Below are 104,628 nucleotides of genomic sequence, written 5' to 3'. Positions count from 1 at the left end.
AGTTCCCGGATACCAGTCATTTTGACTGAAACATGATATGTGCCAAACTAAAGTAAGCAGCATGTTTAATCAGTGCCAGGAGGAATATACATGGTACAAAGAGTCAGTGGGGATGTTTTGTCAACAGATGACTGTACATCGACGACAGCGACCATGGTGTTACAGAAGTCTACCCAACACCAGGCTCCAGATAGCAGAGCGAACGAAACAAACGAAATGAGAACAGACGGACAACCAACAACCAATCAGATTGTAGCAGCTAAAACACTGATATCATAGAATGTACTTTCTGTTTTTCTGTTGTTTGACGTCACACTCAGCAATATTCCAGCTATTTGACAACAGACTGCAAAAAATTGAGTCGGGCAAGGTTAGAAGTTGATGTCAAGAGCAACAATTCATGTTGTCTGGGGCATCAACACAGAAACTAAGCCAGTCCATTGCCGCTTGTGACAAGACCAATTCTGACAGGAGGCGAGGTGAAATTGGGTTTTACGTCGTGCTTGAGAATATTTCGCTCATATGACGACGTGCATGCGTGTGTATGTGTATATGCGGCTGCTTGTACTAGCCCAGACTTTAGCTGGTTTTATAGTGCTAGCCAACTGAGATACCATGCCGCAGTGAAGCATGAATACCCCAATCAAACACATTATACTGACTCCGAGCCGACCAGTCCTTGTTGTACCCATTAATGCCGAGCGCCAGGCAGGGACCAACAAGTATCATATTTTAATATCTTTTGGTATGACGCGGTCGGGGATCAAACCCGCGACCTTCCGCTCTCAGGGCGGACGCTCTAACCACTACACCGCGGAGGCGGTAAATTCTGACAGGAAATCACCATGGTGATATACAGATGGTTGATATAAGTTACACTACAGGACATCTTCGTCTCGCCTGGAATAAAGAACTTCAGGATGAGGCGCTGCAAACAGGCAACACCCATGTCTCCGAATGATTACAAATGGGCTCTGTGTGGCTGTAACAAGGAATCTGATTGGTTGTTGACTAAACCAAAGTGAACCAAACTGGCTAGGGTAAAGTTCTAACTGACAGTGATACAATGGGGCACCTTCCCCTGGATGTTGGTGAAAGTGAACCAGCTACATGGGGCAACCCTCATGCACTGAATCAATAAATAATAATAATAAGTCATCTTCTATAGCGCTGACTCCAACCACAAAGTGATTGCTCGTGGCGCCTAATCAGAATCTGATTGATACAGGAACACTGCAGTCACACTTGACTACACTTCACCTTCCTTCTTGTGCATCCTTACAGAGAAATGTTCAAACTGGCCTTATGATAGTTACACATTTATGAACAATTCTTTATAGAAAGTGAAGTGAAAATGTCAAAAATATTGTTTGTGGATTCATTTGTGAAATTGTTTGAAAACATTTATCCTGTACACATTGACATACCGTAAATCTACTACTCATGATCTATCGACAATTCAACTGTATGTATGGTTCCAATGAAATAACTGTACTGGATTGATTAGCTACAGTCTGAGTCAAATATAGCTGAACCTGTGATGACTTGAGAATTCAAGACATCGTGAAGGGGTGTGGTCTTGCGATGCAAGAATGAGAAACCACGCCAGCCGCCATCTTCCCCCCTGACTGCCGTGGTTTCTCCTTTTATAGTTGTGTGCAATATCAACATTCGTAGCTCAGTTCAGATCAATCTGACCCAGTCTGCAGCTGGTTGGCCTCAACTTATGTACAGGGCAATATTGTCGTGATATTTACATCCAGTTTATGATTTCAATTACTATAAATGTTCATATCTTTTTATGTATTTATAACAGCCAATATCACTACAAGTTGTGTGTCATTTTTATAACTTAACAATACAAAACTTGAACATTTCTTTTCAATATTTAATTTCAATGTCCCATGGTAAAATGGTGTAGTGAGTTTAGTTTTACGCCACTTTTAGCAATATTCCAGCAATATCACCTCAGGAGACACCAGAAATGGGCTTCACACATTGTACCCATGTGGGGAATAGAACCTGGGTCTTCGGCATGACGAGCGAACGCTTTAACCACTAGGCTACTCCACGGCCCCGGCAAAATGGTGTAAACACATGCAGAAGTAAACATGTAATACAGAATGCATAATTGTTAAATGGTTATAATTCACTGCTTTGACTTTTATACACCTGAAAGAAGCCTGTTATCATGTTAACTTTTGACATCAATTGTTGTACACAGGTGTACCTGTACTCAATACAAGGGAGATAACTCTACCATTTCTGACTACACGAGACACTTGCTGTCCATTATGCCAAAGGGTGATTTACTTACATGAGAAAGCACCTTGATGTTATGATTAGTTTGTAACATAGGAATATAAACAAACAACATAAATGAAATGAAAAAAGAGAGAAGAAAACAGAACAAAGTGTGGATTGAGGAACTCAATGGTATAGCAGTGATATATAATGTACATGATATGTTGACTACAATGGGATGAACTAAACAACTAAAACTCCAGTATAACTAAATATATACACATATAAACAAAATATACATCTCTCGTCATGTTTGGCTTACATTTCACTGTAACCATGCTATAAACTGGACGAATATACAGTCTGCAAAATGAACTTGAAGAGTTAGAAAATGGTGAAGTCTGCAGGTTAACAGTCCACAGATCTAAAACATATTTTACGTAACTAGGTTCCTGCTAAAGAATTCCAAAACTTTGGAATTTGTCGACTATTTTCCTTTCTTGCTAAGTTGTCGTGACAACGGCGTCCTTGACATTTGTCCTGGTGTTCGTGATGAAGTAGGTGTTCCTGGCTTGCCATTGGCAACTGGCGTGTTGGTCTTCCCGAGGGCAGACGTGAGTTTCCCAGGGGTGGATTTTCCCGGTGTGTGAGTGAGTGGGGAAGATGGAGTGCTCCGTGGACTGGACTGAGGTGAGGAAAGTCCATTCTGTAATGGGGAGGACAGGTAGTGGTCAAATGGCCAACAGATTAGTTGGAACAAGTGAGATAATGTAAAACAAATGTGGGGTTAATGTTAGAATTCTTACTCATTTGAATCTTTGATGTGTTCGTCTTCGCTTCTGCAACAAGACAGATTACGTTTCAACTGAAGTGAGTGATCGATAATGCTGAGTAAACCCACAGCCATTCATGTTGGGTTAAACTAATGGAAAAACATAGCCTAAGCTAAACAGTGTCACCAAACTGATGTATTCTGAACCTGAACCTTTAAGTCAATCCCCTCCTGAGTAAGTTGAACCTTGATATTTCTGTCAATAGAATCTTTCCAGCCTCAATCCCTGGTGGTCTCGGAGTCTCCCCCCAAAATGAAGTTTAGTGATTTTCAGGAGCATTGAGACCTTCTGGTGGCACATAAGATGCATGCTAAAATATCAATAAGTTGAACCTTTTAGATTACGTTCATTCAGAATGTTCAACAAAAGCGAGCGAAAATCACAATTAATTTTGTCTACCAGGATTATTATTAGAGGCGGAAACATTTGTCAATAAAGCATGAGACTCACAAATCTGACAGGTCAGACATTTCATTTTGTCTGGATTAATGAAACATTGTGGCCACAAACTGTCCTATGTTTGTAAACAGGGAGAAATCTGGAAGTAGACTGAACTTGTAACATCTCTGGAGTTTGGGACAAAGCATGTAATCTTTAATTTGTCACTCATCTCTACTGGAACTATTAAAATCTTAACTGTGGCAGTAGAGACCATTGTAAGTATGTTCGTTGTGATTATCATGGGCAGAAATTGATTGAAGCATTAATAAAATGTAGCATTGATTTTGTGGAATTAAGAGTTACTGCCCCTGGCCACTCAGAAACATGCTCTCTTGTTATATGGGTGTACCCAGATGCCTAAAACTGCCCAATATCCAAACTCAAATGATCAAATCTGTCATGTTTGTCAAGAACCAGGTACAGTAGCCATAAATGTTTACTCATTGTCACAAGGAGCGCTCAACTGTTGTGCAACCCTGACAATCACTACATATCACTGGCACCTGATACAAACAACACATTTGATCATCCTACAATTTGACCACTCATGCTGGAGGTGGCTTGTACTAGCCCAGACTTAAAGCTGGTTTTATAGTGCTAGCCAACTGAGATACCATGCTGCAGTGAAGCGTGAATACCCCACTCAGACACATTATATTGATTCCGAGCCGACCAGTCCTTGTTGTACCCATTAATGCCGAACGCCAGGCAGGGACCAACAAGTACCATATTTTAACGTCTTTTGGTATGACGCAGTCGGGGATCGAACCCGCGACCTTCCGTTCTCCGGGCGGACGCTCTAACCACTACACCACGGAGACGGTCCACTCATGCTGGAAGTGCTATTCAGTTCAATAAGTTCAAAGAAGTTCAACAAATGTGAGAAAATAAGGAACTCGTACAGAAGTTCCTGCTGTTGTCCATACCACGTACTACAGAGCTAAGCGGGGTCTCTTCACCTCATTATAGTCTGTGTTTGACTCGATCCTCTTGGAGGCAGCTCCGAGCTCCACAGACCGTACCCGCTGAGCGAAGTTCAGACTGCAAGTGGACTCGCTGACATTGCAGTTGACCGGCGCCACCTGGACAATCATCAGGGTCTTGCTGTCACCACCTGTAACCAACAGAGTCACTGTTAGAAGGAGCTCATACACAATTTCTGTGTAGGCAAAAAATTATTCGGCATTATTGAACATTGACCGAGAATGCAGTTTCTGCTTGAGACATCTACCCGGCCAATGCTTGTTTAGTTTAAAACTTCAAATATGAGGTATGTGGTAAACCATGGATGTTTCGAAAGCACATGAAAACCTCATAAAAGATGACAGTATGTTTGGTAAACCATGAAACACCAAAAATGAATCATTTAGTTTTAAGAAAATTCCAAATATCACAGAAATGGTTCTGAATTTTTTTGCCCATTGGCAGAAACAGACTTGGAACTAAGCACCGCTTTAAATGAACAAATGTACAAATGAGTTTCAGGTCTTTCATAAGTAAACAAACAAATGTTTCACAGGACACTCACTTTAAGAGGTTCCATAGAAGATATTTAGGAAATACTTTAGCGGAACAAAACTAACTACCAGTACTGTGTGGAGCACAGTGGTGTAGTGGTTAGCATGCTGGCCTCTCACGCCCAAGGCCCGGGTTCGAACCCCGTGGAGACACCAGAATTTGTCACCTGGGTCTCATACTGTGTTGTGTCCCTGGGCAAGGTACTTTGTCCACATTGCACTCAGTCCACCCAGCTGTTTAAAATAGGTACCTGGGAAGCGATGTATGGACCTATCTGATTAGCATGCGGCTTAATAGCAGGTTTTGAAAGTACAATTCCATCAGGGTAATAATAATAATAATAATAATATATAGAATTTATATAGCGCCAATATCCAGATGAGTCCTGCTCAAAGGCGCTTTCGTATGAGTCTGACAAGGATAGAGTCATTCGGAACTGTAACATGATTTGAAAGAATGTTTCAACATTCTCTTAAATGTACAGATTTTCTCTGCACTTTAATGCCCAATGGGATGTTGTTCCCAAGCATAGGACCTGCTTTTGAGAAACATCTGTCTCGCACCAATTACAGTGTGTACTGGTGTGAGTGGTGATGGTTGATAGCCATCCATTCACAGAAACACATTTACAGTGTATTACCTCTGTAGTCGTGTCATCTGCATCATGCAAATGTTAGGACATGCATACTCACTTTCTAATGTTGTTTTGTTCATGCTTCATCTGCAGATTTCATAACCATTTGACCATTTAGTGTATGAGAAAAAAGGGTTGTTTTGGTTTTTTTGACAATATTTTTTTCCCTATCACATATAATAGACAATTTCATGTTGAGAGCAAGTGAGTGAGTTTCATTTTACATTGCATTTAGCATATTCCAGCAATATCACGGCAAGGAACACCAGAAATGGGCTTCCCATATTGTGCCCATGTGGGGTCAAGTTATGAAGGAACAAACAATTTAAATAGAATTTGTTTTATTTTTCAGGTCATATGAAATGCCTTGTAAATATGGATATTTTTGAGTGCAAAACCTCAAGTAAAAGGGTTTTTTTTGCTGTATTTCTTGTAAAAGTCATTTGTAAACAATAACTTTGGTTTGCTCCAAGATTAAATGGTCAACACTTTACTGGAGATTTTGATCTCATTAACATTTTGAAAGCAGAAAACACAAACACATGAACAGAAAAAACAAAAGTCAATGTTTGTCCAAAATCTTAACAAAACATTTTGAATGAGTCAAACAAACCATGAACAAAACAACCTTCAGTTAGTCTCTGCTGGTCTAAGTGAGCATGCATGTCTTACCTAGCACGCAGCCCCCGATCTTACCCAGCGAGTCCTGGAGGAGGTACGTCAGCCGCGAGTTGCGATACGGAACATGGTTCTGCTTGCTGCGCAGAGCATGGATGACATCTCCCAGACAGGAGAGTGACTTGTTGATGTTCTGGGCCTCCTTGAGACGTGCTCCGTCTGCTCCAGATTTGCTGACCCGCTCAGACCCTGCCAGGTCAACCAAGTTTAGTTTACCTGGGGAAGAAAACAGAGAAGTGAACTGGAAAGCATAATAACCAAGTGGTCACGACTCTTGCACTTACAGTCAAACACTTGTGTCAAACTTTATCAACCACTTTGTTGTCTTGAAGTAAAAGTTTAGTGCCTGCATATTCCACATCTAGTCATCAACTTCTGCGTGTGTCGTATCTCGGATAACTCGAAGTAATTATGCATGTCTGTTCAACTTTGACACTTCAGTGTTTGACTGTATATCTAGTTGTGTAAGAAGCTGCTTCGCTATTCCAGCGATATGGCGGCGGTCTGTAAATAATCGAGTCGGGACCAGACAATCCAGTGAGGAACAGCATGAGCATTGATCTGCGCAATTTGGAACCGATGACATGTGTCAACCAAGTCAGCGAGCCTGACAACCCGATCCCGTTAGTCGCCTCTTACGACACGCATAGTCGGCTTTTGTGGCAAGCATGGGTTGCTGAAGACCTATTCTACCCCGGATCTTCATGGGTCAACTTTCAAAGGAAACAGAGAGCCACAGTATTCTGATCACCATGCAGGGTAACAAGAAGCACCATCTGTTAATGTCAGAGCCAGAGGTCAAACCTCCAACCTTCTACTCCATCAACTTTCAGAGGAAACAGAAGAAACAGAGAAACACAGTTTACAGTGGCCTATCTCTAATTACAAAGCCTACACGTTCCACAGGGAGAAGTACAGTTTACTGGGTCCACTTTTTTTTAGCATCATGTGGAGGACTGAACATTGCCAGCTTGTACCTGTGTAACCACTGTTTGTCTTAAAGCGGCATTCACACGGCAAACTAAAGTTTGACAACACATGTTGAAATTTTAAAAGTTGTCAAACTCTCCAACTTTCGTGTCATTTGAGCATCATGTCTCTATCGGTGCGGTCAGTGACAATTTCGCTGACTACAATTGGTTGTTTGACAAAATCTGTGAAGGCCGCTTAAGAGACGAATAACTGGACTGGGTGGTCAGACTCAGTCTCGTGTTTGATTGCAGGGCATCGTATCACAATTGCATGGATCAATATTCATCATCATGGGATTGTGACTATTTATCATTAACATAGTTAGAATATTACAGTGATGTTAAACAACGGTCTCTCAATTGTAAATACACTTGGAAGATAACACTCAATTCTTATTATTTCTGTACATATATGTTTAGGATTTTGTATCAAAACATGACCTCTAAAATCATGTGGCAAGAAAACTTGGTTTGCTTAATTAATCCAGGCAATCTGCATACAGTCATCCCTCGCCATAACGCGGGTCTTGGGGTCCTTGGATGATCCCCTGCGCTATTAGACACCCGCATTATAGTAACTATTACATAACGTGGAACAAAGGCCAAGTAAAATCGTATTTTCCATGGACATAACAAAACTGCTACTTCGTGTATTGTGCCCTGTCGAAACTATATCGTATTGTTGGACGTAAAAAAAACAAACTTTGTAAATGAAAATAGATGTATGTACAGGAACCTTGCAATCAAACATCACTAGACATGATAATTCAATTGTTGTTCCTGTTATGCTACCTGTTATTCAACTAAGCCAGAAATAGCATTCAGTTGTGCACAGATGTTTTGGTCCAATGTACCGGTGATTCAGTTAAAACGATCCAATAACATAACATCAAGGAAATTCTATTCCATTATCAGAATAATTTATATCTTAAGCAGTTATTTTTACAGAGATATCGTATAAGTATAATGCATACTGTATAAAGACTTCTGTAGGGGAGAAAACTGACTTAACTCTTTATCTCCCATTATCCAAGCAAGTTGTAGATGATGTTCAACATGTCAAATTAATGTAGGCAAAGTGCTCATTAAGTTTTCACGCTTTGTAATAATAAGTCATCTTCTATAGCACACAGTCTCCAAACACCAAGTGATTGCTTGCCGCGCTTTATCAGAATCTGATTATTAATACCCCGGATAACCCAAGCTGCCTGTTAGGCACTAGAAGGTTATAGTCATGTGACCTTTTCCAACCAGGTACCCATTTTCTGCTGCGTGAACAGAGGCAATTTTGAACCAACTCACCTACCTAAGGTGAGACCTCATGTATCACATGTGCTTCATTGTGGGACTGAAGTCCTAGAAACTCTCATGAGTCAAGCTGCCAAACACAGTCACCCATCCAATTACTATCTGAGCTCGACGTTGCTTAACTTCAACTGATTCGTGACCTGAGCTGTACGCACAGGACCACACACCGCCATATAAAGGGGAGATAACTGAGTTTCCTCTGTGTCTCACCATTCCAGCAAGTTATTTTGATGTTTTACATACCGACAGTCTTGGTGTTGGTCGTCTTGTTGACGCCGGTGATGGTGACACACAACAGGGCATGAGATCGAGAGGAATGCTCATTCATGTTGGTGGTTGCTGTGGCACGGTTCCTCTGGCCCACGGCAAACACCTGCATGAGAATAGATACTCTATTTATCCAAGATAACTTTTAAGCAAAGTCAGGTTCCAAGTTTCTGAACAGTATTTCAGTCAGAGACTGTCAGGTGAATGTAAAAGAATCAAATACTGCCTCTGTCTGTAGACACAAGCCCAGGAGGATAATGCAAAGGATTCTGGGCTTGAAACCCATCACAAGCAGATCCTGGTAGCTAAGGTACATAACTCTGTACAGATTAACATAAGGCCCCTAAGATGACTGGTCCTTCAATAGTACAATACATTTACCGGTTACTATGGTCACATGAAAATGGTGATAAATCTTATAACATAAGTTACATTTGACCACTTTCTAAAATAGCATTGTGTAATCATACCTTAATCAGGCTACTAAGTGAGTGAATGCTGCTTTTAGCAACATTCAAGCAACATGCTGCTTTTAGCAACATTCAAGCAACATCACCATGGGGTGATCAAGCCTGCTTTAACCACTAGGTAACACCACTGCCCCTGTGGAATATGACTGACTGACTGAGTTTGGTTTTACGCCGCTTTTAGCAATATTCCAGCAACATCACGGCGGGGAACACCAGAAATGGGCTTCACACATTGTACCCATGTGGGGACTCGAACCGGGCTCTTCGGTGACTAGGTAACATCACTGCCCACTGGCTACCCCAACTTTAGAATGAAATAAATTGTAACAATGACTCCTATTTACTAAAATACCAACAGACAATACTGACTGACAGACTGAGTATGGTTTTACGCCGTTTTTAGGAATATTCCAGCAATATCACGGAGGGGGAGCACCAGAAATGGGCTTCACAAATTGTACCCATTTGGGGACTCGAACCCAGGCCTTCGTGAGGAGGAGAACGCTTTAACCACTAGGCTACCCCACCGCCCCACCAACAGGAAATAAAACACACTACACCAACAGTTGTAGAGAAAGTATACACTACAGTCTGATCAAATCATGGGCCCCTGAAAGTGCTACCTAGTTGTCTCCCTTTACCGACTCACCTTGTTGACATCCTTGACTGTGGCCACTTGGTACTGTGTGAGACCCGGAACATGGAAGCCTCCGTCTGGGTTCATCTTCACCTCCAGCTTGCTGCCATTGTCATTGTTCAGTAGATCCCTGAAGAGTGAGTGAGTGAGTGAGTGAATGAGTGAGTGAGTTGGGTTTTATGCCACTTTCAGCAATATTCCAGCAATATCACAACAGGGGACACCAGACATTGTACCCATCGAACCCAGGCGGCCTTCACACATTGTACCCATCGAACCCAGGCTTTTGGTGTAACAAGCCAACACTTTCACTATGACGTTACCCAACCACCCCACACCTTGTTTCATCCCTTTAATGCAAAGTGACAGGTAGGATAGAACCCAGACCTGTTTGCTTCTGGGCACTTGCTTTGTCCACTAAACTATGGTGATGGTCCTTATTCCATCTGTAGGCCAGGCGGTGTGGGTAATGTTATGTTTTTGTGTGCGGTTTCGACGGTCGTATTCGTTGAAAGGCAGGGACAACCAACACAGACGATACTTCTAGTTTAATACGCCATGATGAAGTGACACATATTCATACGCCACATGGCATGCTTCACGATGAAACAAAGTTCCTACTCGATGTACATATATCGATATAACTAAAGTATATTATCACAGGTAATGGTTTGACTCAACTACTGGTCCATTCATGAGTGTTTTGTGCCACTTAGCACAGTATTTCAGTTCTATCATGGTCTGTGGCAACTCTGCATCCAGGAGGTCTGTCTGCAAGGACATCATTGAGGTGACATACTGTGACCACCTTATTTTCAGTTTAGTTGACATGTATCGCAAGGAGAAAGTACTGGGGATCGTTTCAGATCAGGAAACACATGTGGTATGTTAAATAAGGTCATTCACATCGACACCAACTGTCACATCTTCAAACCTGGAGTGCTTGTCGTAAGAGGCCACTAACGGGATTGGGTGGTCAGGCTCGCTGACTTGGTTGACACATGTCATCGGTTCCCAATTGCGCAGATCAATGCTCCTATTGTTAATCACTGGATTGTCTGGTCCAGACTCAAATATTTACAGGCCGCCACCATATAGCTGGAATATTGCTGAGTGCGGCGTAAAACTAAACTCACTCACTCACTCAAACCTGAAGTGAGTTTCATTTAATAACAATCTATACAGCATTTACATCATGTTGTGTCAGTCAGCTCAAAGTGATGCACTTCATGGACATTTATCCATCAACATGGTATGGTGTAGACAAACTTGGAAACATAATCAGATAAAATTTCGGATTCTAACCCAATATCACTGATTTCCTGCATACCCAAGGGGCGCAACTCTAAATATTAAATTGCGACACCTGAGACATCAGGGCCGCCTCTTCTCAATGGAGGCCTACCTGAGGTTTTCATTGTAGATCTCGACCACACTGACAGTGATGGTGAACTGCCAGTCTCGCCCCTTCTCACTGGTCTCCCGGAACAGTTCCTGCAGCGCCCTCTGGTTGATGCCTGGATCTGATGAGGGACCCTGAACATCAACCAATAATTGCATCTTAACTCTTTGATCGCATGAACATGTCAAAAGATAGTAAAGTCTTTCTTACCAAATCCTAGGATTGACCATGTTTTATTCATACTTAAACATATCACTGAACATATCTACTGCTTGATTTTGTACCATAAAATGAAAATGGACCAGGACAAATATTTTTACTATTTATTATACAAAACTCACAGCCACATTTTCCTTATATTCCTCCTCTAGGACATGTGGTCTGAAAAAGTTGAGTCTGGACCAGACTGACTGACTGAGTTTGGTTTTACGTCGCTTTTAGCAATATTTCAGCAACATCACGGCCGGGGACACCAGAAATGCGCTTCACACATTGTGCCCATGTGGGGATTCGAACCCGGGTCTTCGGCGTGACGAGCCAACACTTTAACCATTAGGCTACCCCACCGCCCCACAAGTCACTGACACTGACCACCAGATTTTCATGTTGCCTCTCACAACAAACTTAGGTTACTAGGGACGAACTCCAGCCAAGATTCACAACAACCAATGTGCGAAATAGTTTCCAAATTTTGCTAGCCATTAGGGGCTAGCTATGCCTGAAAGTTACTAGCCCACATAATAATTCACTAGCCCGAAATTTGAATGTAGACACAGGTTTCATCATTAAGCTGCTAATATGATGAACATATTTATCAGGCCATAATCTTGCATGATTTAAAAGTGTATTATATTTAGAAAATGATCCCATGAAAATTCACTAGCCAGTCGGGCCAGAGACTGTGGAGATTTACTGGCCCGACTGGATTTTTACTAGCCACGGGCTAGCGGGCCAGTGGCTATTTTGCACACTGACCACAACATATACAAAAGAAACTGTACCTCCATAGTGTAAGTCTTTCCAGAGCCTGTTTGACCATAGGCGAAGATGCAGACATTGAAGCCATCGATACAGCTGGTGACAAGGGCCTTCACCTCCTCAAACACCTACAACATCAACATCAACATCACACTTGATGGGATCATACTCTAAAATCTAAACTCATGTCCCACAGAAACACAGAACTGCTTGATCAATTTTCTTGTGTTCACAACATGACCATACCTGATATGGAACTTTGCGAGAAACATCTAGTGTTGATGTGCGGTGGAACTGATATTAAAATTCAAATAATTCAAGTATGATAATGAGTGAAGTTTCTTACCTCTATCTGTGTGCTGGTGTCGGTGAACACTCGATCCATCTCAAATGTCTGACACCTCCCTTTGTTGTCGACGTAGATGAGTCCATCATCGTCACGGTCGTATGTGACAACAACATTACTCTGCTGCCCATCCTCCTTGATGCAGGGTCGAACTCGGCAGAACACACGTATGTTGCCTGTGGTGAACGTGAAGTTGTTATCGTAATGATGAGGTAAAAAAACAATTGTCTGACTCGAACAATTTCCATTGATACTAAAATATATCTCTAGATATCAACAACTGGTTATATATTTCAGAAATAATAATGTTTTTACTTCAAGTTAGAGTTCTACCACCTCAGCTAATACTAGCTAAAATACTAGGCCTACCTTTGAGCTCTACCAGCTCGTTGTGGTATTTCTTCCGCAGCGACATCTCACGATGGTACTTCTTGACCAGCTCCTTGTTGTGCTCACTCACTGCCTCGACTGCCTTCACCATCTGCAACATACCGACATCGTAGAAACATGGGTTGACTTCAACATACACACTACAGCAACATTGATGTGGAAACAGACTTTGTCACCTGCATGCCAACAACATCAGTATGGTCCTCCCGGGGTGACGATATATTTTTCATTCTGAGAAGCCATTGCCAAAGTGGACATTACCCATTCCAATTCCACAACCGTTCCTGCCACAAAACTCACGAGCCAATCAGAAATGATCCCATCTCTCACCTCTGTCTTCAGCAGGGCAACTGTCTGCGCCAGCATCGTCGGGAACTGCTTCGTCAGCTTCTGGAGCTGGATGTACCCAATCATCACATCGTCAAATGACGACTGCACGGAGACCAGCTTCTCACACATGCCGAGACATTTGGCACGGAGACCGGCCATCTCTGCCTCCGTCTCTTGTCTGGTGGTCCGGACAGCTAGCTGCTTCTCTGCCTCCATCTCAGCAAGCCTCTCTTCCATACACACCTGCAGCTCATGGTTCTTACTTTGGTGACTTGCAAGCTGGAAGTGGGAATTGTTGGACAGGGTAACAAGGATGTACATATTACAAATAATGCTGTAAGATTAATTTCTTTTAGCCTGAATGTTTTTGTCTTGAGTGAGATATTTCTTAATCTTTTAACAAAATATAGATCATAGCAATATTGCTGCAGAATCTGAGAAGAGGACTACAATTATGGGCTTCAAACATTGTAGGGATTTGAACCTAGACCTACTGTGGCACAAGTGAACACTGCATCCATTGGGCCTCACCACCCTGATTAAGGTAAGATTTGTATTCATCACATGAAGTTTAATCCATGACTATGGGGAACTATAATATTGAGACATCATAGATAAAAATCTGTGATGTGTTTTACATCTTCAGATGGTCTGGACTTGGCTAGATAAGGTCTGCTTACTAAATATAAAATATGATGCCTCATTCCCCATATGGTTCACCATGTTAAATCACATTCTCTATAGATTTCTTTGTTTGGTGTTTAACAAAGCACTCAGCCATATGAGTGAGTGAGTTAAGTTTTACGCTGCACTCAGCAATATTCAAGCCATATGGCGGTGGTCTGTAAATAATTGAGTCTGGACCAGACAATCCAGTGATCAACAGTATGAGCATTGATATGCGCAACTGGGAACCGATGAAACGTGTCAACCAAGTCAGCGAGTCTGACCACCCGATCCGTTAGTCGCCTCTTACGACAAGCATGAGTTACTGAAGGTTTACTCTGACCCGGCTCTTCACCGGTCCTCAGCCATATGACAGGAGACCAGACAATCCAGTGATTGATATCATGAGCATCAATAAGCACAACTGGAACATGATGACATGCCATCAACCAAGTCCACATGACCACCGATACCATTAGTCGCCTCTCACAACATGCATAGGTTGCTGAAGGCCAATTCTAACATGGATCTTCTTGGCAGCATCCTCTAAAATATAGGAGTCAGTGAGTTGGGTTTTTACACCACTTTTATATTCAATATTCCAGCAATATCACGGCAGGGAACACCAGAAATGGGCTTCACACATTGTACCCAATGAGTGAGTGAGTTCAGTTTTACGCTGCACTCAGCAATATTCAAGCCATATGGCGGTGGTCTGTAAATAATTGAGTCTGGACCAGACAATCCAGTGATCAACAGTATGAGCATTGATATGCGCAACAAGCGAACGCTTTAACCACTAGGCTACCCCACCGCCCCTAAAATACAGGACATTAATACCAGATTTCACTGTGTGTAAAAGGCAAAATAATAGCCAAAATTATACGAATGGATCAATGGAAATCAGTAATGACACCAGGTGTCATTCGGACATCCACAAGAGGCTGACCTGATGTAGAAGTTGTTCCTTCTCCTGGCGTAGCTCTACCGCTGCCTGTCCCTGCTGCACTGTCTGCTGTTGCAGAAGCTGCACCTTGTTCTGCAGCTGGGAGTTGTGGTCCTCCGTGTCTCGCAGCGTCTGCTTCAACGTATCAGACTCCACCTCCACATGCACACGCTCAATTTGATGCATCACCTGCAGCGGGGCAGTCAAAGCTTCATGAAGGTCACATATGCGATATGCGATACAAGATACATGATACATAATAGAAGATAAAAAGATACATGATACAATATACAAGACATATAACAGTGTATAAAATAGTTTTAAAATGTGGCCTGTCAAGGACTGACTGTCCAAAAGTGACCAGTCGTGAACAAATACAGCCAGTCCAAAAAACTAAAACTCTTCACTGAAACCAAGTTGAGTTTATTTCTTTTCACATATTTCCCCCGACCAAAGGATGGCCTTACTTATTTAATAGAATGTCCTTCACAAAAACAGACGTCAAGGACGGTGGGATGGGCTATATTTTATACACTGCATATAACTGAAGTTACAAGATACACAATACAAGAAACTTACATAACACAAGGTATGATTTACATAATACAAGATAAGGGAGCATTTATTTATCATAAGTTAAGGGGTTAAAAATTACAGCACAAGCTCTCAAGGCAATTCTTCCAACATAAAACATATAACATGGACAGACTATGTACAGGAAGTAAAGGTGATTGAGACAAGTAAGAGGTGCTCAATTACATAGCAATACAGAGCTAGCAGGGGAGATAACTCCAGACTGAGAAACTGCACATGGGCCACTCCAGTTCTTCAGAAATCTTTGCAGAAATAGGGGTAAACGTAACATTCACGAATACTGCAGTTACGTGACAATATCTATGCAGGTGTTGGAGATACTGTGCCTCAGTTTGCTATGGATACCTCACTAAGACACCACAGACACAGTTGAGTCATGTAGCAATGATTCCCATCTTTTAACATCTTTTGGTGAGACATGACCAGGAATTGAACCGCCAACCTGCTCTCCAGGCTGAAACTCTACCCATTACACCAAGGAGCTGGTCACTTAATGAAAATGGGACCACTGTGTTTGTTACAGCTGTGTATAATCCTGAGACAATATATTCTGCATGGCAGCTGGGATGCTCATTTAGGCCAGCCAAACCTGTGGTTGATGGTATAAGCAATCATTAACAGGGCAGGACTGACTGACTGACTGAGTTTGGTTTTACGCCGCTTTTAGGAATATTCCATCAACATCACGTCTTACAACAGAAATGCATCACAGTTTACCCATGGGGACCTACTCGGCGTGCCAGGGCAGGAACATTCATGATCACATTATCCTAATTCCATCTAGGTCTTACAACAAGCATACAGTTTTGGGGACCTACTCTGCCAACTTCACCCACCTCTGGTTCCCGGGCTTGTAGCGCCACCATTTCTGCCTTTATTTCTCTCAACTGTCGTGACAATGCCTGGTTATCTGTTGACAGTTTCATGACTGCTGAGCGATGTTTGATCTCAGTGTCCCGTTGTTGAGTTTCTTTCTGGTCCAGCGTGTCTTGCAACAGTGACACTTCGGTCCGGAGTGTTTCATTCTCTTCCTGAAGCAGCTTTAAAACCGAGAACAGAGGGTACATCATTTGATACTGCTTCTAGCAATGTGAGCCTAAAATTAGAATGAACATTTGGTGAGGAGAAATGGGTCTTATCTTTGCATGTATATAGCATGCTTGTTTTCCAAACATCATCCAAACCACAAATCATGCCATTTTTAAAACAAATGTATGCATATTCAAAATGTCATTATTCTACTTCCTAATACATTTTAAAATGAGGCGAGGTGAGGTGAAATTGGGTTTTACGTCGTGCTTGAGAATATTTCGCTCATATGACGATGTGCATGCGTGTGTATGTGTATGTGCGGCTGCTTGTACTAGCCCAGATTTAAGCTGGTTTTATAGTGCTAGCCCACTGAGATACCATGCTGCAGTGAAGCATGAATACCCCACTCAGACACATTATACTGACTCCGAGCCGACCAGTCCTTGTTGCACCCATTAATGCCGAGCGCCAGGCAGGGACCAACAAGTACCATATTTTAACGTCTTTTGGTATGACGCGGTCGGGGATCGAACCCGCAACCTTTTGCTCTCCGGGCGGACGCTCTAACCACTACACCATGGAGTCGGTCACATTTTAAAATGAAGAAACCATGAACATGAATACTTTGAACAAGATCATGGTTCATCTATTAACCTGGTGTAAATATTTTACCAAAGGTATCTCCCTTGGCTTACAGCTCACACTTGTATGAACTAGTAACTGAAGATATCCTTTTTCATATTTTTTAACTTTTTGTGCAACATGTATGAGATCACACATGTCAAAAGGCATCAAATACCATCCTTGACATTATAACATATAAGTAAAAAGGCAAAACTCATTTTCGAGAAGAGGGGATGCGGAAGTTGTACAAACACACAGATTGGTAAACCATCAGACCAACAATATACTAAAAATATATTTTGACAGCCAGTTCTGATTCACAAAGTGGCTGCTGTTTTAGAACCTACACTAAATCTTGTATATCTTAGTCATATGAATATCACAGCATTACAAAACACTTTGTGGATTGGGGCTTGGTAATGAGTAATGACAAGTGATGAAGAGTATCAACAAAACTGTAATCTTCTGTACCAGTATGAAGTCTCTACTTACTTGAATCTGTGTGTTGTCGGAGTTGAACGCGATGGATGATGGTCGGGCGGAGAGTTTGCGGAGTCCACTGATCTGCTTTGTGAGCTGGTTGTTCTCTGCCTGTACCTTCTCGAGCTGCTTCTCAGTGTCTGTCGCACACAGCCCAAGGTGATGGAAGACTGACAGGAGGTGTATAATGTGGAAGACTGCAAGGTGTATAATGTTATTGTAAAATGACCAGGAGTGTGAGCCCGTGTCTGCAAGGTGTATAATGTAGTAGTTATTGTAAAATGACCAGGAGTGTCTGTCGTACACAGCCCCGTGATGGAAGACTGCAAGGTGTATAATGTAGTAGTTATTGTAAAATGACCAGGAGTGTCTGTCGTACACAGCCCCGTGATGGAAGACTGCAAGGTGTATAATGTAGTAGTTATTGTAAAATGACCAGGAGTGTCTGTCGTACACAGCCCGTATGGAAGACTGCAAGCCCGTGATGGAAGACTGCAAGGTGGATAATGTAGTGTAAAACTATCAGGGAGTATGCCGCAAACTGACTCGAGGGAAACTGCAAGGTGTATAATGTAGTGAGTGAGTGAGTGAGTGAGTGAGTGAGTGAGTGAGCGAGTGAGTGAAATGGTTTTACTGCTGTTGTGGCTGTGATATAAATCTAAGGCATTTAACTCTGTTATATAATTAACGAGCACAGACAAAAAGTGCTGAAACACCAAGAATCATATATAGGGTAAATGTGAGATTCAAAATTTAAATCATAATATGCTGGCACGACAAAGGGAGGCAACCCTGCAAAGCAACTGCATTGCCTGATACCACTGAATCACCTGTGCCCTTTCACAGAAACACGGGCATGAAGTGTATCCAAAAGGTCATGTGATCCTGGGACAAGCACAGCATGCTTGTGTTGGTATTTATAATTTCATCCTTCCAGCTGAACATTTAAGAATATGATCTTGTAAATAAATGTATACCTTGGTGTTCCATTCTTAATACAAATGTAGCAAGTCTATGCATTGTTGGAGCAAAATGAGATGATTGTTTGGCCACAAATTGTTCAAAATGTAATTGTTGAGAGTGCAGGGAAATACTTTTTACTTATAGTCTGATGAAATATGAATGTACAGTTAAAATCAATAGGCCTAAATATAGATATTTATAGGCACCAGTAAACACAAAAGGGATATTTGTGTTGTGATCCAAGTATATACATAGGTGCAAGGTCCAAAGTTTAGAAGTGCTGACACTAACACCTGTAACCAGATAATGCACTGCATGTATGACTGCCATGTTCAAAAAGGTCTTTGCACATCAACAACACAACTATTATTAACATTGATGTAATTTACATTTAGACATGCCAATTTAACCATTCAAAATATATCCTTAGCCCTGAACCTGAATTTTAAAATGAACACTCCACTACCACCAGTAACTTACAAAATGATGGAGACTAAACGGCTAAAGTGAATCCTCTACACATCTTCCCTTCATGCCCTAATACTGCAACCCAATCACAGAATCATGAGCATGATTGATTATCACATGACTACAGATTGTTACATTCATACTAACCAGTAACTGGGCTTTTGGTGACAAAATGTTTGTCCAGTACCAGCAAATACACTGAATGGACACAAAGATTAGGCTGTTGAGGAAACTGTGATATTCATTTCCAATTTATCGAAAATAACTAAAAGTCCAGTAATAAACGTAATTATGCAATGTCATATCACAATTTCATTACTTCACATAATTCTTCCTGTTTTGGACAGTTGAAACTAATTATTTCCCACAGGCCGCCAGTTTTGTATGTCAAGGTAAAAAGCCTGCAGCATTGTCACTATAATAGCAGGACACACACAATCAATCAATGATCATCAATTGAAAAGCATCATCAAAGGGAAGTATTAACTCCACCCAACCGAGATGGTCTGATTGCCTGTCTGCACAACCACAATCTGTCACCCATGACCTCATTTACTGGAATATAGAACACCTGAATATAAATGATACAATCACTGATGTCGATAATGTTCCAGCTATGTTCATTGATATCAACATGGCTCTAGCTGTGACCATTGATGTCAACATGGTTCTAGCTGTGACCATTGATGTCGACATGGTTCTAGCTGCGACCATTGGTGTTGACATGGTTCTAGCTGTGACCATTGATGTCAATGGTTCTAGCATTGGTTCTAGCTGTGACCATTGATGTCGACATGGTTCTAGCTGTGACCATTGATGTCAAACATGGTTCTAGCTGTGACCATTGATGCTGACCATGGTTCTAGCTGTGACCATTGATGTTGACATGGTTCAACCATTGTTGCTGATGGTTCTGTGACCATTGATGTCAACATGGTTCTAGCTGTGACCATTGATGTCAACATGGTTCTAGCTGTGACCATTGATGTCAACATGGTTCTAGCTGTGACCATTGATGTTGACATGGTTCTAGCTGTGACCATTGATGTTGACATGGTTCTAGCTGTGACCATTGATGTTGACATGGTTCTAGCTGTGACCATTGATGCCAACATGGTTCTAGCTGTGACCATTGATGCCAACATGGTTCTAGCTGTGACCATTGATATCAACATGGTTCTAGCTGTGACCATTGATGTCAACATGGTTCTAGCTGTGACCATTGATGTTGACATGGTTCTAGCTGTGACCATTGATGTTGACATGGTTCTAGCTGTGACCATTGATGCCAACATGGTTCTAGCTGTGACCATTGATGCCAACATGGTTCTAGCTGTGACCATTGATGTTGACATGGTTCTAGCTGTGACCATTGATGTTGACATGGTTCTAGCTGTGACCATTGATGTTGACATGGTTCTAGCTGTGACCATTGATGCCAACATGGTTCTAGCTGTGACCATTGATATCAACATGGCTCTTGCTGTGACCATTGATGTCAACATGGTTCTAGCTGTGACCATTGGTGTTGACATGGTTCTAGCTGTGACGATTGATGTTGACATGGTTCTAGCTGTGACCATTGATGTTGACATGGTTCTAGCTGTGACCATTGATGCCAACATGGTTCTAGCTGTGACCATTGGTGTTGACATGGTTCTAGCTGTGACCATTGATGTTGACATGGTTCTGGCTGTGACCATTGATGCCAACATGGTTTTAGCTGTGACCATTGATGTCAACGTGGTTCTAGCTGTGACCATTGGTGTTGACATGGTTCTAGCTGTGACCATTGGTGTTGACATGGTTCTAGCTGTGACCATTGATGTTGACATGGTTCTAGCTGTGACCATTGATGTTGACATGGTTCTAGCTGTGATCATTGATGTTGACATGGTTCTAGCTGGCTCTACTGACCATTGATGTTGACATGGTTCTAGCTGTGCCCACTGATGCCAACATGGTTCTAGTTGTGACGATTGATATCAACATGGCTCTTGCTGTGACCATTGATGCCAACATGGTTTTAGCTGTGACCATTGATGTCAACGTGGTTCTAGCTGAGACCATTAATGTTGACATGGTTCTAGCTGTGACCATTGATGTTGACATGGTTCTGGCTGTGACCATTGATGCCAACTTGGTTCCAGTTGTGACGATTGATATCAACATGGCTCTTGCTGTGACCATTGATGTCAACATGGTTCTAGCTGTGACCATTGGTGTTGACATGGTTCTAGCTATGACCATTGATGTTGACATGGTTCTAGCTGTGACCATTGATGTTGACATGGTTCTAGCTGTGACCATTGATGCCAACATGGTTCTATCTGTGACCATTGGTGTTGACATGGTTCTAGCTGTGACCATTGATGTTGACATGGTTCTAGCTGTGACCATTGATGTTGACATGGTTCTGGCTGTGACCATTGATGCCAACATGGTTCTAGCTGTGACCATTGATGTCAACATGGTTCTAGCTGTGACAATTGATGTTGACATGGTTCTAGCTGTGACCATTGATGTTGACATTGTTCTAGCTGTGACCATTGATGCCAACATGGTTCTAGCTGTGACCATTGGTGTTGACATGGTTCTAGCTGAGACCATTAATGTTGACATGGTTCTAGCTGTGACCATTGATGTTGACATGGTTCTGGCTGTGACCATTGATGCCAACATGGTTCTAGTTGTGACGATTGATATCAACATGGCTCTTGCTGTGACCATTGATGTCAACATGGTTCTAGCTGTGACCATTGGTGTTGACATGGTTCTAGCTGTGACCATTGATGTTGACATGGTTCTAGCTGTGACCATTGATGTTGACATGGTTCTAGCTGTGACCATTGATGCCAACATGGTTCTATCTGTGACCATTGGTGTTGACATGGTTCTAGCTGTGACCATTGATGTTGACATGGTTCTAGCTGTGACCATTGATGTTGACATGGTTCTGGCTGTGACCATTGATGCCAACATGGTTCTAGCTGTGACCATTGATGTCAACATGGTTCTAGCTGTGACAATTGATGTTGACATGGTTCTAGCTGTGACCATTGATGTCAACATGGTTCTAGCTGTGACCATTGATGCCAACATGGTTCTAGCTGTGACCATTGGTGTTGACATGGTTCTAGCTGAGACCATGAATGTTGACATGGTTCTAGCTGTGACCATTGATGTTGACATGGTTCTGGCTGAGACCATTGATGCCAACATGGTTCTAGTTGTGACGATTGATATCAACATGGCTCTTGCTGTGACCATTGATGTCAACATGGTTCTAGCTGTGACCATTGGTGTTGACATGGTTCTAGCTGTGACCATTGATGTTGACATGGTTCTAGCTGTGACCATTGATGTTGACATGGTTCTAGCTGTGACCATTGATGCCAACATGGTTCTAGCTGTGACCACTGGTGTTGACATGGTTCTAGCTGTGACCATTGATGTTGACATGGTTCTAGCTGTGACCATTGATGTTGACATGGTTCTGGCTGTGACCATTGATGTCAACATGGTTCTAGCTGTGACCATTGATGTCAACATGGTTCTAGCTGTGACAATTGATGTTGACATGGTTCTAGCTGTGACCATTGATGCCAACATGGTTTTAGCTGTGACCTTTGATGTCAACAACTAGCTGTGACCATTGGTTGGTTCTAGCTGTGACCATTGATGCTGACATGGTTCTAGCTGTGACCATTGATGTTGACATGGTTCTAGCTGTGACCATTGATGTTGACATGGTTCTAGCTGTGACCATTGATGCCAACATGGTTCTAGCTGTGACCATTGATGCCAACATGGCTCTAGCTGTGACCATTGATGCCAACATGGTTCTAGCTGTGACCATTGATGCCAACACGGCTCTAGCTGTGACCATTGATGCCAACATGGTTCTAGCTATGTTCATTGATGTCAACATGGTTCTAGCTATGTTCATTGATGCCAACATGGCTCTAGCTGTGACCATTGATGCCAACATGGCTCTAGCTGTGACCATTGAAGCCAACATGGCTCTAGCTGTGACCATTGATGCCAACATGGTTCTAGCTGGGACCATTGATGTTGACATGGTTCTAGCTATGTTCATTGATGCCAACATGGTTCTAGCTGTGACCATTGATGTCGACAAGTTTCTAGCTATGAACATTGATGTTGACATGGCACTAGGTGTGACCATTGATGTTGACATGGCTCTAACTGTGACCATTGATGCCAACATGGTTCTAGCTGTGATCATTGATGGTTCTAGCTGTGACCATTCATGAGGTCATTATTCTACCTATGATTATTGATGCAGACATGGTTTAGCATAGATGACATGGGTCCAACCATCGCTGAACCCACATACTTCCAGATAAGGAGAGGTTGGGTAGCCAAGTGGTTAAAGTGTTCAATCATCATGCCGAAGTCTCAGGCTCGATTTCCCACATGGGTACACTGTGTGAAGCCCTTTTCTGGTGTCTCCTGCTGTGATATTGCCATAATATTTCAAATAGCAGCATATAACCCAACTCACTCACTCACTCTAGCCATGATTATTGATGCTGACACAGTTCTAGCCATGATTATTGATTGCCATGGTTCTACCTATGCAATGCTGTGGATATGTCAGAAGTGTCTGCTTCTAGCAACAGGTAATGAACCTTGGTATTGATCAGACAGGTCTGGGTAATGTCTGTCAGGAGATGAGCGACGGGGTGTAGGCGGACACAAAGAGAGGTGTTATGGGTCAGGCCAACCTTTCTGCCTCCAACGCTCAACAATGAGCATGGCAGCCTATAACAGAGTGACATACTTACTCACTGTGCATCATCAATATAGCAGCAAGGGATATCAAGACTCAGTCTCACACAATGTTTCTGGGAGTGAAATCTCGCCAAGGTTAGCCCACTGGGTCGGTCAACAACACTCATTTTTACAAAAATGATGGGGTTCAAATTTTGATTAGAATTAGAAATATCTTTAGTTACAAACCTGATTACAGCAACATTTGTCACAGCCTAATCAAAAACTGTTATACTGGTTTAATAACAAACATTTAACTGCTCTTCATATATATCTTAACCTTCATCTTCCACAATTATCTGACTCATCAAAACAATTGATCAATATCTCATCTCAAAAACAGAAATCAATAAAATATTGATTTACCCACACAACACCTCCACCTAGGTCTCGTCCACATCACTACTCACCCACCTCATGGGGTTCCGCTCTGGTTAAGTATTAAAGTTCCCTTTCATATCAATATCCCAATAAGTGAAAGTCCTGACAGGATGAATGTAAGACTTAGCACATAAATATTCCCCACACTTAAGTGGGTGTCTCCATGCAGTGTAGACTAATGCTGCCATTTTTAAGGATTCATCATGTACCATACTTGAACTATATGACCTCAAATTAGAATTCTTGGGTGGTCGTAAAATGCAAATAGCAAATAAAAATGAAACATGAATATTTCAGTCCACATTGCAAAATGTAAAATCATTAGTCACCAGGCAATGAATTGTAAACATCATTTAAAGCAGTGGAGAGGAATGCATACATCCATTTCTTGCCCTAAAGCAAAACTACAACTGTCACACAAAGAGATCTTACTGATGTAGAGATGACCAAGAATATATACATTACAAAGTCTTTGACTGGCATTTAGAAGTGACACACATAGAGGTGGCTGAAATATATGGATGTCAACTTCTGTTATTTGAGGAACACAAAAACATATCATGTTCCTCATCTTACAGAAGCTGACATCCATAAATGTTGCCTCTTTGTATGTGGATAACTTATGGAAGAAATTAGGTATGTTCGGATGTGGAAAATTGAATGTTCAGAGCTAATCATGTACGGCAAGTTTTTTTACCATAAATGTAAGGTTAAGTTCAAATACAAGGGTCCTGGATTCAAAGACTATTGGAGCCAATCTATTGAGTCACTAGACCCCCCTTAACATCAAACAATACATTAGCATGAGTATTGTTTTAAGCTGTTTTTTCAATATCCTACCAATATTACAGTTTGGGACACAAAGAAAGGGTTACCGATTACACCCACAATGGGAATCAAACCCATGTATTCAGTATAGCACCATTTTACCCATGAGGCTACCTCCAACCCGGCTTGAAGAACCAAGACTACAGTTAGTCAAAAATGGTCAGCGTCATATCCCTGCTATTAAACACTGCTGACAAAACCTGAGTAGGTGTTACTGTATGTTGCCATGTTGACATTACCAGGCGCTATGACATGTTATAACACACATCATAGTTATAACATAACTTCCTAAGCAGCCAAACACAGCTCCGTTCTGTCATCTCTTGTGGATTTCGAGATGTGAAACGAAACTCCATGAATTATAAATGTCTTGTGGGTTGTAGGTGGAGATTCAAGGTTAACAGTTTATATTGATCCTGGCGTTTCCCTGAATACAAATAATACCTGGTAAGGAGAGAGTCATGGAGTAATGAAAATCACATATTGAACGTTTAATCAATAAATTCTTAGTAAAAGTGGCAGTGTGAGATTGATGTGAGACATAGCAGGAGACATATAACACCTTCACAGCACAGCTTTGTTCTGCTGGTTGTGTAACCAGTAACTTATATTTAATGGCCTGGCTTGAGTAACGTTCATTTTGTTGCTACAATGTTGACCTGGAGAGTCAGGAAATCTCTGTTATACCCCAATCTATTAGCAATATTTCACCAGCCCAGCCATTTCTGACTGACTGAGTTTGGTTTTTACACTGCTTTTAGCAATATTCCAGCAATATCACGGCGGGGGACACCAGAAATGGGCTTCACTCATTGTACCCAGGTGGGGATTCGAACCCTGGGCCTTCGTCGTGACGAGTCAACGCTTTAACCACTAGACTACCCCACCACCCCCAGCCATTTCTAGTCTATGTTTGTTACTTGGAGACTTGTGCAAACATCTCAGGATTTACACAGTTTTAAATACAACACATCTATAGGTTGATATGGCTGGTAAATAACTATAACAGAGATGCCAACCCTGAATCTAAGGGAAACCGAGTCATGACTGGCTGAAAGCCAGGCCTGAGCACCAAAAATGCGAGTTGGGGGTGAGCGTGTGTTCGGCTCTGCCATTTTATTTCACTTTCATACGGACTATGACATGCATTCGGAAAAAACTTTGTGAAACTTCATCATCAATAACATGCAATTTACACAATCTACACCCAAAGGATCACACGCTAAGCTTCTGAATGCTTTTACCAGTGTTCACTCAAATAAATCACCCGTAACTTACGAAATTGTATACTGTAAAAATAAATTCATATTTAAATTTATTTTTTTTAAAATCAGAGTTTTTTAAAGAGAAATCGGAAAGCAGATTTTGTATTTGAAAATTGGAGTAACTTTGCCATAATCAGAGTGGTTGGCATCTCTGCTATAATGATGTGAGGTAAAATGGGGGTAAATATTTATATATAGCGACAATTGTGTGGGGAATGTTATCTCTTTGGTGTCAAGCGTTAGGCAGGTTAAAAATTATAATGATATTATCATCCATGGATTTTGTGAAGTGAGTGAGTAAGTTCCTATGCTACTTTTAGCAATATTCCAGCAGAGACGGAAGAAGTATTCTTTAAATATAATAGAATTCATCATTGTTCTAGTCCTTACACACAAGTAACATGAGAAATCCCATTCATCTACAATTAATTTTGGCCTTTTTGGTGAGTATGAAGAGTGGGGTGGATTCAGAAGTGGTCCTAAGCAAACTTTGAGCAGTATATTTCACTTATCTGGGACTAGTGGCTATGTTGAACCACATGAGTGGAGGCTTCAAAAGAGTAAGTGACTGAGTTTAGTTTTACGCCGCACTCAGCAATATTCCAGCTATATGGCGGCGGTCTGTAAATAATCGAGTCTGGACCAGACAATCCAGTGATCAACAGCATGAGCATCGATCTGCGCAATTGGGAACCGATGACATGTGTCAACCAAGCCAGCGAGCCTGACCAGCCGAACCCGTTAGTCGCCTCTTACGACAAGCATGGGATACTGAAGGTACATTCTAACCCGGACCTTCACGGGTGGCTTCAGAAGAAGGGGTGGGAGGATATCCTAATGATTAATTACGTTCCCTAAGGCACATCTAGACGAAACATGAATACTATGGACCTACATCGAAGTCACTTCCATGGTGATGTTTGGTAGTCTGGTCATGCAGCTGGGCGTTCTCCTTCTCCAACTTGGCGTTGAGCTGCTGGAGGTTCTGGATGGTTTCATTCTGCTGCAGCTCGTGCAGCTCAGTCTCAGAGCGCAGGGTCACCAGCTCCTTGGTCAGCTCAAGCTTGTCATCCTGGAGGCTGGCCACCTTCTCCACCAGTTTGGAAGCTGGAGTAGAGGCTGATGTTGAGGCTGATGTTGTGGCTGATGTGGAGGCTGTATCTGTGCCGGAGTTGTGGGTGGAGGTCGTCTGTGCTGTGATGTTACCTGCAAGATGGGTAGTACAGCAGTTGAAGAGCAGAGCAAGTCATCAAGTCATGGGATAAACAGACACTCTGCAACACACTGAACCCGTGTCTTTAGAGTGACTAGTAAACACTTTCACCACTGGGCTACCCCACTGCCCCTGACACATGAAGACATAAGACTTTTTATAGAAAACATAAATCTACTGAATCTAGGATACCACCCCAAGATCAAAGGTTTCTGGCATGCCTGCATGAACTGTCATTTTCATGAGAGTTTGTATGGTCATTTAAAAACTTTCAAGACAAAAAAAAAAAAGGGGAGGGGGGGAGAGGGCGCACCCCAATGAGGTCAACTGGGCACGCACAGTTAATTGAAAGCTTGACATTGCAACATTGTTTAATGTATGACACCAATATAGTAACGAATAAATACTGATTAATGTTGCCTCAATATTGAAACATATGAAGATATGTGTTATAATTGTCGTAAGAGGCGACTAACGGATCGGGTGGTCAGGCTTCGTGGCTTGGTTGACACATGTCATCATATCCCAAATTGAGTAGATCGAAGCTCTTCATGGCAATCACAAGATTGTCTGGTCTTGACTCAATTATTCACAGACTGCCATCATATTGCTGGAGTATTGCTGAGTGCAGCATTAAGCAACAAACAAACCTACAAGCACGGTGGTCAGTCTTAATATCACAAGATACATACTGGATCAGTATATTTACATTATCAACATAGCATGGCTTAGTATACTGTAGACTGCCTCCGTGGTGTAGTGCTTAGAGCGTCCGCCCGGAGAGCGGAAGGTCGCAGGTTCGATCCCCGACCGCGTCATACCAAAAGACGTTAAAATATGGTACTTGTTGGTCCCTACCTGGCGCTCGGCATTAATGGGTACAACAAGGACTGGTCGGCTCGGAGTCAGTATAATGTGTCTGAATGGGGTATTCATGCTTCACTGCGGCATGGTATCTCAGTGGGCTAGCACTATACAACCAGCTTCAGTCTGGGCTAGTACAAGCAGTCGCAAATACACATACACGCGCATGCACGTTGTCATATGAGTGAAATATTCTCAAGTACGACGTTAAACCCAATTTCACCTCACCTCACCTAGTATACTGTATAGTCCTCCATCACCCATTTATTCATGAGGCCAGTGTCAGGTGTAGTAGACACATGTCTATTTCAAATCAAGCAATGAAACGAGGCCATGTATAATAATGAAATAATTGCACTGGACCCGGACAGTTTTATAGCGGGCCAAATCCAAACAAATCCAAGCAGTTAGATTTACAATTGGCCACTGAAAATACATAATTTGGATAGACACAAATAGCTCCTTTTAAATTGAGAAGGAGGCCAAGTGAGGTTGGAGATTCAGAACCTGAGAAAATCTTGCTTCATTTTGAGCTTACAGTAAGAACTGGGTGGAATAGACCCAAATATGGTTCAGGGACTGTGAGACAATCTACTGAAGCAGTGATCTAGTTTATGGCACTTGCTGACTGACATTTGAACAGTGTAATCTGAACAGTCATTGGTCAGAGCACACAATGTCTTCCCTCTTGCTGAACTGAATAGTTGTTGGTTGAAAATAATGACTACAATCAGGTGTAAGTATTCTTAAGTGAAAGGTGAGGTGAAATTGGGTTTAACTTCGTGCTTGAGAATATTTCGCTCATATGACGACGTGCATGCGTGTGTATGTGTATGTGCGGCTGCTTGTACTAGCCCAGACTGAAGCTGGTTTTATAGTGCTAGCCCACTGAGATACCATGCCGCAGTGAAGCATGAATACCCCACTCAGACACATTATACTGACTCCGAGCTGACCAGTCCTTGTTGTACCCATTAATGCCACACGCCAGGCAGGGACCAACAAGTACCATATTTATCGTCTTTTGGTATGACGTGGTTGGGGGATCGAACCCTTAAGTGACAGAGGAACAGTCTACTGTCTATCTGTCTGTTTCTCACCTGGAATCATGATATTAGTCACATAACACATAGAAACACGTGTAGTACTGACGAGGCACGTGTGTAAAGTTCACCCTGACTCTTACGACCATCATAGGTTCCTGACCTGTGAAAGTCTGGGTTAGAATTGGTCTTCAGTAACCCATGCTTATCGTAAGAGGCTACTAACGGGATTGGGTGGTCAGGCTTGCTGACTTGGTTGACAGATCGATGTCATCATCACTGGATTCCCAACTCGATTATTTAGATCGATGCTCTGAGTGCTGTTGATCACTGGATTGTCTGGTCCAGACTTCGATTATTTAGAGACTTCAGCTGCCATATAGCTGGAATATTGCTGAGTGCGAATTAACGGGATCGGTGGTCAGTTTAAGCTTGACTAAACGGTTCCCAAACTCACTCACTGGATTGTCTGGTCCTAACCGGCCGCCATATAGCTGTTGCAGCCTGGAATCACCAAAGGTATAGAAACACAATGTATAGAAACCTGTGTAATATGGACGACGCACTCACCCTGCACATCTTTCCCTAACTGTTCTATCCTACTCTCGTGTTCCTCCAATAGTTCTTTGAGGGTTTGAATTAGGTCGTCTTTTTCATCCAGCTGGGTCTGGTGAGTTTTTCGTAGAATTCCCAGTTGTTGTTTCTTGCTGTTTTCTTCTTTAGTTAATGTTGACCGGTACTGTTTGTTCTTGTCTGTTAAAGTCTGCAATAGAGCAACATTGCATTCAAAATAAACAAATGAAAACGCTATGGACTCATCAGCACCCTAATAGCAAATGTATAGACACACATTTGGTATGTGTATTATTTTCTATGGATATGAATTATATACATTTCCCCTCACACTTTGCAAAAAAAAAGAGAGTTCAAAGATCCTTAATTTGTTTGAATGAGAATACATTTGGAGAAAGTAAATATTAGGTATTTCAGAGTTTTTCTTGAAAATTATATTCAAACCCTGGATTAACAGATTCAGTTTTTACAGATTCAGGAATTACTGATATCTCACTTGTTTTCCCATACATTTTCACTGGGAAATATTATACAAATTAATGCATTCAAAACCTTTTGGCATCTCTGATCAAAACTAATTTCTTAAATATGACTGACTGACTGACTGAGTTTTGGTTTTACGCCGCTTTTAGCAATATTCCAGCAACATCACGGCGGGGGACACCAGAAATGGGCTTCACACATTGTACCCATGTGGGGATTCGAACCCGGGTCCTCGGCTGACGAGCCAACGCTTTAACCACTAGGCTACCCCACCGCCCTCTTAAATATGAAGACCATACAGGTAACAACAGATTGTACTTCGAGGAGCGAATATGGTTTACACTGCTTTTTGCAGTATTCCAGTGAGGGGCACCAGAATTAAACTTCATACATTTTACCCATGAGGGGAATCAAATTCAGGACTTTGACTTGAGGCGTACTTGAAGAAGCTGAACTACACTTGACATGAGGTTCTGAGTTGATACTAGACAATTCTAAAAGTCATCTGAATATTATCCTGACAGTTTCTCCCGACTGACATCTGTGTGGCAGTTCAGGCTTACTGCTGTCAGTGAAATCTCTGTGATATAAACCAAGGAGCTTATGTTCTTAGAAATTCTTTGAAACAGGATCAAAGCATCTTGACAAGACTGGCTTTCAAATAATGAATCTAACTGACATTTCCTCAACTGTATCATGAACAATGTTGTTTTAAAAAACTTGCATTAATTTGCTAACTTTGCAAGCTTAAGGCCATGTCCTCTCGTAAATTTTGCAGATATTCTATACAAAAAGTATAAAGAAAATAGAAATTTCCCAATACAACCCACTTTTGATCATGATGATAACACTTAGGATTAAAAGTAAAGCATAATCATATATACATGATTCCTTTGGTGAGTGAGTGAGTGAGTTTGATTTTACGCCACTTTTAGCAATATTCCAGCAATATCACGGCGGGGGACACCAGAAATGGGCTTCAGACATTTTGCCCATGTGGGGAATCGAACCCGGGTCTTCGACGTGACGAGCAAACGCTTTAACCACTAGGCTACCCCACCGCCCCTTGATTCCTTTGGGGCTGGTCATATATTATAGGGGAGGGCTGGGGTAAAATAAGATACAGTCTTAAAATGTAAGAGCTCCCCTCGGACCCTAAAACCCAGCTTCCCCTAATACAGGTCTTGTTGTTTATCTGACATTCTCTTGACCAGTAAAATAACAATATGACAATGTTTTATCACTTTAAAATTCTAAAACAATATTGGTTAATGTGAAGTTCATAGACGTGTCTCCTTACTCTTGTCAAACACAGACGGTCACAAAGATAACAGATCAGCAGCTACAAGTTAGAATAGGAGATATATATGTATATCATCCTAGGTCTGTCAAATATTGATACTTTTTGCCACAAAGTTGTCAACATATAAGCAGCTACCCGGTTTTACTAGAGATATATGTCTATATCATCCTAGATCCATCAAATATTAGAACTGTTTGCCCCAAAGTTGTCAACATATATACAGCTACAATGGTATAGAAGGGATATATGTGTATATCATCCTCAGTCTCAGACATAGATACAGTTTGCTACAAATATGAGCAGCTTCAAGTATAGTCTGTCTCACAGTCCCTGAACCACATTATTTTCCCTACAGCCTAGCCTTCCCTGTAGTGCTAAAGCCCTAAACGAAGCAAGTCTAGATTTCCCCAGGTTCTGAATCTCTGGTCTCCCTAGGGCTCCTTTTCAATTTAAATGGGCTTGTTTGTTACTATCAAGATTATATATATTCAGAGACTAAGCCTTAGTCTACTTCAAGTACTGTAGAGGACAGGGGCACTGAAGTGAATGGGGGGTTGTAGAGAGGGACAAAGAAACCAAAGACACAGCAAGCTTCAAAGAGCATCAATCTATCAGTAAATACCATCCTGGTCGTCTGTCAATACAATACATTGTGTGGGGAAGAATACAGGGTTAAGTGGAGTGTGCCATGTTTTTGTGTCATGCTCAAAGTAAACATATGTGATCATGCATGACAGTTTCATGACAGATGTCTAGAATACAAAAAGAGGGTACAAAGAAGACCATAGAACATGTTCTTCTTCAAAATACAGTATCTTTTAGGGCTGCAACGATTCGGTTCGATTTATTGAAAATTGAATCTGAAACTTTAGTTATTCGATAACCATTATCACTATTTCAATTTGATATTTGAATACCTATTTAAATTATTTCCACACAGCAGGATCGTAGCTGTTTTGAGGGCTGATATGAGGCGAAACGTGATTGGTTGACGCCGGGCTAATTATCCAATGAGAATTGTCGCTTGTAGACATAGTCAAGTTGACAATGGATTTCACGCTAAAAAAGCCGACTCTGAGAGTTAAATGAAATCTGATGGTTTACTTGTATGAAGAATCAAATAAAAAATTATCGTATCGAGGATCCAATATCGAAAATTGAATCGGATCGAATCGAGGACTTGGTGAATCGTTGCAGCCCTAGTATCTTTCCAAGTCTATATCTAATCATAGTCGGGACAGTGGGGTAGCCTAGTGGCTAAAGCGTTCACTCGTCACGCCGAAGACCCGGGTTCGAATCCCCACATGGGTACATTGTGTGAAGCTCATTTCTGGTGTCCCCCGCCGTGATATTGCTGGAATCTTGCTAAAAGCGGCGTAAAACCAAACTCACTCACTCACTCATCTCTAATCATAGTCTACTGGTAGTTGTATCTACAGTACAGTTTTGATGGCCATTGAATGTTTTGCGTTATTCACCAAGATAGACTGACATCAATTCTCCTAAAATAAACATTTCAAATAATCTTTTATCGGTGTAGATATGTTTATGTATCGTTTACATTTTGCAATTGTATCATGTTTTATGATGTTATCAGTGTTATAAATGATTATTTTTCATGCACAAAGATGGGAAATTAGAACTTTTAAACCTCTGAGAATAAAAAATGTTGATCTTTTCATGGACAGTTAAAGATATGAAATATTAATGTTCAAAATGTAACTAAATTTATGCAATAATTCTGTTGAAAATAGGTATGTTTGCCGTAGCCTAGCCTCTGTATAAAGTGTTGTATAGAATCGTGATATGGGTATCGTGATACGTATCGATTCATGAAACTTATGTATTGTGACATCCCTAGTTGTCCATATTATATGTTCCATGTTTGCTGCATTTAAAAAACCTAACTATTAAAAATCCCACAACGATGACTCATTTCAAGTAGCGGTGATTACCAGGCTGATAGATGGTACAGATTCTAAAGATTTAATCTTCAGAAGTAAACAACCCGCCCCCTGCAGATTAAACAACAGAGGAAAAAAAGCTTATCATTGATTTCAAGTTGTATGTAGGCGTCACTTCAGAGACATTTACATGTCGAAGGAAAATGCAGTTTATAAAAATGGGTATGAGGATATGTGTGGGTGTGTTAGTGAGCGCATGTACACAGCATGTTGGAAAGTGTTCAAGGCTGGGTTTGGAAGCGGATGTTGGGCGTGGGTGTACACTTAAAATGGAAACAATTAGTAAAACAATTTTTTTCCAAACTTAAGTCAGTCATGTCTTTCAGTGGCATTTAGAAGTTGTACATTGATGTCCAAGATATTTTTATGGATTAAACTTCTTTTTAATTTCTCTCACGACGTTTCGAGACCATTCCGTTCACCTGATGAAGGGACCTGGAATGGTCTCGAAGCGTCGTGAGAGAAATTAAAAAGAAGTTTAATCCATAAAAATATCTTGGACATTAAGTCAGTCACTTGTTATTCATATTCCAAATAAGTCATTTTATGACTTGGTTATGTTTTTTACATGTCAGCATGATTAGTAAGCTTCAAAGAGGGAGGTTGCAGCCCACTCTGGATCAGTGTAGGTGTTGCAAGACTTTCCCTCTCAACCCTACATGAAAATATGGTCCAGGACAAATCACAGTCAAGTTTCAATGTATTGCCATTAGAAAGGCAATATTACAACAGATGTAATGACATGGGTTTAACTTCACATTCAAGATTATAACATTTACATAGCGACATGCATGTATGTATAACTGCATGTACTAGTGCTAATTCATGATCGTGCTAAAGATATCCTGCGCCCCGTTCCTTCAAAGCGACCGTGGCCTTCGGTGGGTCGACAGTCGATCAGGTCTATTCGTTAAAGTAAGGGGTATGTTAGAGTTACAATCATCGTAGCACTACGATTGTTTTGTGGAACAGGGCCCTGGTTTTTAACATATGCCTGTTTCATAGTGCTAGAGATACCATCCTGTTTTCTAACAATGGACACACCTTTCCAGGGCTGGAAATAACTATAAAATTGCTAGTGTACTCCGGTACAGTGGCACAAGGAAAATCACTTGCCCTGATAATTTTTCCACTATACCGGCCGATTTTCTTGTTGATTTTAAAAATAAACAACATAATTAACATTGGAAAGACAACTGGACACCGGTACAGTGTGATATACAAATTTGCTTGCCCGACAGAAAAAAACACTGGACTCGGGCGTCGGGCAATGGGTTATTTCCACCCCTGCTTTCACACACACTGACTCCAAGCTGACTAGTGTTTGTCTGATCCTCTAAGTGCCAAACACCCCCAACAAGTACAACTGTTAACTTCTCTGGGTATTAAATCGTCCTCAAAATGCATCAAATGAGACTGACAAGTCCATTTCCATAATGATAAGAAATCTCTGCTAAAAGCCGTGTCTATTGTATGACTCCGACTATTTCAGAAGCATGTGATTATGACACCAGGTGTTCATGGTGAGCCCATTCTGCCCAACAGATGGCACCGGTGAAACACTTGAACTACAAGTGTCCTTCAGAACAACCAGGGGCGGTGGGGTAGCATAGTCGTTAATGCGTTCGCTCGTCACGCCAAAGACCCGGCTTCAATCCCCACATGGGTACAATGTGTGAGGCCCATTTCTGGTGTCCCCCGTCGTGATATTGCTGGAATATTGCTAAAAGCGGCGTAAAACTAACTTCACTCACTCAGAACAACCATGGGAACATGGTGGGTCATGCCAATATAGCGTGTCCTATATTACACCTGTGTCCCAACATGCTGACTCGGGCATAGTTGAAGTACCCAGTTGACTGTTAAGTTCCAGGTTACTGTCACCAGGCACTGTGACCACTCGATCCACATTCTAACATCATGTTGATGTAACCTACCTTGACCTGTAGCAGAAGGTCATCCCGTTGCTTGTTTCGTTCATCAAGTTCCTTCTGCAGACTGTGGTATTCGGCCAGTGAACACGGACTTGACACGGAGGCTGGGGAGACAAAACAGCGTGTGGGTGACTTAAATTTCGGTTGTAAAGTCCATAAGGATGGGCATGATGATTTGAGACTTAAAATATAACAGTCAAAGCTTGAATCCATGACTAACACATCCTGTCATGGATAAGGGAGGCAACTCTGCACAGTTAATTAAACCATTAAGAGCTCTGACCATCACAGACACATATGTGAATATTTACTAAATTAAAGTGAGTGAGTGAGTATTGTTTTACGTGACACTCAGCAATATTCCAGCTATATGGCGGCGGTCTGTAAATAATATCAATATTCTAACCTGGACCTTCACGGGTTACTAAATTAAAGAAGCAGGCTGCTATTCTCGACATGGAACAAACTTCTTAAGCCCATTCTTAACACATTGGCTACGATCAAAGTTAGTTTTCGAATGACCTTCATGGAAAATGTTGATGACCTTCAGGTGTTTTCGACACACATCACCTTAATCAACACAGTAAACTCAACATCATCTACACAATCATTGTCACTGAGGGTTGTAATTTGTCAGCTGCATCTCTGATGCCCAAGTAAGTATGACATACCATTATCAGGAATCAATGGTTCAACACAGTGGAAGAACAGGCAAAAAGCAATGCGATCATGTGATAAAATATTCACACCTACTGGTTTCAACATTACATGGTAATGGGTTTCAAATCATGCTTTGATCAGTTAAGCTCAAGCTTACCTCAGAGATGAGATGAGTGAGAGAGTGAGTTTGTTTCTTGGTTATAACACTGTCAGATTGACACGGGAGGAGAGTAACTATGGTAAAACCAATAAGCATATTTCTAAGATGCTTCAGTGAAAGGCACCGACAATACTTTATCAGACGATGATGCACACTTTTTGCATTACATCACAATGTATTGGCGGCACTGCGGCATTCTAGTCTGCCCCCTCGTAATCGAACACTTTTGCATTACGTCACAATGTAACCGACGTCACGATGCATGTCAGTTGTCATCGCCTCGTACAGCCTACTACAGTAAACTACTCCGTTGCAATCCCGTTTCTTGGTTTGCAGTTGTTTCACTCGGCTAACATCACTGGTGGATTCATTATGTTTGTTTTCCGATGGTTAAAATGTCTCAATTCGACAAGTTTTCAGCGACACGGTAACGTTCGCAGTGCCATCTGGATGTACTGATCTAAACTTACATTGGTCGTAGAAATGCGACGTTCATATTGCCCCATATGGTTTACATTAATCACAGATGCAATTAAAATAATTTAGAAAAGATATTTAATCTGAACGTAAACCGTCATCAAACTGTTTATCATTTGTTTTTTTTCTGGTAACGTTCGTCTTAACGTAGGGGGGCAGACACATCAATAGAACAGCGAGCCAGTTAGCCCTGTGCAAGGATTCTTAATTAAGGTCACCGACACCGTTGTTTGTTTTCTGCCTTAGATTAATCGTAATTATCCTTAGAAAGTATTAAATATGGCATCTTAGGCTTTACCACCATGTATAGTGTAATAAAGCACACTTTCGCCCTGAACTATTATAACGTTAAAGCACTCAGATTCAAGTGTCCTCGTGCTTTAACTATGGTGGTAGAGCACACTGTATTTCTTAACACATGATATTATTCTGGCACATCTAAGGGACACAACTCTGTACAGAAAATTCTGCTGCCCCAGAAGACTGGGACCTTAAGGACTTGTACATGAGAAGAGATGACTCAGTTTATGGTGAAGGCACAATAAAAATCAGATCCATTGATTATTTGTCAAAGTCTTCAGTTACTCCAAGCAGCATTAATTGATTATTGATATGGAAATAGTTTAATTTCTAATTTGATAAATTAAAAATTTGTTAGACTAACAAAATTGCTCACTTAATATCAGAGGATACAAGTGAAGGATTCTTCAAGCTAACAATATGAATTGCAGAATCATTTAACGACTGAAAAACATAAACATTTAAAGAGAACAATTTCACATTTATAACCGATACTTGAAGCAATAAACTATAAAATAGGTCATACTGTAACTTTAGGTCACATATTTCTTCATGTATTTACACATCAACCTTCTTATCTCATGTCAAGCTATAAACCCTGTTATATTGACTTGGGTTCTAACATGGTATGTGTAGATTTGAAAAAAAGAAGAGCATCTTTTACGCTTACTTGCGTAGTCATATTTAACCTTACTTGCACAGGGGGGTGTGTGTTAACAGACCTAACTCAAGAGAGAGAATAAAGTTTCAAGACAGGGCAATGGCTGATACTGTGCCGACAAACAAAGTGTCATAATCTGGGAATCAAACATTGACCAGCAGCCAGTTTTAATTTTACACCACTGTGCCACCCAGATCCTTGAAAAATTCACCTTGGTTTTCTCAAACGGTTGAATATTAACTTTATCACCCATATTGCATTTCTACTTCTCACCTAATTTGTCTAATTTTATGTCCACTTGCAGGGTTTGAAATTAACATTTTTCAGTATAATCACAATATTGGTTATGCAAAGTACTTGATCTCCATTTTATTATGATAAATGGATTGCACAAATTTACGACAACCAAGAACTGATTGATTGGTAACAAAATCCAAAACAAATTCCAGACTCACTGCTCAAGAACTTCAAACTGATTGAAATATGTATACTGCTCAAAGGAAATTAAGGACCATTCAGTGCTTTCACGTTGCTATAGTTACACTGTCATGGCCTGACTGAGTAGCCATAGTAATATGAAAAAATCTAGGTCCTTAATTTCTTTCTGCATGACGGATTCACAATACAAATAAGACTGAACCGAGTGATCCTGAACATCTTTTGAGCAGTATAATAACCAAGGTCACCACTAAGTATGAAAACAACTTGATTCCCTGCTTCAGAAATGTGGGCCCAGGGGTCCATCTCAATCAGAAAGGAAGGGTCAGGTGTGTTTGTGTGTGGGTTCAGCGACCCCGACTTCGGCCAGTTGTGTTTGTGAGGGTTCAGTGACCCTTCAGACCGGCCCTTTGAAACACTGTGGAATTGCTGTAGCCCAGTCTACATGAGTACACCATGTGTGTTATATCAAGGGTCAGATTTTGGGGTAATAGCCATTCTACTGAGAACTGGCTCCATTACTATAAATGATTTCGCCCCATTAAATTTGCATTTAAATCAGTTTACTTAAACAAACTGTCCCTGTTCAAAGTCCCAACACAATAATTACAATAGGGATAAGGGTAGTCTGTCTCAAAATCCCTAAACCATATTATATTCCCTTCTGACCAACACCAACATCTGTCAGGCAAAATGCCTGAATGAAGAGAGTCTAAATTTTCCTCAAGCTCAGGTTGGAATTTCACACCTTAATGGAGATCCTTCCCCATTTCAAAACAGTTATGCTTCTTTAGAATTTATATATTTTCAGAGATGAAGCGACAATCTTGGCTACTTCTTCTACTTCTTAAATAAGGAACAACCTCTTGTATGGGTCTGTGCCCTTATTCTTGAAACGTTCGTAGCCCTAAGAATTCCTAACTTTGATTGCAGCCAGTGTATTAAAAATGGGCTTAAGAAGTTCGTAGGGCTACGAATGGTTCGAGAATAGCTAGCCTGGTTCTTAAGTAAATGTTGCTGTTTATAATATTCAAATAACATAATGATGGGAACACCAGAAATGAGCACACTGTTTTCATAAATTGTACATCTGTGGGGAATAAAAACAAGCTTCACGACAAATGGTTCAACCACCAGCCAGCCCAGCATCCCACGTCCCGAGTATGGTAGACAGAATTCAGAGCAGGTGCTTGTTATAACCAAATGCAACAGGTGGGATGGAATATGTCAGTATTCATGTCACACCACAACAACATTAAAACATTACACATTGCACAATGAAACAACTCAGCCGAAGCATCTGAATAGAGTCTGCCTCGTTCGGTATCAGCAGTCGGACAATGATAACACAGACATGGACACAGACATAGCATAATCATCAAGCACCACATTTTCAATGATTTCACTCTCTTGGTTAATATAAACCCACTTCCCAGATCGCAAAAAACAACTTCATTATTAAAAGAGAAAGAAACCACTCTTCCCACTTTTTGACTGACTGACTGAGTTTGGTTTTACGCCGCTTTTAGCAATTTTCCACCAATATCACGGGGGTCCCACTTTTTGATAGACCCAAGGGCTACACTATAAACATGACCAAGAGTATGGAACATTTCTTTAATAAATTTTACTTTAAGAAAGGTTATGTTTTTTTCCATGTTTATACTGTCAGCAGTAAACAATATTATTGTGAGAATATGAATTAGATATCACAACAAAACATCAAAATGTTCATATTTGGGGCATTTTCTGAGGTGGCAGGCTTACTTCCTTTGTAATAAATGTCGATAGATAATGGGGACACAAATATTTTAACCAGCATGAATGCTTTTGGACATTTTGTGTATGCAGCATAGGTATGTTTGTTGTTTAAAGCAACAATCAGCAACATGTGTTACATTTGGGATCACATTTTTGTAGTAAAATACAGATTCTAGACTTTTGGGGATTGAGTCCCTTTGGGGATTAAAACCCACTCTCAGTGTAAGTCACTTAAATGCCTTCTTAAATAACTGAACCTGGACCAGGCAATCCAGTGATTGGTACTGTGAGCAGGTATGATGACACACCTGACAATGCCTGTAAGTCACACCTTAAAACCTGCATACCTGTATGTTGTGAGAGGTAAAGATACCTGTAGGCAAAGGGTGATTATGTAGTGAACACACTCAGTATTGACATCTAATTCTGTGACTTATTCTGTTGATAGGAAGCAGATCTATTCCTGAGTCCTCATCAATGAAGAAAGAATCAACATCACCTTTACACTGGAAGGATCTTCATTTAACATTTATCTTCCTTTTTCACAAGCAGATCACGTGCAAGAGTTTGGGTGTGTCAGAATTGAATTGCCTTTAGAACATTCCATGCATTACCTGCACTGCTGGGACAAAAACTCCTATCAAAGTTTGAGTACAGCTTGGTGTCACCCCATGAGTCAGTGATGGGTTTTCGAGAGAGATATATCGCCACTGTTTGTTGAACGGACGGCTGTTGCACATCACAGTGTGTTGACATCACTATGTACAATGAATCACAGCAGTTTTTTCCATGTCTGATTACTGGATGGGTTACAGTGTGGTGACAAATGTGTCTATGTATAATTACTTCACAAAGTATTCAAAGAATGAGTTACATTCATTCAGTAAACAGGCTGAGGTGCTTGAGGAGCAAGTGAAAATATGTCAGGAATTATTTGAAAATTGGTGCCAACTAGTAGTCCATTTAGAGCAAAAGGTGAAAATTCACTGTTGGAATTAACAATGTTTATAATGAACATGAGGGGTGGTGGGGTAGCCTAGTGGTTAAAGCGTTGGCTCGTCACGCTGAAGACCCGGGTTCGAATCCCCACATGGGTACAATGTGTGAAGCCCATTTCTGGTGTCCCCACCGTGATGTTGCTGGAATATTGCTAAAAGCGGCGTAAAACCAAACTCAGTCAGTCAGTCAGCATAATGAACATGATTATAACAAAGTGACATGTATTATGAAAAGACAGTTGTCTTTTTTGTACTCACTCACTTGTATATTCAAGTTGAAATGTGTGTATGGAACTATGGTTAAAACAAACAATAGTAGTCCCTTTGAGTAATAATCATAGGTTTCAATTTTTGAAGAAAAAGTTGGGAAACTTCCAACATGGTTCTCAGGAATTATATAAACACTCTTGTGAGCTAGAAGTCTATTTTTAAACAAAAGGTGAAAATGATTTGTCGGAAATGTCAATTATTAACACAAGAGTGTTTTCGAGTGTTTCATACCTGTTACATATGCTGCTCATATATCTAGTTGTGCACGTCAGTAATGCTTTGAAATACTACAATAGTTGGACCATTTCATGTCCATATAACAACCACCTTCTCTCACAATCCATCTTGGTAATTAGGATGCCACTAAGTACATCAATTACTTTCCTCTGTCACCAACATTCCATAACAGCCTCATCTACATCCAGCTATGATAATTGTTCAATTTGGTTTGGATAATTCCAGATCATCTCTGACATGTCTTGAAAGTCAGTGAAGCAAACGTTCAATTGCGTCTGCTCTGATTACAGATCTAACAGTTGGGGTGGGTGGTTACAGTCAGATAGGGGTGGAGGGAGGTGTCACCACGGTCAGGGTTGGCTCGACAATAGATCACTGACCGAACTGTGATAAACAGGGTGGGTGGATACAGTCAGTCAGGTGTAGGGTGGGGGTAGGGGGAGGTGTCACCCGGTCAGGGCTGGCTTGACAATAGATCACTGTCCGAACTGTGATACAGGGTGTGGATACAGTCAGTCAGGTGTAGGGTGGGGGTAGGGGGAGGTGTCACCCGGTCAGGGCTGGCTTGACAATAGATCACTGTCCGAACTGTGATAAACAGAGTGGACACAGTTGGGTAGAGAAGCATCATTATTGTCCCTCAAGGATAGTGTGTAGCCTTGGTTTTGTGGTTAACATGTTTGCTCATCATGAGTGAGCTAGTTGGTTTCTATGTCACTTTTAGCAATATTCCAGCAATAGCATGGTGGGGGACACCATGAATAGACTTCATGGCCCTTTAACCACCAAGCTACCCTAATCCCTCAATTATCATGAAGGGGATCGGTTTCATGCCCCACATGGATACACATGCAAAGCACTTTTCTGGTGTCCCTCTAGGAGACATTGCTGGATTATTGCTAAAATGTACCCAAAACAAAAAACACCTTCTAATCCTTTTTGCATAGAATTACATTTTACATTGCGATACACTGAACAACTTTGCTCATGGGTCTGTTGCCTATTGCCATTAGCGTAATTAATTAGGGAATTAATTACAGAATTAATTTGGGTAAGTATGAAGAGCTGGACTGACACACTTGCAGTGCAACCCGTAAAGATCCGGATTAGAACTGGTCTTCAGCAACCCATGCCTGTTGTAAGAGGCGACTACTTGCATTGGGAGGTCAGGCTCGCTGATTTGATTGACACGTCATTGTATCCCAGTTGTATAGATCGATGCTCATGGTGTCAATCACTGGATTGTCAGGTCCAGACTCAATTATCTATATGACTACTGTCATATTGATGCAAAAATCTTGAATATGGTGTTAAAAATCAAACAGAGATCCAGTGTGCCTTTAAGACCTACTAGAAGCTAGTGGTGGTCCAATTAATTGAAATAATCAAAGATTGGTCGCAATGACTAAACGACCAAGCAATCGATCACGTTTTGTCATAATCGAACACAAGCAAGTTTGTAACATTTGTTTACATTAACAATATTTATCACAAGGTTGGTTTTGAATGTTATGTTTCATGACCACTACCAGCTCGTTCCAAGTCGTGATTAAATGTATCTTGAAGACTCTAGGAAATTTATGTTCCTAACATACTAGTCATCCTTTAAAGATGTAAAATTTGCAAAGAACTGCATGGATTTTTTCATTATTTTTTGTGCATTAACAAACATAACCAGGAAAATTTGATACATGACGCTAACCAATTATTTTCGATGATTGGTCGGTTGTAGTGGACCAATCATCAATTATGAGATTTTAACCAATTCCCAACACTAATAGAAGCTGTAAGCCACTATTAGTCTTCATAAGGGGGACTGGTATACAAGTCTTAGCATGGCTGTTTTTACACAAACACTAACTTTATTACCTTGTTAGTCACTAACTCATCGATCAAAGTAGGTTAATGTGTCAAGAATGACACTTACCATGATGTCTGACAGATACACAATTCTCTCACACAACCATGTCTTCCCAATACTGCTGATGAGCGAAATATTCTCAAGCACGACGATAAACCCAATCTCACATCACCTCACCCAACACTTCTGAAAGTCACTCTCTTTCTTGGTTCAAACAGAAATGTACCCTGTGCTTAAAGTATTCTGTTTCCAACAAAAACAGGTCTTCTGTGTGATGCAGAGCAGAAACAAAGCTAACATAATACATTCAGCTTTATGGCAGGTAATAACTCCTGGCACAACATGACTGTTACGTCCAGGGTGAGAATACCCATGGTTATGGAGTAGTATTGCCTTGTGAACATGTCATTTTGCAGTACAGTCTCATAGTTTGTGGATTGTAAAACGACATTCCTGTGTAGATAGCATGAAGATCCACCTTGGTGTATCCTGTTACAATGACAAGATGAACAAGTTTACTATGAAATTATATTTTGGGAACAATGTCAACGAACAACCCATCCCATAATGCCACTCCTGAATAAAAGATTTGATCAATTGCACTAAGTGATGAAATGTGTCAATTTGAAAATAAATGAGAACATTTCATACCAATTGATTATACTGATAAATCTTTCCCTTGGAACTCATCGCAGGTCATATGAAGGTAGCTTCCTTACGTTAATGAAATTGCTCCCCGCGTGCAAACATTTCTTCATATCCGTGCAAACTGAGTCCCGAAAACAAAAATCGATGTAATTCTAAATAATTTTGAATGTGATTGATTAACTTGAGTACCATGTGGAGAAAATATGGGGCATTTCATCCATATATTATTTATCCTGCGGAGATAGCCAAAGGTGACATTAAACTGTATTTATCCAACACAGTTTACTAAATATGACATAAACTGTATTTTCTTGTAAAGTTAACTAAACATGATAGTAAACTACATTTATCCAATACAGTTAAACAAATATGTATTAACTGTATTTATCCTATACCGTCAGCCAAATATATCAGGGGTTGAAATAACCCATTGCCCGACGCCCGAGTCCAGCGTTTTTTTCTGTCGGGCAAGCAAATTTGTATATCACACTGTACCGGTGTCCAGTTGACTTTCCAATGTTAATTATGTTCTTTATGTAAAAAATCAACAAGAAAACAGCTGGTATAGTGGAAAAATTATCAGGGCAAGTGATTTTACATGTGCCACTGTACCAGAGTACACTAGCAATTTTAAAGTTATTTCCACCCCTGTATATTTAAGTGTATTTGTCCTACTCAGTAAACCAAATAAGATATCAAACAACATTTATCATCAACAGTTAACTAAATATGATATTAAACTGTTTAACCAACAAGCAGTACTGTACACTGTATACCCACAAAGTGTATTATAATACCCATATTGTATGTGTATGAACCATATATGATCCAGTGTAAATGTAACCACTAACACACTTGACTATCCCGTAGTGCAAGCAAGGCAAGCCTGGCCGGAGGGTAGATATAGATCATATTGGACAGGTGATATATACATAGGTATTATCAGTGATTGGTTGTGTTGCTGCTTTACAGCTTTTGTTGATTGCATCTATCACTATTACACCAGAACTAATCTGTCCACTCAGATGTTGAGGGCTGACTCACAGCGTCCACTCTGGAGTGTAACATCTGCCATCTCTCCTGCCAGTAGCTGAACTGGAGCTGGATGTATCAGCTGGGATGGTACTTCTGGTTGTATCACACCAGGTGAGGATTCAGCCTCACATAATGTGTCACATGAATGTTTGGTTCTACCCTGGCATCCTCAGTTCATGCTATGAACCTTGGCATGGTTATGCTGTCAAGCACAACATGGTTCCTGGATCATGATATCAAGCACAGCATTGTTCCTGGGTAATTCAACATGGTTCCTGGGTAATTCAACATGGCTCCTTGGTCATGATATCAAGCATAGCATTGTTCCTGGGTAATTCAACATGGTTTCTGGGTCATGATATCAAGCACAGCATTGTTCCTGGGTAATTCAACATGGTTCCTGGGTCATGATATCAAGCATAGCATTGTTCCTGGGTAATTCAACATGGTTCCTGGGTCATGATATCAAGCCCAGCATTGTTCCTGGGTAATTCAACATGGTTCCTGGGTCATGATATCAAGCATAGTATTGTTCCTGGGTAATTCAACATGGTTCCTGGGTCATGATATCAAGCATAGCATTGTTCCTGGGTAATTCAACATGGTTCCAAGGGCATGATATCAAGCACAGCATTGTTCCTATGTAATTCAACATGGTTCCTGGGTTATGATATCAAGCACAACATTGTTCCTGGGTAATTCAACATGGTTCCTGGGTCATGATATCAAGCACAGCATTGTTCCTGGGTAATTCAACATGGTTCCTGGGTCATGATATCAAGCACAGCATTGTTCCTGGGTAATTCAACATGGTTCCTGGGTCATGATATCAAGCATAGCATTGTTCCTGGGTAATTCAACATGGTTCCTGGGTCATGATATCAAGCATAGTATTGTTCCTGGGTAATTCAACATGGTTCCTGGGTCATGATATCAAGCACAGCATTGTTCCTGGGTAATTTAACATGGTTCCTGGGTCATAATATCAAGCACAGCATTGTTCCTGGGTAATTCAACATGGTTCCTGGGTTATGATATCAAGCATAGCATTGTTCCTGGGTAATTTAACATGGTTCCACCGACATTATATCAAATATACCATGGTGAAAAGATCATGCTTTCAACATCCCGGATCTGGGTTGATGCTGTCAAGCACAGTATTATTCCTGGGTCATGCTATCAAATAGAGCCTGGTTCCAGGATCTTGCTATTAACAACACCCTGTATCCTAGCTCATGCTATCAATGGCAGCATGGATACAACATTTCGGAAAAGGTCCTCAGGTGCATTTTGAAATTAACTGTTCAATGAATACTTATAATCTGTGAATCAGTTCAACTCTCCCACTAGTTCAATAGTACAGCAAATTATTGACAAGAAAACTGAAATGAGTGAGTGAGTTGGGTTTTACACCGCTTTAGCAATATTCCAGCAATATCATGGCAGGGGACACCAGAAATGGGCTTCATGTAATGTACCCATGTGGGGAATCGAACCCGGGTCTTTGGAGAGTTGACCGACCGCTTCAACCACTAGACTACCCCTGTGACCGCCCCTAAAAAACTGAATTGAAAAATTTGGAAACATATGCTGAGGAAACAGGATGATGCAGCAGTTCTGAACATTGATGGATGTGATTTTACAAATTTCATATTCTAAGTCTAAGTATACTTCTAATAATTAACTTCTCAGTGTTCAGATTCTCCTGTGTGACTACAATACTTGATTGCTAGTTGTAGAGACTAAACAGATCAAGTAAGTACCTGTAGTCAGGCTTGGTGAGTTGTTAGATCATGGGTCATTGTACCTTCAATGTGTGGGATTTAGCCCACTGAGCCGCCACGGTTTGCATGCTCCAAATTCAATAATGTAGTATTAAACAACACATAAAACTTTATGAGAGTGACTTGTGTTCCTGAATTGATGCATTGAATCACTATCATGAGAAATTCAGTTTTGCTGTGAGACAGCTGTAGTAAACATTTGATGTTGGAAATAAACCCCAGGGCTTGTTGAGGTGATAGATGAACACCTAGATACTTGACCACCTCATTCAAGGCTTACAATGGATGCAGCCACACAGTCAGTGGAGCATGTTATCTAAGGACACGTGTGGTCAGGTTGTACACTGTTGAGGCTGATTGTCACCTGGTCAGTATAGCTCACCTGGTAATTACCACGATGGTCACCAGGTCAGTCCGTCCGGTAGCACTTACCCTACAACTATCTCAGGGTAATGCTGGTCACTACAGTGGAGTTGCAGCATACCTTCCATTCTTCCACACTGACATATGGTTACACAGTAATCACTGTGACTGGATCCCATGGAACAAATATAGGCTAAATGGGGTTTAACAGCATGTTCAAGAATACTGCTAAGTTCAAGGTCAGTTTTTGTGGGGGTATGACACAGCTGGCAACCAAACCACTGATTTTCCGCCACCCAGGCAGATGCCCATCCAATAGACCACAAAGTAAACTAAATAATGTGTTTGTTACTATAATTATGATCTTAGTACTTTGAGTGAGTGAGTGAGTGAGTTGTGTTTGATGCCACTTTCCACATCATTCAAACTGTATCATGGTGTATCAGTTTAATGTGTGATTAAAGTACAAAGTGATGCTGGTATCCAGTTTGACTAGACCATCAACACAGGCATAGTGCAGCTAAGAACAATGTGGAATGGTAAGTAGCCCTGGCTAGTAATATTGAATAAGCTGAGTATAGCACATCTTTGAGAAGTATTTCAGAACCATCACATTGAGTTTCATGTTGGAACAAAACCAAGTGACACTCAACATCTTGGCATGGATATGCTGACAACTCCAGGATCATATTCAGGACTTCGAACTAGAAAGGGATGCGACTCTCCATCAGGAATAGCGACTTAGAAAACGAAGTCAGCTTACCCTGGACAAACCTGACAATTACTGGTGTGGTGTGGTGGTGGTGTGGTGTGGTGTGGTGTGGTGTGGTGTGGTGTGGAATGTGGTGTGGTGTGGTGTGGTGTGGTGTGGTGTGGTGTGGTGTGGTGTGGTGTGGTGTGGTGTGGTGTGGTGTGGTGTGGTGTGGTGTTCGTTTTTTTAATACCTCGTGGTTAAAGTGTTCACTCCTCACGCCGAAGACCCGGGTTAGATTCATCACATGGGTACAATGTGTGAAGCCCTTTTCTGGTGGATTCCCTCCTCACTCACTAATCACTGACAATTACTACTGTCAATAAGTTTTCTATAATTGATGAATCACACCTCAGACCACCAGGTCAGCTGTACCGTGAAGTAACCCGAGAACTGTTATGGCTATTATGTTTGCTTCAATCAAAAATATCACAATTAACTCATTAAGGCTTACATTTATTTGAATTTATGTAAGACACTTTGTTACTTGGCCAAAAAGATAAACGTGTTTGCTATTCACCCATAATCATAAGCTGAAAACATGAAACAAGATTACTGGTTACAGATTATCAGATCAAAGACATAAGACACATAAACAAGGGGTCTTAACTACTTAATGGACTTAGTGGTAAGTGTTTCTTATTACCAGAGATTATTATATCAATTGGTCTCAGCATGACCCAGTCTGCATATGTACATGGAAAATGAATTACTGACTGACTGAGTTTGGTTTTACGCCGCTTTTAGCAATATTCCAGCAACATCGGGGCGGGTGACACCAGAAATGGGCTTCACACATAGTACCCATGTAGGGAAATAACCCTGGGTCTTCGGCGTGACGAGCCAACGCTTTAACCACAAGGCTACCCCACTGCCCTGGAAAATGAATTAAGGACATACACAATTTTTTCCTTGTTATTAAGATTTCTTAGGACAGAAACAAAGATGGAAAATTTATGCTATCATTTATATGAGATTAATTTTCTATAAGACATAAATAGGCTCAGGGCTATAGTTTTTTCACCACATAACATGGGGATGGAGGGGAAAGGAACTGGTCATCTAATATTCTGTGCAGAGTTGCATTCCCTGTGACTACTTTCGTAAAAACCAAAGACCTGGGGCGGTGGGGTAGCCAAGCGTTTGCTTGTCATGCCGAAGACCTGGGTTCAATTTGCCATATGGGTATAATCAGTGAAGCCCATTTCTGGTGTCCCCCACCATGATGTTGCTGAAATATAGCTAAAAGTGACGTAAAAACATACTCACTCACTCACAAAAGATCCAAGGTATGAACCCCAGTTCACTCTAATTATGTTTTTTTATTTCAGCACCATATCCAAGTTTGTGGGTTTCACCATTTACCATTTTGCAGATTGTTCTTAGCGCTGCTTATATCTTACTGCACCATACCTGTGTCGAGGGTTTCACCAGTGTCACAAACAGATGAGCCCTACATCACTTTGGGCTTACCTCCCTCAGTCAGCTGATGCACTGTAACATACCTAGGATGCACTGTAACGTACCTAGGAGACTGTTTAAAGTGGCAGTAAATCAATCACAGACATTCACGCTTTCAGAAAATGGTTGAAATATTGCCCTTGTGACGATAAATATTAACGCACTCACTCACTTTCAGAAAATGTGCCTGCTTAGGTTCTGTTAAGTTCTGCATTAATATCAAACTCTTATAACATGGTCCACCTTCAAAACAAGTGTGTATTCAAGTTGTTCCGTCAATAGGAAACCTCAGCTCCCTGTCAGACATTATGTTAACAATTCCTTCCTTTCATCCTTCCAGGAAGTGAACAGGACACTATAGATGACTGTCAGCTTATGGGCCCTGGGGATTTAGGGTTTGAATTGGTTGTCAGCAACCTAAGCTTGATACTTATATATCATAAATATATCAGATGCTAAGGCACCAGGTGAATTGTTGCTCTTTATGTCCATCACTGGATTATCAAAACCAGATTTGAAATTTAAGATACTGTCATTATAGAAGCGTTTTATTGCTGAGGGAAGTAATGCTGAAGGGGTCGTCGGCACAGGTACTACAGATACGTACCCCAGGTACGTTTCTGTTTACAGATATGTACCCTAAACAAAGTCAAAATACAGAAACGTACCCGGTACCCTAAAAGGCGAATGAGTCCATATTCCGCAATCCAAAACCGAAACCGCATGTAGTTGTTCCCGTTCAACTGACTGCAATTGGTATTCATATGCATCGCGAAATATCCGTTACTGTGTATTCTCATTACTTACATAACGCAATCAAATGTATCTAATACAACAGCATGACAGTTCCGATCAAGGATACGACACAATGGGAATCAAATCGTCCTAGGGTACGTTTCTTTATTCTAATTATGGCCAGGGTACGTTTCTGTATACAGAAACGTACCTGTAGTACATATCTGTAGTACCTGTGCCGACAACGACCCCTTCAGCAGAAGTAACAGTTGAAAAAACCGAAACACCCTGGTTGTGAATACACAGGTGGGCTGGACTAGAGAGAGATATTACATATAAGGAGATAGGTACTTCTGTAACTCATTCACCCATTACATCAGATGAGTGGATATTGTTTTATGCCTTTAAGCAATGTTCCAGTATCAGTACAGTGGATGACACCAAAAATGGGCTTGACATATACTATTCACACTTTGCTAAGCATCAAATCATGATTCAACAGAAAACTATGATGTGGGGTCTAATTTGGTTTAAATATCTAAGCTTATTTTAAGCATGGATCCTAGGTTTCAGTATCTCATTGCATCTTGTGGACCCCATACCTGCTATTGACAGGTGTTGTAGAGAGATATTACATATAAGGAGATAGGTACTTCTGTAACTCATTCACCCATTACATCAGATGAGTGGATATTGTTTTATGCCTTTAAGCAATGTTCCAGTATCAGTACAGTGGATGACACCAAAAATGGGCTTGACATATACTATTCACACTTTGCTAAGCATCAAATCATGATTCAACAGAAAACTATGATGTGGGGTCTAATTTGGTTTAAATATCTAAGCTTATTTTAAGCATGGATCCTAGGTTTCAGTATCTCATTGCATCTTGTGGACCCCATACCTGCTATTGACAGGTGTTGTGTACTTGTCACTGACTCGTTCTATGATTTGCAAAATGGTTGATTGGTGCCATGAAAACCGTTTTTATGGTTACTCATGTGTCAAGTGCATAAGGTTAGATTAAAGTGGCTTTTTGCCAAAAGAGGTGTTTCCATATTATTATTTATTTAGTCTTAAATGGACAAAATTTCAAATGATAAATCTATGTTTTAGTAAAGTTGGGAATTTTTGTGATCCTTAGCAAAGTGTGAGTAGTATATTATACCCATTTTGGCAATCAAACCAAGCTCTTTGGCATGAGGAGCAAGTGCTTTAACCACAAGATGATGCTACCAATCCCACTACCAAATGAAGTTTGACCTACAGCCAGTCACCTTCAAATTTGTTGTTCAATTGCCATTTAACCAAGACATCCAGTTGTTTCATTTTCTACCGGACTCTGACAGAGATGTATGGATTGGTGTTATAGCAAGCATCTGGACCAGGGATACCTTGGCAATCAATGCATTGTGTCCATTATTCTCGTGTGTTCACATTTAATTACAAAGCCACTGAGTTTATGGCCCTGTTAAAGGAACACAGGGACTTAACAAGCTCGCATGCATGGGCTGATGGGGAAATATAGCCAGGACAGAGCAAGCAGAATACAATTGATTCATAAGGCTCTGATTTACTGCCACTTTCCTATGATCAAGTCTACCAGTTCCACCTGGCGGTTCCTTACACAGTAACCAACGGCAACCAAAACAATCAGCGATGCGAATCAATACCTACCGAGGAACAATTCGCCATATTTTTCAAACATGCTGCTGCTGCCTCTGTACTACAGAATTATTGCTTTGGTCACGTAACGGTATCATTTTTAGTACATTAGGGAAAATGTTTACACAAGTTATCGAATAATGCCTCTTTTTAAAAGTTAAAATGAAAACAATAACCATTATTCATTGGCTGCAATTTTGTTTGTTTATATTTTTATGATATTAACACAATTAATCAGATGTAGTAACATAGGTACCATCAACACTAATGAAGTTTGTACACTAAATGCCCACACAGCAGAGCCATGGGACATTTGTGAGTGTAATGCATTGACCCATACCAGCCACACCTTAATTTGATTTCATAATTAATTATTAACGAAGTGGCAACTCCACCTGAAACTTCCCTCTGGATCTATTCACAGCCATCTGTACATTGGTATTCCGTGATGGTCTGGTTGCAGATAATGAAATTGTCTTAGTGGAAGTATTGTCATTGTACCTGTATATGTACTCTTATGATTAATCCAGGTAATTCTACACGCAATGATATAACCACAATGTCTGCATAAAACTGTTTAATGCTTCTGGTGCACATGCAAAAATAATTGTGTTTTTTGCTCCAAGAAATGGACACAAAAGCTGGAGAAATCGTGTTTGACTATCAAAAGTCTATTTTCAGTGAAAGAACCTGTAGTTCTCGTACCTGACGAAACTCATTATGGGAACTTTGATTAATATCACAGGTATGCAGCCTACCTGTATTTCCTCATCAACTGTCGTAATGGGATTTTCACTCAGGTAGTCATCCCTACAGGGTTCTTACCTGACTGTGTGGCAACATTTCATGAACCATGATCATGCTCATCTCAATTTAATTACCTGATACACATTTTAGGTAAATATTCCTAGATCCAGGAGGGCGAACTATGAATGGTCACCATGGTCACAAGTGAATGGATGCTATTTTCCTCAATAATATTTTGAAATAAAAGTACAATACAAACAATTGTTCAAACAATAATTTGATCACTTTCACTTCTATCAATGTTTCATAGCACAAGACTTATTTCCAAAAGTATCTTTGCTGTGGTTAGCCTTATCTAATAAAGATAAAAACAATTGCTTTAAAATCAAGCACTTTTTAGGACAACATTGACTTGAAGCTCAATTGACAAAATCTGTCGAGATAACCCCTCACAAAGTAGTGTGATTACATATGAAGAGAAAGACCAAATGAGATCTGTATCAAATGAAAGTATCACTTCATATGGGATTCAAATGAAAAAAAGACAATATTCAATTGATTTCAACTTTCTGTAGTCTTCCCACCACATGACCATATTGAGTTATCTAGTGTATCCTATCTCAATTCTGTTGAACACCCTGGCCACATTCCCCTCCACAGCTTTATTTATTTCAGAAGTAAAACCTCCGCCTCAATGTCCCTTATCGCAATCCTGACAATTCTTTCAACAGCCAAGTACCTCTTTTAATCATGCTGATAGAGTTTCAGCACACACCCTTGAGATATTTATCAGTGGAATCAGTAGACGGTTTAAAATATAATTCAAGACAGGAGTGAATCCTAGAGTGAGTGAGTGAGTGAGTGAGTGAGTGAGTGAGTGAGTGAGTGAGTATGATTTAACACTGCTTTTAGCAATATTCCAGCATTATCATGGCAGAGGACATCAGGCTGACTGCGTGACTGAGTTTAGTTTTACGCCACTTTTAGCAATATTCTAGTAATATTCCAGCAATATCACAGCGGGGGACACCAGAAATGGGCTTCAGGGACACCAGAAATGGACTCCACACATTGTACCTATAGAACAAGGGCCTCCAGCATGACGAGCCAACGCTTTAACCACTAGGCTTCCCCACCACCCCAGGGAATCCTTGGTATATTTGAGACAAACACAGACACTGACACTCAGACAGAGAGAAGCACACACACAAACACACTGACAATAAGACAATAAGACAGACAGACAGACACAGAGATAGACAAGCCACTATCAGAAATGGTTTGGGTATCCAATCCCTCAACAACAAGAACATGTATTTTGTGTCTGTGTTGCTAAAATCAACTGAATACAGTAAACATGATCCAATATCACCACTTGTGAGTGCAAGAAATCCAACAAGGTAGACCACAGCTTCCCAGGAATGTCATGGAGAACCTGTGGCCTTTGTATAGATATCCTCCAGATTTGGTTGTGTCATCAGGTTTACATTCGGTCTATAAAGTAAATTGCGTCAGGCTACCCTGTGTAACAAGATCCTCTCGCATTTCTCAAACTCACGTGCCCAGTCAAGCAGGCTTGACCTCAGACCCATCTCCATCAGAGCTAAGCCAACACATCCTGAACTCGACTCCTGCCTGCTATTTGCTCAGGGTTATATGTATACAGATTGAGTTTACACTGAAATTGAGTTGTAGGCATTGCTTTTACTTTCATTCTGAGTGACTTTTTCATGTATGTATCTCTGAGTGATCTGTGAGTTGTCACAGGAACCCATGCTTATCATAAGAGGCGACTTAGCCAGGTCCAGAGTTTAGTTTTACACCACTTTTAGCAATATTCTAGAAATATCATGACCAGGTGAGTGAGTGAATGAGTGAGTGTTAGATTTTCCATCTCTTTGAACAGTATATCTACTGTGTAACAGCTAACCAGCTAAATTTGTAAGACCAAGGCAACACAGACTGTGACACCTTGAAAACCCCACAAAGGGCATCTTAAGGAACACCAGTTTTGAAATGATGTTATAATTTCAAATTTTAAAACAGGTACATAGTGTTTTAGCTGGAGGTCTTGTAACTAGATAATGCCAATGAAAATGCTGGATTGTCCACTGTCTTATGTTGCTGTTAGTAATATCAGTGTATGAAATAAGCCCAAAACCCAGCCAGAAATCAGGGCTGGTAACTTCAAAATGTTACCAGCCCAAAATGGATTTAACCAGACCAGACACCACGATATGGCGAATTTACTTACATGTATATGGAATATCAAAAAAAAATCACTAGACCATCGGGCTGGCTAGCTGTAAATCTAGTAGAGGTGGGTATTGCAGAAAATTTTCATATTGCGATATATTGCGATGCGAAAGCATATATTGCGATATGTATTGCAATATATTGCTAGAATTATGTTTTTAAACAAAAACTACTTATAATCGAGTTAATGCTTGATTATAAAGCAAAAACACAACAAAATCACTGATTGATTAACCTTTAATAAAAACTTTTAATCATGACAAAATAAAAATGTAAGTAATAATTGGCACTAATGAAACAAGGAAAAGAACAATTTAAAAAGCAGAAATATCCGAAGATTTCCGAGTGTTACAATGTTATCCGAATGCGTGTCAAAATACCGGTTTTCGATCAGCGTATCGCAATACGTATCGTTTTCATGTCTGAACCGGTAAATACCGGTAAATCTAGAAATCTAGCCCGTCTCGGGCGGTCGGACGGGTCTTATTTCATACACTGGTAATATTTCAGCAATATCAATGCAGCCTGGTGGATTTCATGAGCATCATCCCATGTAGCCAGGATACAATGACACAGCATCCAATCGTTGGGTCCTGTCCTGTCATGTTAGGGATCTGTGACGGTCGGGGTTAGAAGCAGTCACAGGAACCCATGCTTGCTGTGAGAGACAATTGCTGGGATCAGGTGGTCAAGTCGGAATTAGCTGACGGATGTCCTTGTACCTAAGTTGTGTAAATCACCACTAATGCAACAATCACTGGATTGTCAGGTCCAGGTTTTATTTTTTGCTATCATGTAGTTGGAATATTGTGACAAAGTGACCAACAAGGTCACTATCAACAAAATATCTAAGCACTTCCCTTCAGAACAAGGGTGCATCCTTATCAAACATGAATATGTTTCAGTAAATCTTAGTTCACTACAAAACAGATTTATTCCTCATATTTACTCAGGTTGAGATGCGACAATGACATATGACAGCACAGTGTATGTATTAATATGCAGCTTGCATGTCAAGCTTGCGTCTGATGTTTCACAAGTGGGTTATGTTTAAAAGCTGAATGTATTGCCGTTACCATAAAACTTCACACGCTTCTTCTTTCCAGTAGTATCTACCTTCCAGAGAAGCCACATTGAAGATCTACTGGATAATTTCATTTTCAATTTTCAAAAACATGTCACATTCAAATGCACTTTCACTTTGTAAGAATACATAGGACATTTCCAAAGACGCAGCATTTTGCTAAACAAGATTATTAAAACAAGATGTAAAAGCTGCAGTATTAGACAAATATACTGCTTTGAACAACATTTTGCAGAATTAGGTAGTATTTATTTTTAATAGCAAATAGGTCTGGCTAACAGCATGTGTACATCACCTGGATGACCTGGGTTCTCAGAACATATCTGAAGTGTGTTTTGGGGGTCTCTCTGTCCTGACATGGATGGGATAATGTTAAAAAGGCATCACCTCCAACTTATGATATTTTCGTAATGTTTATGAACAGTGTGAGCATTTGATGCCTAGAAATTTACTTTGGAACCAACAATGTTGAATGAAACTATTTTCAAATATTCGACTGAGATATAAAACATGTTTATCATGAAAAGAATTAATCATATTTATAGTGAAAAACTGAAAAACGAATTTCCAAAATCTAATTTGCAATCACAATTCATGTGACAAAAATTACTTATATATGACCTTGTTAAACATTAGCCACGAATATAAATACAGATTAAGTCATCTTGTATGGCAATTTGCAAAAGTGTTACTGATAGAAAGGTATGATAGTAGTGAGTGAGTGAGTGAGTGAGTGAGTTTAGTTTTACGCCGCACTCAGCAATATTCCAGCTATATGGCGGCGGTCTGAAAATAATTAAGTCTGGACCAGACAATCCAGCGATCAACAGCATGAGCATCGATCTGCGCAATTGGGAACCGATGACATGTGTCAACCAAGTCAGCGAGCCTGACCACCCGATCCCGTTAGTCGCCTCTTACGACAAGCATAGTCGCCTTTTGTGGCAAGCATGGGTTGCTTGAGACCTATTCTACCCCGGATCTTCACGGGTCAGGTATGATAGTAAGGTAGAGTAACAAACTTCCTGCAATGCAGATTTTCTGCCATTCTGACCCCATGTAAACGCATAACATTACTCAAACATGTTCTAAATTTAGAGTGAGTGAGTGAGTGAGTTTAGTTTTACGCCGCTTTTAGCAATATTCCAGCAATATTACAGCAGGAGACAACAGAAAGGAGCTTCACACATCATGCTTATGGGGGGAGTTAAACTCGGATCTTTTGTGTAAGAGCAACTCCTTTAACCACTTTAACTTTCTAACTTTAATAGATTTATTCGGAAGGTACTAAACATAAGATGGTCACTCCTGGTTTTTCTTGTTAAAACGCCCAGAGGACCACAATATCTATGGTTCCTGATTAAAACTGTGAAGGTTCAGCCATATTGCACAATGTTTTGATGTCAAAATGAAATTCTTAGACATGACATGACTGAGTGAGTTTGGTTTTACGCGCTTTTAGCAATATTCCAGCAACATCAAGGCGGGGACACCAGAAATGGGCTTCACACATTGTACCCATGTGGGGATTCAAACCCGGTCTTCGGTAAATAACCACTAGGCTACCCCAATCACTCTTCTTGACATGACATGGCAAAGGTAAATAATCAATAAACTCATTGTTTATTAAGCCAGAGATTTTAAAATAAGTAACCATGATGAATACACAATGCCACAATCATTAATCCCAAATATATTATATGTTACAGTAACAACGAGTTAAGAGGGTTTAATTTTGTTCTGCATCAGTAGAGATGCAGTTCACATATCCAAGCCATGCATTTGAGTACTTTTGCACTCTTCTGTGCCATGTTAAACTCAAGAAAACTGGCTTACGAACAAGGTGTACTTTAGGTAGGAAATAATTCACTTGTCCGTTCACTCATAGTTTTAACCATTTTTCTAAATTAATCAATTTTTTAGCAGTATTGACAACAACTAATGATGTTTTGACTGTCATAGATGGATTGCCGTTTCAAAAACAAAATGCTATATGCCAATTGTGTTGATTATTGGTATTATTCTAAATCATCTTTGAAAACTTGAGCAGTATCGATTTCAGTGAGTGAGTGTGTGAGTATGGTTTTACGTAGCTTTTAGAAATATTCCAGCAATATCACGGCTGTGGACACCAGAAATGGGCTTCACACATTGTACCCATGTGGGGAATCAAACCTGGGCCTAGATTTTCGAAGCTCTCTTAGCGCTAAGATAGTCGTAAGTGCCATTCATTAACATTAACTTACGACTATCTTAGCGCTAAGAGAGCTTCGAAAATCTAGGCCCTGGACCTTAGGCTACCCCACCACCTCAGTATCAATTTCAACTATTTTTGTTTTGACTTGTCATTGAGGTATTAACCTATCTTCAAACAGTACATACTGAAAACAAAATGTTTTGATTATTGGTAATTTCTGAAGTATCTTTGAAAATTTGAACAGAAACAGTGTCAAACATTTATATTCTGACTGTCATCAATGCATGGATGTACGCATCCAAGCATTTCTGTGACCGTATATTTCCCCAGCCCTAATGGCTCCATGTTTCGGCCTGTTACAAGCATATGCAGCAACAACATCTGTTTAGGTTCAGTCAAGTGACAGGAACTAGCACAACATTAACGACCAATATGCTCTGCCTATAACAAAGCAACATATCACAGCACCGCATCCCATTATGGTCCAGACAGCAGAACCAGATATTACACCAAGTCCAAAGATTTCTGTGGGGGCTTCTTATCAGTGACCAACCACAGTTATATGCTAAACTAAGAGCCCTTCAGCCAAACTGGGAAAAAATCCTTAGTTTTGTTCAAGATCCCCCCACACATCCCCACCACCACCACCAAAAGAATAATTAAAAAATCCAGGTATTTCAAACATATTTTCAGTTCAATAATTAGTTTGTCATACACAGGGGTGGAAATAACTTTAAAATTGCTAGTGTACTCTGGTACAGTGGCACATGTAAAATCACTTGCCCTGATAATTTTTCCACTATACCGTCCGTTTCCTTGTTGATTTTTTAAATAAACAACATAATTAACATTTGAATATCAACTGGACACCGGTACAGTGTGATATACAAATTTGCTTGCCTGGCAGAAAAAAACACTGGACTCGGGTGTCGGGCAATGGGTTATTTCCACCCCCGATACAGACCCTGAAACAAATATATCCAAGAAATCCCATGCAGGTCTACAATATGTGGCAAGTCTAGATTTTCTGTAAATGAAAAGTCTCTGTTTCTCTTCATTAAATTTTATGATTATATTTATGAACATTTTTTTCTGTAAAATATGTTCATTTCAGAAATAGATGTTAGTCTATTAATGTGAAGCTAAGCATTAACGCCTTTTTCTCTTTACTATGTCTATTAGTCTTGTTGACAATAACAAACAAGTATGTCCTCAAAGGCTCTTAGTCACAAGAGAATAAACATGAATTGGGAATAATAATTCTCAATGGGTAATTTTACTGACATTTGCCACAGACTTGGGATTAACTATTGGTCTGAGACCAGGTACACATGCTGTTAGGGCTGTGCAGTATAACCTGTTTACTGGTATTTACTGGTTCAGACAAGTAAACGATACATATTGCGATATGCTGATCAAAAACCGGTATTTTGACTTGCATTCGGAAAACTTTTTAACACTCGAAAATCTTCGGATATTTCCTTGTTTCATTTGTGCCAAATATTATTTACATTTCTATTTTGTCATGATTAAAGGTTGTTAAAGCTTAATCAAGTATAGTTATTTTGTTGTGTTTTTGCTCTATAAATCAAGCTTTAACTCTAGTATAAATAGTATTTTTGGTTAAAAATACTTCTTGCAATATATTGCAATACATATTGCAGCATATGCTTTCGCATTGCAATATATCGCAATATGAAACTTCTCTGCAATACCCAGCTCTACATGCTATCATGAATATATACAGAAAGTACAGCATGACGGGTCACCCCAAGCATTATTCAAGCTACCCCTCCCGAGCTCACTGTAACATTTTCCTTTATCCTGCTTAGTGAGTGAGACTTTATAATAGACAGGTAGAGTCAGAGGCTTCAGGTGACGAGAATATGACTACACAATCTAACCCGGACTTGTGGGGGTGAACTTCATTCAAACTTGCTGGACGGGTTACCTTTGCATCAACAATGCTGTTAGAAAGCTGCCTTTATTTATCTGATGTTTTTTTTCTGACATGCATACCATGGAATTATGGACTGGAATGTGAAATAATTGTGTCTGTTGTGAGATAATAGAGGCTGGTTGTCTGTCATGCTGCATGTTTTGCTGTTCAGTGATCGGACAAACATGACAGTCTATTCATGTCATGCAAACATCATACTTTCATACAAACTTATTACAATAAATTATCATGAATAATTTTTATCAGTATTTTTCAATCTGAATTTCAGGAATATGAAACAATAATTACATATATAAATATAGTGTTATAAATCTATGAAACGTTTACATATATCCGTTTCAGTGTCATACATTTGATATTTTGAATAAAATCTGTCCATATTGACAAGATATTATATTGAAAGTGACATTGATTGATTGGAGAATGATGAATCATATTCAGAGAGACCCGCGTAAATTCAATCTCACCTGTGTTGTCATGCACGCCGCCAATGATGTACAGCTTCTTCTGATAATGATTAGCTAATCCTCCTGCTGGCTGAGATGGGTAGTCATAGCGATACACTCCAAAAACCATATTGAGAGAATTAACAAATAATTATCCAAAAAGAAGTGCACAGAGTCCGAGTCCAGGCTATCGGGAGCCCGTCACTGCCTTTACCACTCCCCTCCAGTGTTCTAGCCTAACTGATCCTACAGTATACACGATGTAGCACGGGCCGTTCCACTACCTCACCATAGGGGGGTCAGGTCACTCACTCGCTGTAGCGAATCCGTTACACATCACTGACAATACCTAATCACAAGAGTTGGACGGATAAATATAATAAGGATAAACTTACTACCTGCAAATCTGCCAGAATCCTCGTGGTCGGTGTCTGTGTCTGAGGAGGGGTCGTGGTAGCTGCCAGGCGTGGCTGGACGGTCGTCTGGAACAAGGGAGATCGGGCATGACAGAAGATAATCTTTATGGTTCATAGGATTTTCAGATGAGCGAGTTTGAATACAAACACAGGGATTACCACCATATTTGTCAGGCTACATAGGGTGTCTGAGGCCAATGTTCCAAAACATACAAGTTTTTTTTATTTAGCTGGCCCTGCAACTGAAACATCTTTTATTTCCAGTATTTTCACAATATTGATTTTTATATTCCTTTGTTACAAAACAATGGTGAGGCAATTTTTCCTGTTACAGATAACACTTCATTGTAGATTTCTTTTTTCAAGCTCATAACAAAGAGTTTATATGAATATCTTTGGATAAAAATGCTTTGATACTACTTTACTGTGATTGACAGTGAGTTGACTTTTACGCTAGTTTTAGCAATATTCTACCAAGATCATTGCAAGGATATCAGACATTTACAAAATTAGAATTTGGAGAAATGTTTCCTAATGATTGTATGTACATATCATGCACAAAGAACCAAGTCAGAATAACAATACTTTCTTTGTGATCAATCAGTCAGTCAATACTGTTACAGAACTGTGTAGATAGATCATACAGTGAAGCAGATAATGAGCAAAATGAAGGCAAGTGTGCAAATTATTATACTAGCATAAATCCTTATACATATACATGTATTTCTTTTAGAAGGTACAGGCACCAGGTGAAACGGTATACCGCGGTATTAGTAGAATCATGGTATTTTGCCTTCGGTTCGGTATACCATAATGCAATCCAAAAATTCGGTATTTTCGGTTTTCGTATCGTTATTTCTATCTAGTCATAAAATGACGGTTTTGTTCTTTCAAAATAACAAAGATAAAGGTTATTTTCTTTCCAATTTATCAAACAATGTAAGGTTTGGCTCTTGTCAATTTTCTGCATTATGATCATATCTCATATACCAAACCAAACCAAAGGCCTTGTACCGCAGTATGTACCGTACTACGGTAAGAGCGTACTGTTTCACCCTTAGCTCCAAAGTTCATACTGGCCTGCTAGCCTGGGACAACTACATTGAGGTGAAGACATGTCTAAATCCAAGAAAGGTTTTATTGTAGCATTTGAGGGCCATAATTCAGAACCAGTTCTCAATGCTTCCATTTTTACAACAAATGCTACAGAGTCTAAGGACAAGCAAAATAAGGTTATCATTTATACCCTAGGCCTAGATTTTCGAAGCCCTCTTAGCGCTAAGATAGTCGTAAGTGCCATACATTAACATTAACTTATGACTATCTTAGCGATAAGAGAGCTTCGAAAATCTAGGCCCTGGACTATGCCTAAAAATGAGAAAAACAAAGAATTGCAAAAGCTTTGTGTTTAATGAGAAAAAAGATCAGCCTCTGAAAATCTATTAGTAATACATTCAAAATTAACTTTGAGAAAATCAAGTTCCAGTTTCAAAAGGCTTTGGGTAAATTTCATATTTGTAACATACACATTACGTTTACCAAATTTATTATGTGGTAAACACATGGACACAAGAATTTGAACTGATCCGTACTTTATATTCACCAACATAACTCTCAGAAAGAGTGGACCGACCCATCCATATTGTGCGTGGGGTTAACCTTACACCCGCTTCCCTTTAAATCTATCAATCATGTGTACCCCTAACTTCTAGCAAATGTAAACAATAAACCCTTCCTCCAGCGATCACTCTCTCCACCCTATTGACACAGATATTTCAGCTACTATCCAGATAAGATACCCTTTGAACAAATTCAGGGTGCGGTGATCGTGAAGTGGTTGAATAAAACACACAGGATTCTCTATTTACGTGTCTAAATGAAAGTATGCAGTGCGTGTGCACCTAGCATACAGGTGGCAACATTTACCAGACAGGAGGAGAGTGCAGCTGCATTAAGACTGTTGGTTTGTCATTCCTAAAAAGTAACAAGTGTAAATACGGAATGCAATTAACTCAGTGATGTCTTTATTTAAAAAAATACAAGGAGTGTCTACACCATTAGACATAGTGAAACTGAAATAAACATGACCAAATAAGGATATCTCTAAAGTCTGAAATGTTTGTCTAATTATATAATTCAAGAGAAGCATGAATATTCATAAGTTTATGTACCAAGATGTACATGGTGTCTTGTCACATGAAGAAAGAATAAATAAGTGAGTGAACAGGGTTTTACACAGCTTTTAGAAATCTTACAATCTTGCAGCAATACCATGGCAAAGAACACAAGATATGGGTTTCACACCTTATCCATGTGCAGAATCAAACCCAGGTCTTCGGTGAGATGAGCAAGTACACTAACCACTATGCTACCTCATCACCCAAGGTAAAGAAAAAGGGAACACAATCTTTGTCCAAATGTTATACAGCACACTGATGTAAGTGGCAGGGTGGATGGTTGTGATACTAGTAGGGTTGCATCTAATAATAGGGGGTAATGATGCATTGAACTATCGATGGATTGCAATTGTTGAGTCTCCGATAGCAATTAACTGATGGTAGAAACAACAATCGATGCATCGATAGTACATATGACTATTCATAGTTTAGTAATTGACTTCCGTTGATAAATGTGTACCACAAAATACAGAAAGTACCAGATACGTTCACTTTGATTTCGAGTTATCCATCCTGTTACCTCTTAAACAATCTTGATCTGGATTTCAAGTTTCTTGTCAGTTATCAAAAGAGACTGAAACTACTTCAGCTTGTTTTTATTTCATATAAACTATACATTCATTTGGGAAATGACTTCAAATGAGACAATTCAAGGAGAAAAATCCTATTGCAATAGTATTGCAAGCTAGAGGCAAATTATTTTCATGCTTTATTGAAATAATAAACACTGCTTTTGCTTTAAGAGTAAATGCAAGATGATACTAAACTGACACACTTTGAAAAAGCATATTCGATTGTTTAAATTATTCCGTAAAATGGGCACGAAAATCAAAATCAAATTAGTTTTTCTGAATATGCGTAGCTAGGTAGGTTTGAGATAATCAAACAACAATGTTATCACACAGGTTGGATCTCACTCAGTGTGTTTGGAGATGGACTTAAGTACAAAAGCAAATCTTTTCCGATTTCTATTTAAAGTTAACCGGGATTCGAACCCACACCCTCACAGTCAGGCACCTAATTGCCACCACACAAAGTCAGCAGTCTAACCCACTCAGCCATTGCCACTTTGTGTGCTGGCGATTCAGTGCCTGACTCCGAGGGTGTGGGTTCGAATCCCGGATTGGACTCAACCCAACTAAAGTACTAGAATTTGTACTTTACTCAGAAAGAGTAATCTCAAATATAACATACGTTACATTTGACCACTTTCTAAATGGCATTGTGTAACCATTTAAAGTTGATTACCTGTATGTGTTTTCACTTGGTTCGGTATATGTGGGCCCTTGGTAGGTTCTCATTTGTGTTTTCAGTCACCACATTATTAATTGTAACTTGCTGTATATTATTACAAATAACAGCTTCTTTATGTTAGATTTCTACATGCATACCTCTTAATGCTTTATCTGTCAAGATAATGGAAGACACAGCAGCCAAGCAAAACAAGTAATTTCAATTCTTAAACTATATTTTGATATAGTGTGTGCTTTCTAGCTCCAAGGCGTCAAATCATTTGCCAGAATTGTAGATGAGTGTGGCCTTGTTCAAACTGCATACCTGAGCATTGAGCTACATAACCCATCACAAAGGCACATATGCTATATTGGGTGAGAATAAAGTTGAAAAAAAATAACATTTAAAAATTCCTTATTTGAATCAAGGAGGGTGCATCCAGTGCTACTTTAGTACTGACACACTTCTGATATTTAATTTAAAAATCTTATCGTATATCTTTAAGCTAAGCCCTTTGATATATTCCAGTGTATAGCCACATTCCTCCGATCATTGTCAGTCTCACAGAAGGAGATGGTTGTCATATTTCATCCAAATTCATTTAGTTCAGGTCTGTGTTTGTGTGCTGTATTTAACCCCAGGTAGCCATGTGTGACGTCCCCTGCCTGGGCTGTATGAGGAGAAAAAAGAGGGGAGGGGAAGGACACTCAGAGTGGGGGCCAAGGGCTACACAACAACATACACCCCTGTTCAGAGCAGGCTTATTTGGAGTACCATGCAACCAGCTTCTGTTGCTTCACGGGTTAAGATCAGGTTATGAAGAAAAAAAAAGTTTTATTTTTTTAAAAGTGAGTGAGTGAATGAGTGAGTTTTGCAATATTCCAGCAATATCATGGTGTGGGTCACTGTGTGAAGCCCATTTCTGGTGTTCCCTGCCGTGATATTGCTGGAATAATGCTAAAAGCGGCGTAAAACTAACCTCACCCATTCACTCAAAAGCTGCATGATGACATGCAATATTACCAAGTTACCATTAAATCATCCCTGACAGCATTTTCAGTATAATTGAGGCTGAATATCAGCTCTGAGCAGATCCAGGTGACTTCCAGGTATGTTAGTTCTAGGAGTAACCATGTTATTGATGCTAACAGAATACTCTGTATTTCATTTCATCAGATCGCTGTGTTGACTGATAAGTATCTGGTCAGAGTCAGACAAACAGCAATTTAATATGCCTCCGTCAATAGAATTGTTTTGTTGGGTCAGTGAATCATCAGCAAATCCATTTATCTGGAACGATTCAATCACCACCATGACTGGGAATAAAAGGATATAGGCCATTAGTTGAAAATCTGCCTATGATCACCGACAACATGTGATAAGTGTTAGAAATCCTCCTCGGGCCGATTACACCAGTTGTAGCAACACATAATCCCCTAATAAGTACAACAACGTAATACAACTGGATGATCTGTTAATCTTCCTAAATTGGACTGGATAATATATACCCAATACACAACTACAAGGGCTAGACTGTACTGATGCTAATCTCAATAAGGTCTGCCATATTTCTCTAGAAAATGACCCACTCAAAATACTGAAGGTAAACATTAAATTGAGTTAACATTTAATGAACAAACCTTTCTTCGGGTATGAACATTTTTTCAGTTATATGTTTTATGACTACATCAGAAGCTACTAAAAATCCATCACCATGTGGTAATGATGTGTACTGTATGATTAAATATTATTTTGCATTAGAATTGTTTTGTTCATATTCCCCTTATCACTGGTGAGTATGGTTTTACGCTGCTTTTAGCAATATTCCAGCAATATCACAGCAGAGGACACCAGAAATGGGCTTCACACCCTGTACCCATGTTGGGAATCGAACCCGAGTCCTCAGCGTGACGAGCCAACGCTTCTAACCACAAGGCTACCACAAGGCTACCCCACCGCCCCTCCCCTTATCTTGATTATGGTTATCTCGACTATATAAAATTTACCTCACTAGAATTCCCTTATTTTATTTCCTTAGCTTCCAAAATGTTATAGCCTAACATATATTCTAGAATGATTACTTTCTACTTTGATTAAAAAATAATTATTTTTACAAGTTCATTAATCAAATAATCAACATGTAACTATTCTTACTAAAGACTTTGAAAGCCCTTTGCGTTTAATTCTTGAAAGCTTCTATTGGAGGATTTACGGTATATCAAGGAACATAAAACACTTTGTGTCTATTTCGGTGACATTACATGGGTGTTGCATGGACGTATGTCACCCCTGACAGCTGGCCACTCATACTGCTGTTATACATACCACGTCTATATCACCCTAGGCTGTAATATACAACAGAACCACCTGGCCTCAAAAGCTTATACCACGTTTATGTATAGCATAAATGGGCGTAATATTACTGTGAAGTACTCAATACTGGGATCACCAATAGAGTGCATTCTAGGTGATTCTGCTTCATCAACTTTATGGGTAATCTTAACGCAATGAATGAAGATGTCAGATTATATCGTGCTGATATATACTGAATGAAAAAAGTTATGGATCACGAATATTTTGGGCTAGATTTCTTTGAAGTGAAGGTTGCGTACACAAATTCATGATTTATTCACCAAACTATTCATGATCCTTGTTTCGTTAAGCATATGAAACCATTCTCATGAACATACAGCATATGTATGGTGCTGCATCGAGAAATATTACATAATAGATAAATATAAACGACTCGTTTTATCTATTGTTGGATAATAATAATGTACCATTTGATTATAATTATTTGTCGTACATGTTCTCCATTTCAGACTTATATCCATTAATAGACAGAAACATTTGTCACATGGTTTTCTAATGTTACCTTTTCAAAAAATTTAGGTTTTCAGGAAATCATGGAGCATGAAACGGTAAGTATTAAATACATGGTTAAATTATGTAAAGTCTTTTCACCTGAGAGTTAAGATGCTTTAATTGCCTCAAGATCAAAAGAACGCCAGACATAATGCGCAGATGCACCAGGACATTAAACAACATCTTTTCAAGCACCTGTCTTGACCTTTGTCGTCACAGGTAATTGAATTATCAAGATTAATTTGAGCTAACAACCTGTGATCAGTGTCTGGACCGACCTTACCTGCTGAATTGTGGATGGACTGAGTGAGTTTGGTTTTACGCCGCTTTTAGCAATATTCCAGCAACATCACGGCGGGGGACACCAGAAATGGGCTTCACACATTGTACCCATGTGGGGATTTGAACCCGGGTCTTCGTCGTGACAAGCCAACGCCAACCACTAGGCTACCCCACCACCCTTATTGTGGATGGATCATTAGTTAGCTGACCAGTGGGCAACCTGGTACTGAGGGTCTATAGACACTGGACCTTCAACATTAGGCTTCCATAATGGGACTGGGGGGTTGGTAGCACATGGATGGGGTTTATTTAAATTTGATCCTGTGAAGTTTGGCTGAAGTGGCTGAGAGTTCTCTATGATACTTCTATCTGCTATGAGTGAGTGGATTTTTGGTGAGTGAGTGAGTGGGAGGGGTTTTGGTGACTACCGATGGTGAGTGAGTGTTGGTTTGTTTTGAGTGAGTGAGGGGAGGTGAGTGAATGGGGTGTTTGGGTGAGTGAGTGAATGGTTTTTTTGGTGAGTGAGGGGAATTTTTGTGAGTGAGTGAGTGGGCGAGTCGCGGAGTGAAAAAGTGGGTGGGTGGGAGGGTGAGAGGCGTGAGTGAAAAAGTGGGTGGGTGGGAGGGTGAGTGGGAGGGTGAGTGAGTGGGTTAAAGGTTCAAATAACCACAGCTATGATAGCACAGTGTTATTGTTTTGCATCTGTAACTCCTTGATTATCTTTGGTTTGGGCTACAAATTTCAGATATGCTTAGCTGAAAGCCTTTCTCACTTGGACATAGCATTTAGAAGGCCTGATACTGATTGGTCAGATAGGATATTTACCTTATGTGACCTCCTGTGGAGGTGTTTCCAGGTCTTCCCACAGAGAGGTAATGTATCAGAGTAAATAAGTTCTCATTTCAACAAGATAGTTCTGTAAACTGACTGGTATTTGACTTTCATTTTGAATCAGTGAAACCTCCCGAGACCATAGTAAACAAATAAGACATAAGAAAAGGCAATAAAAACATTATTTTATCTACATGTGAATGAAATAAAGAGTATTAGTGTTAGTATCATTCTATAGCACCATGACATCAAAACCCCTTCCTGCTTTTATAGACATTAATCCTGACAGGGGTCAGAGCTCTATAATGGAAAGTTAACAAAACACCTGCCCAAAGTGACCGGGAATGTAAAGTAAACAATCTCTGCATAGCTGGACAGAATAGGTTGAAGGGTGTTTGATGGGATGAGTACACAAGGTGTCACGCCCACCCACAGAGTGCCACACCCACCCTGCTTGGCCTGTACATATACAATGAAGAGAAAACATGGAGACTGTGATCAGGTATCACTGTGTCCTTGAGTTACCTTGTGTTCTCTCAGGGCTCCAGATAAATTTGTTTCAACATTAGGAGTACGTACTCTGTATTTTTAAATAATATAGGAGTACTGGAAAAACTTGAGGGTACATTTAGAGTACTGAATGGATATTAATGGAGTATCAGTAATCTTATGCTTCGTTTCATATATGCACCACAACATTGCTACTCTTGTGTAAACGGGTCAGTGAACAATAAAAAAATACTTTTTCAGATAAATACGTCGGTAAATGATTCTAATACCATACACCATTGTTGTGGTGCGTATCTGCTACGTTTTCTAAACTATTTACGCCCAGAGAGCGGAAGGTCGCGGGTTCGATCCCCGACCGCGTCTTACCAAAAGATGTTAAAATATGGTACTTGTTGGTCCCTGTCTGGCGCTCGGCATTAATGGGTACTTCAAGGACTGGTCGGCTCAGAGTCAGTATAATGTGTCTGAGTGGGGTATTCATGCTTCACTGCGGCATGGTATCTCAGTGGGCTAGTACAAGCAGCCGCACATACACACGCTTGCACATCGTCATATGTGCGAAATATTCTCAAGCACGACGTAAAACCCAATTTCACCTCACCTCACCTCACAACTATTTCCTACCGTATCATGCATATTTATCATCCGTACATACGCCCCTTATCTGGAGCCCTGGTTCTCTATCTCAATAAAATCATCAGGGGCAGTGGGACAGGAACGTGGTTAAAGTGTTCGCTCATCACACTGAAGACCTTGGTTCGATTCCCCACTGGGTACAGTGTGGGAAGCCCATTTCTAGTGTCTCCTGCAGTGATATTGTTGTAATATTGCAAAAAGCATGTAAAACTAAACTCACTCAATAAAATCAAGAAACATATGCACCAATTCATGAGTGAGAAGGGTTTAATGTCGTTTGTAATGGTTATACAACTGGCTACTGTGGCAGGAATGCCTGAGGTAATGGAGGTCACATATAGTTATCAGTTTGGAGACATCCAGGAGAAAAGGTATGGTGCCATGAAACCTTGAAACATAATCAGGGCAAGGATTTGAACCCATAAAAGTCTCTGGCCTGCCAAGGGTATAGCAACTTATTATTTATACTGACTTGACAAAGATTTTAAAAGTTCAAAAACAGTTTCAACTAAACCCTTATTATTCAGAGCATTATAGGTTCAGCATATAAAGGTCAATTCCTTGGGAAGATATGTGTTTTTATTTGGTCAGTACATGCTTTTGGATTAAATATATTATTTGTTTAATTGATTATTTAGATAATGTCAGTATTCATGATTCAAAGGAAGTACTGTATTTAAAGGATACTGGGATGTTATGCTGTTTACATATACATATAACTGGTGTAACATTGGATCACAATTCTGTCACAATTTTGTTGAGCAGTAAACGGTTGAAAATTGGCGGGCTGATTCAAACTGGCAAGAACATGACCGCCATCAACCCTCCTGACAAATCCTACTTGGAGTCACCTATGGTCAGAGATGATGATGGAGGAGGAGATTGCTTGCTCATCAGCATCAGCATCATTGTCTTCATCAACAACATCAGTCAGGGTTCAATAAGTCACCGATGTACTGTTGTGTCACAATGGGAACTTATCACCTGGGCGATATCAGGATTATATCCTTCCTGCTTGGGAAGGTAATTTTACAGGGTAATATATAATTTGTATCTTCAAGTTTTGGCAGTCACATCACCACACACTTGATATGAAGAATGTAAGCTCTTCACAATAGAGACTGTCATGTATATGGACCATTCTGTATTCAATTATCACACACTCTTGCGTGAAACAATGACACTGGGACACATTGTCACAGTACTTTGTCCATGTTCACTGCACATTGCTGTACCCACAACTAGGTGTTTACACGTATTCCTCATTTCATGTGGCCACCATCTGGTCATATACCAACGGATTTGTGGGTTCTTTTAAGTGCACAGGGTTGTGTACTGTACACTAGGGGTTGTGACAACACTGAAAGAGTCTGCACACAAAGTTGTCTCCAAGGTTTTTACACCCAGTCACAGGTGGGCTCGATCCCGACACCTCAACCTCACTGGATCACTAGCCTGGTGCCTGAGCCAGCTCAGTTTCATGTAATTTACCAACGGATTCGTGGGTTCTTTTAAGTGCACAGGGTTGTGTACTGTACACTAGGGGTTGTGACAACACTCAGGCATGGTGGGTTGGGGATGGGGTTGGGTTTGGAGGTGGGGTTGGGTATAGGGTGTGGTTGGGGTTGGGTATATGGTGTGGTCTGGGTTGGGTATAGGGTATATGGTATATGGTGTGGTTGGGGTTGGGTATAGGGTGGGGTTGGGGTTGGGTATAGGGTGTGGTTGGGGTTGGGTATAGGGTATATGGTGTGGTTGGGGTTGGGTATAGGGTGTGGTTGGGGTTGGGTATAGGGTGTGGTTGAGGTTGGGTATAGGGTATATGGTGTGGATGGGGTTGGGTGTAGGGTGTGGTTGAGGTTGGGTATAGGGTATATGGTGTGGATGGGGTTGGGTGTAGGGTGTGGTTTGGGTCACGTGGGGTATGGTGGGGTGGTCTAACTCCATGATCCTTCTTCCCAGGTTTGCCAAAGCAGAGGCCCTAGAGTTACCACTGAATCGATGTTATGACTTATACGGACAACATAACTTATTGCACTTTATAAACCAAAAGTTTACCTACATGGAAACTGATGTTAAAGTTGATTAAAGAAATGTCTCATAGTTCCATGTTTGTTGAGACAAGGTTTTGAATTAAACAGATTTTAGCAAATTTGTATTTGACAAAACCATTTTCCTGTCAAGAACATATTGACTGTGGTTACATTTGTATCAAAGAACACAATCATGGAATGGGTGAACTGTGCGTCTGTGCCAGGACAAAATTGTTATTTTTTTTTTTTTAGGTATTGAAAATATTTTTGTTAAACAGAATTGTGAAATCTTGAATGATAAATGGGTAACTTTTACCTCCATGTGCTGCAGCACTGGGGTCAAATATCGGCCTCTGAGATTTTCTAGATCAATGTCAATCAATGTCAATCATTATCCCATCATTATCAACATCTTCCACAAAGTTGATCTCAGTCCTCTCTAACTTAGGACCGTGCCGACATCACTGCACGTCTCAGCATGCAGATGGTCACAACAGTACAGTCCCATCAGTCACAGCAGTTGACAGGGAAATAGCACGCTAATTGACCAATCATAGAATGCTGTATTGATTAGTAGTAGACACAGTAAACACACTAACAAAGACTAGTCCAGTAGATCTGACAACACTTCCATCACAGATGTCAAAAATAAATTGTACAAATTAACTGTATAATTACTTTATGATGTTGTGATGTTTGTTGGTTGCTGGTCTTAGCAATATCCAAGCTATATGACAAAAACCTGTTATATAATCTATTTGAACCTGAATTAGACAATCCAATGATTTATATTGTGCGATGACATGAAATCAAGAAATCAAGTCACTCACTCACTGACTCAAGTCACGAAGCCTGACCACCCAACTTCTTAAAGTTGCATTTTACAACAAGCTGGGGACCCGTTTCCATCTCCTCAGATCGTCAGTTACACAAATAGTGAGTGAGTGAGTGAGTGAGTGAGTGAGTGAGTGAGTGAGTGAGTGAGTGAGTGAGTGAGTGAGTGAGTGAGTGAGTGAGTGAGTGAGTGAGTGAGTGAGGTTTCATGTCACTTTTAGCAATATTCTAGGAACCTTAGGCAGGCGTCGCCAGAAATGGGCTTTACACATTGTACCAATGTGTAGATTCAAAGATGTGTCTTCAGCATTTAACGACTAGGCTACCAGCCTTTCACCAGATGAAGGGGCAAGAGGTAACACCTGCATCATACTGTACCTTATAGACTGACTGACTGAGTTTAGTTTTACGCCGCTTTTAGCAATATTCCAGCAATATCACGGCGGGGGACACCAAAAATGGGCTTAACACATTGTGCCCACTGTACCTTATAGAGAGGACTGATATAGATTTGCAATAATGACCATGTATACATGGAAAAAGAAAGAAGTTGGTACCTGCAGTACTCCTGTCAGAACCACGATAGCTATGTCCAACTTCAATGTACCTATAAACTTGATAAACACTCTAACTGTGAGTGTGAGTGAGTGAGTGAGTATGGTTTAACACTGCTTTTAGCAATAATCGAGCAATATTAGGGCTCTGAACACGAGAAATGGGCTTCACTTAAATGCTACCCATGTTGGGAATCCCCGTGTCTTTAGTGTTAAGAGTAAACTGGATGCACAGATAACGATTGGTCATAATCTGTAAGGTATCAGCAAGAAATCACAAACTATATATATATATATATAAAACAGCACTATAGATACTAAAACACTGAAATCACCCCCACCCCTACCCCCAACACACACACACATCTATATTAAGCTAGAACAGTTTTTTTTGAGTAAAGTACTATGATACCTATCAGTACTGAAGTAATTGTATGAAGGTCTCACCAATATCGTCAAACCCCAGCTGTCTTCGCCATAGTTCTTGACGTGACGGTGATGGAACGGGTTTGTTGCCGACAAGACGAGGGCTGTAAGTCATCGGAGTGCGGAACACAGGTTCTTGCTTCTATGAAGAGAACAAAAGTTTACATTAATTTGTGACAAGTGAATGCTATTTGAGTCATATATAATGAACAGGCTCAGTATGTCTCCTCAACGCAGGATGAACTGAACGAAGGGTAAGTCCCAAGATGACCTGGTTCATAGACAATTACCACTTTGAGAATGGGTCCCCTACAAAGTTGACTTGCCTTTAGCATGTTTGTTATCCATCAATGTTCTTATTGTTTTGTCCCTATGATCATAATCACAATATTATTTGTTTCAGATTGAAGTGCCATAAAATCTGTTTTCCTTTCACATAGGTTGAAAGAGTTATCTCCCTTCTCATATGGAATACAAGAAGGGGGTGAACACAGAATACTGAACATACATTCAATGAGGAGAATTTGAAAATAATAAGTTATTCATATTTTACAATTATATTGCTAACACATCATTCATTTCTTTTTAGATTATAGTCAAAGGTGACTAATTGGATTGGATTTTCAGGTGGGATGGGGTTCCTAGGTCAGTCGTCCATAGGACAGGCGATGCTACTCATCATATACAATCACTTTGTCCAAAGTGGATCACCTACTTATACACTTAGTGATCCCATATGCTTATGTGACTAAACATCCCCTAATAAATATTCAGATAACCAACTAGCTGTGTATATTAATTTTGAATATTCAGAACAGCAATCACAGAAATCATTTGTTGGTGCACTTCAAGGCAAAGGCATTGTAGTTAATTTCTTGTTTGTTGATTAGTTTAGATAGTTAACCAGACAAGCTGGCACTTGAATAAAAGTATTAAGCTTGACACAAATTTGTGGTGACTGAAGTGAAACTTATATAGTTACCCTGCCACCCACTTTTCGTTAAGAAATAGATATATAAAGAAATATTATTATGTACATCCTGAAACTCATAAGTTTATATCATTGATGAATAATTCCAGTGAAACACATTTAGAAAGATTGTCCATATATATTCACAAAGCTTTTATTCTCAGAAAGAATGTTCTACTACCCACACATGACTAATTAATGCACTACAAGCCTGTGGCTTTCAGTATGAAATAATTGATTGATTGATTGACACCCACAGACTCATTGAAAGGTCTATACTCTTGATGATATGACTAGTGCATTATCGTTTGTATGTTGCACTCAGCAATATTCCAGCTATATGGCGGCAATCTGTAAATAATTGTGTTTGGACCAGACAATCCAGTGATCAACATCATGAGCACTGATCAATGCAATTGGGATACGATGACATGTGTCAACCAAGTCAACGAACCTGACCACCCGATCCCGTTAGTCGCCTCTTATGACAAGCATGGGTTGCTGAAGACCAATTGTAAGTCTGGATCTTCACAGGTCACTAGTACATTATTAGTGGTAGATCCACTCCTGTGACCATCATAACATGGTAATGATAGATAATGATAGATAGACTTAGGTGATGTACTTTGGGAAATAAAAATACATTTAAAAAAAGAAAGAAAAAAAGATAGACTGAGCTGATTGAAGTAGATGGCAGTGCAACTTTAATACATGATGACAGACCCATTAAGATCTGTCCGTTGCATGGCCTATTGTACGCTGCCGGTACCAGTAACAAGGACATAGTTCCCCATCCTTCCATGAAAATCATAGTGGGATTAACAAGACAAAATATTAAGACAATTGCTCAGGCCCATTTGAATTTAAAGACCTACATAACTATATTTACACTAAAGCTACTTGTTTACTAGGGATGCAACAATACATCGATGCATCGATACTTTTCTAAGACGATACAATTATTGATACATTCAAAACTGTATCGATATTTACTTTTGAAAGTATCGGTTAAAATATGTTTATGTATCGTTTACACTTTTGCAATTGTAATATTAACATTCAAAATGTAACTAAATTTACGCAATAATGCTGTGAAAATACGTATCGTGATATATGTCAAATCGTGACATGGATATCGTGATACATATCGATTCATGAAACTTATGTATCGTGACATCCCTATTGTTTAACCACTATTGTTGGGGAACAATTGTCATGGTTAATGCATATTTACCTTCATTTTGGGTGTGCTGGACAGCATGTTTGTTGAGCAGTATCACAGACAGTCACGGGGAATCACAGAAGGTCACAGAAAGACTGGTAATGGGTAGTGGATGGGTATCACAGCTTCACTGAAAGCATGAAAAAATGTTACATTCAGGTATTTTTAGGGTTTGCTTGTTGGGGGTGGTGGTGTTAGGATAGGGTCGGTCGTATAACCTAAGCGGACACTTCTCTGCAGAGAGAGGTGTAACATCCTTGACTGCTTTGCCATTTGCGCTCCACATAACTGTGACTCATGAGTGTGAGCACGATCAAACCTTCAGTGATATACCTTCTCTGACTAGTTTATGATAAAATACTAGGAATGAAATTTTAGTATTAAATGTCCTTCAAATATATCATGTTACTTGAACTTACACACTATCATTTTGGTAACATTTCTCTAAATGGGTAATATTTCAGGCACAGGAACAATATAAGCAGTGGAAAACATTTTTTGAAGTGAGTGAATGAGTGAGTTAAGACTTTAAATCAGCCTGACAGAATTTTAGCTATATATCGTTACTAAAACAACTTATAGATTCATAATAAAGTTAAAAATAATTATTATAAAAGACCAACAAAGCACAGTAAAACAATTAGAAGATCACAGATAGAGATATAAAACTAGTTGTGAAAATCTAAAAAATCTTACTATAGAATATTAAAAATATAATATAAAAATAGGCTATATATTTTTTTAAGTCATTGTTGTAAGTGTGTAATAAAACATATTGTGGGAATTTTTTTGTTCCAACCAGTCTGGGAGTTGATGTCATGAAAGTATTATGTTGACTATGCACAGGGCACAGTTAACTCCATGCTGAACAAATGTATTCAGTCAACTGCTTTTCACTTAAATGCTGTACCATAGATATTCATTATTTTCTGTTTTCAACATATTAAGCATTCCGGGAATTAGATAGTATAGATTAGACAAACATTGCACTTAGGTTTTTGAGTGAGTGAGTTAAAATCTAACGTCAATATTTCATCATATCGTGACGAGACACATTTATCATGTTTATACATAAATAGCTCATTTCTATAAACTGTACAAAAGCAAGTTGTTAACAAAACCCATTAAAATAACTAGATTATCACACATTTGTTAAACCTACCTTAAGGAAAAGTAAAATAGTAGACTAAGAATTAATGATAAAAATTGGCACGAGATTTGTAGCAACGGCTGTTAAGACTTTTATGACTGACTGACTGAGTTTGGTTTTACGCCGCTTTTAGCAATATTCCAGCAACATCACGGCGGGGGACACCAGAAATGGGCTTCACACATTGAACCCATGTGGGGGATCGAACCCAGGTCTTCAGTGTGACGAGCCAATGTTTTAACCACTAGGCTACCCCACCGCCCCACTTTTATGAGATCTAAAACCAGCAGCAGTGGAGATGTCACCCATCAGTACTCCCACTGATGGAGATATCAATTCTCAAATATACAGTTTGAACATGGTATCACAGTAATATCATTCCATGGGCAGATCCAGAAGGGGGGTGCAGGGATGCACACCTCCCTTTTTGTCCTGAAAGTTTATTAAATGACCATTGAAACTTGGGTGAAAATGAAATGTGCACCCTCCCTTTTCTCAATAGTATGCACCCCCACTTTCTAAAAAAGCTGTGTCTGCCCCTGCATTCCCCACCAAACAAATTACCTGCTTGTCTTGTTCTACTCAGGTTCCGGTGTCTTCATGGTTCTGAAAACAATAAGACTGATGTATAACAGCCATATTTCTGTTTATACATGTCATGTATGTAACAAACTCTGAACACATGAACAAAGGGTCACGCTGTTGTTTTAGTAACAGGAGCTATACAAAACCACCTTGGTTGTATACCCCAAGCCTTGTTATTTTAAACATATTAAGTCAACAATAAGCATTAACAATAGGATCAGATTGTAAGGATCACAATGTGACTACCTAAAGCTGACAGTTAACCTCATACAGTCCATTAATCAGGACTCGCAAGTTACACAGGTTAATGACAGACAGAGCACCACTCCAAACAACCGTGACACTGACTTCTACTCTGAAGCAGCTGCAGCTGACATGAAGAATCAGGTCCTTCAAAGGCATTTAGAAGTGATACACAAAAGGAACAGAGGTTTATGGATGTTCACTTCTTTATAATGAGGAATATAACGTTTCAGAGTATATACTTACTTTGTGTTGCTTCCATAAAACTGAACTTCATAATAAAGAAGTTGACATCCATAAACTCCCTTCCCGACAATGAGAATGTTAGGAATACTTGAATAAGCATCAATAGTTTATATATGAATACACAATTCCTTTTAGAAAGTGGTCAATGTAACATATGTTATTATTTGGGATTACACTTTCTCAGTAAAGTACAAATTCTAGCAGTTTTGTTGGGTTGAGTCCCATCAGGAATTTAGGGGTGTGCTAGTGACTAGGTGCCTGACTCTGAGGGTGTGGGTTGGAATCCTGGATGGGACTCAACCCAATGAAAGTACTAGAATCTGTACTTTACTGAGAAAGTGTAATTCCCAATTTAACATATGGTAAGTTTATGAAAGTCTGTTCAGCGTGGTCCTACGGTGTTGAAGCACTCGTAAAATCTCCAATAAGGTGGTCAAAGGTCCCATGTTTTTCAAGGCATTAAATGTTTCCAGACTGGTAGTTGTATTTGTTCCAGTTTTAATCAATGTTCAAAGAACCATGTATCCATTACCAGTAGATTTTGTGAACATGCACAAATCAAACATGGTGCAGGTGTGTTTCAGCACCCTTGTTTTTCGTGGTTTTTAACAATGTTTCATTTCACTCAAACTCAACGAATATTGAATCAGTTGCTTCACTGCATGTTCCAACATGTCGTTTAAAATGCCCATTAAGCACACAAAAAGTTGCATTTACCTTAGAGTATAAATGACCTCACCACGTTTCAGTTTATGTATGACTATCAAATTTTAGGGTGTTCCCATATTTTTTGTTTGTAGTATATTACCCCTGGTCAACGAGTACAGAACACTCCCTGTGGAGAATACAACCGGTCATCTGTCAGACGCTCAAGGTTCAAATTCAGACTACCATCGTATCATACCAGGTACCCAGTTTTACTGCTGGGTGGACAGAGGCAAGTTAGAACAAACTCACTTGCCTAAGGTGAGACCACATGTATGACATATGCTTCGTTGTGGGGCAGGACTGAAGTCCTAGAAACTCTCAGGAGACAAGCTGCCAAACACGGTCACCCATCCGAGGACTGTCCGCGACCACCGTTGCTTAACTTCAACTGATTGTGACCTGAGCTCTACGCACAGGACCACACACCGCCACAAAAATATCCTTAACTTTGAAAGCATTATAATTTCTTTAAGTGGCATTTAGAAGCTGGTATGATGAAGAATAATAATTTTTTAATGGATAGACAACTTTCGTTATTGCAACAGATGCGACGTTTCGGTGTAGATGCTAACACCGTTATCTTGATAAAAGTCAACATCACATCCATTGAAGTAAAGAAGTTGTCTATCCATAAAAAATTGTTCCTCTGAGAATTATCATGATTATTCAATCATAGTTTTGTCCACTTAACATTAGACCAGGAGTTTATTCAAGACAGGATTATTTTCATTTTGGTGTGTTGGTTGAGCCAGCGCTTATTCAAAACAGATGGTCATCAAAGGATCTACGATATCTTATTGACTGACCGCCTCAGTGGTGTAGTGGTTAGAGCGTCCGCCCAGAGAGCGGAAGGTCGCGGGTTCGATCCCCGACCGCGTCATACCAAAAGACGTTAAAATATGGTACTTGTTGGTCCCTGTCTGGCGCTCGGCATTAATGGGTACAAGGACTGGTCGGCTCGGAGTCAGTATAATGTGTCTGAGTGGGGTATTCATGCTTCACTGCGGCATGGTATCTCAGTGGGCTAGCACTATAAAACCAGCTTAAGTCTGGGCTAGTACAAGTAGCCGCACATACACATACACACGCATGCACATGGTCATATGAGCGAAATTCTCAAGCACGACGTTAAACCCAACTTCACCTCACCTCATTGATTGGACTGTTGTGCTCAAAGAATAGCAATGTTGTTTAGAATGTCATTCTTGATTATATTAAAGCATGTGGCAGCTTTGCTACTTTATATAAGTTTAGAAACTTAGCAAACCTTTATGATGGGCGAGGTGTAAATGGGCCCTGTTGCCCGAACACCAATTACTAGTACATTTTTATTTATCTATCTATCTACGGCATGTCAACACAATGATATTCTTAGTCGTGGTACAATATGTTCCTCAAAGTTCATATCACAAAACAACACATGAGAACTCATGTTTCAAATTGGCATTGTTCCACCAGGAGCAGATCACAGGGAATATGGATAAGACAGAGCTCCAACCAAAACATATAACAGTAACTAGATACATCCAAAATATGAGTGAGTTTAGTTTTATGCTGCTTTTGACAATATAACAGCAATATCACGCCCAACACACCCCAAATGGCCATCTTCAACATGATCAAAGAGAACAATTACCAAGAGGCGTGGAGACTATGCTGCAAAATGTAAAAAAAAGGCATTAAAACTAACACCATGAGGTGAGGTGAAATTGGGTTTTACGTCGTGCTTGAGAATATTTCGCTCATATGACGACGTGCATGCGTGTGTATGTGTGGCTGCTTGTACTAGCCCAGACTTAAGCTGGTTTTATAGTGCTAGCCCACTGAGATACCATGCCGCAGTGAAGCATGAATACCCCACTCAGACACATTATACTGACTCCGAGCCGACCAGTCCTTGTTGTACCCATTAATGCCGAGCGCCAGACAGGGACCAACAAGTACCATATTTTAACGTCTTTTGGTATGACGCGGTCGGGGATCAAACACGCGACCTTCCACTCTCTGGGCGGACGCTCTAACCACTACACCACTGAGGCGGTCACTAACACCATAAAGAATTTTACAATTTAGTAATCATGCCTCCTATCGCTTGACACTCATTACACAGACAAATGGACACATGGATTTCAATTTGGGACAGGCCTTAAAAATATTTATGTTGTTTTCTGCTTGTCTTATATACTACATGTATCTTATTCAGTATTTGTAACCACTTTTGAATATGACAGCAATACTGGTGCCAGCTGGTGTTTAGGTAGTCATAGGGATATACACAAGATATCAGACTAAAGTTCCAAAAAAAGTAAGTCCGGTTCAACACCATATTCCAGTTATGTTATCAGTCAGAGACGTAACAAGTACGCGAGACGGGTGCGCTCCCGGTACTAACTGAAGTGCTTGACCCTAATTAATTCAATCACCGTGAAACCAACTCGATTGGGTGCGAGCACGGTTATGGTGTGTCTGCTTGATGTGGGAGTGAGTGAGTGAGTGAGTTGGGTTTTACGCCGCTTTTAGCAATATTGCAGCAATATCACGGCGGGGGACACCATAAATGGGCTTCACACATTGTGCCCATGTGGGGACTGAACCCGGGTCGTCAGCGTGACAAGCCGACGCTTTAACCATTAGGCTACCCCACCGCCCCGCTTGATGTGGGAAGAAAGCCTAAAGTGATGTGGGTTTTAGATGTTCAGGGATTTTCCTTGATTCCTGTATTTGAGTGTCCCTCAGGGACTCTTAATTTTCAGCGGTCCTGGACTACAAAATGGGGGCCCAGACACTCAAATATTATCATTAATACTATGTTGTAATATTGTTGTAATTCAGTTACTGTCATTGTATTGTGTATCAAGATCATCACATCGTTACTCTAATTAAATTGCAAATACCATAACCCAGCTAGTAGCAGACGCAGTGATAACTCATTGTTACTTGATTGAAACTTTACAAAAAAGTATTTGGACTTTTACTGCTTCCCAGTGATTAAATTTCATTGCGTCCATTATCAATTTTTATGTGTATAGGACGCAGGATTTGCGTCCTGTAAATCTGTGGATGTTTACCGCTTTAGTGGATTCATGTTATTAAGAAGGGACACACGCACGCACGCACGAACACACCCACGCACACACACATATGAAAAAACATATGAACAACACCCCACTCCATCCCATACCTTATTCACACAAAGATTTTACATACTGGAACACATATTATCTTTTTTAAAGTTTACCAGCCCGCAAGCATGTTACGTGGTAATGGCTGAGCAGTAAACATAGTTACCAATATACAAACTGTTATATGAGACTATCATAATGTCATATCATAACACAAACAGTAAAGTTTAAGCTGAAAGTATCATGGGACGCTTGCCATCTCAGTTAAAACTTGCTTATTTTGAAAATAATACATTCTCGAGATTTAAAATTGATTGATTCTAGAACCTTTGGATCATCCAAATGCCTTCAACATTTGTTATAAAACTGGTAATGACAAAAACAACTAACCAGTAGTGAAAATGTCCAAACACCATTTTTCTCATCACAGTATCTGTTTACCCACCTGTGAAGTCCTTGGCGTACAAGTTAATGTCACGAACACCCTGATCTTCAATATCTTACATTCCGAACAAGTGGAAATCAATAAATATAACAGCTGGGAACATATGCCAATATATACCCAAAGTTTATTTTAAGCCTGTGAACACACAGAAAGACTAACCCAAGTCATAAACAAATATGTTAGTGTGTATAGAAGCCCATTCAGCTGATCTGACAGGTTTTAAGTGCCCCCCTATGTTTATATACAGTGTTATTTATCAAGCTAGACTATGTTGAGTGCTCACCTGAAACCTGATTTGAACTTATTTGATCAGAATGATAATTGCTTTGGGGCATATTTGTAAAAGGTATTTCAGCAGCTTGACATGAACACAATGAAATTCCAGACATACAGTGACAAATCATTTTGTGTACGTAGAAAAGTAATTTTTCAATTAAAATTTATATTTTATACTTATCCTGACTCATGATCTTTTGCTTATCTCCCTTTCCCTTGCGAATGGTAGTGGAACACTTGAATCCCTTGAAGTTCCCGAAGCGGATGTAAAAATAAACTCACCCACGAGTTACCTCCCTTTTCCCGCGTAAACAGTCATGTGACCAGCCTTACTTGTCACTCTCTCCTGATTTTTCTGCCCAAGCACTTGGATCTGCTGTGCAATCCGAAGTGTTTCCAGCGGGGAGCTTGGGAGGGCTTGACCTCATGAGTCAGGATAAGTAAAAAAAATCATTTTTACTTGAAAAATTACATATTTTTTCTTATCCTGACTCATGATCTTTGCTTATAGAATCCTTCGGATTGGTGGTGGGTCAAGCCACTTCCTGGATTCATCAGCTGGCCTTAGATATGTCCTGTATCCCCCCCATGGGAACTGCGTAACGCCATTTCTGTGATCCTATTCTTCCAACTTCCGTTATAACTCGGGGAGGGGGAAAGGGGAAGAAGAAACGACCGCTTTCTTGTCTTACTTCAGTCTCAGACAAGTCGAATCATGTTGATTCGTGTGGCTTCAGATATCTAGTATCTCTTATTACTTGACGCCAGTGCTCTGACTTTGTGTGGGTTGGAAGCTCTAGGACTAGGAGGTTCTAGTCCTGCTGCTTTATAGGCTCTCAATATGACGGCTCTCATCCAGAACGATATCGTCGTTCTTGAGACTTCTACTGATGTCTCTGTGGATAATGGGATGAACAGGCGCTTGAATTTTCCTCTCCTTGTCTTAGTCTTTCGGAAGATATATCTTCAGGGCTCTGACCGGACTCAAGGATAGGTCCTCTATATCCTCTGGTCCGAGGATTGTAGATAGCGCTGGTTCCTGGAACTGTCTATCTGGCTGACCAGGTAGTTGTTTCTTGGCAATGAAGTCCCATCTAAGTCCTAGATGAACTGCAGCATGTTGCCCTGTGTAATCTGGTTCGACCAAAGTCCAGCGCATGTATCTCTGATATCCGAGCTGCCGTGGCTAGCGCAAGCAGGAACAGAGTCTTCTTTGTCAGCAGCTCGAAGGTAGTCTGGTCTAGAGGTTCGTAGGCATCACTTGTAAGATGACGTAGAATTATATTCAGATCCCAGGCCGGAGCTCTGAACTTCTTTTGCTGGTCCTCGAGTTTAAAAGATCTCAGCAAAGCAAGTACTTCTGGTACTATCGTCAACTTGATGCCTGTTTTCATGGTAATCACTGTACTGATGGCAGAGAGGTATGTAGATAATGTCGAACCTTTCAGATGTCTAGTCTGTCTAAGATGACATAGGTATTCCGCCACTTGAGGATGAGTAGCTTTCATAGCAATAAAGCCTTTCCACCTTGCATAAGTCTCAAACTTCAGCCCCTTGTCATACAGGTTACGAGTAGATCTGCTCAACGCTAGCATTACTGCCTTGGCTGCCCTGGCTGCCCTGGCGGAGTATCCTCTTTTCTTCACACATGTTTTGATACGGTCCACACGTGTAGCTGGAACAGTGTTGGGTTCCCGTGGACTTGCTTGGTGTGCCAATCTGGTAACTTGATTGTTGGACTTCCGAGATCTTCTATTCCAAGATCGCTGGCCGGTATGGCGCGACCAAAGTCAGTTGTAGCGCCTGCGTCTGTTTGATCTTCAACAGTACTTTCCGTAGTAATATCAGTGGTAGAAATGCTTAAGTGTTTAGTCCTTCCCATGATATGTTCAGTGCATCTGTTGCCCAGGCTTGAGGATCTGGAACTGGTGAGACAAATGTCTGAAGTTTTTTGTTGAACCTCGTGGCAAACATGTCTATGCATGGGGATCCTATTTCCCTTATGATGAGCCGAAATGCTTCTGGATCGAGCATCCATTCCGTAGGTGAGGGGTGCAGTGGTCGGGAGACAGCGTCTGCAAGCACGTTCTTGGCTACGGGTATGTGACACGCCTTTATCCAGATGTTTGCCTCCTCCGTGATGTCAAACAACTGGAATGTGAGCTGTAGTAGGCTTGGTGATCTTGTAGATCCTTGCCGATTTATGGAGAATGCCACTGTAGAGTTGTCTGTGTGGACCATCAGCATTCTGTTGATCAGCAAGCTCGACCATAGCTGTAAGGCGTTGATCACAGCTTTCATCTCCAGCAGATTGATGTGAAGATGCTGCTCTTTTTGGACCACTTCCTTGATGCAACTTGATTGTTGAGATGTGAACCCCAACCTTGTATTGATGTGTCTACATAGAGATGTGTGTCAAAGGCCGGCTCTTGTAAATAAGTCCCTCCGCAGACGTTCGACCTGTGGCTCCACCAAAGTAGGTACCTCTTAAGATTGTCTGACAGCAAGATAGGGTCGACGCTGTCCAGATGTTTTGTCAGGAACCGTTGCAGCAGCCTTAGTTGTAACCTTCCTGTGCTAGTCAAGTCCTGCGCTGAGGTTAGTAGACCGAGTAGACATTGCCATGTTCATAGTGTAACAGAGAGATGACTGCTTGTGGAATCATGGCTTGTATCTTGACCCAATGATCTTCTGGGACCACAATTTGATTCTGTGTTGTGATAATTCTTATTCCCAGCAACTGAAGATCTTGTTTGATTTTAACTCCAACTTCATCAGGTTCACTAGCCATCCTAGTTGCGTGAGCAACTTAATTGTGAAGTTCAGCTGCTGTCTGAGTTGATTGGCACTTTGAAGAACCTGTATGCCGCCGTCCAGTTAACCGGCACTGCGTAGACCTCGATGCTGTAGATAGGTGCCGATAGGCTTGGTTATTCATATGAATAATCATAGAGCCGACGATATTCCAAACGGTAGGACGTTCCATTGAAAGTGCTAACCTCTGATTGCAGTGATGATACATCATTCTTCCCCTTATATACGCAGGCGATCTGTGTTGATCAGCATACATTGAAGCGTTGTCTATTTATAGCGAGGCTGGCTGCAGTGTAGCATCGCAGGGGACAGGTACTCATATCGACTTTTATCAGCGACAACTTCCAAAATAAACATCATTTATGCTGCTGTCAAGGCTAGACATCTATTAGATTCCCATGATGATAACAGGCCATAGTTGTATACTGTTTCCAAGGCTGCCAATGAAGTATTCCCCCCTACCACGGGTTTGTTTACAAGTCAGTAAACTTGCTGGTGCCTGCTCTGTCAGTGGGAGGCGTTGTCTGACGTGGACCAATCAGCTTCCAAGCATGACGTCACCGGTGTTGTAGCAAGTTGGCCTCCATAAAATCTGGTGCAATTAGTTGGTTGAGTAAAAGTGCGTGTAATTCTACGATGTCAACATCCTGCTTGTTGATGTAAGGGTTCGCAAACGCTGTAGATGTCTGCGTTACTGTTATCTGCCTGTAGATCTGAGAGTTCTCGAACCTTGTAGATGTCTGCAGCTTTGTCAAAGCTGTGCGTATGTTAGAAGGTACCTTGGATATAGGTTCAATCGGAGGAATAGTCAAAGTCGTCATTACGCATCTTATAAGTGTAGACTTCATCTATCCTTAGAAGGAGACTCCAAGTTCAAACCATTGGCCTCTGAGTCCAGGAAGACGAAGTCTGGTTATTCATCAGTTATCTCCTGATCGGTAAAGCTATGCTTCGCGAATCATCCTTCTGCGAACCTGTATCCCTTCTCGAACCTCCATCACCCCTTCGCGAACCTCTATCTGTAGATTCCTCCCCTTCACGAACGTCTATCTTGAGAGTCATCTTTTCGCGAACCTCTATCTCTGGATACATCTCTTCGCGAACCTCTGTGACGTGAGCCTTCTCTTTGCGAACCTCTGTCACTGGATACATCTCTTTGCGAACCTCTGTGACGTGAGCCTTCTGTATCGTGATGAGTGACTTCGCGAACGTCTGTGGGAGATATGAGATCTCGATCTAGAGCGGGTAGGTGTAGGAAAGGGATCCTTCAATGTTCTCGAATGTTGAGGGTTCGCAGATGTTGAAGGGTGAGTAGGCTTCTCATGTCTTCTATCCTCCTCCAAGATGACAGAGTCGTCAAACTGTGGAGAAATACGCAAAGGTGTACGTTCGCCAACGTAGTCTTGAGACGTAGTTCCCTGAGGAGTAGGTTCGCGCAGCTCCGTGGGTTCGAGCAGGTCCGTAGGTTTGCGCACGTTGTCATCAGATGAGAGGTTCCGTCGAGCCTTCGCCTCTTCCTCGAACCTACGTTCCATCATGGCCATCATCTGGTTGGTGAATTGTCTCATAAATTCACCCAGATCAAAGTTCTGCGTTGATTGAAGCTGCTGCGGTGTATATGAAGCGTTCGCGAACACTGATAAGTTGTGTGCCTCGACTTCACTCCGTTGAGAAGTTGGTGGTAGTACGTCAAACAGCTGGCCTGACGATCTAGTAGTCGTGGAAGTCGATTGAGTCGCCGATCTCGTAGGTACTTCAGGTAGAAGTAAGGGGAGATCATCAAAAACATCTACTTCATGCGGAGGTAAAGTCTCTTCATTGAAGGATTTCTGATGCGTTGACTTACTGGGCCGCGTAGATTTACCCTCCGATCTGGTAAAAGATGCTCTCCTCTGCGACGTAGAAGCAGACGTCTTTTTCTTACTTGAGCTGGTGTCAACTGCGTTGTAGCCGATCTCTTTTTTTGCCCCCGTACCAGACGACTTCCCCTGCAACGTACTCAACATAGCACCAGTATTATGAATTTCAGCAGTAGCAAGCAACATACGGTTTGCAGGCTGATCTCCTGATTTATCAGCTGTGACTTGTGATGACTTCCTCACCCGATCCATGGCACGTCTATAGATATAAGACAATTATTGATTAAATTGTAGATAAATCAACACAATAAGTACAGCGCAAGCTGGAAGAACATGGTTTGATGCACAAAGGGCATTGGGGGGTGAGGATCAGCCACGGATAACCTGTGCCTGCAAACAATGCAAGATTTCATGAAATGTAAACAAGTTACATTATGATGAAATTATGACACAAATACAAATAATTTTTTTACAATTTTTTTTACATATAATATAAAGTAGTTATAGCCAAATCCATACACAGCATAATTTTGAAGAATAGGATCTAAATAAAAAGGATATAATGCCGTATACGGGATTCCAGTGCTCGCCCAACCATCCACTTGGGCGAAAAGGGAGAAAGTGACAAGTAAGGCTGGTCACATGACTGATTACGTGGGAAAAGGGAGGTAACTCGTGGGTGAGTATATTTTTACGTCCGCTTTGGGAACATCAAGGGATTTAAGTGTTCCACTACCATTCACAAGGGAAAGGGAGATAAGCAAAAGATCATGAGTCAGGGTAAGAAAAAATTAGTTGATTCATTAGAATTGAAGCAAAAAGAAAATTATAAATTTTAGTTGTGTTTGCATATTTTTCTATCATTAAAGGGAGCTTAATTTTGGATTAAATATTCTGTTTCGAAAGGTGCTACAATTTTGGCTGATACATGCATTCCCAGTATTGATGTATATTTTGTACATGACATTTATTTGTCTCCTCTGTATTTCAGCATGTTTAGTTGGAAATTTCACAAGCACATGTAGTGTGTAAAGACCCATTGTACTTCACCTGTGCACAAATTCAGGGATTTACATTGAGTCCAGTATTTGAGAGTCCCTTGGACTCATACTCTTAATTTGTAGGGGTCCTGGACTACAAAATGGGGGTCCCAGACACTTAAATATTTTGAATAATACTATGTTGTAATATTGTTGTAATTCAGTTACTGTTATTGTATTGTGTATCATGATCATCACATTGTTATAGTAATTAAATTGCAAATGATACCATAACCTGGCTATTAGCAGACTCAGTGATAACTTATTGTTACTTGATTGAAAATTTACAAAAAAGTATTTGGACTTTTTCTGCATTCCAGTGGACGCACTAATAAATTTTGTTGTGTCCTTTGTCAATTTTTATGCGCATAGGATGCAGGAATTCGCGTCCTGTAAATCCCTGCAAATTTAAACATGATGTACAAAGTTTCAATTGTTGAACAGGGTTTTATGCGACACGCAAATGTGTGTCCAGTACGCACAAATGTAGAGAATGGACGCAGAAAGTTAAATTCACTGCCTCCTCAGGGTCGCACAAAAATTATTTATACATCTATGACTTTGCTATTCTAAGTGTTTAGTTTTTCTTTCAGAGCAGTTATGTGCATCATTTCATCCACCAGTCTATGACCAATGCATTAATGATTCATTCCATGCTCCAAACAAATTATCAAAACATACAGTTCTCTACACTGTTACTTCACAGGAGCCTCACACTGCCTGACAAGTTCCCTAAAAATAATAACAGGGGGTCTCGGCCCATGTTCGAGTCGAGGTAAAGCCCTGGTTGAATAATATCCACTAACATTTGTATCTAATAGTGTCTACATTATAAAGTTTTAATATTGCTAATTAAAAAAATATCTTTAAAGGACAGAAACTAACTCAGATTTTCTAATTACTTATGAAAAACACAATTCCAAGTATGGGTAGAACTTGTATGTTTTTAGTTTACCTAATATAGGGTGAATAAATACAATTTAACATGGCATTACAGGATATTTCAGCTATATCTGAGCAGTCTGTAATTAATTCAGTGTGGGAGTCAAAACCAGTGGTTGAAATAATGAGCAGTTAATAATTAATTCTGGTAACTATTTGTTACCACGACGTTATGATTGTCTTGAACATGTTAAATTATTGGATAACCACATACAATCAGAATCGCGATCAAGCCATTCAAGGGTTGTGTAAACCTTAACACATATGCTTTTCTAACAAAGGTTTGATGTCATAAATCTAACATGCTTAAACACGTTAAAGGTACCTACTTGATTTAAAATTGGATTTTTTTTCTTCAAGCAATACATCAAAATACAAATTATCAAAGCAGCTACTTACAAAAAGGCAAGATAACGTTTCAACAAGTAGGAGGAAGACAGAAATCGATTGTCTCTGAAGGAGGTTTGTGTGAACAGGAGTGCAGTAACTCGATCAACTTTACTGTGTTTAAAAAGAGGTTGTATACGGTCTGTTATGACATGCCCACTCTTCTACAGTGGCAGGTAGATATACCATTGTATACACCTGTAATATGATAGCTCATACGACTGTTTGTGTGGGTTGTCTGACATGGGCAGTGATCCTTTAAGGTCATTGGAACCCTGGGTGTCATATACTGATTGCTATTCCATACTGATTGTATTAGCATGATTAGTAGACTGTCATAGTGCTGTACATATTCCCAATGTTCCAGGTCTGTTTGATGTCACAGATTTGAGTTGTTGTTTGTTTGCATAGCTATATTGCAGGTATACAACGACAGTCCATGAATAATCAAGTCTGGCCCAAACAATCCAATGATTGACATTATGAGCACTGATCAACAACTAGGACATTACTACTAAGCTATACATGCTATAATAAGCATAAGGCTTCAGACATACTTTTTACCTGTATTTTTTGTTGAAGTTGTCTCCCCTATTATATTGCCAATGGTCAAAATATACAACTGACTGACTGACTGAGTTTTGGTTTTACGCAGTTTTTAGCAATATTCCAGCAACATCAAGGCAGGGGTCACCAGAAATGGGCTTCACACATTGAAAAATATACAACAGTGTATTCAGATGCACATAATGTACAAGGTAAATCACTCAGTAAGTATGACATGTTAAGTTGCACATTTCTGAGTTGTTTTTGACTATTCCTCTTTTTTACACTGTGGCTTGTAGGGTAGTTCATGATAATTAACTTATATAAAGTGGGAACCATAATGTATAGTTACTTAAATATATAGCCATACTTAACTCTATCCTGATACTTATACTCTTGTCTAATGTATGCCATAACTTCACACTTACTATTTATTCACTTATAAACATTAAAATAGAACAACCTTTGGTTCATTTTTAACTCAAAATTGACCATGTCTTGAACATGGAAATGATACAAAGATTGGTCTTACCAGTTAACATGATGGAAATTCAAATCTAAATCTTTGTCTTGAACTGACCTGACAGATCTTCTGAAATGGTTTCCTCAACATGACAAACAAACACTCAACTAACCAAAACCGTTCACTGCACTCAGAAATATTCAAGCAAAATGAAGCGCTCATAAAATGGCGATCCGCCGTAAAGCGGCAAAATAAAAATTGCACTGAAGATGATGCATTTCGTAACACAAACAAATGTCAGCTGATAATACAATCGTGTGTTAATGAAAAACGAATAAGAATCATTGCTGTTAATGATATAACAAGAACAATAACTGGGTTAAAGGACGATAGCTTGGAGTTGGTCGTAGCAAGTCTACCACGTTTGCTGTTTCTGGCTTTTGTTGAACACCGAAAGGGTGTTGGCTTCGCAGCTTCGAAATATTGTTCATTTAATTTGCCCACCATATATCATACATAAGGGGGGCAGTGCAACAACAGAACAAACATCGACATAATCAAAATCCGTCCGTATAAGCGTGTTATATACACGGGAATATAGCGAATATTCACCTACCTAGTTCAAACTTTCCCGTACTTTTTGCTGAATGGGTAGCCTGTTGTGACGTCACATGTATGTTTACATCAAGTCTATAAATAGAACATCATCCTTCCTTGTCGTAGATTTGAAATTGTCTCGTTTCTGACCATTGTTATTTGAAGTTATTGGCTGCACCCAAAGTACTAATGTTATGTAATTAATGGGAGCATAACTGTAAACATTTCCACGACAGAAAATGCCTAATATGTTCTGAAAATCTTAACGCCGTGACTTTGCCTGACTAAAGAAGGGAAGTAACTCTATAGAGCTTACTAGTATTTGCACGAGCAACCGCGCTGCAATTTAACAATCCGCACTATCTTAGGGACCGTTCATAATTTATGACCAAGGGGGGCTGGGGTGGTGAGATAATGATTTTTATGGAGAAGCATGTACAGCGTGAATGACCCCCCGAAATTTATGTACAAAGTAAGTGACCCAACATGCATGTCATGTACAAAATCAGTGACCCCACCTTCCCCTTCCAGTATTTTTTAAGCATGATTTTAAAATATTTTTACGTACAAAATTGCTGATCCCCACTAGAAACATGTGTACCAAATTGATGACCCCCCTACCTCCCCAGGACAAAATGGGGTGACCCCCCCTTAAATCATCACCACCAACACCCACCCACCCCCGCCATAAATTATGAACGGTCCCATAAGTCGGATTTTCAGTTTATACACCTAAATAATGAAGTTTGTGATATCCTTGAACATGATTTTATGCATTTTGTTTAAACATTCAATACAATCTGCGCATGGCTGCTATGTTACGGTGCACATGTCCAATAACATTCTGTTAATTCTACACAAGAAATTCCTCATAAATTAAAGTTATTGAAGTAGATAGCACATTGTATTTTTCGAAGATAAAAGGTTCATGAATATATAGATATACAACCTTGCGTACAACGGGAAAAAATCTTGCATTTTTGTTATGATGTGTTAAAATTTGTGTTGCTTCTTCTGTTTATGACGAATTGCAATGAGGAATACAACTCGGGTTGGTGTCACGTGGTGACCTGCACAATGCACTGGTCACATATATCGGGGGAAGTTGAGCAACGTTGATCGTGGAGGTCGTATTTAGATGGATGTGTTAGACGGCACGATATGACATCCGGGAGTTTTTAGGGTTTCGGTCTTGTCACACAAAGAAGCACATTGAATGAACACAAATATGCCTCAATAAATAGGTACCCGGTAGGAGGGGACGGAACTATTTTTGAACTATTCCAAGGTTACACTTTCTTTTTCTGCGTCAGGAACCAGTATAGCAGTTGTGCCTTTCTCCGACATCCCTGTACTGTCTCATCTGAATGGCAGATGTAATACAATGAATAACACCAAGGTCGAGATAGCAACATTATCGCTTTAACTAGCAAGGGCAAGATAACAACATTATGGCTGGGACCAACACAGTCAAGACAGCAACATTATCGCCTCGAATAACAAGGCCAAGATAGCAACATTATCGCTGTCACTAACAAGGCCAAGATAGCAACATTATCCCTACGACTAACAAGGCCAAGATAACGACATTATCCCTACGACTAACAAGGGCAAGATAGCTGCACTATCCATACAACTAACAAGGCCAAGATAGTAACATAATCGCTACAACTAACAAGGCCAAGATAGCAACATTATCCCTACGACTAACAAGGGCAAGATAGCCACATTATGCCTACAACTAACAAGGCCAAGATAGTAGCATTATCGCTACAACTAACAAGGCCAAGATAGCAACATTATCCCTACGACTAACAAGGCCAAGATAACAACATTATCCCTACGACTAACAAGGCCAAGATAGCCACATTATGCCTACAACTAACAAGGCCAAGATAGCAACATTATCGCTACGACTAACAAGGCCAAGATAGCAATATTATCCCTACGACTAACATGGCCAAGATAACGACATTATCCCTCCGACTAACAAGGCCAAGATAACGACATTATCCCTACGACTAACAAGGCCAAGATAGCAACATTATGCCTACAACTAACAAGGCCAAGATAGCAACATTATCGCTACGACTAACAAGGCCAAGATAGCAATATTATCCCTACGACTAACATGGCCAAGATAACGACATTATCGCTACGACTAACAAGGCTGAGATAGCAACATTATCCCTACGACTAACAAGGCTGAGATAGCAACATTATCGCTACGACTAACAAGGCTGAGATAGCAACATTATCGCTACAACTAACAAGGCCATTATAGCAACATTATCGCTACGACTAACAAGGCCAAGATAGCAACATTATCGCTACGACTAACAAGGCTGAGATAACAACATTATCGCTACGACTAACAAGGCCATTATAGCAACATTATCGCTACAACTAACAAGGCCATTATAGCAACATTATAGCTACGACTAACAAGGCCAAGATAGCAACATTATCGCTACAACTAACAAGGCCATTATAGCAACATAATAGCTACGACTAACAAGGCTGATATAGCAACATTATCGCTACGACTAACAAGGCTGAGATAACAACATTATCGCTACGACTAACAAGGCCATTATAGCAACATTATCGCTACAACTAACAAGGCCATTATAGCAACATTATCGCTACGACTAACAAGGCCAAGATAGCAACATTATCGCTACGACTAACAAGGCTGAGATAACAACATTATCGCTACGACTAACAAGGCTGAGATAACAACATTATCGCTACGACTAACAAGGCCATTATAGCAACATTATCGCTACAACTAACAAGGCCATTATAGCAACATTATAGCTACGACTAACAAGGCCAAGATAGCAACATTATCGCTACGACTAACAAGGCTGAGATAACAACATTATCGCTACGACTAACAAGGCCATTATAGCAACATTATCGCTACAACTAACAAGGCCATTATAGCAACATTATCGCTACGACTAACAAGGCCATTATAGCAACATTATCGCTACAACTAACAAGGCTGAGATAGCAACATTATAGCTACGACTAACAAGGCCAAGATAGCAACATTATCGCTACGCCTAACAAGGCTGAGATAACAACATTATCGCTACTTCTAACAAGGCCAAGATAGCAGCATTATAGCTACGACTAACAAGGCCATTATAGCAACATTATAGCTACGACGAACAAGGCTGAGATAACAACATTATCGCTACTACTAACAAGGCCAAGATAGCAGCATTATAGCTACGACTAACAAGGCCATTATAGCAACATTATCGCAACAACTAACAAGGCTGAGATAGCAACATTATCGCTGTCACTTACAAAGCCAAGATAGCAACATTATCGCTACGACTAACAAGGCTGAGATGGCAACATTATCCCTACGACTAACAAGGCTGAGATAGCAACATTATCGCTACGACTAACAAGGCTGAGATAGCAACATTATCGCTACGACTAATAAGGCCACTATAGCAACATTATCGCTACAACTAACAAGGCTGATATAGCAACATTATCGCTACGACTAACAAGGTTGAGATAACAACATTATCGCTACGACTAACAAGGCCATTATAGAAACATTATCGCTACAACTAACAAGGCCATTGTAGCAACATTATAGCTACGACTAACAAGGCCAAGATAGCAACATTATCGCTACGACTAACAAGGCTGAGATAACAACATTATCGCTACTACTAACAAGGCCAAGAAAGCATTATTATAGCTACGACTAACAAGGCCATTATAGCAACATTTCGCTACGACTAACAAGGCCAAGATAGCAGCATTATAGCTACGACTAACAAGGCCATTATAGCAACATTATCGCTACAACTAACAAGGCTGAGATAGCAACATTATTGCTGTCACTAACAAAGCCAAGATAGCAACATTATCGCTACGACTAACAAGGCTGAGATAGCAACATTATCCCTACGACTAACAAGGCTGAGATACCGACATTATCACTACAACTTACATGGCTGATATAGCGATATTATAGCCTAGTCTAAGAAGTAATCTATATTGATGAACAGATTTACATACACGTGTACTTTCTCAGACATGTCTTTTGCACCTGTGCAGTGTTTGCTTATTGGAACAGACGTGCGCTATTACCGAATTTTTACAATACGCTTGTTGTCGGTTCACGCAAATACTCAATCAATTACATATTAGCTGATTCTATATTACCTTCAGCCCTTGGGATACGTGACAAGGGAGGAAGAAAAAACACACTTCATGTTTTTTGGGAAGAAAAAAAAATCTATTTAGCTACTTGAAGGGGGTGAAATAGAAAAAGAAAACCACGCGCCTGTGCAACATAATACTAGAGTAAGATAAATATCTACCCCCCGTGTTCAAATACATCCCCACCATGGTGTGTTTGTACAACTGCCTCTGTGCAGGGACGTCGAGATCTAAGTGTTAGTTAAACACCAAAGCGTTACTTCAAAGATTTACTGAAGTCATTGAGTCTCCACAGACGTTTGGTGGGATTTGTGAGGCTTATAAGTGAAATTGTTTGCGATCGAAATATTGACCAAAATGAATTATTTTGGGGCGTAAGACATGAGAAGATGAGTCCACACTGGGCGGCAAATAGATTTTTTTCTTGACATTGGTATTTCAGAATGATATTGACGTCACCAACATAAGTGGGAAACTCAACACGAGTATTCTTAAGGGTTTACATTATTTCTTCTCCAATCACATTTGAAGCCACCAACAGAAAAAACACAATGGGATGACTTGGGAGAAACAGCATGTAAATCAGAGTTACCTCCCTTTGATGTGATTGCGTCTGCTTCCTGCTCTTCTTTTCAAAAACAGTTCCTTCGCCAGAGCTATGTTTAACATTACCTAACTTTTCTTTATTAATCGCTAGCCTTATACAAAAACAGAAGCGCCGGCTTGTCTAACGGCGACACCTGTAAACAGGCGGACAGAGGAGAATCGAGTTTGGACCAGGCACTCCAGTGATCGGTATTGTGAGTAGAGATCCACGCCGTCGGGTTACCATGACCCGCAATCAACCAAGTCCCTTCCTCTGACATCCCGATCCATTTTGCTGGGTACCTTGTCTAAACCGTAATTTTACCCCCAGTGAGGTATAGTAATGAACAGAGTTGCGTCCCTTTATCGTGTCGTTAACTGTCACCCATAGGTTCAAATCCCGGTGCTAAAACTGTTGACAGGTTGGCTACGGGGTCCGATGCTTAATCTGTGGACACGTGGACTGATGTTTACACTGTGAAAGAAATCGGACCACATTACTCCCGTTCTTCACTCACTTCATTGGCTTCCCGTCCATTACCGCATAAAATTTAAAACTCTACTCCTTGTTTTCAAAAGTATGCATGGTCTAGCTCCTCAGTACCTACGCGATCTGTTCCACCGTTATACACCTGCACGTTCCCTCCGATCAAATGACCAGCGTCTTTTGACAATTCCAGTGACTAGGACAAAAACATATGAACTGATGCTTACACCATGGACACGTGAACTGATGTTTATGTGGCAGACTCAAATATATATATATGTACATAGGTTTTAGTTAGGAAGATTATATTAAGTATCAAGGTGGATGGCATTATTTCCATTTAATGACTTACTCTATTAAACAATAAGAACACCTGTAAGAATCTTAGTTATGTTTTATACTTTATTATACTCTTAGTCCATAGCTCTGCATAGTAAGCCTTGTAACTGTCAGTCTAACTTCCACTAATTGTCACACTGCATGCTTTCAACACTCTTTGCACCAGCTCTCAGTCATTTCTATTGTTTTACTGATAGGCCAAGCTGGCCACAGCTTAACTACAATGTTCAGATTTTAAACTCAGATGCCGTCTTGTACTGTTGAAGGAGAGATATAGCCAGAGTCATGGAAATTTTATGACGATTTAAGGTTGGTTCATATTGTATAAAATGTTGTATATATGGACAGTTTCTTATTTACTATAATTAGAAATATAATTATAGTGGCATGTAAATCAGACTTGGTTTACTTGAAATATAATATATCGAATAAATATGTATAGTTGGAGATGAACTATCAGATCACTGTGTTATTGTGAGTATATGTATCGTTTATGTAATGAACGCAATCCTAAACGTATATCAACTAAATATTAGACAACTTATAAAAGTAATTACTAGTCCGCTTGAATGCATGCCCGTATGTTTGATATGTGTGATTAATTGACACATATATGTAATATTACATGTAATTTTATGTTTTATTTGTGTGGCGAATGCAATTGTACCTTTGAACATTATTTTATATCATATCACTTGTATATATATTGTTCTCTGCATACACACGTATTTGTTATGCGGATCTGTGAGTGTGATCATTCAGAAGAATATCCTCCATTATGATTAGCTTGGGTACAACCAGCCTGGTATATAATACTTGACCATATTCCCTATATACCAGAAATGTATTTACTATAATATTTTCTAAAGATACCTACAGTATGTCTTTATGATCGTTGTATATTTGTATTAATATTATGTAACATTGTAACTTGTGACATAGTTCAGATGTATTTAACTAGGTGTATCTTATATACTTAATGAGTGATTTGAACCTGTACATATTTATGTGATTCCATTTAATATACTTTCTTATATGTTCTTTCAGGCTGTTTAATAAATAGACCAGTAATAAACGTATCGGCCTCACAACCCACAGCCGTTTGTATTCTGTAACGGACGCAAACAAGGCGTGGACACGTGGTATGATATTCACACCTTACACGTGTACTGGTTGTAAGTGGTATTTATCCTTGGGCACCCCTTCCCCTCCTCAATACCACCATTGAAGCTTTAGATTTGAGCATTATTCGACTTATGGACTTTTTGACAAAGTCTTTCGTCAAGCAACATTCAACACTTCATCATGAGACACGCCTTAGAACGGTTAAATGAGTGGTTTATGTACGTGTAACACAAGGTGTAAAACACGGAACCTTTATATTGAGATGTTGTTGTAGTCTTGTCTATTTGCCATGTAAACATGTGATGCGGTGTCAGAGTTAGCGATATAACTGAAAAATGATTCATCACTGGCTTCTGTTGGGCTACCCCAACGCACTAACAGACAAAGCCCTCTTTTGTGAGGTGTTTGCCTCGCAGGGTCAGTGATCATGGTGCTTTCAGCAGGACGGCCCGTCTACCCACGTGTTGGTTCACCAAGTGGAATGTTTTACCTCTCCAAGTTCTTATGTTTCTTTTTGTTCAAGGTGTGTACCTTCGTTAATGCGCACTAACAGACAAACCCCTCTTTTGTGAGGTGTTGGCATGGCGACGTGTTGATTCACCAAGTGGAATGTTTTACCTCTCCCAGTTCTTATGTTTCTTTTTATCAAAGTGTGTACCTTCGTTATTAGTGACCGCAGTGTAAAAGCGCACAAACAACCAAAGCCCTCTTTTGTGAGGTGTTGACATGGTGATTGCAGAAGGACAGCGCATAACGAACTGTCGGGTATGTCGGGTATAAAAAAATGATTTCCCCTATCACTTTTTAGCAAAACGGCTTATAACGAACTACGTTTTTTACGAACTAAATACCCGTGAAGATCCGAGGTGACTAAAGGGTTCAGCTGATCAGACTCGCTGACTTGGTTGACACATCGTATCCCAGATCGGTGGTTATGATGTTGATCACTGGATTGTCTGGTCCAGACTCGTTTATTTACAGACCTGCGCCATATAGCTGGAAAATTGCTGAGTGCGGCGTTAAACAACAAATAAAACAAACAAACTGAACAAGTGGTCTAGTCCCTCTGACTTCGTTATAACCGTGGTTTACTCTGTATAAGTGGACAGGATCGCAAGAAAACGTTGTCACGACTGTTTGGCCTTGGCCTTGCTGCAACACGTCGTGTCGTACTGGTGCTCAGCTGATAAGCCTGCATCCGCCGTGACATTCTGCAGTTGTTAAGTAGCTGACATACTAATGGTCGACTTCCATTGTGCTGTGTCATGACAGGCAGCTACATAACAAGTACAAGCCCACACAACTGAAACACCCCAAGGTTGGCCATACTGTTTACTGACCTCGTTTGTGTCGCCGCTTCACTAGAATGACGTCACCCTTGATAGGGTAGATCGAAGCTCAGTCACTTGATTTTCTCGCCCAGACTTGATTATTTACAGGCCGTCGTCATATAACTGGATTATTGCCGAGTTTGGCGTTAACCAACCAACCAACCAACCAACCAACCAACCACCCATATCCCTGTGACGTGGAAAGGCGCTATATAGATGGCCTATTATTATTATTATTATTATTATTATTATAACATATTTTACCGCGTGCCATCCATATCGACAATAATCCGAAGCAATTCAGAACACCAACACAGAAACCACGAATAAACCAAATTACTCAAGCACATGCTAAAACGATGTAACAGTGTGGGGCAGCGAACGTAAACACAGAGAACAGGTATACCCCACACCTCGACCTAATATAGCTGGAACGGGCCACTGAAACTGCCATGGTGGTTCACGGAGGCGGAGACCCCATGTTTATTGTCATTCACAGCTACGAAAGGAAACAGACCAGGCTGCTCTTTCCTGAATGGAACTAACTGCTTTGGACGGGATATTAATTAATTCCCACTGGTACATATCACAAACACACTACGACTGCTGAAAACATCACTTTTCAGAAGGTATTGGCAGTTCCCACGTGTTATCATTGACAGGGAGCTAAGCAATGTTTGTGTTCATTCAGGAAACGGAATCGTCTGAACAGTTTCATATTCATAATCACTTAATTGATACTGCAGACTATTGGTCTTTCGGGGTTATTCGTAAATTCAGGAAACAGGTTAGCCAAGTGCAGTGATGTCGGCAGTGGTGCCATTTTCTTGTTTGCTTACCGCTTACAGAAATCCGCATTAGTGGTTTCTTTGAATGTTTTAAATGATTTGAAAGATGAACTAATTATAGTAAACTATGTTCATACCGAACACGCTGTTAACGAATTGATGTTTTTGGATGCAGTATTAAATGCGCCTAACAAACTACGGTGGTAACGAACTAAAACGAGTGGTCCTCATTAATGTATGAAAGTTGTTGTTTGACAAGAAGAAGAAGGTTTATCAATTTTATGTGCCTAAACCTGCAATAGTATTTTAAGAAGGTGAAAATGAAATGTATTGATGTAACTAGTACTTTAGGGGCGGTGGGGTAGCCTAGTGGTTAAGGCGATCGCTCGTCACGCCGAAGACCCGGGTTCGATTCCCCACATGGGTACAATGTGTTAAGCCCATTTCTGGTGTCCCCCGCCGTGATATTGCTGGAATATTGCTAAAAGCGGCGTAAAACCAAACTCGCTCACTCACTAGTACTTTCCATCGTTTTATGTATTTTAATGTCTGTTTAGTCTCTCATAACTCCAAAAGGAGTGGTTTGTGTACATGTATGTGTTATAATGCTATATGTTATGTGAATATACATGTATATCCTTTGTGGAATATATTTCAATGTATACACAAAGTGAGACTTTAATAAACTATCTGTCTGTCTTGACACGGTCGGACCGCCTCCGTGGTGTAGTGGTTAGATCGTCCGCCCGGAGAGCGAAGGTCGCGGGTTCGATCCCCGACCGCGTCATACCAAAAGACGTTAAAATATGGTACTTGTTGGTCCCTGCCTGGCGCTCGGCATTAATGGGTACAACAAGGACTGGTCGGCTCGGAGTCAGTATAATGTGTCTGAGTGGGGTATTCATGCTTCACTGCGGCATGGTACCTCAGTGAGCTAGCACTATAAAACCAGCTTAAGTCTGGGCTAGTACAAGCAGCCGCACATACACACATACGCATGCACGTCGTCATATGAGCGAACTATTCTCCAGCACGACGTTAAATCCAATTTCACCTCACCTCACCTCAGCTTGACACTGTCGGGGCTCAGTGACTATTGTCACTATGCTTTATTCTTGTATTACGGGTTTCGGAGGCAGAAGAAAGAATCGTTGTTTTGTCTCTAATCATATGAACAGCTAAATCTCTCTAATTTGTAAACAGCATCTTTGTCTTAAAACAAGCCATCATCCAAGTATATATACTTCTCTTCAAAAGTTTAAAACACTCACTATATGTTTTGTATATATATGTGGTTACATCGAAGATTGATTTCTCCACTAACTTGGGGGAACCAACTGCAAACTTTATGCAGATGAATTGCACGAGGATCATGCATCGAATTGCTGAAAAGCATGTGCAAATATCGTGCATGTGAACAGCTGCGTTGTGGTGTAAAGTTTTGTTAAGAATTCGCCAATTTTCACTGATTTTCATCATTTACTGAACTCATGACAATAAGCGTCAACGTTACGAATTTGTTTTAGAATAAATCAGTGACGAGCGGACGCTGTAACCACTACGTTACTCCACCGCCCCTCCAAGCAGCGACGGCATTCATTCAACAAAATAACCACAATTCTCAATAATGGGTTTGTTATACTTTTGTACCTTATAACAGTATAAACCGCCACCCCAGGCATATAACTAACGATAAACCGAAAGTACTATTTCCAAGAAATACTCAATTTTGTCAGGAAAACATCATCTGTTTATAAAGCCTTTAGAACACTAAAACACTGATGTATACATACAGATATTTGTATGAACAATTTAAAGATCTATTTTATATTCAGTTATATGCAGCTCGAACTAGATTATTTCAGATATATGTTTCTTTCTGTAAATTCAGTTAGTTTTTGTCCGATTCTTTTTTGACAATGTCAGCTATTCTGAAGACTTCCAGAGAATATACCCGTCAGATAAGAACAAACTTTGTGGATGAACAACTTCTTTATTCAGGTGACGTTTCGAAACAGATTCTTGTATCGTTGTCAAACAGGAAAATCAACGATACCAGAATCTGTATCAAAACGTCGCATAACCCGAATGAAGAATTTGTTCATCCATAAAGTGTGTCCTTGTTTGACTCTCCAACTTCTAAAAATACCACGATCAAAGAAGTAATATCCCGTCGTAAAACAACTCGCCCACACTGTAATCAAATCCTCGCTATCTCTACGCGTGACTTTTCTCTGCGAGTTGTTGATGCCGGGTTTGACGGAACGTGTTCTTCTCTACATGAGACGTATCGTCATATTCAAGCACACCTGTGTCACAAGCATTAATGGCAAATACTGGCATGGTTTCTTCTGCAGTGTGGCCGGCATGTTTCTATATATTGCTGCAGATCAATACTTCCCTTATAGAAGCAGAGAAAACAGACATCTTGATTAGCAGTGATTGAGATGAGTCACCTGGATCAAATACTGTCCAACACCTGGCCTGTACGAACGCCATATAATTTGGTAATAAAAACGAATGATAAGGTCATATATCGCATTTCCACGTGTTTAGTTTGAAAATTCATGTACAGTGAGTGAGTGAGTTTTACGCCGTTTTTAGCCAAAATCCAGCAATATCACGACGGGGGATACCAGAAATGGGTTTCACGCACTGTACCCATGTGGGGAATCGAACTCGGGTCTTCGGTGTTACGAGCGAACACTTTATCCACTAGGCTACCCCACCGCCCGCTTTATGTTTGAACCATATTTGTTAAATCGCCACATGTCAACTTTGTGTGGGATAACAGCTTTACGTGTCACATAGGTTCTTATTTAATGAGAAAAAAGCATAATGTTTGCTCCCAAAGGTGCATTTTAAGAAAAAAACAACAAGAAAAATACACAAAATGAATCGCCACATCCTCCTTTCAATCTGCCATCTAGGAAACTAACGGAGACTAATGACGCGATAATTCAAAGCGGGTTGCTGGCGGAAATTACAGTAAGTATATAATCTCGAAAATTGTCAGTTTCTTCTCATAAAGGTGAAGGTCACAGCCATCCATGTTATTACCATCACAGCCACGTCGTAGTCACCAACGTTATCGGGGCCACCATCTCTGTCACTGCCAAATCGGGCGGTGGGGTAGCCTAGTGGTTAAAGCGTTGGCTCATCACGCCGAAATCCGGGCTCGAATCCCCACATGGGTACAATTTGTGAAGCCTATTTCTGGTGTCCCCCCGCCGTGATGTTGCTGGAATATTGCTAAAAGCGGCGTAAAACCAAACTCAGTCAGTCACTGCCAAATCACGAAGATCATCAATTTCTCGTCACCGGTGGCTGCAATTATTTAATAATAATAATAATAATAATACTGGAAATTTATATAGCGCTAAATCCAACCACTAAGTGAGACATATAATTGTTTCAAAACATAGAAAAATGTCATCTGAGTTCAGGTTTTTCTAAAAAAACCATTAATTGTTGGCTGGACATACCCGATGATTTGAAGGATGTGTTGTGAAAAAAATTATTGTTTCTTTCTCATCGAACAATTGCGTTTTTTATGCACGGACATAAAATCTGTCCCAAAGAGGCATTCCATGGGCTCTGAGAATATTTTGCTCTTGAGTCTCTTCGCTTTTTTACCCTATTATTTGATCAAATTCTCAATAAAATATGGAAAATATTTGCCGTTATGTGTAGGTGATCGACGTACTACGACCATAGGTTGGTTGTTGTTTAACGCCGCACTCAGCAATATTCCTGCTATTTGGCGGCGATCTGTAAGTAATCGGGTATGGTCCAGTGAGTGATTGAGTTTAGTTTTACGCTGCACTCAGCACTATTCCAGCTATATGTCGGTGATTGACATGAGATACGATGATCGCGCATGTGTTTATGAATCACTGTCAAACAGTGATAACACCAGGTGAGCGTATCCTGCCCGACCAGACAATCCAGTGATCAACAGCATGAACATCGATCTGGGAACCGATGACATGTGTCAACCAAGTCAGCGAGCCTGACCACCCGATTCCGTTAGTCGCCTCCGACGACAAGCATGGGTTACTGAAGATCAATTCTAAACCAGATCTTCACGGGTACGGCGAACTATGAATTTAGTTCCACAAAATAAGAGTTTGCACAATATGAATATACGTTTGGACCATATTGCTGAAAGTGGAATCGGCCCAGTTACTGGTTCCAGTTCGCCAGACCTCCAGACAGCCATACGCGACGTTTTATTGGGAGAAGGAAATATTGCTGCAAAATCTATTTATCTAAGGAAAACTTCAATGAGAAAATTGTGCTTCCAGCCCATTCAACGGAGACGCAAACCTGGAACTGACTAACCTTCACTCCTGCAATCTTCGCCCAGGGATTAGACGGCTTTGACAAGTAAAAGGCTAAATATACCTAGCTTCAGTTATGCCGCCGTTTTGGGTTTGGTTTGTTTGTTGTTTAACGCCGCACTCAGCAATATTCCAGCTATATGGCGGCGGTCTTTAAATAATGGAGTCTGGATCAGACAATCCGGTGATCATGCAAAA

The 104,628-nt window shown here is 40.3% G+C and overlaps 1 protein-coding gene across 2 annotated transcripts; it reads right to left on the bottom strand.

Annotated features, from left to right (window-relative positions):
* Positions 1-776: 776 nt before the first annotated feature.
* LOC124292111 (kinesin-like protein KIFC3) lies at positions 777-75,845 on the bottom strand. 2 transcript variants are annotated; one of them, XM_046729158.1, is made up of 20 exons: positions 75,825-75,845; positions 73,642-73,762; positions 61,222-61,305; positions 35,872-35,972; positions 30,182-30,374; positions 27,387-27,697; positions 18,166-18,187; positions 17,802-17,935; positions 16,490-16,693; positions 15,063-15,248; positions 13,448-13,726; positions 13,097-13,208; positions 12,728-12,903; positions 12,405-12,509; positions 11,407-11,537; positions 10,014-10,131; positions 8,871-9,000; positions 6,367-6,564; positions 4,478-4,632; positions 777-2,950 (listed from the first exon to the last, which is right to left on the bottom strand). In XM_046729158.1, exons 1-20 carry the CDS (start codon positions 75,828-75,830, stop codon positions 2,732-2,734), a joined length of 2,985 nt encoding a protein of 994 aa, XP_046585114.1. In that variant the 5' UTR covers positions 75,831-75,845; the 3' UTR covers positions 777-2,731. The 2 variants fall into 2 exon arrangements, with proteins under 2 accessions (XP_046585114.1, XP_046585115.1); XM_046729159.1 differs by lacking the exons at positions 61,222-61,305; positions 73,642-73,762; positions 75,825-75,845 and adding an exon at positions 60,845-61,066 and having other exon boundaries at positions 778-2,950.
* Positions 75,846-104,628: the final 28,783 nt, after the last annotated feature.

This window comes from Haliotis rubra, unplaced genomic scaffold, assembly GCF_003918875.1.
Source record: "Haliotis rubra isolate DU_JTF1 unplaced genomic scaffold, ASM391887v1 Scf507, whole genome shotgun sequence".
In the NCBI taxonomy this organism is placed as follows: domain Eukaryota; kingdom Metazoa; phylum Mollusca; class Gastropoda; order Lepetellida; family Haliotidae; genus Haliotis; species Haliotis rubra.
This window is presented reverse-complemented; position numbering and strand designations above follow the sequence as displayed.

Bases quoted from the DNA above. Each gene is read 5' to 3' on its own strand.
- LOC124292111 (XM_046729158.1), bottom strand. The intron at 13,727-15,062 runs GTCAGCCTCTTG...TCCCACTTCCAG, and splicing joins AGGAACAACTTCTACATCAG to CTTGCAAGTCACCAAAGTAA. The intron at 2,951-4,477 runs GTGAAGAGACCC...TCCCCATTACAG, and splicing joins CAAACACAGACTATAATGAG to AATGGACTTTCCTCACCTCA.